Raw genomic sequence first — 142,479 nt, 5'->3', positions numbered from 1 at the left:
AGAGGAGTGTTGAGAGAGGGAGCTATAGCTGGAAAAGAGGAGTGGGAAGAGAGGGAGCTATAGCTGGAAAAGAGGAGTGTTGACAGAGGGAGCTATAGCTGAGAAAGAGGAGTGTTGACAGAGGGAGCTATGGCTGAAAAAGAGGAGTGTTGAGAGAGGGAGCTATGGCTGGAAAAGAGGAGTGTTGACAGAGGGAGCTATATCTGGAAAAGAGGAGTGTGGAGAGAGGAAGCTATAGCTGGAAAAGAGGAGTGTTGAGAGAGGGAGTTATAGCTGGAAAAGAGGAGTGGGAAGAGAGGGAGCTATAGCTGGAAAAGAGGAGTGTTGACAGAGGGAGCTATAGCTGAGAAAGTGGAGTGTTGACAGAGGGAGCTATAGCTGAGAAAGAGGAGTGTTGACAGAGGGAGCTATAGCTGAGAAAGAGGAGTGTTGAGAGAGGGAGCTATGGCTGGAAAAGAGGAGTGTTGAGAGAGGGAGCTATAGCTGGAAAAGAGGAGTGGGAAGAGAGGGAGCTATAGCTGGAAAAGAGGAGTGTTGACAGAGGGAGCTATATCTGGAAAAGAGGAGTGTTGAGAGAGGGAGCTATGGCTGGAAAAGAGGAGTGTTGAGAGAGGGAGCTATAGCTGGAAAAGAGGAGTGTTGAGAGAGGGAGCTATAGCTGGAAAAGAGGAGTGTTGAGAGAGGGAGCGATATCTGGAAAAGAGGAGTGTGGAGAGAGGGAGCTATGGCTGGAAAAAAGGAGTGTTGAGAGAGGGAGCTATAGCTGGAAAGGAGGAGTGTTGAGAGAGGGAGCTATCGCTGGAAAAGATGTGTGGGAAGAGAGCGAGCTATAGCTGGAGAAGAGGGGTGTTGAGAGAGGAAGCTATAGCTGGAAAAGAGGAGTGTTGAGAGAGGGAGCTATAGCTGGAAAAGAGGAGTCTTGAGAGAGAGAGCTATAGCTGGAAAAGGGGAGTGGCAAGAGAGGGAGCTATAGCTGGAAAAGTGGAGTGTTGAGAGAGGGAACTATAGCTGGAAAAGAGGATTGGGAAGAGAGTGAGCTATAGCTGGAAAAGAGGGGTGTTGAGAGAGGAAGCTATAGCTGGAAAAGAGGAGTGTTGAGAGAGGGAGCTATAGCTGGAAAAGGGGAGTGGCGAGAGAGGGAGCTATAGCTGGAAAAGAGAAGTGTTGAGAGAGGGAGATATAGCTGGAAAAGAGGAGTGGCGAGAGAGGGAGCTATAGCTGGAAAAGTGGAGCGTTGAGAGAGGGAGCTATAGCTGGAAAAGGGGAGTGGCGAGAGAGGGAGCTATAGCTGGAAAAGAGGAGTGTTGAGAGAGGGAGATATAGCTGGAAAAGAGGAGTGGCGAGAGAGGGAGCTATAGCTGGAAAAGGGGAGTGGCGAGAGAGGGAGCTATAGCTGGAAAAGAGGGGTGTTGAGAGAGGGAGCTATAGCTGGAAAAGAGGAGTGTTGACAGAGGGAGCTATATCTGGAAAAGAGGAGTGTGGAGAGAGGGAACTATAGCTGGAAAAGAGGAGTGTTGAGAGAGGGAGCTATATCTGGAAAAGAGGAGTGGGAAGAGAGGGAGCTATAGCTGGAAAAGAGGAGTGTTGAGAGAGGGAGCTATGGCTGGAAAAGAGGAGTGTTGAGAGAAAAGAAGGAGTGAGGGAGAGAAAGGATGGTAGAAAGAAGGCAGAGAGAGGGAGCGATAGCTGGAAAAGAGAAGTGTTGAGAGAGGGAGCTATAGATGGAAAAGAGGAGTGTTGAAGAGGGAGCTATAGCTGGAAAAGAGGAAGAGAGGGGCTATAGCTGGAAAATAGGAGTGTTGAGACAGGGAGCAATGGCTGGAAAAGAGCAGTGTTGAGAGAGGGAGCTATATAGCTGGAAAAGAGAAAAGAGGTTGAGAGAGGGAGCTATAGCTGGAAAAGAGGAGTGTTGAGAGAGGGAGCTATAGCTGGAAAAGAGGAGTGTTGAGAGAGGGAGCTATAGCTGGAAAAGAGGAGTGTTGAGAGAGGGAGCTATAGCTGGAAAAGAGGAGTGTTGAGAGAGGGAGCTATAGCTGGAAAAGAGGAGTGTTGAGAGAGGGAGCTATAGCTGGAAAAGAGGAGTGTTGAGAGAGGGAGCTATAGCTGGAAAAGAGGAGTGTTGAGAGAGGAGCTATAGCTGGAAGAGAGGAAAGCTGGAAAAGAGGAGTGTTGAGAGAGGGAGCTATAGCTGGAAAAGAGGAGTGTTGAGAGAGGGAGCTATAGCTGGAAAAGAGGAGTGTGGAGAGAGGGAGCTATGGCTGGAAAAGAGAGTGTTGAGAGAGGGAGCTATAGCTGGAAAAGAGGAGTGTTGAGAGAGGGAGCTATGGCTGGAAAAGAGGAGTGTTGAGAGGGAGCTATGGCTGGAAAAGAGGAGTGTTGACAGAGGGAGCTATGGCTGGAAAGAGGAGAGAGAGCTATAGCTGGAAAAGAGGAGTGTTGAGAGAGGGAGCTATGGCTGGAAAAGAGGAGTGTTGAGAGAGGGAGCTATAGCTGGAAAAGAGGAGTGTTGAGAGAGGGAGCTATAGCTGGAAAAGAGGAGGAGTGTTGACAGAGGGAGCTATAGCTGGAAAAGAGGAGTGTTGAGAGAGGGAGCTATGGCTGGAAAAGAGGAGTGTTGAGAGAGGGAGCTATAGCTGGAAAGAGGAGTGTTGAGAGAGGGAGCTATAGCTGGAAAAGAGGAGTGTTGAGAGAGGGAGCTATGGCTGGAAAAGAGGAGTGTTGAGAGGGAGCTATATCTATGTTGGAGAGAGGAAGCTATAGCTGGAAAAAGAGTGTTGGAGAGTTGGAAAGAGAGAGAGGGAGCTATAGCTGGAAAAGAGGAGTGTTGAGAGCTATAGCTGAGAAAGAGGAGTGTTGACAGAGGGAGCTATAGCTGAGAAAGAGGAGTGTTGACAGAGGGAGCTATAGCTGAGAAAGAGGAGTGTTGAGAGAGGGAGCTATGGCTGGAAAAGAGGAGTGTTGAGAGAGGAGCTATAGCTGGAAAAGAGGAGTGTTGAGAGAGGGAGCTATAGCTGGAAAAGAGGAGTGTTGAGAGAGGGAGCTATGGCTGGAAAAGAGGAGTGTTGAGAGAGGGAGCTATAGCTGAGAAAGAGAGAGCTGTTGAGAGAGGGAGCTATAGCTGGAAAAGAGGAGTGTTGAGAGAGGGAGCTATAGCTGGAAAAGAGGGAGCTATAGTGGAAAAGAGGAGTGGGAGAGAGGGAGCTATAGCTGAAAAAAAGAGGAGTGCTGAGAGAGGAGTGAGAGGGAGCTGGAAAAGAGGAGTGTTGACAGAGGGAGCTATATCTGGAAAAGAGGAGTGTGGAGAGAGGAAGCTATAGCTGGAAAAGAGGAGTGTTGAGAGAGGGAGTTATAGCTGGAAAAGAGGAGTGAAGAGAGGGAGCTATAGCTGGAAAAGAGGAGTGTTGACAGAGGGAGCTATAGCTGAGAAAGAGGAGTGTTGACAGAGGGAGCTATAGCTGAGAAAGAGGAGTGTTGACAGAGGGAGCTATAGCTGGAAAAGAGGAGTGTTGAGAGAGGGAGCTATGGCTGGAAAAGAGGAGTGTTGAGAGAGGGAGCTATAGCTGGGAAAGAGGGAGCTATAGCTGGAAAAGGGAGTGTTGAGAGGGAGCTATAGCTGGAAAAGAGGAGTGTTGAGTGTTGAGAGAGGAGCTATAGCTGGAAAAGAGGAGTGTTGAGAGAGGGAGCTATAGCTGGAAAAGAGGAGTGTTGAGAGAGGGAGCTATAGCTGGAAAAAAGAGGTGTGGGAAGAGGGAGCTATAGCTGGAAAAGAGGAGTGTTGACAGAGGGAGCTATAGCTGGAAAAGAGGAGTGTTGACAGAGGGAGCTATAGCTGAGAAAGAGGAGTGTTGAGAGAGGGAGCTATAGCTGGAAAAGAGGAGTGTTGAGAGAGGAGCTATAGCTGGAAAAGAGGAGTGGGAGAGAGGGAGCTATAGCTGGAAAAGAGGAGTGTTGAGAGAGGGAGCTATAGCTGGAAAGAGGAGTGTTGAGAGAGGAGCTATAGCTGGAAAAGAGGAGTGTTGAGAGAGGAGCTATAGCTGGAAAAGAGGAGTGTTGAGAGAGGGAGCTATAGCTGGAAAAGAGGAGTGTTGAGAGAGGGAGCTATGGCTGGAAAAGAGGAGTGTTGAGAGAGGAGCTATAGCTGGAAAAGAGGAGCTGGAAAGAGGAGTGCTGAGAGAGAGGAGCTATAGCTGGAAAAGAGGAGTGTTGAGAGGGAGCTATAGCTGGAAAAGAGGAGTGGGAAGAGAGGGAGCTATAGCTGGAAAAGAGGAGTGTTGACAGAGGGAGCTATAGCTGGAAAGAGGAGTGTTGACAGAGGGAGCTATAGCTGAAAGAGGAGTGTGGAGAGAGGGAGCTATAGCTGGAAAAGAGGAGTGTTGAGAGAGGGAGCTATGCTGGAAAAAGAGGAGTGTGGAGAGGGAGCTATAGCTGGAAAAGAGGAGTGTTGAGAGAGGGAGCTATAGCTGGAAAAGAGGAGTGTTGACAGAGGGAGCTATAGCTGGAAAAGAGGAGTGTTGAGAGAGGGAGCTATAGCTGGAAAGAGGAGTGTTGAGAGAGGGAGCTATAGCTGGAAAAGAGGAGTGTTGAGAGAGGGAGCTATAGCTGGAAAAGAGGAGTGTTGAGAGAGGGAGCTATGGCTGAAAAGAGGAGTGTTGAGAGAGGGAGCTATAGCTGGAAAAGAGTGTTGGGAGCTATAGGGAAGAGAGGGAGCTATAGCTGGAAAAGAGGAGTGTTGACAGAGGGAGCTATAGCTGGAAAAGAGGAGTGTTGACAGAGGGAGCTATATCTGGAAAAGAGGAGTGTGGAGAGAGGGAGCTATGGCTGGAAAAGAGGAGTGTTGAGAGAGGGAGCTATAGCTGGAAAAGAGGAGTGGGAGAGAGGGAGCTATAGCTGGAAAAGAGGAGTGTTGTGTTGAGAGGAGCTATAGCTGGAAAAGAGGAGTGTTGACAGAGAGGAGCTATGGCTGGAAAAAGGAGTGTAGCTGAGAGAGGGAGCTATAGCTGGAAAAGAGGAGTGTTGAGAGAGGGAGCTATAGCTGGAAAAGAGGAGTGCTGGAGGAGAGCTATGGCTGGAAAAGAGGAGTGTTGAGAGAGGGAGCTATAGCTGGAAAAGAGGAGTGTTGAGAGAGGGAGCTATGGCTGGAAAAGAGGAGTGTTGAGAGAGGGAGCTATAGCTGGAAAAGAGGAGTGTTGAGAGAGGGAGCTATGGCTGGAAAAGAGGAGTGTTGAGAGAGGGAGCTATAGCTGGAAAAGAGGAGTGTTGAGAGAGGGAGCTATGGCTGGAAAAGGAGTGTTGTTGGTGTGAGCTATGGCTGGAGGAGTGTTGAGAGAGGGAGCTATAGCTGGAGAAAGAGGGAGTGTTGAGAGAGGAGCTATAGCTGGAAAGAGAGAGTGTTGAGAGAGGGAGCTATAGCTGGAAAAGAGGAGTGTTGAGAGAGGGAGCTATGGCTGGAAAAGAGGAGTGTTGAGAGAGGGAGCTATAGCTGGAAAAGAGGAGTGTTGAAGAGGAGCTATAGCTGGTGAGAGTGTTGAGGAGGGAGCTATAGCTGGAAAAGTGTTGAGAGAGGAGTGCTTGAGAGAGAGGGAGCTAGCTGGAAAAGAGGAGTGTTGAGAAGCTATAGCTGGAAAAGAGGAGTGTTGAGAGAGGGAGCTATAGCTGGAAAAGAGGAGTGTTGAGAGAGGGAGCTATAGCTGGAAAAGAGGAGTGTTGAGAGAGGAGCTATAGCTGGAGGTGTTGAGAGAGGCTATAGCTGGAAAAGAGAGTGTTGAGAGAGGGAGCTATAGCTGGAAAAGAGGAGTGTTGAGAGAGGAAGCTATAGCTGGAAAATAGCTGAGAGAGGGAAATAGCTGGAAAAGAGAGTGTTGAGAGAGGGAGCTATAGCTGGAAAAGAGGAGTGTTGAGAGAGGGAGCTATAGCTGAAAAAGGAGTGCTGGAAGAGATTGCTATAGCTGGAAAGAGAGGGAGCTATAGCTGGAAAAAGGAGTGTTGAGAGAGGGAGCTATAGCTGGAAAAGAGGAGTGTTGAGAGAGGGAGCTATAGCTGGAAAAGAGGAGTGTTGACAGAGGAGCTATATCTGGAAAAAGAGGAGTGTGGAGAGAGAGGAAGCTATAGCTGAAAGAGAGTGTTGAGAGAGGGAGTTATAGCTGGAAAAGAGGAGTGGGAAGAGAGGGAGCTATAGCTGGAAAAGAGGAGTGTTGACAGAGGGAGCTATAGCTGAGAAAGAGGAGTGTTGACAGAGGGAGCTATAGCTGAGAAAGAGGAGTGTTGACAGAGGGAGCTATAGCTGAGAAAGAGGAGTGTTGAGAGAGGAGCTATGGCTGGAAAAAGAGGAGTGTTGAGAGAGGGAGCTATAGCTGGAAAAGAGGAGTGGGAAAGAGGAGCTATAGCTGGAAAAGAGGAGTGTTGACAGAGGGAGCTATATCTGGAAAAGAGGAGTGTTGAGAGAGGGAGCTATGGCTGGAAAAGAGGAGTGTTGAGAGAGGGAGCTATATCTGGAAAAGAGGAGTGTTGAGAGAGGGAGCTATAGCTGGAAAAGAGGAGTGTTGAGAGAGGGAGCTATGGTTGGAAAAGAGGAGTGTTGAGAGAGGGAGCTATAGCTGGAAAAGAGGAGTGTTGAGAGAGGGAGCTATAGCTGGAAAAGAGGAGTGGGAAGAGAGGAGCTATAGCTGGAAAAGAGGAGTGTTGACAGAGGGAGCTATAGCTGAGAAAGAGGAGTGTTGACAGAGGAGCTATGGCTGAAAAAGAGGAGTGTTGAGAGAGGGAGCTATGGCTGGAAAAGAGGAGTGTTGACAGAGGAGCTATATCTGGAAAAGAGGAGTGTGGAGAGAGGAAGCTATAGCTGGAAAAGAGGAGTGTTGAGAGAGGGAGTTATAGCTGGAAAGAGGAGTGGGAAGAGAGGGAGCTATAGCTGGAAAGAGGAGTGTTGACAGAGGGGAGCTAGAGGAGCTGAGAAAGATGGCTGGAGAATGTTGACAGAGGGAGCTATAGCTGAGAAAGAGGAGTGTTGACAGAGGGAGCTATAGCTGAGAAAGAGGAGTGTTGAGAGAGGGAGCTATGGCTGGAAAAGAGGAATGTTGAGAGGGAGCTATAGCTGAGAAAGAGGAGTGTTGACAGAGGGAGCTATAGCTGGAAAGAGGAGTGTTGACAGAGGGAGCTATATCTGGAAAAGAGGAGTGTTGGAGAGAGGGAGCTATGGCTGGAAAAGAGGAGTGTTGAGAGAGGGAGCTATAGCTGGAAAAGAGGAGTGTTGAGAGAGGGAGCTATAGCTGGAAAAGAGGAGTGTTGAGAGAGGGAGCTATAGCTGAAAAGAGGAGTGTTGAGAGAGGGAGCTATAGCTGGAAAAGAGGTGTGGGAAGAGGGAGCTATAGCTGGAAAAGAGGAGTGTTGACAGAGGGAGCTATAGCTGAGAAAGAGGAGTGTTGACAGAGGGAGCTATAGCTGAAAAGAGGAGTGTGAGAGAGGGAGCTATAGCTGAGAAAGAGGAGTGTTGAGAGAGGGAGCTATAGCTGGAAAGGAGGAGTGTTGACAGAGGGAGCTATCGCTGGAAAGAGAGTGTTGAAGAGAGGGAGCTATAGCTGGAAAAGAGGGGTTGGAAGAGAGGGAGCTATAGCTGGAAAAGAGGAGTGTTGAGAGAGGGAGCTATAGCTGGAAAAGAGGAGTCTTGAGAGAGAGAGCTATAGCTGGAAAAGGGGAGTGGCAAGAGAGGGAGCTATAGCTGGAAAAGTGGAGTGTTGAGAGAGGGAACTATAGCTGGAAAAGAGGATTGGGAAGAGAGTGAGCTATAGCTGGAAAAGAGGGGTGTTGAGAGAGGAAGCTATAGCTGGAAAAGAGGAGTGTTGAGAGAGGGAGCTATAGCTGGAAAAGGGGAGTGGCGAGAGAGGGAGCTATAGCTGGAAAAGAGAAGTGTTGAGAGAGGGAGATATAGCTGGAAAAGAGGAGTGGTGAGAGAGGGAGCTATAGCTGGAAAAAGTGGAGCGTTGAGAGAGGGAGCTATAGCTGGAAAAGGGAGTGGCGAGAGAGGGAGCTATAGCTGGAAAAGAGGAGTGTTGAGAGAGGGAGATATAGCTGGAAAAGAGGAGTGGCGAGAGAGGGAGCTATAGCTGGAAAAAGGGGAGTGGCGAGAGAGGGAGCTATAGCTGGAAAAGAGGGGTGTTGAGAGAGGGAGCTATAGCTGGAAAAGAGGAGTGTTGACAGAGGGAGCTATATCTGGAAAAGAGGAGTGTGGAGAGAGGGAACTATAGCTGGAAAAGAGGAGTGTTGAGAGAGGGAGCTATATCTGGAAAAGAGGAGTGGGAAGAGAGGGAGCTATAGCTGGAAAAGAGGAGTGTTGAGAGAGGGAGCTATGGCTGGAAAAGAGGAGTGTTGACAGAGGGAGCTATAGCTGGAAAAGAGGAGTGGGAAGAGAGGGAGCTATAGCTGGAAAAGAGGAGTGTTGAGAGAGGGAGCTATAGCTGGAGGGAAAGCTGGAAAAGGAGTGTTGAGAGAGGGAGCTATAGCTGGAAAAGAGGAGTGTTGACAGAGGGAGCTATATCTGGAAAAGAGGAGTGCTATATCTGAAAAAGAGAGTGTGGGAGCTATAGCTGGAAAAGAGGAGTGTTGAGAGAGGGAGCTATATCTGGAAAAGAGGAGTGTGGGAGAGAGGGAGCTATAGCTGGAAAAGAGGAGTGTTGAGAGAGGGAGCTATGGCTGGAAAAGAGGAGTGTTGAGAGAGGGAGCTATAGCTGGAAAAGAGGAGTGTTGAGAGAGGGAGCTATAGCTGGAGGAAAAGAGAGTGTGGAAAAGAGGAGTGGGAAGAGAGGGAGCTATAGCTGGAAAAGAGGAGTGTTGACAGAGGGAGCTATAGCTGGAAAAGAGGAATGTTGACAGAGGGAGCTATAGCTGAGAAAGAGGAGTGTTGACAGAGGGAGCTATAGCTGAAAGAGGAGTGGTGACAGAGGGAGCTATAGCTGAGAAAGAGGAGTGTTGAGAGAGGGAGCTATTGCTGGAAAAGAGGAATGTTGACAGAGGGAGCTATAGCTGAGAAAGAGGAGTGTTGACAGAGGGAGCTATAGCTGGAAAAGGAGTTGGAGAGAGGGAGCTATATCTGGAAAAGAGGAGTGGGGAGAGGGAGCTATGGCTGGAAAAGAGGAGTGTTGAGAGAGGGAGCTATGGCTGGAAAAGAGGAGTGTTGAGAGAGGGAGCTATAGCTGGAAAAGAGGAGCTATAGCTGAGTGAGAGAGGGAGCTATAGCTGGAAAAGAGGAGTGTTGACAGAGGGAGCTATAGCTGAGAAAGAGGAGTGTTGACAGAGGGAGCTATAGCTGGAAAGAGGAGTGTTGACAGAGGGAGCTATAGCTGAGAAAGAGGAGTGTTGAGAGAGGGAGCTATGGCTGGAAAAGAGGAATGTTGACAGAGGGAGCTATAGCTGAGAAAGAGGAGTGTTGACAGAGGGAGCTATAGCTGGAAAGAGGAGTGTTGACAGAGGGAGCTATAGCTGGAAAAGAGGAGTTGGAAGAGAGGGAGCTATATCTGGAAAAGAGGGTGGGAAGAGGGAGCTATAGCTGGAAAAGAGGAGTGTTGAGAGAGGGAGCTATGGCTGGAAAAGAGGAGTGTTGAGAGAGGGAGCTATAGCTGGAAAAGAGGAGTGTTGAGAGAGGGAGCTATAGCTGGAAAAAAGGGAGCTATAGCTGGAGTGTTGACAGAGGGAGCTATAGCTGAGAAAAGAGGAGTGTTGACAGTGTTGAGAGAGGAGTGTTGGAGCTATAGCTGAGAAAGAGGAGTGTTGAGAGAGGGAGCTAGCTGGAAAAGAGGAGTGTTGAGAGAGGGAGCTATGGCTGAGAAAGAGGAGTGTTGAGAGAGGGAGCTATAGCTGGAAAAGAGGAGTTGGAAGAGAGGGAGCTGTAGCTGGAAAAGAGGAGTGTTGAGAGAGGGAGCTATAGCTGAAAAGAGGAGTCTTGAGAGAGAGAGCTATAGCTGGAAGAGGGGAGTGGCAAGAGAGGGAGCTATAGCTGGAAAAGGGGAGTGTTGAGAGAGGGAACTATAGCTGGAAAAGAGGATTGGGAAGAGAGTGACCTATAGCTGGAAAAGAGGGGTGTTGAGAGAGGAAGCTATAGCTGGAAAAGAAAGAGAGGAGCTATAGCTGTTGAGAGAGGGAGCTATAGCTGGAAAAGAGAAGTGTTGAGAGAGGGAGATATAGCTGGAAAAGAAAGAGAGGGAGCTATAGCTGAAAAAGTGGAGCGTTGAGAGAGGGAGCTATAGCTGGAAAAGAGAGAGTAGCTGGAAAAGAGGAGTGTTGAGAGAGGGAGATATAGCTGGAAAAGAGGAGTGTTGAGAGAGGGAGCTATAGCTGGAAAAGGGAGTGTGAGAGAGGGAGCTATAGCTGGAAAAGAGGAGTGTTGAGAGAGGGAGCTATAGCTGGAAAAGAGGAGTGTTGACAGAGTGGAGCTATCTGGAAAAGAGGAGTGTTGAGAGAGGGAGCTATAGCTGAGAAAGAGGAGTGTTGAGAGAGGGAGCTATATCTGGAAAAAGAAAAGAGGAGTGTTGAAAAGAGAGTGTTGGAGCTATAGCTGGAAAAGAGGAGTGTTGACAGAGGGAGCTATAGCTGGAAAAGAGGAGTGTTGAGAGAGGGAGCTATAGCTGAGAAAGAGGAGTGTTGAGAGAGGGAGCTATGGCTGGAAAAGAGGAGTGGCGAGAGAGAGCTATAGCTGGAAAAGGGGAGTGGAGAGGGAGCTATAGCTGGAAAAGAGGAGTGTTGAGAGAGGGAGCTATGGCTGGAAAAAAGGAGTGTTGAGAGAGGGAGCTATCGCTGGAAAAGATGTGTGGGAAGAGAGCGAGCTATAGCTGGAAAAGAGGGGTGTTGAGAGAGGAAGCTATAGCTGGAAAAGAGGAGTGTTGAGGGAGGGAGCTATAGCTGGAAAAGAGGAGTCTTGAGAGAGGGAGCTATAGCTGGAAAAGGGGAGTGGCGAGAGAGGGAGCTATAGCTGGAAAAGTGGATTGTTGAGAGAGGGAACTATAGCTGGAAAAGAGGAGTGGGAAGAGATTGAGCTATAGCTGGAAAAGAGGGGTGTTGAGAGAGGAAGGTATAGCTGGAAAAAGGGAGTGGCGAGAGAGGGAGCTATAGCTGGAAAAGAGGAGTGTTGAGAGAGGGAGCTATAGCTGGAAAAGAGGAGTGTTGACAGAGGGAGCTATATCTGGAAAAGAGGAGTGTGGAGAGAGGAAGCTATAGCTTGAAAAGAGGAGTGTTGAGAGAGGGAGTTATAGCTGGAAAAGAGGAGTGGGAAGAGAGGGAGCTATAGCTGGAAAAGAGGAGTGTTGACAGAGGGAGCTATAGCTGAGAAAGAGGAGTGTTGACAGAGGGAGCTATAGCTGAGAAAGAGGAGTGTTGACAGAGGGAGCTATAGCTGAGAAAGAGGAGTGTTGAGAGAGGGAGCTATGGCTGGAAAAGAGGAGTGTTGAGAGAGGGAGCTATAGCTGGAAAAGAGGAGTGGGAAGAGAGGGAGCTATAGCTGGAAAAGAGGAGTGTTGACAGAGGGAGCTATATCTGGAAAAGAGGAGTGTTGAGAGAGGGAGCTATGGCTGGAAAAGAGGAGTGTTGAGAGAGGGAGCTATATCTGGAAAAGAGGAGTGTTGAGAGAGGGAGCTATAGCTGGAAAAGAGGAGTGTTGAGAGAGGGAGCTATGGTTGGAAAAGAGGAGTGTTGAGAGAGGGAGCTATAGCTGGAAAAGAGGAGTGTTGAGAGAGGGAGCTATAGCTGGAAAAGAGGAGTGGGAAGAGAGGGAGCTATAGCTGGAAAAGAGGAGTGTTGACAGAGGGAGCTATAGCTGAGAAAGAGGAGTGTTGACAGAGGGAGCTATGGCTGAAAAAGAGGAGTGTTGAGAGAGGGAGCTATGGCTGGAAAAGAGGAGTGTTGACAGAGGGAGCTATATCTGGAAAAGAGGAGTGTGGAGAGAGGAAGCTATAGCTGGAAAAGAGGAGTGTTGAGAGAGGGAGTTATAGCTGGAAAAGAGGAGTGTTGACAGAGGGAGCTATAGCTGAGAAAGAGGAGTGTTGACAGAGGGAGCTATAGCTGAGAAAGAGGAGTGGTGACAGAGGGAGCTATAGCTGAGAAAGAGGAGTGTTGAGAGAGGGAGCTATGGCTGGAAAAGAGGAATGTTGACAGAGGGAGCTATAGCTGAGAAAGAGGAGTGTTGACAGAGGGAGCTTTAGCTGAGAAAGAGGAGTGTTGACAGAGGGAGCTATAGCTGAGAAAGAGGAGTGTTGACAGAGGGAGCTATTGCTAGAAAAGAGGAATGTTGACAGAGGGAGCTATAGCTGAGAAAGAGGAGTGTTGACAGAGGGAGCTATAGCTGAGAAAGAGGAGTGTTGACAGAGGGAGCTATAGCTGGAAAAGAGGAGTTGGAAGAGAGGGAGCTATATCTGGAAAAGAGGAGTGGGAAGAGAGGGAGCTATAGCTGGAAAAGAGGAGTGTTGAGAGAGGGAGCTATGGCTGGAAAAGAGGAGTGTTGAGAGAGGGAGCTATAGCTGAAAAAGAGGAGTGGCGAGAGAGGGAGCTATAGCTGGAAAAGGGGAGTGGCGAGAGAGGGAGCTATAGCTGGAAAAGAGGAGTGTTGACAGAGGGAGCTATAGCTGAGAAAGAGGAGTGTTGACAGAGGGAGCTATAGCTGAGAAAGAGGAGTGTTGACAGAGGGAGCTATAGCTGAGAAAGAGGAGTGTTGAGAGAGGGAGCTATTGCTAGAAAAGAGGAGTGTTGACAGAGGGAGCTATGGCTGAGAAAGAGGAGTGTTGACAGAGGGAGCTATAGCTGGAAAAGAGGAGTTGGAAGAGAGGGAGCTATAGCTGGAAAAGAGGAGTGTTGAGAGAGGGAGCTATAGCTGGAAAAGAGGAGTCTTGAGAGAGAGAGCTATAGCTGGAAAAGGGGAGTGGCAAGAGAGGGAGCTATAGCTGGAAAAGTGGAGTGTTGAGAGAGGGAACTATAGCTGGAAAAGAGGATTGGGAAGAGAGTGACCTATAGCTGGAAAAGAGGGGTGTTGAGAGAGGAAGCTATAGCTGGAAAGAGGAGTGTTGAGAGAGGGAGCTATAGCTGGAAAAGGGGAGTGGCGAGAGAGGGAGCTATAGCTGGAAAAGAGAAGTGTTGAGAGAGGGAGATATAGCTGGAAAAGAGGAGTGGCGAGAGAGGGAGCTATAGCTGAAAAAGTGGAGCGTTGAGAGAGGGAGCTATAGCTGGAAAAGGGGAGTGGCGAGAGAGGGAGCTATAGCTGGAAAAGAGGAGTGTTGAGAGAGGGAGATATAGCTGGAAAAGAGGAGTGGCGAGAGAGGGAGCTATAGCTGGAAAAGGGGAGTGGCGAGAGAGGGAGCTATAGCTGGAAAAGAGGGGTGTTGAGAGAGGGAGCTATAGCTGGAAAAGAGGAGTGTTGACAGAGGGAGCTATATCTGGAAAGAGGAGTGTGGAGAGAGGGAACTATAGCTGGAAAAGAGGAGTGTTGAGAGAGGGAGCTATATCTGGAAAAGAGGAGTGGGAAGAGAGGGAGCTATAGCTGGAAAAGAGGAGTGTTGAGAGAGGGAGCTATGGCTGGAAAAGAGGAGTGTTGACAGAGGGAGCTATAGCTGGAAAAGAGGAGTGTTGAGAGAGGGAGTTATAGCTGGAAAAGAGGAGTGTTGAGAGAGGGAGATATAGCTGGAAAAGAGGAGTGGCGAGAGAGGGAGCTATAGCTGGAAAAGGGGAGTGTTGAGAGAGGGAGCTATAGCTGGAAAAGAGGAGTGTTGACAGAGGGAGCTATATCTGGAAAAGAGGAGTGTTGACAGAGGGAGCTATATCTGGAAAAGAGGAGTGTGGAGAGAGGGAACTATAGCTGGAAAAGAGGAGTGTTGAGAGAGGGAGCTATATCTGGAAAAGAGGAGTGGGAAGAGAGGGAGCTATAGCTGGAAAAGAGGAGTGTTGAGAGAGGGAGCTATGGCTGGAAAAGAGGAGTGTTGAGAGAGGGAGCTATAGCTGGAAAAGAGGAGTGTTGAGAGAGGGAGCTATAGCTGAAAAAGAGGAGTGGCGAGAGAGGGAGTTATAGCTGGAAAAGAGGAGTGGGAAGAGAGGGAGCTATAGCTGGAAAAAGAGGAGTGTTGACAGAGGGATCTATAGCTGGAAAAGAGGAGCGTTGACAGAGGGAGCTATAGCTGAGAAAGAGGAGTGTTGACAGAGGGAGCTATAGCTGAGAAAGAGGAGTGGTGACAGAGGGAGCTATAGCTGAGAAAGAGGAGTGTTGAGAGAGGGAGCTATTGCTAGAAAAGAGGAATGTTGACAGAGGGAGCTATAGCTGAGAAAGAGGAGTGTTGACAGAGGAGCTATAGCTGGAAAAGAGGAGTTGGAGAGAGGGAGCTATATCTGGAAAAGAGGAGTGGGAAGAGAGGGAGCTATAGCTGGAAAAGAGGAGTGTTGAGAGAGGGAGCTATGGCTGGAAAAGAGGAGTGTTGAGAGAGGGAGCTATAGCTGAAAAAGAGGAGTGGCGAGAGAGGAGCTATAGCTGGAAAAGGGGAGTGGCGAGAGAGGGAGCTATAGCTGGAAAAGAGGAGTGTTGACAGAGGGAGCTATAGCTGAGAAAGAGGAGTGTTGACAGAGGGAGCTATAGCTGAGAAAGAGGAGTGTTGACAGAGGGAGCTATAGCTGAGAAAGAGGAGTGTTGAGAGAGGGAGCTATGGCTGGAAAAGAGGAATGTTGACAGAGGGAGCTATAGCTGAGAAAGAGGAGTGTTGACAGAGGGAGCTATAGCTGAGAAAGAGGAGTGTTGACAGAGGGAGCTATAGCTGGAAAAGAGGAGTTGGAAGAGAGGGAGCTATATCTGGAAAAGAGGGGTGGGAAGAGAGGGAGCTATAGCTGGAAAAGAGGAGTGTTGAGAGAGGGAGCTATGGCTGGAAAAGAGGAGTGTTGAGAGAGGGAGCTATAGCTGAAAAAGAGGAGTGGCGAGAGAGGGAGCTATAGCTGGAAAAGGGAGTGGCGAGAGAGGGAGCTATAGCTGGAAAAAGAGGAGTGTTGACAGAGGGAGCTATAGCTGAGAAAGAGGAGTGTTGACAGAGGGAGCTATAGCTGAGAAAGAGGAGTGTTGACAGAGGGAGCTATAGCTGAGAAAGAGGAGTGTTGAGAGAGGGAGCTATTGCTAGAAAAGAGGAGTGTTGACAGAGGGAGCTATGGCTGAGAAAGAGGAGTGTTGACAGAGGGAGCTATAGCTGGAAAAGAGGAGTTGGAAGAGAGGGAGCTATAGCTGGAAAAGAGGAGTGTTGAGAGAGGGAGCTATAGCTGGAAAAGAGGAGTCTTGAGAGAGAGAGCTATAGCTGGAAGAGGGGAGTGGCAAGAGAGGGAGCTATAGCTGGAAAAGTGGAGTGTTGAGAGAGGGAACTATAGCTGGAAAAGAGGATTGGGAAGAGAGTGACCTATAGCTGGAAAAGAGGGGTGTTGAGAGAGGAAGCTATAGCTGGAAAAGAGGAGTGTTGAGAGAGGGAGCTATAGCTGGAAAAGGGGAGTGGCGAGAGAGGGAGCTATAGCTGGAAAAGAGAAGTGTTGAGAGAGGGAGATATAGCTGGAAAAGAGGAGTGGCGAGAGAGGGAGCTATAGCTGAAAAAGTGGAGCGTTGAGAGAGGGAGCTATAGCTGGAAAAGGGGAGTGGCGAGAGAGGGAGCTATAGCTGGAAAAGAGGAGTGTTGAGAGAGGGAGATATAGCTGGAAAAGAGGAGTGGCGAGAGAGGGAGCTATAGCTGGAAAAGGGGAGTGGCGAGAGAGGGAGCTATAGCTGGAAAAGAGGGGTGTTGAGAGAGGGAGCTATAGCTGGAAAAGAGGAGTGTTGACAGAGGGAGCTATATCTGGAAAAGAGGAGTGTGGAGAGAGGGAACTATAGCTGGAAAAGAGGAGTGTTGAGAGAGGGAGCTATATCTGGAAAAGAGGAGTGGGAAGAGAGGGAGCTATAGCTGGAAAAGAGGAGTGTTGAGAGAGGGAGCTATGGCTGGAAAAGAGGAGTGTTGACAGAGGGAGCTATAGCTGGAAAAGAGGAGTGTTGAGAGAGGGAGTTATAGCTGGAAAAGAGGAGTGTTGAGAGAGGGAGATATAGCTGGAAAAGAGGAGTGGCGAGAGAGGGAGCTATAGCTGGAAAAGGGGAGTGTTGAGAGAGGGAGCTATAGCTGGAAAAGAGGAGTGTTGACAGAGGGAGCTATATCTGGAAAAGAGGAGTGTTGACAGAGGGAGCTATATCTGGAAAAGAGGAGTGTGGAGAGAGGGAACTATAGCTGGAAAAGAGGAGTGTTGAGAGAGGGAGCTATATCTGGAAAAGAGGAGTGGGAAGAGAGGGAGCTATAGCTGGAAAAGAGGAGTGTTGAGAGAGGGAGCTATGGCTGGAAAAGAGGAGTGTTGAGAGAGGGAGCTATAGCTGGAAAAGAGGAGTGTTGAGAGAGCGAGCTATAGCTGAAAAAGAGGAGTGGCGAGAGAGGGAGTTATAGCTGGAAAAGAGGAGTGGGAAGAGAGGGAGCTATAGCTGGAAAAGAGGAGTGTTGACAGAGGGATCTATAGCTGGAAAAGAGGAGCGTTGACAGAGGGAGCTATAGCTGAGAAAGAGGAGTGTTGACAGAGGGAGCTATAGCTGAGAAAGAGGAGTGGTGACAGAGGGAGCTATAGCTGAGAAAGAGGAGTGTTGAGAGAGGGAGCTATTGCTAGAAAAGAGGAATGTTGACAGAGGGAGCTATAGCTGAGAAAGAGGAGTGTTGACAGAGGGAGCTATAGCTGGAAAAGAGGAGTTGGAAGAGAGGGAGCTATATCTGGAAAAGAGGAGTGGGAAGAGAGGGAGCTATAGCTGGAAAAGAGGAGTGTTGAGAGAGGGAGCTATGGCTGGAAAAGAGGAGTGTTGAGAGAGGGAGCTATAGCTGAAAAAGAGGAGTGGCGAGAGAGGGAGCTATAGCTGGAAAAGGGGAGTGGCGAGAGAGGGAGCTATAGCTGGAAAAGAGGAGTGTTGACAGAGGGAGCTATAGCTGAGAAAGAGGAGTGTTGACAGAGGGAGCTATAGCTGAGAAAGAGGAGTGTTGACAGAGGGAGCTATAGCTGAGAAAGAGGAGTGTTGAGAGAGGGAGCTATGGCTGGAAAAGAGGAATGTTGACAGAGGGAGCTATAGCTGAGAAAGAGGAGTGTTGACAGAGGGAGCTATAGCTGAGAAAGAGGAGTGTTGAGAGAGGGAGCTATTGCTAGAAAAGAGGAGTGTTGACAGAGGGAGCTATGGCTGAGAAAGAGGAGTGTTGACAGAGGGAGCTATAGCTGGAAAAGAGGAGTTGGAAGAGAGGGAGCTATAGCTGGAAAAGAGGAGTGTTGAGAGAGGGAGCTATAGCTGAGAAAGAGGAGTGTTGACAGAGGGAGCTATAGCTGGAAAAGAGGAGTGTTGACAGAGGGAGCTATAGCTGAGAAAGAGGAGTGTTGACAGAGGGAGCTATAGCTGAGAAAGAGGAGTGGTGACAGAGGGAGCTATAGCTGAGAAAGAGGAGTGTTGAGAGAGGGAGCTATGGCTGGAAAAGAGGAATGTTGACAGAGGGAGCTATAGCTGAGAAAGAGGAGTGTTGACAGAGGGAGCTTTAGCTGAGAAAGAGGAGTGTTGACAGAGGGAGCTATAGCTGAGAAAGAGGAGTGTTGACAGAGGGAGCTATTGCTAGAAAAGAGGAATGTTGACAGAGGGAGCTATAGCTGAGAAAGAGGAGTGTTGACAGAGGGAGCTATAGCTGAGAAAGAGGAGTGTTGACAGAGGGAGCTATAGCTGGAAAAGAGGAGTTGGAAGAGAGGGAGCTATATCTGGAAAAGAGGAGTGGGAAGAGAGGGAGCTATAGCTGGAAAAGAGGAGTGTTGAGAGAGGGAGCTATGGCTGGAAAAGAGGAGTGTTGAGAGAGGGAGCTATAGCTGAAAAAGAGGAGTGGCGAGAGAGGGAGCTATAGCTGGAAAAGGGGAGTGGCGAGAGAGGGAGCTATAGCTGGAAAAGAGGAGTGTTGACAGAGGGAGCTATAGCTGAGAAAGAGGAGTGTTGACAGAGGGAGCTATAGCTGAGAAAGAGGAGTGTTGACAGAGGGAGCTATAGCTGAGAAAGAGGAGTGTTGAGAGAGGGAGCTATGGCTGGAAAAGAGGAATGTTGACAGAGGGAGCTATAGCTGAGAAAGAGGAGTGTTGTGAGAGGGAGCTATAGCTGAGAAAGAGGAGTGTTGAGAGAGGGAGCTATGGCTGAGAAAGAGGAGTGTTGACAGAGGGAGCTATAGCTGGAAAAGAGGAGTTGGAAGAGAGGGAGCTATAGCTGGAAAAGAGGAGTGTTGAGAGAGGGAGCTATAGCTGAGAAAGAGGAGTGTTGACAGAGGGAGCTATAGCTGGAAAAGAGGAGTGTTGACAGAGGGAGCTATAGCTGGAAAAGAGGAGTGTTGAGAGAGGGAGCTATAGCTGGAAAAGAGGAGTGGCGAGAGAGGGAGCTATAGCTGGAAAAGGGGAGTGGCGAGAGAGGGAGCTATAGCTGGAAAAGAGGAGTGTTGAGAGAGGGAGCTATATCTGGAAAAGAGGAGTGTGGAGAGAGGAAGCTATAGCTGGAAAAGAGGAGTGTTGAGAGAGGGAGCTATAGCTGGAAAAGAGGAGTGGGAAGAGAGGGAGCTATAGCTGGAAAAGAGGAGTGTTGACAGAGGGAGCTATAGCTGAGAAAGAGGAGTGTTGACAGAGGGAGCTATAGCTGAGAAAGAGGAGTGTTGAGAGAGGGAGCTATGGCTGGAAAAGAGGAGTGTTGAGAGAGGGAGCTATAGCTGGAAAAGAGGAGTGGGAAGAGAGGGAGCTATAGCTGGAAAAGAGGAGTGTTGAGAGAGGGAGCTATGGCTGGAAAAGAGGAGTGTTGAGAGAGGGAGCTATAGCTGAAAAGAGGAGTGTTGAGAGAGGGAGCTATAGCTGGAAATGGGGAGTGGCGAGAGAGGGAGCTATAGCTGGAAAAGAGGAGTGTTGAGAGAGGGAGCTATAGCTGGAAAAGAGGAGTGTTGACAGAGGGAGCTATATCTGGAAAAGATGAGTGTGGAGAGAGGAAGCTATAGCTGGAAAAGAGGAGTGTTGAGAGAGGGAGCTATAGCTGGAAAAGAGGAGTGGGAAGAGAGGGAGCTATAGCTGGAAAAGAGGAGTGTTGACAGAGGGAGCTATAGCTGAGAAAGAGGAGTGTTGACAGAGGGAGCTATAGCTGAGAAAGAGGAGTGTTGACAGAGGGAGCTATAGCTGAGAAAGAGGAGTGTTGAGAGAGGGAGCTATGGCTGGAAAAGAGGAATGTTGACAGAGGGAGCTATAGCTGAGAAAGAGGAGTGTTGACAGAGGGAGCTATAGCTGAGAAAGAGGAGTGTTGAGAGAGGGAGCTATTGCTAGAAAAGAGGAGTGTTGACAGAGGGAGCTATAGCTGAGAAAGAGGAGTGTTGACAGAGGGAGCTATAGCTGAGAAAGAGGAGTGTTGACAGAGGGAGCTATAGCTGAGAAAGAGGAGTGTTGACAGAGGGAGCTATAGCTGGAAAAGAGGAGTTGGAAGAGAGGGAGCTATAGCTGGAAAAGAGGAGTGTTGAGAGAGGGAGCTATAGCTGGAAAAGAGGAGTGTTGACAGAGGGAGCTATAGCTGGAAAAGAGGAGTGTTGAGAGAGGGAGCTATAGCTGGAAAAGAGGAGTGGCGAGAGAGGGAGCTATAGCTGGAAAAGGGGAGTGGCGAGAGAGGGAGCTATAGCTGGAAAAGAGGAGTGTTGAGAGAGGGAGCTATATCTGGAAAAGAGGAGTGTGGAGAGAGGAAGCTATAGCTGGAAAAGAGGAGTGTTGAGAGAGGGAGCTATAGCTGGAAAAGAGGAGTGGGAAGAGAGGGAACTATAGCTGGAAAAGAGGAGTGTTGACAGAGGGAGCTATAGCTGAGAAAGAGGAGTGTTGACAGAGGGAGCTATAGCTGAGAAAGAGGAGTGTTGAGAGAGGGAGCTATGGCTGGAAAAAGAGGAATGTTGACAGAGGGAGCTATAGCTGAGAAAGAGGAGTGTTGACAGAGGGAGCTATAGCTGAGAAAGAGGAGTGTTGAGAGAGGGAGCTATTGCTAGAAAAGAGGAGTGTTGACAGAGGGAGCTATAGCTGGAAAAGAGGAGTGTTGAGAGAGGGAGCTATAGCTGGAAAAGAGGATTGTTGACAGAGCGAGCTATGGCTGGAAAAGAGGAGTGGTGAGAGAGGGAGCTATAGCTGGAAAAGAGGAGTGTTGAGAGAGGGAGCTATAGCTGGAAAAGAGGAGTGTTGAGAGAGGGAGCTATGGCTGGAAAAGAGGAGTGTTGAGAGAGGGAGCTATAGCTGGAAAAGAGGAGTGTTGAGAGAGGGAGCTACATCTGGAAAATAGGAGTGTTGAGAGAGGGAGCAATGGCTGGAAAAGAGGAGTGTTGAGAGAGGGAGCTATTGCTAGAAAAGAGGAGTGTTGACAGAGGGAGCTATAGCTGAGAAAGAGGAGTGTTGACAGAGGGAGCTATAGCTGAGAAAGAGGAGTGTTGACAGAGGGAGCTATAGCTGGAAAAGAGGAGTTGGAAGAGAGGGAGCTATATCTGGAAAAGAGGAGTGGGAAGAGAGGGAGCTATAGCTGGAAAAGAGGAGTCTTGAGAGAGGGAGCTATGGCTGGAAAAGAGGAGTGTTGAGAGAGGGAGCTATAGCTGAAAAAGAGGAGTGGCGAGAGAGGGAGCTATAGCTGGAAAAGGGGAGTGGCGAGAGAGGGAGCTATAGCTGGAAAAGAGGAGTGTTGACAGAGGGAGCTATAGCTGAGAAAGAGGAGTGTTGACAGAGGGAGCTATAGCTGAGAAAGAGGAGTGTTGACAGAGGGAGCTATAGCTGAGAAAGAGGAGTGTTCAGAGAGGGAGCTATGGCTGGAAAAGAGGAATGTTGACAGAGGGAGCTATAGCTGAGAAAGAGGAGTGTTGAGAGAGGGAGCTATTGCTAGAAAAGAGGAATGTTGACAGAGGGAGCTATAGCTGAGAAAGAGGAGTGTTGACAGAGGGAGCTATAGCTGGAAAAGAGGAGTTGGAAGAGAGGGAGCTATATCTGGAAAAGAGGAGTGGGAAGAGAGGGAGCTATAGCTGGAAAAGAGGAGTGTTGAGAGAGGGAGCTATGGCTGGAAAAGAGGAGTGTTGAGAGAGGGAGCTATAGCTGAGAAAGAGGAGTGTTGACAGAGGGAGCTATAGCTGAGAAAGAGGAGTGTTGACAGAGGGAGCTATAGCTGAGAAAGAGGAGTGTTGAGAGAGGGAGCTATGGCTGGAAAAGAGGAATGTTGACAGAGGGAGCTATAGCTGAGAAAGAGGAGTGTTGAGAGAGGGAGCTTTTGCTAGAAAAGAGGAGTGTTGACAGAGGGAGCTATGGCTGAGAAAGAGGAGTGTTGACAGAGGGAGCTATAGCTGGAAAAGAGGAGTTGGAAGAGAGGGAGCTATAGCTGGAAAAGAGGAGTGTTGAGAGAGGGAGCTATAGCTGAGAAAGAGGAGTGTTGACAGAGGGAGCTATAGCTGGAAAAGAGGAGTGTTGAGAGAGGGAGCTATAGCTGGAAAAGAGGAGTGTTGACAGAGGGAGCTATAGCTGGAAAAGAGGAGTGTTGACAGAGGGAGCTATAGCTGAGAAAGAGGAGTGTTGACAGAGGGAGCTATAGCTGAGAAAGAGGAGTGGTGACAGAGGGAGCTATAGCTGAGAAAGAGGAGTGTTGAGAGAGGGAGCTATGGCTGGAAAAGAGGAATGTTGACAGAGGGAGCTATAGCTGAGAAAGAGGAGTGTTGACAGAGGGAGCTTTAGCTGAGAAAGAGGAGTGTTGACAGAGGGAGCTATAGCTGAGAAAGAGGAGTGTTGACAGAGGGAGCTATTGCTAGAAAAGAGGAATGTTGACAGAGGGAGCTATAGCTGAGAAAGAGGAGTGTTGACAGAGGGAGCTATAGCTGAGAAAGAGGAGTGTTGACAGAAGGAGCTATAGCTGGAAAAGAGGAGTTGGAAGAGAGGGAGCTATATCTGGAAAAGAGGAGTGGGAAGAGAGGGAGCTATAGCTGGAAAAGAGGAGTGTTGAGAGAGGGAGCTATGGCTGGAAAAGAGGAGTGTTGAGAGAGGGAGCTATAGCTGAAAAAGAGGAGTGGCGAGAGAGGGAGCTATAGCTGGAAAAGGGGAGTGGCGAGAGAGGGAGCTATAGCTGGAAAAGAGGAGTGTTGACAGAGGGAGCTATAGCTGAGAAAGAGGAGTGTTGACAGAGGGAGCTATAGCTGAGAAAGAGGAGTGTTGACAGAGGGAGCTATAGCTGAGAAAGAGGAGTGTTGAGAGAGGGAGCTATGGCTGGAAAAGAGGAATGTTGACAGAGGGAGCTATAGCTGAGAAAGAGGAGTGTTGAGAGAGGGAGCTATAGCTGAGAAAGAGGAGTGTTGAGAGAGGGAGCTATGGCTGAGAAAGAGGAGTGTTGACAGAGGGAGCTATAGCTGGAAAAGAGGAGTTGGAAGAGAGGGAGCTATAGCTGGAAAAGAGGAGTGTTGAGAGAGGGAGCTATAGCTGAGAAAGAGGAGTGTTGACAGAGGGAGCTATAGCTGGAAAAGAGGAGTGTTGACAGAGGGAGCTATAGCTGGAAAAGAGGAGTGTTGAGAGAGGGAGCTATAGCTGGAAAAGAGGAGTGGCGAGAGAGGGAGCTATAGCTGGAAAAGGGGAGTGGCGAGAGAGGGAGCTATAGCTGGAAAAGAGGAGTGTTGAGAGAGGGAGCTATATCTGGAAAAGAGGAGTGTGGAGAGAGGAAGCTATAGCTGGAAAAGAGGAGTGTTGAGAGAGGGAGCTATAGCTGGAAAAGAGGAGTGGGAAGAGAGGGAGCTATAGCTGGAAAAGAGGAGTGTTGACAGAGGGAGCTATAGCTGAGAAAGAGGAGTGTTGACAGAGGGAGCTATAGCTGAGAAAGAGGAGTGTTGAGAGAGGGAGCTATGGCTGGAAAAGAGGAGTGTTGAGAGAGGGAGCTATAGCTGGAAAAGAGGAGTGGGAAGAGAGGGAGCTATAGCTGGAAAAGAGGAGTGTTGAGAGAGGGAGCTATGGCTGGAAAAGAGGAGTGTTGAGAGAGGGAGCTATAGCTGAAAAAGAGGAGTGTTGAGAGAGGGAGCTATAGCTGGAAAAGGGGAGTGGCGAGAGAGGGAGCTATAGCTGGAAAAGAGGAGTGTTGAGAGAGGGAGCTATAGCTGGAAAAGAGGAGTGTTGACAGAGGGAGCTATATCTGGAAAAGATGAGTGTGGAGAGAGGAAGCTATAGCTGGAAAAGAGGAGTGTTGAGAGAGGGAGCTATAGCTGGAAAAGAGGAGTGGGAAGAGAGGGAGCTATAGCTGGAAAAGAGGAGTGTTGACAGAGGGAGCTATAGCTGAGAAAGAGGAGTGTTGACAGAGGGAGCTATAGCTGAGAAAGAGGAGTGTTGACAGAGGGAGCTATAGCTGAGAAAGAGGAGTGTTGACAGAGGGAGCTATAGCTGAGAAAGAGGAGTGTTGAGAGAGGGAGCTATTGCTAGAAAAGAGGAGTGTTGACAGAGGGAGCTATAGCTGAGAAAGAGGAGTGTTGACAGAGGGAGCTATAGCTGAGAAAGAGGAGTGTTGACAGAGGGAGCTATAGCTGAGAAAGAGGAGTGTTGACAGAGGGAGCTATAGCTGGAAAAGAGGAGTTGGAAGAGAGGGAGCTATAGCTGGAAAAGAGGAGTGTTGAGAGAGGGAGCTATAGCTGGAAAAGAGGAGTGTTGACAGAGGGAGCTATAGCTGGAAAAGAGGAGTGTTGAGAGAGGGAGCTATAGCTGGAAAAGGGGAGTGGCGAGAGAGGGAGCTATAGCTGGAAAAGAGGAGTGTTGAGAGAGGGAGCTATAGCTGGAAAAGAGGAGTGTGGAGAGAGGAAGCTATAGCTGGAAAAGAGGAGTGTTGAGAGAGGGAGCTATAGCTGGAAAAGAGGAGTGTGGAGAGAGGAAGCTATAGCTGGAAAAGAGGAGTGTTGAGAGAGGGAGCTATAGCTGGAAAAGAGGAGTGGGAAGAGAGGGAGCTATAGCTGGAAAAGAGGAGTGTTGACAGAGGGAGCTATAGCTGAGAAAGAGGAGTGTTGACAGAGGGAGCTATAGCTGAGAAAGAGGAGTGTTGAGAGAGGGAGCTATGGCTGGAAAAGAGGAATGTTGACAGAGGGAGCTATAGCTGAGAAAGAGGAGTGTTGACAGAGGGAGCTATAGCTGAGAAAGAGGAGTGTTGAGAGAGGGAGCTATTGCTAGAAAAGAGGAGTGTTGACAGAGGGAGCTATAGCTGGAAAAGAGGAGTGTTGAGAGAGGGAGCTATAGCTGGAAAAGAGGATTGTTGACAGAGCGAGCTATGGCTGGAAAAGAGGAGTGGTGAGAGAGGGAGCTATAGCTGGAAAAGAGGAGTGTTGAGAGAGGGAGCTATAGCTGGAAAAGAGGAGTGTTGAGAGAGGGAGCTATGGCTGGAAAAGAGGAGTGTTGAGAGAGGGAGCTATAGCTGGAAAAGAGGAGTGTTGAGAGAGGGAGCTACATCTGGAAAATAGGAGTGTTGAGAGAGGGAGCAATGGCTGGAAAAGAGGAGTGTTGAGAGAGGGAGCTATTGCTAGAAAAGAGGAGTGTTGACAGAGGGAGCTATAGCTGAGAAAGAGGAGTGTTGACAGAGGGAGCTATAGCTGAGAAAGAGGAGTGTTGACAGAGGGAGCTATAGCTGGAAAAGAGGAGTTGGAAGAGATGGAGCTATATCTGGAAAAGAGGAGTGGGAAGAGAGGGAGCTATAGCTGGAAAAGAGGAGTGTTGAGAGAGGGAGCTATGGCTGGAAAAGAGGAGTGTTGAGAGAGGGAGCTATGGCTGGAAAAGAGGAGTGTTGAGAGAGGGAGCTATTGCTAGAAAAGAGGAGTGTTGACAGAGGGAGCTATAGCTGAGAAAGAGGAGTAATGACAGAGGGAGCTATAGCTGAGAAAGAGGAGTGTTGACAGAGGGAGCTATAGCTGGAAAAGAGGAGTTGGAAGAGATGGAGCTATATCTGGAAAAGAGGAGTGGGAAGAGAGGGAGCTATAGCTGGAAAAGAGGAGTGTTGAGAGAGGGAGCTATGGCTGGAAAAGAGGAGTGTTGAGAGAGGGAGCTATAGCTGGAAAAGAGGAGTTGGAAGAGAGGGAGCTATAGCTGGAAAAGAGGAGTGTTGAGAGAGGGAGCTATAGCTGGAAAAGAGGAGTGTTGACAGAGGGAGCTATAGCTGGAAAAGAGGAGTGTTGAGAGAGGGAGCTATAGCTGGAAAAGAGGAGTGGCGAGAGAGGGAGCTATAGCTGGAAAAGGGGAGTGGCGAGAGAGGGAGCTATAGCTGGAAAAGAGGAGTGTTGAGAGAGGGAGCTATATCTGGAAAAGAGGAGTGTGGAGAGAGGAAGCTATAGCTGGAAAAGAGGAGTGTTGAGAGAGGGAGCTATAGCTGGAAAAGAGGAGTGGGAAGAGAGGGAGCTATAGCTGGAAAAGAGGAGTGTTGACAGAGGGAGCTATAGCTGAGAAAGAGGAGTGTTGACAGAGGGAGCTATAGCTGAGAAAGAGGAGTGTTGAGAGAGGGAGCTATGGCTGGAAAAGAGGAATGTTGACAGAGGGAGCTATAGCTGAGAAAGAGGAGTGTTGACAGAGGGAGCTATAGCTGAGAAAGAGGAGTGTTGAGAGAGGGAGCTATAGCTGGAAAAGAGGAGTGTTGAGAGAGGGAGCTATGGCTGGAAAAGAGGAGTGTTGAGAGAGGGAGCTATAGCTGGAAAAGAGGAGTGTTGAGAGAGGGAGCTACATCTGGAAAATAGGAGTGTTGAGAGAGGGAGCAATGGCTGGAAAAGAGGAGTGTTGAGAGAGGGAGCTATTGCTAGAAAAGAGGAGTGTTGACAGAGGGAGCTATAGCTGAGAAAGAGGAGTAATGACAGAGGGAGCTATAGCTGAGAAAGAGGAGTGTTGACAGAGGGAGCTATAGCTGGAAAAGAGGAGTTGGAAGAGATGGAGCTATATCTGGAAAAGAGGAGTGGGAAGAGAGGGAGCTATAGCTGGAAAAGAGGAGTGTTGAGAGAGGGAGCTATGGCTGGAAAAGAGGAGTGTTGAGAGAGGGAGCTATAGCTGAAAAAGAGGAGTGGCGAGAGAGGGAGCTATAGCTGGAAAAGCGGAGTGGCGAGAGAGGGAGCTATAGCTGGAAAAGAGGAGTGTTGAGAGAGGGAGCTATAGCTGGAAAAGAGGAGTGTTGACAGAGGGAGCTATAGCTGGAAAAGAGGAGTGTGGAGAGAGGAAGCTATAGCTGGAAAAGAGGACTGTTGAGAGAGGGAGCTATAGCTGGAAAATAGGAGTGGGAAGAGAGGGAGCTATAGCTGGAAAAGAGGAGTGTTGACAGAGGGAGCTATAGCTGAGAAAGAGGAGTGTTGACAGAGGGAGCTATAGCTGAGAAAGAGGAGTGTTGACAGAGGGAGCTATAGCTGAGAAAGAGGAGTGTTGAGAGAGGGAGCTATGGCTGGAAAAGATGAATGTTGACAGAGGGAGCTATAGCTGAGAAAGAGGAGTGTTGACAGAGGGAGCTATAGCTGAGAAAGAGGAGTGTTGAGAGAGGGAGCTATTGCTAGAAAAGAGGAGTGTTGACAGAGGGAGCTATAGCTGAGAAAGAGGAGTGTTGACAGAGGGAGCTATAGCTGAGAAAGAGGAGTGTTGACAGAGGGAGCTATAGCTGAGAAAGAGGAGTGTTGACAGAGGGAGCTATAGCTGGAAAAGAGGAGTTGGAAGAGAGGGAGCTATAGCTGGAAAAGAGGAGTGTTGAGAGAGGGAGCTATAGCTGGAAAAGAGGAGTGTTGACAGAGGGAGCTATAGCTGGAAAAGAGGAGTGTTGAGAGAGGGAGCTATAGCTGGAAAAGAGGAGTGGCGAGAGAGGGAGCTATAGCTGGAAAAGGGGAGTGGCGAGAGAGGGAGCTATAGCTGGAAAAGAGGAGTGTTGAGAGAGGGAGCTATATCTGGAAAAGAGGAGTGTGGAGAGAGGAAGCTATAGCTGGAAAAGAGGAGTGTTGAGAGAGGGAGCTATAGCTGGAAAAGAGGAGTGGGAAGAGAGGGAGCTATAGCTGGAAAAGAGGAGTGTTGACAGAGGGAGCTATAGCTGAGAAAGAGGAGTGTTGACAGAGGGAGCTATAGCTGAGAAAGAGGAGTGTTGAGAGAGGGAGCTATGGCTGGAAAAGAGGAATGTTGACAGAGGGAGCTATAGCTGAGAAAGAGGAGTGTTGACAGAGGGAGCTATAGCTGAGAAAGAGGAGTGTTGAGAGAGGGATCTATTGCTAGAAAAGAGGAGTGTTGACAGAGGGAGCTATAGCTGGAAAAGAGGAGTGTTGAGAGAGGGAGCTATAGCTGGAAAAGAGGATTGTTGACAGAGCGAGCTATGGCTGGAAAAGAGGAGTGGTGAGAGAGGGAGCTATAGCTGGAAACGAGGAGTGTTGAGAGAGGGAGCTATAGCTGGAAAAGAGGAGTGTTGAGAGAGGGAGCTATGGCTGGAAAAGAGGAGTGTTGAGAGAGGGAGCTATAGCTGGAAAAGAGGAGTGTTGAGAGAGGGAGCTACATCTGGAAAATAGGAGTGTTGAGAGAGGGAGCAATGGCTGGAAAAGAGGAGTGTTGAGAGAGGGAGCTATAGCTGGAAAAGAGGAGTGGGAAGAGAGGGAGCTATAGCTGGAAAAGAGGAGTGTTGACAGAGGGAGCTATATCTGGAAAAGAGGAGTGTTGAGAGAGGGAGCTATAGCTGGAAAAGAGGAGTGTTGAGAGAGGGAGCTATAGCTGAAAAAGAGGAGTGGCGAGAGAGGGAGCTATAGCTGGAAAAGGGGAGTGGCGAGAGAGGGAGCTATAGCTGGAAAAGAGGAGTGTTGAGAGAGGGAGCTATAGCTGGAAAAGAGGAGTGTTGACAGAGGGAGCTATATCTGGAAAAGAGGAGTGTGGAGAGAGGAAGCTATAGCTGGAAAAGAGGAGTGTTGAGAGAGGGAGTTATAGCTGGAAAAGAGGAGTGGGAAGAGGGGGAGCTATAGCTGGAAAAGAGGAGTGTTGACAGAGGGAGCTATAGCTGAGAAAGAGGAGTGTTGACAGAGGGAGCTATAGCTGAGAAAGAGGAGTGTTGAGAGAGGGAGCTTTAGCTGAGAAAGAGGAGTGTTGACAGAGGGAGCTATAGCTGAGAAAGAGGAGTGTTGAGAGAGGGAGCTTTAGCTGAGAAAGAGGAGTGTTGACAGAGGGAGCTATAGCTGAGAAAGAGGAGTGTTGAGAGAGGGAGCTTTAGCTGAGAAAGAGGAGTGTTGACAGAGGGAGCTATAGCTGAGAAAGAGGAGTGTTGACAGAGGGAGCTATAGCTGAGAAAGAGGAGTGTTGACAGAGGGAGCTATAGCTGAGAAAGAGGAGTGTTGACAGAGGGAGCTATAGCTGGAAAAGAGGAGTTGGAAGAGGGAGCTATAGCTGGAAAAGAGGAGTGTTGAGAGAGGGAGCTATAGCTGGAAAAGAGGAGTGTTGACAGAGGGAGCTATAGCTGGAAAAGAGGAGTGTTGAGAGAGGGAGCTATAGCTGGAAAAGAGGAGTGTTGACAGAGGGAGCTATAGCTGGAAAAGAGGAGTGTTGAGAGAGGGAGCTATAGCTGGAAAAGAGGAGTGGCGAGAGAGGGAGCTATAGCTGGAAAAGGGGAGTGGCGAGAAAGGGAGCTATAGCTGGAAAAGAGGAGTGTTGAGAGAGGGAGCTATATCTGGAAAAGAGGAGTGTTGACAGAGGAAGCTATAGCTGGAAAAGAGGAGTGTTGAGAGAGGGAGCTATAGCTGGAAAAGAGGAGTGTTGAGAGAGGGAGCTATAGCTGGAAAAGAGGAGTGTTGACAGAGGGAGCTATAGCTGGAAAAGAGGAGTGTTGAGAGAGGGAGCTATAGCTGGAAAAGAGGAGTGTTGACAGAGGGAGCTATAGCTGGAAAAGAGGAGTGTTGAGAGAGGGAGCTATAGCTGGAAAAGAGGAGTGGCGAGAGAGGGAGCTATAGCTGGAAAAGGGGAGTGGCGAGAAAGGGAGCTATAGCTGGAAAAGAGGAGTGTTGAGAGAGGAAGCTATATCTGGAAAAGAGGAGTGTGGAGAGAGGAAGCTATAGCTGGAAAAGAGGAGTGTTAAGAGAGGGAGCTATAGCTGGAAAAGAGGAGTGGGAAGAGAGGGAGCTATAGCTGGAAAAGAGGAGTGTTGAGAGAGGGAGCTATGGCTGGAAAAGAGGAATGTTGACAGAGGGAGCTATAGCTGAGAAAGAGGAGTGTTGACAGAGGGAGCTATAGCTGAGAAAGAGGAGTGTTGAGAGAGGGAGCTATTGCTAGAAAAGAGGAGTGTTGTCAGAGGGAGCTATAGCTGAGAAAGAGGAGTGTTGACAGAGGGAGCTATGGCTGGAAAAGAGGAGTTGGAAGAGAGGGAGCTATATCTGGAAAAGAGGAGTGGGAAGAGAGGGAGCTATATCTGGAAAAGAGGAGTGTTGAGAGAGGAATCTATAGCTGGAAAAGAGGAGTGTTAAGAGAGGGAGCTATAGCTGGAAAAGAGGAGTGGGAAGAGAGGGAGCTATAGCTGGAAAAGAGGAGTGTTGAGAGAGGGAGCTATAGCTGGAAACGAGGAGTGTTGAGAGAGGGAGCTATAGCTGGAAAAGAGGAGTGTTGACAGAGGGAGCTATAGCTGGAAAAGAGGAGTGTTGAGAGAGGGAGCTATAGCTGGAAAAGAGGAGTGTTGAGAGAGGGAGCTATAGCTGGAAAAGAGGAGTGTTGACAGAGGGAGCTATAGCTGGAAAAGAGGAGTGTTGAGAGAGGGAGCTATAGCTGGAAAAGAGGAGTGTTGACAGAGGGAGCTATAGCTGGAAAAGAGGAGTGTTGAGAGAGGGAGCTATAGCTGGAAAAGAGGAGTGGCGAGAGAGGGAGCTATAGCTGGAAAAGGGGAGTGGCGAGAGAGGGAGCTATAGCTGGAAAAGAGGAGTGTTGAGAGAGGGAGCTATATCTGGAAAAGAGGAGTGTGGAGAGAGGAAGCTATAGCTGAAAAAGAGGAGTGTTAAGAGAGGGAGCTATAGCTGGAAAAGAGGAGTGGGAAGAGAGGGAGCTATAGCTGGAAAAGAGGAGTGTTGAGAGAGGGAGCTATGGCTGGAAAAGAGGAATGTTGACAGAGGGAGCTATAGCTGAGAAAGAGGAGTGTTGACAGAGGGAGCTATAGCTGAGAAAGAGGAGTGTTGAGAGAGGGAGCTATTGCTAGAAAAGAGGAGTGTTGTCAGAGGGAGCTATAGCTGAGAAAGAGGAGTGTTGACAGAGGGAGCTATGGCTGGAAAAGAGGAGTTGGAAGAGAGGGAGCTATATCTGGAAAAGAGGAGTGGGAAGAGAGGGAGCTATATCTGGAAAAGAGGAGTGTTGAGAGAGGGAGCTATAGCTGGAAAAGAGGAGTGTTGACAGAGGGAGCTATAGCTGGAAAAGAGGAGTTGGAAGAGAGGGAGCTATAGCTGGAAAAGAGGAGTGGGAAGAGAGGGAGCTATATCTGGAAAAGAGGAGTGTTGAGAGAGGGAGCTATAGCTGGAAAAGAGGAGTGGGAAGAGAGGGAGCTATATCTGGAAAAGAGGAGTGTTGAGAGAGGGAGCTATAGCTGGAAAAGAGGAGTGTTGACAGAGGGAGCTATGGCTGGAAAAGAGGAGTGAGAAGAGAGGGAGCTATATCTGGAAAAGAGGAGTGTTGACAGAGGGAGCTATAGCTGGAAAAGAGGAGTGGGAAGAGAGGGAGCTATATCTGGAAAAGAGGAGTGTTGACAGAGGGAGCTATAGCTGATAAAGAGAAGTGTTGAGAGAGGGAGCTATAGCTGGAAAAGAGGAGTGTTGACAGAGGGAGCTATGGCTGGAAAAGAGGAGTGTTGACAGAGGGAGCTATAGCTGAGAAAGAGGAGTGTTGAGAGAGGGAGCTATTGCTAGAAAAGAGGAGGGTTGACAGAGGGAGCTATAGCTGGAAAAGAGGAGTGTTGACAGAGGGAGCTATAGCTGAGAAAGAGGAGTGTTGACAGAGGGAGCTATAGCTGAGAAAGAGGAGTGTTGACAGAGGGAGCTATAGCTGGAAAAGAGGAGTTGGAAGAGAGGGAGCTATAGCTGGAAAAGAGGAGTGTTGAGAGAGGGAGCTATAGCTGGAAAAGAGGAGTGTTGACAGAGGGAGCTATAGCTGGAAAAGAGGAGTGTTGAGAGAGGGAGCTATAGCTGGAAAAGAGGAGTGGCGAGAGAGGGAGCTATAGCTGGAAAAGGGGAGTGGCGAGAGAGGGAGCTATAGCTGGAAAAGAGGAGTGTTGAGAGAGGGAGCTATATCTGGAAAAGAGGAGTGTGGAGAGAGGAAGCTATAGCTGGAAAAGAGGAGTGTTGAGAGAGGGAGCTATAGCTGGAAAAGAGGAGTGGGAAGAGAGGGAGCTATAGCTGGAAAAGAGGAGTGTTGACAGAGGGAGCTATAGCTGAGAAAGAGGAGTGTTGACAGAGGGAGCTATAGCTGAGAAAGAGGAGTGTTGAGAGAGGGAGCTATGGCTGGAAAAGAGGAATGTTGACAGAGGGAGCTATAGCTGAGAAAGAGGAGTGTTGACAGAGGGAGCTATAGCTGAGAAAGAGGAGTGTTGAGAGAGGGATCTATTGCTAGAAAAGAGGAGTGTTGACAGAGGGAGCTATAGCTGGAAAAGAGGAGTGTTGAGAGAGGGAGCTATAGCTGGAAAAGAGGATTGTTGACAGAGCGAGCTATGGCTGGAAAAGAGGAGTGGTGAGAGAGGGAGCTATAGCTGGAAAAGAGGAGTGTTGAGAGAGGGAGCTATAGCTGGAAAAGAGGAGTGTTGAGAGAGGGAGCTATGGCTGGAAAAGAGGAGTGTTGAGAGAGGGAGCTATAGCTGGAAAAGAGGAGTGTTGAGAGAGGGAGCTACATCTGGAAAATAGGAGTGTTGAGAGAGGGAGCAATGGCTGGAAAAGAGGAGTGTTGAGAGAGGGAGCTATAGCTGGAAAAGAGGAGTGGGAAGAGAGGGAGCTATAGCTGGAAAAGAGGAGTGTTGATAGAGGGAGCTATAGCTGAGAAAGTGGAGTGTTGACAGAGGGAGCTATAGCTGAGAAAGAGGAGTGTTGACAGAGGGAGCTATAGCTGAGAAAGAGGAGTGTTGAGAGAGGGAGCTATGGCTGGAAAAGAGGAGTGTTGAGAGAGGGAGCTATAGCTGGAAAAGAGGAGTGTTGAGAGAGGGAGCTATAGCTGGAAAAGAGGAGTGGGAAGAGAGGGAGCTATAGCTGGAAAAGAGGAGTGTTGACAGAGGGAGCTATAGCTGAGAAAGTGGAGTGTTGACAGAGGGAGCTATAGCTGAGAAAGAGGAGTGTTGACAGAGGGAGCTATAGCTGAGAAAGAGGAGTGTTGAGAGAGGGAGCTATGGCTGGAAAAGAGGAGTGGGAAGAGAGGGAGCTATATCTGGAAAAGAGGAGTGTTGAGAGAGGGAGCTATAGCTGGAAAAGAGGAGTGTTGAGAGAGGGAGCTATGGCTGGAAAAGAGGAGTGAGAAGAGAGGGAGCTATATCTGGAAAAGAGCAGTGTTGACAGAGGGAGCTATAGCTGGAAAAGAGGAGTGGGAAGAGAGGGAGCTATATCTGGAAAAGAGGAGTGTTGACAGAGGGAGCTATAGCTGATAAAGAGAAGTGTTGAGAGAGGGAGCTATAGCTGGAAAAGAGGAGTGTTGACAGAGGGAGCTATGGCTGGAAAAGAGGAGTGTTGACAGAGGGAGCTATAGCTGAGAAAGAGGAGTGTTGAGAGAGGGAGCTATTGCTAGAAAAGAGGAGGGTTGACAGAGGGAGCTATAGCTGAGAAAGAGGAGTGTTGACAGAGGGAGCTATAGCTGAGAAAGAGGAGTGTTGACAGAGGGAGCTATAGCTGAGAAAGAGGAGTGTTGACAGAGGGAGCTATAGCTGGAAAAGAGGAGTTGGAAGAGAGGGAGCTATAGCTGGAAAAGAGGAGTGTTGAGAGAGGGAGCTATAGCTGGAAAAGAGGAGTGTTGACAGAGGGAGCTATAGCTGGAAAAGAGGAGTGTTGAGAGAGGGAGCTATAGCTGGAAAAGAGGAGTGGCGAGAGAGGGAGCTATAGCTGGAAAAGGGGAGTGGCGAGAGAGGGAGCTATAGCTGGAAAAGAGGAGTGTTGAGAGAGGGAGCTATATCTGGAAAAGAGGAGTGTGGAGAGAGGAAGCTATAGCTGGAAAAGAGGCGTGTTGAGAGAGGGAGCTATAGCTGGAAAAGAGGAGTGGGAAGAGAGGGAGCTATAGCTGGAAAAGAGGAGTGTTGACAGAGGGAGCTATAGCTGAGAAAGAGGAGTGTTGACAGAGGGAGCTATAGCTGAGAAAGAGGAGTGTTGAGAGAGGGAGCTATGGCTGGAAAAGAGGAATGTTGACAGAGGGAGCTATAGCTGAGAAAGAGGAGTGTTGACAGAGGGAGCTATAGCTGAGAAAGAGGAGTGTTGAGAGAGGGATCTATTGCTAGAAAAGAGGAGTGTTGACAGAGGGAGCTATAGCTGGAAAAGAGGAGTGTTGAGAGAGGGAGCTATAGCTGGAAAAGAGGATTGTTGACAGAGCGAGCTATGGCTGGAAAAGAGGAGTGGTGAGAGAGGGAGCTATAGCTGGAAAAGAGGAGTGTTGAGAGAGGGAGCTATAGCTGGAAAAGAGGAGTGTTGAGAGAGGGAGCTATGGCTGGAAAAGAGGAGTGTTGAGAGAGGGAGCTATAGCTGGAAAAGAGGAGTGTTGAGAGAGGGAGCTACATCTGGAAAATAGGAGTGTTGAGAGAGGGAGCAATGGCTGGAAAAGAGGAGTGTTGAGAGAGGGAGCTATAGCTGGAAAAGAGGAGTGGGAAGAGAGGGAGCTATAGCTGGAAAAGAGGAGTGTTGACAGAGGGAGCTATATCTGGAAAAGAGGAGTGTTGAGAGAGGGAGCTATAGCTGGAAAAGAGGAGTGTTGAGAGAGGGAGCTATAGCTGAAAAAGAGGAGTGGCGAGAGAGGGAGCTATAGCTGGAAAAGGGGAGTGGCGAGAGAGGGAGCTATAGCTGGAAAAGAGGAGTGTTGAGAGAGGGAGCTATAGCTGGAAAAGAGGAGTGTTGACAGAGGGAGCTATATCTGGAAAAGAGGAGTGTGGAGAGAGGAAGCTATAGCTGGAAAAGAGGAGTGTTGAGAGAGGGAGTTATAGCTGGAAAAGAGGAGTGGGAAGAGGGGGAGCTATAGCTGGAAAAGAGGAGTGTTGACAGAGGGAGCTATAGCTGAGAAAGAGGAGTGTTGACAGAGGGAGCTATAGCTGAGAAAGAGGAGTGTTGAGAGAGGGAGCTTTAGCTGAGAAAGAGGAGTGTTGACAGAGGGAGCTATAGCTGAGAAAGAGGAGTGTTGAGAGAGGGAGCTTTAGCTGAGAAAGAGGAGTGTTGACAGAGGGAGCTATAGCTGAGAAAGAGGAGTGTTGAGAGAGGGAGCTTTAGCTGAGAAAGAGGAGTGTTGACAGAGGGAGCTATAGCTGAGAAAGAGGAGTGTTGACAGAGGGAGCTATAGCTGAGAAAGAGGAGTGTTGACAGAGGGAGCTATAGCTGAGAAAGAGGAGTGTTGACAGAGGGAGCTATAGCTGGAAAAGAGGAGTTGGAAGAGAGGGAGCTATAGCTGGAAAAGAGGAGTGTTGAGAGAGGGAGCTATAGCTGGAAAAGAGGAGTGTTGACAGAGGGAGCTATAGCTGGAAAAGAGGAGTGTTGAGAGAGGGAGCTATAGCTGGAAAAGAGGAGTGTTGACAGAGGGAGCTATAGCTGGAAAAGAGGAGTGTTGAGAGAGGGAGCTATAGCTGGAAAAGAGGAGTGGCGAGAGAGGGAGCTATAGCTGGAAAAGGGGAGTGGCGAGAGAGGGAGCTATAGCTGGAAAAGAGGAGTGTTGAGAGAGGGAGCTATATCTGGAAAAGAGGAGTGTGGAGAGAGGAAGCTATAGCTGGAAAAGAGGAGTGTTAAGAGAGGGAGCTATAGCTGGAAAAGAGGAGTGGGAAGAGAGGGAGCTATAGCTGGAAAAGAGGAGTGTTGAGAGAGGGAGCTATAGCTGGAAACGAGGAGTGTTGAGAGAGGGAGCTATAGCTGGAAAAGAGGAGTGTTGACAGAGGGAGCTATAGCTGGAAAAGAGGAGTGTTGAGAGAGGGAGCTATAGCTGGAAAAGAGGAGTGTTGAGAGAGGGAGCTATAGCTGGAATAGAGGAGTGTTGACAGAGGGAGCTATAGCTGGAAAAGAGGAGTGTTGAGAGAGGGAGCTATAGCTGGAAAAGAGGAGTGTTGACAGAGGGAGCTATAGCTGGAAAAGAGGAGTGTTGAGAGAGGGAGCTATAGCTGGAAAAGAGGAGTGGCGAGAGAGGGAGCTATAGCTGGAAAAGGGGAGTGGCGAGAGAGGGAGCTATAGCTGGAAAAGAGGAGTGTTGAGAGAGGGAGCTATATCTGGAAAAGAGGAGTGTGGAGAGAGGAAGCTATAGCTGGAAAAGAGGAGTGTTAAGAGAGGGAGCTATAGCTGGAAAAGAGGAGTGGGAAGAGAGGGAGCTATAGCTGGAAAAGAGGAGTGTTGAGAGAGGGAGCTATGGCTGGAAAAGAGGAATGTTGACAGAGGGAGCTATAGCTGAGAAAGAGGAGTGTTGACAGAGGGAGCTATAGCTGAGAAAGAGGAGTGTTGAGAGAGGGAGCTATTGCTAGAAAAGAGGAGTGTTGTCAGAGGGAGCTATAGCTGAGAAAGAGGAGTGTTGACAGAGGGAGCTATGGCTGGAAAAGAGGAGTTGGAAGAGAGGGAGCTATATCTGGAAAAGAGGAGTGGGAAGAGAGGGAGCTATATCTGGAAAAGAGGAGTGTTGAGAGAGGGAGCTATAGCTGGAAAAGAGGAGTGTTGACAGAGGGAGCTATAGCTGGAAAAGAGGAGTTGGAAGAGAGGGAGCTATAGCTGGAAAAGAGGAGTGGGAAGAGAGGGAGCTATATCTGGAAAAGAGGAGTGTTGAGAGAGGGAGCTATAGCTGGAAAAGAGGAGTGGGAAGAGAGGGAGCTATATCTGGAAAAGAGGAGTGTTGAGAGAGGGAGCTATAGCTGGAAAAGAGGAGTGTTGACAGAGGGAGCTATGGCTGGAAAAGAGGAGTGAGAAGAGAGGGAGCTATATCTGGAAAAGAGGAGTGTTGACAGAGGGAGCTATAGCTGGAAAAGAGGAGTGGGAAGAGAGGGAGCTATATCTGGAAAAGAGGAGTGTTGACAGAGGGAGCTATAGCTGATAAAGAGAAGTGTTGAGAGAGGGAGCTATAGCTGGAAAAGAGGAGTGTTGACAGAGGGAGCTATGGCTGGAAAAGAGGAGTGTTGAGCGAGGGAGCTATAGCTGAGAAAGAGGAGTGGTGAGAGAGGGAGCTGTAGCTGGAAAAGAGGAGTGTTGAGAGAGGGAGCTATAGCTGAGAAAGAGGAGTGGTGAGAGAGGGAGCTATGGCTGGAAAAGAGGAGTGTTGAGAGAAAAGAAGGGGTGAGGGAGAGAAAGGATGGTAGAAAGAAGGCAGAGAGAGGGAGAGAAAAGAGAGGAGACAGAGGGAGAGAAAGGAGGGGTGGTTGGAGAAGAGAGAAGGAGAGTTGTAATGCATGTGTGTGTCTCCAACATAAACATTATCATTCAGGCGAGAAAGTTATTGACAGGTGTCGTCAACAGGGGGCTGCCGTTGTTTGTTTTCAGTGGTGTGTGTGTGTGTGTGTGTGTGTGTGTGTGTGTGTGTGTGTGTGTGTGTGTGTGTGTGTGTGTGTGTGTGTGTGTGTGTGTGTGTGTGTGTGTGTGTGTGTGTGTGTGTGTGTGTGTGTGTGTGTGTGTGTGTGTGTAGTGCCCATGGCGTTTGTGTCTGGCTGTGTAAAGCTGATAGAACAGAAAGGAGCACGTGTTTGCATGCTGTGCTGAAGCTCACTTATTTCTCTCTTTTATATTGAAAACCAACAAGTCTCCATGGAGGAAAGTGGACTTGAGTTGAGCACCATACATCACTCTAAACATTCATTACTTTCTGTGTCAATTTAATGGCCAATTAGTCATCAGCAACAATTTGAAACAATACATTTTCTAAACGACCAGGAAAAGGGAAATCAGTCAATGAAAAATGGAGTGAGATCAAAGTTATTAATTATTGGCATTTGGAGGTTCATTATTAAAAGTCAACGGGTGGGTTTTCAATTGGGTGGTACGGCATTCAAATCAGCGGGAAGAGATTGAAGTTTCAGCATTAAAACACTCCACAGATTAAACATTAGCAGTTTATTTAAGCTTTGATTTGTTTCAATTGTTTCATTTAGTTAAACACAAATAATAGGCCTGAAACATGGAAATGGTAGTATGATCATACTAGGTTTGGGAAAAGAGGACACAAACACACACAAACACACACACAGGTGTACGGAGGATGTGGGCTTACACGTGTGTGTGTGGAATGAGCATGTATGTTATGTGTATGTGTCTGTATAGTGTCATTCCCTATGTCGTGTTTGTATGAACTGCATACGTGATTGGAGGGGAAGGCGTTATTGCAGGTAACAGGGAATTAAGAAGAGATCTTTGAAAACGAGTCCTGAAGGTGGCTCCTCATTTACAAAAGGCAATTGGAATCAATGTTAATTAAAGCACAACAATGCAATAACTGTCATCTAATTACAGGGACTAATAAAATTCAAATCACAACGTCACTCTCTCAAATGCCGACTGGTCTTTGTCATTGCTAATTGAATCCCTTTGAGAAAGAAAATTACAATTGAGTTTAGAGTGATCGTTCCCCTCGTTTCCTTGCCTCATCCCTTTCACTCAGTTGTAGGCTGTTGCTGGTGGGTTTGGGGTTGGCGTGAAGGGGGGGTGGAGCTGTGGAGGGGGAGATATAGGGGCCTGAGGGGTATTGGGGTTTGTTTCACATGACATATGAAATGAGGAAAGATCTAACAGAATCTCAGAATCATGCCATCCATGCCCACGTGCACTTGTTTTCTGTGTCTGTATTTCATTTTTTTATCTTTATTTAACTCGGCAAGTCAGTTAAGAACAAATTCTTATTTTCAATGATGGCCTAGGAACAATGGGTTAACTGCCTTGTGCAGCGGCAGAATGACAGATTGTTTACCTTGTCAGCTCGGTGATTTGATCTTGCAACCTTTCGGTTACTAGTCCAACGCTCTGACCACCAGGCTTCCTGCCACCCCGTATTCAGGTCCTATAGTGAGTAGAGCCAACCCACTTGTTTTTGTATTCAATTGCCATATTCAAACCGATTGCTTTTTGTCTGCTATGCACACATTATAGGCAATGTTCCAGTGTTTGCAGAGACCACATTCCCTAAATGCTGCATATGTCGCCTCAATCGGAATTGACCTTTAAATATTAATCGCGCTATATCGCAGATCTTCCATGGTTCGGATTGAATCTAGACCTTAATCTTAGCACCCAGAACCAAACGATTATGGCCTTCTGTAACTGGGAACAGTTATGTTTTTGGATTCTGTCTTTGTGTGCCTTCGGTTTGCCAGTGTAACTAACCCCGACGGCGGGTAGTTAGTAGTAGTTAGTCTAGCCAGCTATCTAAACTTGTAGTAATCATGGCTGAACACCAACAGGTCATGCATGGTACATGCCCGCTTTCAAGGGGCCACCTTTATTTTGTTAGTCATTCTCACACCGATATCACATTAACATGACATAAGTCGTTACAAAATGTGTAGAAATGCAGGAAATGAGCTTTGAAAATGCCAAAATGTGACTTTGCCCCATGGCAAAATGTGTACAATTGCAGAAAACTTCCTTAAAAAACATTAATGGCATATTTTTTTGAATTGCAGTAAGTCAACTTTCTCCGCCGTCAATTAAAATGTTTTGCCGCGAGGTGGCGGCCCCCCCCCAACCAGACCTTGGGTAGGGCATCCAAAAGTCATCCAACTGGTTGTTCAATTCTGTTACATGAAACAGTGTGTGTGTGTGTGTGTGTGTGTGTGTGTGTGTGTGTGTGTGTGTGTGTGTGTGTGTGTGTGTGTGTGTGTGTGTGTGTGTGTGTGTGTGTGTGTGTGTGTGTGTGTGTGTGTGTGTGTGTGTGTGTGTGTGTGTGTGTGTGTGTGTGTGTTTGGGATGTGGAGAGTTCAGGTGGTCAGTCCACTTCAAGTGTTCAGCAGTCTTGATGACTTGTAGATAGAAACTGTCTCTGGGCCAGTTTGTATTAGACCTCACCTTGTGGCTGGGGTGTGTGGGGTACGTGTGGTTTGTGTGGCTCCAGTTACCGTGACCATCTCTTCATTGCTTACCGTAAAACAGTGATTATGAGAGAAAGAGAGGGAGAGAGCAACACGTTCTCCTACAGCATATACAATTGAATTACAGCCACAATCAATCTGATTTATGCACTTACACACACACACACACTCACACACAAACACGCACGTACACACAAACACACAGAGCGAGAGAGAGAGAGAGAGAGAGAGAGAGAGAGAGAGAGAGAGAGAGAGAGAGAGAGAGAGAGAGAGAGAGAGAGAGAGAGAGAGAGAGAGAGAGAGAGAGACACAGGAATATAATAACATGTAGCCTAGAGATAGAAACACAGAGAGAGGGAGAGAAAATACACTTAAGCAAGTCCTAAGGTCTTACTAATACACATTAATACACACTAATTCACATGCCCAAACTCACAATTCAGTTAAAAAAAACATACTCACACCCTCAAAAATGCACGAACACACAACACACACACTGTTTCCTTTGCCAAAGGGTGCTACAGCAAACGAAGCTTGATGGATTGATTTCATTTGTATATATTATTTATTTCACCTTTATTTATTTAACCAGGTTGGCCAGTTGAGAACAAGTTCTCATTTACAACTGCGACCTGGCCAAGATAAAGCAAAGCAGTGCAACAAAAACAACAACACAGAGTTTCACATGGGATAAACACTGTCAATAACACAATAGAAAAATCTATATACAGTGTGTGCAAATGTAGTAAGGTGAGGGAGGTAAGGCAATAAATAGTCCATAGTGGCGAAATAATTACAATTTAGCAATTAAACACTGGTGTGATAGATGTGCAGATGATGTGCAAGTTGAAATACTGGGGTGCAAAAGAGAAAGGGAAAAAACCCAATATGTGGATGAGGTAGTTGGGTTAGATGGGCTGTGTACAGGTACAGTGATCAGTAAGCTGCTCTGACAGCTGATGCTTAAAATTAGTGGGAGATATAAGTCTCCAGCTTCAGTGATTTTTGCAATCCGTTCCAGTCATTGGCAGCAGAAAACCTGAAGGAAAGGAGCCAAAGGAGGAGTTGGCTTTGGGGGTGACCAGTGAAATATACCTGTTGGAGCATGTGCTACGGGTGGGTGTTGCTATGGTGACCATTGACCTGAGATAAGGCGGGACTTTACCTAGCAAAGACTTATAGATGAATGACCTGGAGCCAGTGGGTTTGGCGACGAATATGTAGCAAGGGGCAGCCAACGAGAGCCTACAGGTTACAGTGGTGGGTAGTATATGGGGCTTTGGTAACAAAACGGATGGCTCTGTGATAGACTGCATCCAATTTGCTGAGTAGAGTGTTGGAGGCTATTTTGTAAATGACATCGCCGAAGTCAAGAATCGGTAGGATAGTCAGTTTTAGGAGGGTGTGTTTGGCAGCATGAGTGAAGGAGGCTTTGTTGCAAAATAGGAAGCTAGATTCTAGATTTAATTTTGTATTGGAGATGCTTAATGTGCGTCTGAAGGAAAGTTTACAGTCTAACAAGACACCTAGGTATTTGTAGTTGCCCACATATTCAGAACCGTCCAGAGTAGTGATGCGAGACAGGCGGGCCTGTGCGGGCAGCAATCGGTTGAAGAGCATGCATTTAGTTTTACTAGCATTTAAGAGCAGTTGGAGGCCACGGAAGGAGTGTTTTATGGAATTGAAGCTCGTTTGGAGGTTTATTAACACAGTGTCCAAGGAACGGCCAGCTTTTGTCATGTTTGTCATTTATTGTCATGTCTTGTCCCTGTGCTCCCCATGCTATTCGTTTCCCTCTGCTGGTCTTGTTTGGTTCTTTCCCTCCTTCTGTCCCTCTCTCTCCCCCTCCCTCTCTCGCTCTCTCGCTCTCTCTTCTCTCTGTCGTTCCGTTCCTGCTCCCAGCTGTTCCTATTCCCCTGGTCATCATTTGGTCTTCCCACGCCTGTTCCCGATCCTTTCCCCTGATTGGAGTCCCTATTTATTCCTTTGTGATCCGTTCCTGTCCCGTCGGTTCCTTGTATTGTATTCACCATGCTGTGATTGCGTTTCGCCCTGTCCTGTCGTGTTTTTGCCGTGATTGTGTATCACCCTGTCCTGTCGTGTTTTGTGCCTTCATCAGATGCTGCGTGTGAGCAGGTGTCTCAGTCGACTACGGCCTGCGCCTACCCGAAGCGACCTGCAGTCTGTGGCCGCTTCTCCAGTTGTTTCCCCTCTACAAGTCTAGAGGATTTCTGTTATTCCGTTTTGGACTTTAATAAACTCTGTTTCTGTTAAGTCGCTTTTGGGTCCTCTTTCACCTGCATGACAGCTTTATACAGAATGGTGTTGTCTGCGTAGATGTGGATCAGAGAATCACCAGCAGCAAGAGCGACATCACTGATATATACAGAGAAAAGAGTCGGCCCGAGAATTGAACCCTATGGCACCCCCATAGAGATTGCCAACGGTCCGGACAACAGGCCATCCGACTTGACACACTGAACTCTATCTGAGAAGTAGTTGGTGAACCAGGCGAGGCAGGCATTTGAGAAACCAAAGCTGTTGAGTCTGCCGATAAGAATGCGGTGATTGACAGAGTCGAAAGCCTTGTCCAGGTCGATGAAAACGGATGCACAGTACTGTCTTTTATCTATGGCGGTTATGATAAAGTTTAGAAACTTGAGCATGGCTGAAATGCACCCATGACCATCTCAGAAATCTGATTGCATAGCGAAGAAGCTACGGTGTGATTCGAAATGGTCGGTGATCTGTTTGTTAACTTGGCTTTCGGAGACTTTAGAAAGGCAGGGCAGGATAGATATAGGTCTGTAACAGTTTGTGTCTAGAGTGTCTCCCCCTTTGAAGGAGAAGTGGGGGGGGCTTGTGAAAGTTGCTGCGGGGGTACGGAGCTGTTGGCCTGGGCTAGGGGTTGCCAGGTGGAAAGCATGGCCAGCCGTAGAAAAATGCTTATTGAAATTCTCGATTATCGTAGATTTATCGGTGGTGACAGTATTTCCTAGCCTCAGTGCAGTGGGCAGCTGAGAGGAGGTGCTCTTATTCTCCATGGACCTTAAAGTGTCCCAAAACTTTTTGGAATTACGATTCGAACACACCGACTGCGTCTTGCGTTTCGATACACCGGAAGTACAATAATTTCCAATGGAATGCTGCATTTACCTTGCAGTGCGATAAATCGAACGTATGCATCAAATTGTATGCATAGACTTGACAGAAAGTAGCAAAATATGAAAGTAGATTTTGTTTTGCACGCATAATTCAGTAAAAATGTGGGATTACATAAAAACATAAGTTTGATTGCATAATTTCTTTACATTTTGTATTAATTTATTTGCCAAGTATATTATTTATTCGATAACATCCACAAATTAATTGTGAGAGCCTATAATCAGTTTTGGAGCAAAATGCAATAATAAAGTCAAGATAGCAGAGGATGCTCTTTCAACAATGAGACTAACGTTGAGGAAGGTGGTCTTGATCGCGCTGTTGGGCCGGGACCTGCCCCGCCGAAAGCGCAGGTCTGTGTGGGTCCAGAGTTGGTTAAAGTCCCGAAAGCAGGCAGGGGAGTTCCACCGTCTAATTCAAGAGCTTCGACTGTTTGGAGAGGAATTCCGAAGTTACTTTAGTCTGGACCGAAGCCAGTTCGATCACCTGCTCCAGATGGTTGGAGCCAGGATCACCCGGATGGATACCAACTACCGGGAGTCCATCAGCCCAGATGAACGTCTGTCGATTTGTCTCCGGTAAGCTACATTCTAGTACATCTTTTAAAGCCTTTGATACCATAATTGATTGATATTTGATACATTGTTTTTATTTGCAACTTAGCTAGCTAAAGGGCTCTAGTTAATACTCCCTATTTGACATCAGATGTACTTTTACAGAATGTTCATTGGGACTATAACTTTTCCCAAAGTTGGTTTATAATCCTTTTTTAATTATGCAATGTTACCAAATGAAAAGAAAGGTGCCTTCTCTCCTGATGAAGGTAGGCTAGTCTTCTCCAGGACCCATTGTTGTTCAAGACAGTTCCAGTCATTCATTACATTCTTATTGTACTCACATACACTCTTAGAGAAAAAGGTTCCAAACGTGTCCTTCTGCTTTCCCCATAGCATAACCATTTTTGGTTCCAGGTATAATACTTAATACATGGAACCCAATAGGGTTCTACTTGGAACCAAAAGGGGTACTACCTGGAACCTAAAAGGGTTCTCCTATGGGGACAGCCAGAGAACCCCATTCTTTCTAAGAGTAGAATTGGCCTGGACTAGTTTATTGATATAGTCATAGACTGAATTGTACTGTTTCAACGCATTGTTAATGATGGTTGATGAGTATTACAATATAAGTAGTAAAGCATAATAAACAGTAATTAGGTAGCTATATGAGTACATATAATATGTGGGTGGAATTCAAGTTATACACAATATTGATCATTATTTTTAGATTCTTGGCGACAGGGGACTCCTACAGGCCCATTGGATTCAGCTTCCGAGTTGGACGGTCCACGGTAGCAGGCATTGTCCCCTCTGTGGCACAAGCCATTTGGGACTGTCTGGTTGGTGAATACATGCCTGTCCCCAAGGAGGAAGACTGGAGGGCCATCGCTGCCAAGTTCCTGGAGAGGAATTTACCCAACTGTCTTGGCTCCATTGACGGGAAACATGTAGTAATCCAGGCTCCACGGTGCTCAGGTTCGCAATTCTACAACTACAAGGGTACATATTCAGTTGTACTCTTGGCTGTAGTAGATGCCATCTACTGTTTCCGTGTTGTCGATGTTGGTGCTTACGGCAAGGGAAGTGATGGCGGGACCCTCCGGGACTCTGCCTCTAGCCAGGCTCTTCAGGATGGCACCCTGGATATTCCACCACCTGCATCATTAGCTGGGGCTGAATACCTGGGATCTGTTCCCCACGTCTTCATCGGCAATGAGGCCTTCCCTTTGCGACCCATCCTAATGAGGCCCTACGCTGGACGCCAGCTGCCATTGCCAAAGTCTGTAAGGATCTTTAACAAATGACTGTCCAGGGCAAGATTAGTTGTTGAATGCGCCTTTGGGATTCTGGCAGCCCAGTGGAGAATGTACCTGAGAGTGCTTGGTCTTAGCACCTCAAATGTCGATGCCTGCGTGAAGGCCACATGTGTTCTCCACAACTACCTGCGGAGGTCATTCCAGGAGCCGCTCCGGATGGAGATGGGCACGCCAAATGGTCACCTTCCTGGTGTCACCAGGGCAGGTGCCAACAACGCCCTCAGGCAGGCACTCCAGGTGAGGGAGAAGCTGACCACCTACTTCTCATCGCCAGCAGGTGAAGTCCCATGGCAGTATGCCGTGGAGTGAAACGGCTCTTTTAAGAGCCCCATAACACAAAGGTTATTTTAAGAACCATCCACCGTTGTCCATAAAGTTGTATTTCCCCCCAGATTACTTTATGTATCATTGTCTCTCTTCATTTGGAAGTTATATTTAAGTGAAATTTGGGAGTAAAGACCACAGCTTAACCCCTTCCCTCTCCCATTAACGTCAGTATTATACACACCTGGCATGGTACACCAGGTGAGCGGGAGCACTAATTAAGGTTATACGACATACAGTTAGTATGATAACAAAGGGAAAGGGTAACCTAGGTAACCTAGGGTCCATACAAATAGTACAGTTTACCACCATGTTCACTGGCCTGACAAAATACTGGTGGAAAAAAACTAATCAGGAAGAGAATGTGTTTTTACTTTCATCTTGTCTTAGATCAGCAAAGCTGTAGGGAAGAAATAAGCAGATTAAGTCTAAATTAGATATTAATAAACTGAAACAACTGACTATGAAAACATTATAATTTAATAAGTATTCAAGTACAGGAAAGAACATGACAGGTATGTGTGTTGTAAAAAAATAAAATTAAAATAAAACTATTGAAAGAGGTGTGTGTGTGTGTGTGTGTGTGTGTGTGTGTGTGTGTGTGTGTGTGTGTGTGTGTGTGTGTGTGTGTGTGTGTGTGTGTGTGTGTGTGTGTGTGTGTGTGTGTGTGTGTGTGTGTGTGTGTGTGTGTGTGTGTGTGTGTATGTGTGTGTGTGTAAAAAAAAGAATGAATGTGTAGCCTGTAATCTGTAAGAGAAGGGACTACTCATAAATCCTAGACGTAGTAGGGGAACTTCAGACATGGCCATAAAGAGAGAGAGGGCAGGGTACTGGAGATCTGAGGTATGAAGAGGTGTGTGTCTCTGTCTCTGAGAAAAAGGGAATAATATGTAGCCATAACACAGCTAAACAAACAAATGGCCCCTGGACATCACAGACCAGTCGATGGAACATAACTTCACAAACAGTTTCAACACTCTGGTTTTCAAGTGGTTTTAAACTAAATAAATATATTGACCTTTAGTCTCGTAAGAGACCAAGAGCATCTGTGAAAACTCTGCATGAGTTTCAATTCAGAAATCTATGTAACACTAATAATGAATTCTATCCTAAGACTTTATAAACAAATTACTTTATGAATTGACTGAATTTAAGAACTGACGTGTGTGAAAAGAAAGGTACATTGAGGGAGGTCAAAACAACAACCAGACAACTCCTCTTCCTGTCCTTCCTGTGAGCTGGTCGGCCCCGGCAACTCCTCTCCTCTTCCTGTCCTTCCTGTGAGCTGGTCGGCCCCGGCAACTCCTCTCCTCTTCCTGTCCTTCCTGTGAGCTGGTTGGCCCCGGCAACTCCTCTCCTCTTCCTGTCCTTCCTGTGAGCTGGTCGGCCCCGGCAACTCCTCTCCTCTTCCTGTCCTTCCTGTGAGCTGGTCGGCCCCGGCAACTCCTCTCCTCTTCCTGTCCTTCCTGTGAGCTGGTCGGCCCCGACAACTCCTCTCCACTTCCTGTCCTTCCTGTGAGCTGGTCGGCTAAATTGACTCCATTTCTGAAAGGGAAGAGAAAAACAACTCATACAAGCTTAACATAATATGACACCTTAAAAGGTGAGATTTATGTTAACTAAATACTGCTTGTATAGTGTAGTTAGTGGCATAAATATAGGAACAGTGTGGTAAAGTTGGTAATACTTGCTGTTTACTCATGGAGTTTGTATTTCAGATCAAAAGATGAATATGACAGGCAGATATTTCGACAGCAAACTGTTTTAGGATATTTTCTAACCCAGAAACAACAGCTATACATTTGCCTCATATTAATAATACTTTGATCTGAAATTCCAATTATCCTACATGACTATACTGTAAAAATGAACTACTTTACTTCACTGTCGCACACTTATGACACTACCTGTGATGTGGAGAAAAAAAACGTACCATTGAAATCAGCTTCGAAAAGCAGCTGATACATTCTAACCTTCACCGCTGCTTTTCTTTGCTGAGGCAGCCTCTTCAGTGTTGGCACCAGGCTCATGGCAAAGAGGGTCTCTTCATCCTCCTTCCTGTGAACATCAGGTTGGGCTGCATCCCTCTCGACGGCTTGGAGGAACCTCTGCTGAAATGAGTTGAATGGATCTGGGGGCTGGTACCTCCGATGACGCCTGGTGTGGCGTTGTTCCTCTTCGTTTCTCTCTCTGTTTCTCTCTGTTTCTCTCCACGGCCACATCCTGTTCAACGAGGTTGCTATCATGGACAGCTATCATGGACATGTCACCTACTGTACACATAGACACACACACACACACACACACACGGTTATCTGACCAAATTATCAGGGGTACAGTGGTATCTACCATTTATATTACTATTTATCTAGCATACACACTCACACTCTTTCAAACATGATTATTTGGTAAAGTTATCAGGGGTAGTAACTAGCATAATTTATTTGACTATTTCTTTCACACACACGCACACCTCATTGGCTATGGTAAACAAGCTAGGTTAGCTAGCTAGCTAACGCTAACTAGCCACATCTAGCACAAGCTCACTACTAAACTGACCTGGCAATCCTACTATCGTGGACACTTGTCTCCAAGCAGCATTTTTTGTTTATGTCCCTGTAGCTGTCAGCAGTTGTGTCAAAAAGACAAGGTTTTGAGGATACTGCGAAAATGATTCTCTCCTCCATGTGTCCAACCGCATGCGACCATTTGCAAAAGGTACCTGCATCAGTATAGTTGCCTAGCTGCGCAAAATGTTATGCAGCAGTGATGCAATTACGCAGTCGGTGTGTTCGAAGCGTTAGTTCAAAAGGATGCAAATTTCTGTTTGAAAAAGCTAGCCTTAGCTTTCCTAACTGACTGTGTATATTGGTTCCTGACTTCCCTGAAGTTGCATATCGAGGAGGCTATTCGATGCTAATGCAGTACACCACAGGATGTTTTTGTGCTGGTCAAGGGCAGTTAAGTCTGGAGTGAACCAAGGGCTACATCTGTTCTTAATTCTACATTTTCTGAATGGGGCATGCTTATTTAAGATGGTGAGGAAAGCACTTTCAAAGAACAACCAGGCATCCTCTACTGATGTGACGAGGCAAATATCCTCCAGGATACCTGGGCCAGGTCGATTTGAAAGGCCTGCTTGCTGAAGTGTTTTAGGGAGCGTTTGACAGTGATGAGGGGTGGTCGTTTGACCGCGGGCCCATTGCAGACGCAGGCAATGAGGCTGTGATCGCTGAGATGTGCGAGGTGTATTTAGAGGGCAAGTTGGTCAGGATGATATCTATGAGGGTGCCCATGTTTACGGATTTAGGGTTGTACCTAGTAGGTTCCTTGATAATTTGTGTGAGATTTAGGGCATCTAGCTATGATTGTAGGATGGCCGGTGTGCTAAACATATTCCCAGTTTAGGTCACCTATCAGTACTAACTCTGAAGATAGATGGGGGGCAATCAATTCACATATGGTGTCCAGGACACAGCTGGGAGCTGAGGGGGGTCTATAACAAGCGGCAACAGTGAGAGACTTATTTCTGGAAAGGTGGATTTTTAAAAGTAGAAGCTCGAACTGTTTGGAAACAGACCTGGATAGTATGTCAGAACTCTGCAGGCTATCTCTGCAGTAGATTGCAACTCACCCCCCCCCCCTTTGGCAGTTCTATCTTCATGGAAAATGTTGTAGTTGGGGTTGGAAATTTCAGAATTTTTGGTGGCCTTCCTAAGCCAGGATTCAGACACAGCTAGGACATAAGGGTTGGCGGAGTGTGCTAAAGCAGTGAATAAAACAAACTTAGGGAGGAGGCTTCTGATGTTAACATGTATGAAACCAAGGCTTTTACGGTTACAGAAGCCAACAAATAAGAGCGCCTGGGGAATCGGTGTGATGCTGGGGGCTAAAGGGCCTGGGTTAACCTCTACATCACCAGAGGAACAGACAGAGGAGGAGTAGGATAAGGGTATGGCTAAAGGCTATAAGAACTGGTCGTCTAGTGTGTTGGGAACAGAGAATAAAAGGGGCAGATTTCTGGGCGTGGTAGAATAGATGCAGGGCATAATGTACAGACAAGGGTATGGTAGGATGTGAGTACAGTGGGGGTAAACCTAGGCATTGAGTGACGATGAGAGAGCTTGCGTCTCTGGAGACACCAGCAAAGCCAAGTGAGGTCTCCCCATGTGTGGGGTGTGTGACAAAAGAGCTATCTAAGGCATGTTGAGCTGGGCTAGAGGCTCTACAGTGAAATAAAACAATAACTAACCCGAAACAGCAGAAGACAAGGCATGTTGACATTAGAGAGAGTCATGTGTAGCTGAGTGATCATAGGGTCCAATGAGCAGCAATAGGTGAGTCCGGGAGCCGTTCGGTAGTCGCTACCATGCTAGGCGAGCGGGAGGCATGGCTTTCAGAAAGCTAGTGGGCCGGGGCTAGCAGGTGCGTCTTCGAAGACATCGCAATGGAAAAGCCTGTTCAAACCACATCAGACGATTACGTAGGCAGACCAGTCGTGATGGATCGGTGGGGCTCCGTGTCGGCAATAAAGGGTCCAGGCCAATTGGAAAAAGAGGTATTGTAGCCCACGAATTAGCGGGTATACCTCTTTAGTTATCCGGGAGATGGGCCTAGCTCGAGTCTAGCTCAAGGCTAACTAGGGCTTGTTTCGGGACAGAGGCGTTAGCCAGCAGTAGCCACTCGGTTGCAGCTAGCTAGCTGCGATGATCCGCCGTAATGGCCCAGAGCTTGCGGCAGGAATCCGGTGATGTGGTGGAGAAAAGCAGTCTGATATGCTCTGGGTTGATATCGCGCTGTGCAGACTGACAGGTATTGACCGAGCTAAACCTGGCTGGTGTCCGAGCTAAAAGTGAAGATCGCTAGCCGTGGCTAACAGTGACTAATAGCTAGTAGCTAGTGAGCTGGCTAGTTACTGATGGAGGTTCCAGTTATAACATATAAAAATAGCAGATCCGTACCACATTGGGTGAGGCAGGTTGCAGGAAAGTATATTTAGATCGTAGATGGAAAGTGCGATTGAAATATATAAGGAATAAATCGACGAAACCGACTATTTACATGGGACAAGATGTGACAAAACGCAGGAGAGGTAGAATAGATGAATTGGTGGAGGTGTAGATTAAGATTAGAGAGCGAGGGATTGGTTTTTGTTTCATTATTGTCAGGATTTGCCCAGGGTTGTTCCGGTTTTTGGTCACTAGATGCCCCCATTGTGCCTTTTGACCTTTTATTTTCCCTTGATCCCCATTATTATTTGCACCTGTGCCTCGTTTCCCCTGATTGTATTTCAACCCTTTGTTTTCCTCTGTTCTTTGCTCTGTGTTTGTACTTTAGCACCCAGCCCTAGTACTCTGTGAACTCTTGTTGTTCCCGGTGGACTCTCTTGTGGAATTCTGTTTTTTGTTCTTGTTTGTTTGTTTTTGAGTATCTTTTGAGGCTTTTTGTGCTATACCTTCCACCTTGTGGATTTACCTTTTTGTCTTGGAGGATTACCTTTGTTCTTGTGGAATTCCTTGTGAGGTTGTGGAGTTACATGTTTTCCTGAAGAACTTCACTTTTTTACTTCATTAAATACACCGTCTCAAGTACTGCTGTGTCTGCCTCATCTTCTGGGTTCTGCCGACTATTCGTGGCTCAGTTGGTTAAGTGACTGTTTCTCACTCCGGAGACCCGGGTTCGTAACCGGTGTACTATAATAATGGTAGATAATGAACACGTTTTATAATAATAAAAATGCATTTTTCCTACTAGCACTGACTTTGCTTATAACTACATTGTTGAGGGAAAATGTACTTGCTACAATTGTGACATGTTGTTGTCTCACCTAGCTACAGTATCTTAAAATTAATGCACTAATATGAGTCACTCTGGATAAGATCATTGGCTAAATTACTAAAATGTCAAACAAAATATGATATCATCTATTAGACCTATCCAATCACAGTAAAGATACTGTACCTCTTCACAAATGATTGAATCAAAGGGTTTATAAATGTAACATGTTTCCCTTCACTGCTAAAAGGCTCAAAAGAAAAAATGTCCCAAATGACCTACTAAATCACATTAACGCTGAGTAGGGACAGTCTAGATGACGGTCACTGGCTTCTTAACAGCCCAAGCTCCCAAGCTTAATTAAATAGATGTATGTCTTTGTAGGATGACATAAGTGACACAGTCAGCATTTTTGCTCATGTTCTTATTTAATATATAATAATAATAATATATGCTTTTATCCAATGCGACTTACAGTCAGTCGTACATGCATAGATTTGACATATTGTTGGTCCCAGGAATCAAACCCACTACCCTGGCATAACATGCACCGTGCACAACCAACTGAGCTACAAAGGGCATTGGAAGTGTGGTTTCCTGTGGCATTTTCATATTGTCTGTTTATTACCCTTTTAGAGATATCATATTGTCTGTTCATTATCCTTGTAGGGATATCATATTGTCTGTTCATTATCCTTGTAGGGATATCATATTGTCTGTTCATTATCCTTGTAGGGATATCATATTGTCTGTTCATTATCCTTGTAGGGATATCATATTGTCTGTTCATTATCCTTGTAGGGATATCATATTGTCTGTTCAATACCCTTGTAGGGATATCATATTGTCTGTTCATTACCCTTGTAGGGATATCATATTGTCTGTTCATTATCCTTGTAGGGATATCATATTGTCTGTTCATTACCCTTGTAGGGATATCATATTGTCTGTTCATTATCCTTGTAGGGATATCATATTGTCTGTTCATTATCCTTGTAGGGATATCATATTGTCTGTTCAATACCCTTGTATGTCACGCATTGGTCATTGTATTTTGTGTTTTCGTTATATATTTGGTCAGGCCAGGGTGTGACATGGGTTTATGTTATTGTATTTTCGTATTTGGGGTTTGTAGTATTTGGGATCGCGGCTGATTAGGGGTGTTGTATAGGCTTGGCTGCCTGAGGCGGTTCTCAATCAGAGTCAGGTGATTCTCGTTGTCTCTGATTGGGAACCGTATTTAGGTAGCCTGAGTTTCGCTTTGTATTTCGTGGGTGATTGCTCCTGTCTCTGTGTAGTTTCACCAGATAGGCTGTATTAGGTTTCACGTTCCGTTTGTTGTTTTCGTATGTGTATAGTTATTTCATGTATCGCTTTTTCCTTCATTAAAGACATGAGTAACCACCAAGCTGCATTTCGGTCCGACTCTCTTTCTACAAACCAAGAACGACGTTACAGAATCACCCACCACACACGGACCGAGCAGCGTGTTAACAGGCAGCGACAGCTTGAACAGCGAAGGGAGGACGTTATGGACAGCAGAGGCATGGAGTATATGACATGGGAAGAAATAGACAGGTGGGCGGCCGACCCAGAGAGAATGCAGGAGCCCGCCTGGGATTCGCTGGAGCAGTGCGAAGAGGGCTATAGGCGAATGGAGTCAAAAAGAAAAACACGGTGGCGCAGAGCGAGAACCGAAAGTATCCCCCAAATATTTATTGGGGGAGGGCTCAGAGAGAGAGTGGCTGAGTCAGGAGTCAGACCTGGGCCAACTCTCCCTGTTAATTGTGAGGAACAGCGATATAGGGACTTCTGGTCTTGGGAGATGATATTAGACGGAAAAGGACCCTGGGCGCAGCCGGGAGAATATCGCCGTCCCAAGGAAGAACTAGAGGCGGCTAAAGCGGAGAGGTGCAAGTATGAGGAGGCAGCACGGCGACGCGGATGGAAGCCCGAAAAGCAGCCCCAAAAAAATATTGGGGGGGGGGGGCTTAATGGGAGTATGGCTATGCCAGGTAGGAGACCTGCGCAAACTCCCTGTGCTTACCGGTGGGCTAGAGAGACCGGGCAGACACCGTGTTATGCTATGGAGCGCACGGTGTTTCCAGTGCGGGTGCATAGCCAGGTGCAGCACATACCAGCCCTTCGTATTGGCCGGGCTAGAGTGGGCATCAAGCCAGGTAAGTGCGCCTGCATGGTCCGGTCTATCCAGAGCCACCTCCACACACCAGTCCTCCGGTAGCAGCTCCCCGCACCAGGCTTCCTGTGCGTGTCCTCGATCCTGTAGCACCAGTTCCAGCACCATGCACCAGGCCTTCTGTGCGCCTCACCTGTTCAGCACAGCCAGAGCCTTCCTTCCCTCCTGTGCTGTCGGAGTCTCCCGCCTGTTCAGCACAGCCAGAACCTTCCTTCCCTCCTGCGCTGTCGGAGTCTCCCGCCTGTTCAGCGCTATCAGAGCCTTCCTCCTCTACAGCGCTGCCAGAGCCTCCTGCCTGTTCGGAGCAGCCTGAGCTGCCAGTCTGCAGGGAGCTGTCAGTCTGCAAGGAACTGTCAGTCTGCAAGGAGCTGTCTGTCTGCAAGGAGCTGTCAGTCTGCAGGGTGCTGTCAGCCTGGATGGAGCAGTCAGAGCTGTCAGTCTGCATGAAGCAGCCAGAGCTGTCAGTCTGCATAAAGCAGCCAGAGCTGCCAGTCTGAAAAGAGCTGTCAGTCTGCAAGGAGCTGTCAGCCTGCATAGAGCAGCTAGATCCGCCAGTCAGCCATGATCTTCTAGATCCGCCAGTCAGCCATGATCTTCTAGATCTGCCAGTCAACCAGATTCTTCCAGATCTGCCAGTCAACCAGTCTCTTCCAGATCTGCCAGTCTGCATAGAGCAGCTAGATCTGCCAGTCAGCCATGATCTTCTAGATCTGCCAGTCAAGCAGATTCTACCAGATCTGCCAGTCAACCAGAATCTTCCAGATCTGCTAGTCAACCTGAAACTTCCAGATCCGCCAGCCAGCCAGGATCTACCGGAGCCTACTACCTACCTGAGCTTCATCTCAGTACTGGGCTTCCTCTCAGTACTGGGCTTCCTCTCAGTACTGGGCTTTCTCTCAGTACTGGGCTTCCCCTCAGTTCCGGGCTGCCCCTCAGTTCCGGGCTGCCCCTCAGTTCCGGGCTGCCCCTCAGTCCCGAGCTGCCCCTCAGTCCCGAGCTTCCCCTCAGTCCCGAGCTGCCTCAGTTCCGAGCTGCTCCTCAGTTCAGTGGGGTTCTGGGTGAGGACTATTAGGCCATGGTCGGCGGCGAGGGTGGATTATCCCAGGACGCGAAGGGGAGGAACTATGACTTTAATGGAGTGGGGTCCACGTCCTGAGCCGGAACCGCCACCATGGACAGACGCCCACCCGGACACTCCCTTTGGTTTTGAGGTGCGTCCGGGAGTCCGCACCTTAGGGGGGGGGGGGTTCTGTCACGCCTTGGTCATTGTATTTTGTGTTTTCGTTATATATTTGGTCAGGCCAGGGTGTGACATGAGTTTATGTTATTGGATTTTCGTATTTGGGGTTTGTAGTATTTGGGATCGTGGCTGATTAGGGGTGTTGTATAGGCTTGGCTGCCTGAGGCGGTTCTCAATCAGAGTCAGGTGATTCTCGTTGTCTCTGATTGGGAACCGTATTTAGGTAGCCTGAGTTTCGCTTTGTATTTCGTGGGTGATTGTTCCTGTCTCTGTGTAGTTTCACCAGATAGGCTGTATTAGGTTTCACGTTCCGTTTGTTGTTTTCGTATGTGTATAGTTATTTCATATATCGCTTTTTTCCTTCATTAAAGACATGAGTAACCACCATGCTACATTTCAGTCCGACTCTCTTTCTACAAACGAAGAACGACGTTCCATTGTAGGGATATCATATTGTCTGTTCATTATCCTTGTAGGGATATCATATTGTCTGTTCAATACCCTTGTAAAGATATTGATTCACCTCATAATGTGCTACCGTCATGAAAAACTTGTAGCACATATTGCTGAATAACAGGTATGTCATGTTTCCATGACTACAATCAATGTCCATGTGTGGTGATTTGCCACTTTTGCGTTGGAGGCCTTTCTACACAGGAAGTATTATTTTAGAGGATGTCAGAATTGTACCATTTTATATTATGATGGTGATGGTTGTGTTCACAGTTTCCAGCTTTCATTTCCCCCTTTTCTCTACTTTAAGAATACAGATGGTAAGATGGATCAAGTAAATGTCAATCTGAATGTGACCATGACCTTGCTCTAAGGTGAAGCACTACGGGGCCTCCTTTAGTATTCTGGTTGCTTAAGGCTTCTATAAACATCATGTGGGAAGATTCTGGTGACAGAACCACTCCAGGTAGAGATGAAGTGATGAAGTATATATGTGCCCATTTATGAGTATACTTACAGTACAGTTTGTGTTTGCACAGCAAAACACAATTGGTTCAGTGAATGTTCCCAGAATATTTCATTAAGTTGTAGAAAAAGGTGTATGAACATTTCTCCCAAAAGTTCTAATAACACAAAATCTGTGCAGTTGTGCTGATGATTATACAATGTTTGTATTAGGGTATATGGAAAATTCCTCTGATGTTGCAAGAATGTTCACAGAATACACTTTTTATGTTCTCTAAAAGTTCCCAAAACATTTTATTTTATTAGGTTGTGTGAACAGTGTTAGGATATAGGTTCCCAAAACACAAAATATGCCCTGAAGGGATAAAAAAAAACATATCAGGATGCAGAAAACATGCCACTGATGTTGACTGTTCACACAAAAAAAATGTATTTGCATTCTTTAGAGGTTCCCAACATAGTATATTTCATTTTTTTACCCAACATTCTCCAATGTTCTTAGAATTATATTATTGTGTTCATAGAATCATAAAATTGCATTGGAAATGATTGACTGCCAGATTGTGGTAACGTGTCAATAGATGCACATATCTACTAAGACAAACAGTACTCTATCCATGAGACTTGAAATTCTTAGCCTATGTGACACAATAGATAAGCTCCATCCTGGTCCCCACTTCTTCACATTATATGTTGGACAACATCTACATAAACATAATGGAACATTAAAATATTGTTTTCTCATAACCACTTTCATTGTATTCAGGAAATATTGCTGACGTATGTTGACGGGAAACATTACTGGAAAAATCAAGTCATAATATCACACTGTAACTTTATGAGACCATTCCCTGATATTTGTTAACGGTGTCTTGAATAACATCTCCATCAATGTTAGCAGATCGTTCCTGTAATGTTTTCTCAGAACCCCTTCTACTGCTCCCACATTTTGTTGCGGCAATATGTTGTTATAGCATTACTGCAATATTGTGTTATTACATTCCCTGGCAACCTAACAAGAACCTCAGGGGAATGTTCTGTGGTAGTTTCACAGATATGTACATTTGAGTGAATATTAGAAGAACATTCCACGGATATTTAATGTCAATCATTTTCTTAGAAAAAAAACATTTTGTTAGATCAAACCTTATTTAGAACTGAACGAGAATGTAAGCTAATGTCCTGGGAATGTTTTCAGTTTGCTGGGAAGGTTCTTCAAACACCACCACTCACACACTGATCCAGAACAGCTGACTTAGGATCAGTTTCCCCTATACAGGTCGTCATCATAACCATCAGGAGCTCAAATGCTAAACCTGGCACTGGTTGTTAGAGGAACAAGGCTACATTGCTGTTAACTTTTCACCTTGAGGATGCAGTTGACCAAAATCTATTCATCTGTTGCTGGAGGACTGAAGTGTTAGAGTGGCGTTATCGTAGGTGGTAAAACACCACAGAGGAAAACATGATGCTGATGGAAAGATTTGTATTATTTTTATAACTTCTTGGTCTGAAGACTCTCGGCCTGTTTATGCATTTACAGAGGACATGCAGCACTTCTTCTGTATATGTTAAATTCAGTGTTCATCTGGTTTCACATACAATGATAATACTGATAATTCTACAATCATCTACAATCTTACTAGCCTGGTCACAGATCTGTCAACTCATTGTCACTCATGATGGCACAAACAGACTGGTAGCCAGGCTAAATCAAATCAAAATCAAATCAAATCAAATGTTATTTATATAGCCCTTCGTACATCAGCTGATATCTCAAAGTGCTGTACAGAAACCCAGCCTAAAACCCCAAACAGCAAGCAATGCAGGTGTAGAAGCACGGTGGCTAGGAAAAACTCCCTAGAAAGGCCAAAACCTAGGAAGAAACCTAGAGAGGAACCAGGCTATGTGGGGTGGCCAGTCCTCTTCTGGCTGTGCCGGGTGGAGATTATAACAGAACATGGCCAAGATGTTCAAATGTTCATACATGACCAGCATGGTCGAATAATAATAAGGCAGAACAGTTGAAACTGGAGCAGCAGCACAGTCAGGTGGACTGGGGACAGCAAGGAGTCATCATGTCAGGTAGTCCTGGGGCACGGTCCTAGGGCTCAGGTCCTCCGAGAGAGAGAAAGAAAGAAAGAGAGAATTAGACAGAGCATATGTGGGGTGGCCAGTCCTCTTCTGGCTGTGCCGGGTGGAGATTATAACAGAACATGGCCAAGATGTTCAAATGTTCATAAATGACCAGCATGGTCGAATAATAGTAAGGCAGAACAGTTGAAACTGGAGCAGCAGCATGGCCAGGTGGACTGGGGACAGCAAGGAGTCATCATGTCAGGTAGTCCTGGGGCATGGTCCTAGGGCTCAGGTCCTCCGAGAGAGAGAAAGAAAGAAGGAGAGAATTAGAGAACGCACACTTAGATTCACACAGGACACCGAATAGGACAGGGGAAGTACTCCAGATATAACAAACTGACCCTAGCCCCCCGACACAAACTACTGCAGCATAAATACTGGAGGCTGAGACAGGAGGGGTTAGGAGACACTGTGGCCCCATCCGAGGACACCCCCGGACAGGGCCAAACAGGAAGGATTAAACCCCACCCACTTTGCCAAAGCACAGACCCCACACTACTAGAGGGATATCTTCAACCACCAACTTACCATCCTGAGACAAGGCTGAGTATAGCCCACAAAGATCTCCGCCACGGCACAGCCCAACTGTTGTGGTCATCCCAGACAGGATGACCACAACAGTGAATCAACCCACTCAGGTGACGCACCCCCTGCAGGGACGGCATGAGAGAGCCCCAGTAAGCCAGTGACTCAGCCCCTGTAATAGGGTTAGAGGCAGAGAATCCCAGTGGAAAGAGGGGAACCGGCCAGGCAGAGATAGCAAGGGCGGTTCGTTGCTCCAGAGCCTTTCCGTTCACCTTCCCACTCCTGGGCCAGACTACACTCAATCATATGACCCACTGAAGAGATGAGTCTTCAGTAAAGACTTAAAGGTTGAGACCGAGTTTGCGTCTCTGACATGGGTAGGCAGACTGTTCCATAAAAATGGAGCTCTATAGGAGAAAGCCCTGCCTCCAGCTGTTTGCTTAGAAATTCTAGGGACAATTAGGAGGCCTGCGTCTTGTGACCGTAGCGTACGTGTAGGTATGTACGGTTCCGGTTTGGAGCGAGTGGTCACATCGGCGCTTCGCTCCCACAACTTTTTACATTTCATTATATTTCATTATTGCACAACGGTTTGATTTGTCTAATCTTAGCAATTTCTTCTCAGCTAGCTACATAGCCGTCTTTGTATCAAAGATAATTGCGTAATTATCGTATTTCGCCGTCCTAACGTAGTCTTCACTAGCCAGCTAGCTAACGTCCACTGATTAGCTGCACTGGAGAAACTATTACACTCAACTGAACGACTTGATCAGTGTAGTGTTAGCTAGCTACATAGCTGTCTTTGCTGTCTTCGTATCTTCGTTCCAAGATAATTGTGTTGTTTAGGTTTAGAGTGTGTAGTCTTAGAGTGATTATCTTAATTTACCGAGGTTAGCTAGCCAGCTATTTGTCGTCCTTAACGTAGGAGACTCTGCTAGCTAGCCAACGCTAGCCAACGTCTTCTGAATAGAACTCAACAACCCGGTCGCATTCACAGGTAGTATCACATTTTCATTTCATTACAGTACAACTGTTTGATTTGTTTGATCGTAGCTAGCTACATAGCTAGCTACATAGCCGTCTTTGTATCAAAGATAATTGTGTAGTCTAGAGCGATTTTCTAGGTTAGCTAGCCAGCTATTGTCGTTCTTTTAACGCAACGTAACGTAAACAACACTACTAGTTAGCCAGCTAGCCCCCGAATAGCAGCACTGTAGAAACTATTACACTCAACGGAACGACTTGATTAGTGTAGTGTCAACAACGCACCCACTGCCAGCTAGCCTACTTCAGCAGTACTGTATCATTTTAATCATTTTAGTCAATAAGATTCTTGCTACGTAGCTTAACTTTCTGAACATTCGAGACGTGTAGCCCACTTGTCATTCCAATCTGATTTGCATTAGCGTAGCCTCTTCTGTAGCCTGTTAACTATGTGTCTGTTTATCCCTGTTCTCTCCTCTCTGCACAGACCATACAAACGCTCCACACCGCGTGGCCGCGGCCACCCTAATCTGGTGGTCCCAGCGCGCACGACCCACGTGGAGTTCCAGGTCTCCGGTAGCCTCTGGAATTGCCGATCTGCGGTCAACAAGGCAGAGTTCATCTCAGCCTATGCCTCCCTCCAGTCCCTCGACTTCTTGGCACTAACGGAAACATGGATCACCACAGACAACACTGCTAGTCCTCCTGCTCTCTCTTCGTCCGCCCACGTGTTATCGCACACCCCGAGAGCTTCTGGTCAGCGGGGTGGTGGCACCGGGATCCTCATCTCTCCCAAGTGGTCATTCTCTCTTTCTCCCCTTACCCATCTGTCTATCGCCTCCTTTGAATTCCATGCTGTCACAGTTACCAGCCCTTTCAAGCTTAACATCCTTATCATTTATCGCCCTCCAGGTTCCCTCGGAGAGTTCATCAATGAGCTTGATGCCTTGATAAGCGACTTTAACCTCCCCACATCTACCTTTGACTCATTCCTCTCTGCCTCCTTCTTTCCACTCCTCTCCTCTTTTGACCTCACCCTCTCACCTTCCCCCCCTACTCACAAGGCAGGCAATACGCTCGACCTCATCTTTACTAGATGCTGTTCTTCCACTAACCTCACTGCAACTCCCCTCCAAGTCTCCGACCACTACCTTGTATCCTTTTCCCTCTCGCTCTCATCCAACACCTCCCACACTGCCCCTACTCGGATGGTATCGCGCCGTCCCAACCTTCGCTCTCTCTCCCCGCTACTCTCTCCTCTTCCATCCTATCATCTCTTCCCTCCGCTCAAACCTTCTCCAACCTATCTCCTGATTCTGCCTCCTCAACTCTCCTCTCCTCCCTCTCTGCATCCTTTGACTCTCTATGTCCCCTATCCTCCAGGCCGGCTCGGTCCTCCCCTCCCGCTCCGTGGCTCGATGACTCATTGCGAGCTCACAGAACAGGGCTCCGGGCAGCCAAGCGGAAATGGAGGAAAACTCGCCTCCCTGCGGACCTGGCATCCTTTCACTCCCTCCTCTCTACATTTTCCTCCTCTGTCTCTGCTGCTAAAGCCACTTTCTACCACGCTAAATTCCAAGCATCTGCCTCTAACCCTAGGAAGCTCTTTGCCACCTTCTCCTCCCTCCTGAATCCTCCTCCCCCTCCCCCTCCTCCCTCTCTGCAGACGACTTCGTCAACCATTTTGAAAAGAAGGTCGACGACATCCGATCCTCGTTTGCTAAGTCAAACGACACCGCTGGTTCTGCTCACACTGCCCTACCCTGTGCTCTGACCTCTTTCTCCCCTCTCTCTCCAGATGAAATCTCGCGTCTTGTGACGGCCGGCCGCCCAACAACCTGCCCGCTTGACCCTATCCCCTCCCCTCTTCTCCAGACCATTTCCGGAGACCTTCTCCCTTACCTCACCTCGCTCATCAACTCATCACTGACTGCTGGCTACGTCCCTTCCGTCTTCAAGAGAGCGAGAGTTGCACCCCTTCTGAAAAAACCTACACTCGATCCCTCCGATGTCAACAATTACAGACCAGTATCCCTTCTTTCTTTTCTCTCCAAAACTCTTGAACGTGCCGTCCTTGGCCAGCTCTCCCGCTATCTCTCTCTGAATGACCTTCTTGATCCAAATCAGTCAGGTTTCAAGACTAGTCATTCAACTGAGACTGCTCTCCTCTGTATCACGGAGGCGCTCCGCACTGCTAAAGCTAACTCTCTCTCCTCTGCTCTCATCCTTCTAGATCTATCTGCCTTCGATACTGTGAACCATCAGATCCTCCTCTCCACCCTCTCCGAGTTGGGCATCTCCGGCGCGGCCCACGCTTGGATTGCGTCCTACCTGACAGGTCGCTCCTACCAGGTGGCGTGGCGAGAATCTGTCTCCTCACCACGCGCTCTCACCACTGGTGTCCCCCAGGGCTCTGTTCTAGGCCCTCTCCTATTCTCGCTATACACCAAGTCACTTGGCTCTGTCATAACCTCACATGGTCTCTCCTATCATTGCTATGCAGACGACACACAACTAATCTTCTCCTTTCCCCCTTCTGATGACCAGGTGGCGAATCGCATCTCTGCATGTCTGGCAGACATATCAGTGTGGATGACGGATCACCACCTCAAGCTGAACCTCGGCAAGACGGAGCTGCTCTTCCTCCCGGGGAAGGACTGCCCGTTCCATGATCTCGCCATCACGGTTGACAACTTCATTGTGTCCTCCTCCCAGAGCGCTAAGAACCTTGGTGTGATCCTGGACAACACCCTGTCGTTCTCAACCAACATCAAGGCGGTGGCCCGTTCCTGTAGGTTCATGCTCTACAACATCCGCAGAGTACGACCCTGCCTCACACAGGAAGCGGCGCAGGTCCTAATCCAGGCACTTGTCATCTCCCGTCTGGATTACTGCAACTCGCTGTTGGCTGGGCTCCCTGCCTGTGCCATTAAACCCCTTCAACTCATCCAGAACGCCGCAGCCCGTCTGGTGTTCAACCTTCCCAAGTTCTCTCACGTCACCCCGCTCCTCCGTTCTCTCCACTGGCTTCCAGTTGAAGCTCGCATCCGCTACAAGACCATGGTGCTTGCCTACGGAGCTGTGAGGGGAACGGCACCTCAGTACCTCCAGGCTCTGATCAGGCCCTACACCCAAACAAGGGCACTGCGTTCATCCACCTCTGGCCTGCTCGCCTCCCTACCACTGAGGAAGTACAGCTCCCGCTCAGCCCAGTTAAAACTGTTCGCTGCTCTGGCTCCCCAATGGTGGAACAAACTCCCTCACGACGCCAGGACAGCGGAGTCAATCACCACCTTCCGGAGACACCTGAAACCCCACCTCTTTAAGGAATACCTAGGATAGGATAAGTATTTCCCCCCCCTTTAAGATTTAGATGCACTATCGTAAAGTGACTGTTCCACTGGATGTCATAAGGTGAATGCACCAATTTGTAAGTTGCTCTGGATAAGAGCGTCTGCTAAATGACTTAAATGTAAATGTAAATGTAATGTACGGCAGGACCAAATCAGAGAGATAGGTAGGAGCAAGCCTATGTAATGCTTTGTAGGTTAGCAGTAAAACCTTGAAATCAGCCCTTGCTTTGACAGGAAGCCAGTGTAGAGAGGCTAGCACTGGAGTAATATGATCAAATTTTTTGGTTCTAGTCAGGATTCTAGCAGCCGTATTTAGCACTAACTGAAGTTTATTTAGTGCTTTATCCGGGTAGCCGGAAAGTAGAGCATTGCAGTAGTCTAACCTAGAAGTGACAAAAGCATGGATTAATTTTTCTGCATCATTTTTGGACAGAAAGTTTCTGATTTTTGCAATATTACGTAGATGGAAAAAAGCTGTCCTCGAAATGGTCTTGATATGTTCTTCAAAAGAGTGATCAGGGTCCAGAGTAACGCCGAGGTCCTTCACAGTTTTATTTGAGACGACTGTACAACCATTAAAATTAATTGTCAGATTCAACAGAAGATCTCTTTGTTTCTTGGGACCTAGAACAAGCATCTCTGTTTTGTCCGAGTTTAATAGTAGAAAGTTTGCAGCCATCCACTTCCTTATGTCTGAAACACATGCTTCTAGCGAGGGCAATTTTGGGGCTTCACCATGTTTCATTGAAATGTACAGCTGTGTGTCATCCGCATAGCAGTGAAAGTTAACATTATGTTTTCGAATAACATCCCCAAGAGGTAAAATGTATAGTGAAAACAATAGTGGTCCTAAAACGGAACCTTGAGGAACACCGAAATTTACAGTTTATTTGTCAGAGGACAAACCATTCACAGAGACAAACTGATATCTTTCCGACAGATAAGATCTAAACCAGGCCAGAACATGTCCGTGTAGACCAATTTGGGTTTCCAATCTCTCCAAAAGAATGTGGTGATCGATGGTATCAAAAGCAGCACTAAGGTCTAGGAGCACGAGGACAGATGCAGAGCCTCGGTCCGATGCCATTAAAATGTCATTTACCACCTTCACAAGTGCTTCTCAGTGCTATGATGGGGTCTACAACCAGACTAAAGCATTTCGTATACATTGTTTGTCTTCCGGAAGGCAGTGAGTTGCTGCGCAACAGCCTTCTCTAAAATTTTTGAGAGGAATGGAAGATTTGATATAGGCCGATAGTTTTTTATATTTTCTGGGTCAAGGTTTGGCTTTTTCAAGAGAGGCTTTATTACTGCCACTTTTAGTGAGTTTGGTACACATCCAGTGGATAGAGAGCCGTTTATTATGTTCAACATAGGAGGGCCAAGCACAGGAAGCAGCTCTTTCAGTAGTTTAGTTGAAATAGGGTCCAGTATGCAGCCTGAAGGTTTAGACGCCATGATTATTTTCATCATTGTGTCAAGAGATATAGTACTAAAACACTTGAGCGTCTCTCTTGATCCTAGGTCCTGGCAGAGTTGTGCAGACTCAGGACAACTGAGGTTTGGAGGAATACGCAGGTTTAAAGAAGAGTCCGTAATTTGCTTTCTAATAATCATAATCTTTTCCTCAAAGAAGTTCATGAATTTATCACTGCTAAAGTGAAAGTCATCCTCTCTTGGGGAATGCTGCTTTTTAGTTAGCTTTGCGACAGTATCAAAAAGGAATTTTGGATTGTTCTTATTTTCCTCAATTAAGTTAGAAAAATAGGATGATCGAGCAGCAGTAAGGGCTCTTCGGTACTGCACGGTACCGTCTTTCCAAGCTAGTCGGAAGACATTTCCAAGCTAGTCGGAACTAGCTCCCTGTGTACCAGGGAGCTAGTTTCTTATGAGAAATGTTTTTAGTTTTTAGGGGTGCAACTGCATCTAGGGTATTGCGCAAGGTTAAATTGAGATCCTCAGTTAGGTGGTTAACTGATTTTTGTCCTCTGGCGTGCTTGGGTAGGCAGAGGGAGTCTGGAAGGGCATCAAGGAATCTTTGTGTTGTCTGTGAATTTATAGCACGACTTTTGATGGTCCTTGGTTGGGGTTTGAGCAGATTATTTGTTGCAATTGCAAACGTAATAAAATGGCTACAATCATACAATAGTCTACATGGCACAAACAGACTGGTAGCCTTATTGTTTATACATGTTATTCCCATTTAGATCATGTATTTTTCAAGAGTGACCTGTTCAAGAGTTTGTTTAAAGCGGAAATCTATAGCTGAAACAATAACAAAGTGATACCCCGCCCTTGTTTCTGTAAAACGCTGAGGGATGGGGCTAGAGAAATGTAACCACTCCCAAATTCATAGACAACACTATGGATGCAAGGGTTGACCATTCATGATAACACAATTATAGTTTTAATCATGTTTTGAGGCTTTATAGTGTGAATTTATTACATTTACTTTGTTCACAAACATTTGAGTAAAACAAGTTTATATTTTGGGTTCTGATTGGTGTACAAGAGTTGAACTAAGCTCATGAGGAACTTATATGTTTATAAGAATCAATGGGTACATAAACTCAGCAAAAAAAGAAACATTCCTTATTCAGAACCCTGTCTTTCAAAGATAATTCATAAAAATCCAAATAACTTCACATATCTGAATTGTAAACTGTTTCCCATGCTTATTCAATGAACCATAAACAATTAATGAACATGCACATGTGGAAAAGTCTATAAGACACTAACAGCTTACAGATGGTAGGCAATTAAGGTCATAGTTATGAAAATATAGGACACTAAAGAGGCCTTTCTGCTGACTCTGAAAATCACCAAAAGAAAGATGCCCAGGGTCCCTGCTCATCTGCGTGAACGTGCCTTAGATATGCTGCAAGGAGGCACGAGGACTGCAGATTTGCAATGTCCGTACTGTGAGACGTCTACGACAGCGCTACAGGGAGACCGGACAGACAGCTGAACGCCCTCGCAGTGGCAGACCACGTGTAACAACACCTGCACAGGATCGGTACTGGGTCTCACCGGGGGTGATGGTCGGATTCGCGTTTATCGTCGAAGGAATGAGCGTTACACCGAGGCCTGTAGTCTGGAGTGGGATCGATTTGGAGGTGGAGGGTCCGATTTGGAGGTGGTGTGTCACAGCATTATTGGACTGAGCTTGTTGTCATTGCAGGCAATCTCAACGCTGTGCATTACAGGGAAGACATCCTCCTCCCTCATAAGGTACCCTTCCTGCAGGCTCATCCTGACATGACCCTCCAGCATGACAATGCCACCAGCCATACTGCTCGTTCTGTGCGTGATTTCCTGAAAGACAGGACTGTCACTGTTCTGCCATGGCCAGGGAAGAGCCCGGATCTCAATCCCAATGAGCACGTCTGGGACCTGTTGGATCAGAGGGTGAGGGCTAGGGCCATTCCCCCTAGAAATGTCTGGGAACGTGCAAGTGCCTTGGTGGAAGATTTGGGTAAGATCTCACAGCAAGAACGGGCAAATCTGGTGCAGTCCATGAGGAGGAGATTCACTGCAGTACTTAATGCAGCTGGTGGCCACACCAGATACTGACTGTTACTTTTGATTTTGACTCCCCTTTGTTCAGGGACACATTATTCCATTTCTGTTAGTCACACGTCTGTGGAACTTGTTCAGTTTATGTCTCAGTTGTTGAATCTTGTTATGTTCATACAAATATTTACACATGTTAAGTTTGCTGAAAATTAACACTGTTTCTTTTTTTATCATTCAAGTCCAAAATGGATGAAGCAACTGCAGATTGCCCCTTTAATGTAAAACATTAGAACATTTTTTTGTTTGTTATCAAAAACATTCATAGAGTGTTTGTGGGATGTTATCATCCTAATGTTAGATAAAAACATAACTAGAACTTATTGTAATGGCAATGTTAGCTACTGACCTGGGAATGTTCCCGGTTTGCGGGATGAACACTTGTATACGTGCTCATACTTAGACATACCATGTGCGCTTGAATCCACACACTCATACAGACCGCACACTCTCTCTTATCACTCTCTATGTCACACACACACACGCCACGGGGTGGTGGTTTGGTTCTGTCTGAGAGAATTCCTATTCTAGCAGAAGCGTTTTCTCCTGTCTTCTTTCCTTAATGAGCCAGTGAAGCTTCGCTCATCAGCCCTTTGTCAGCTGGAGCTTTACCGCTGGATTAAAACCGATTATGTTTTCATTTCACACTCTTTTATTGGGCCCAATAATAGAATTTGGTGTAGTGGCTTAGGAAGAAGAGAGGGAGGGAGATAGAGGGATGAGACCACAGAAAGAGTGTCTTTCTAATCCCCCCTCCTTTCTTCTACTCATTCCACTCACTCTCTCTATCTCTATCTCACTCACTCACTCACTCTCTCTATCTCACTCACTCACTGTCTCTATCTATCTATCTATCTATCTATCTATCTATCTCACTCACTCTCTCTCTCTCTCTCTCGCTCTCTCTCTCTCTCTCTCTCTCTCTCTCTCTCTCTCTCTCTCTCTCTCTCTCTCTCTCTCTCTCTCTCTCTCTCTCTCTCTCTCTCTCTCTATCTCACTCACTCACTCACTCTCTCTCTCTCACTCACTCACTCTCTCCATCTCTATCTCACTCACTCTCTCTATCTCACTCACTCACTCTCTCTATCTCACTCACTCACTCTCTCTATCTCTATCTCACTCACTCACTCTCTCTCTCACAAATACTCGTAAAGATTGTGATGACATAAAAGCACAAACATCCAGACAGTGAATACACGCTCACGACTGATCATAGAGACTAACCTACAAGCACAGTCATAAATTCATACATGCGCCTGCACATGCTCACAACCATGCAAGCACACAAACGCGCACACAAATGCGCACACACACACACAATTATGTTTGTGGCCCTCTGGTGCACTAAGGGCTGTCTTAATTGATTGGACATGAGGACACAACAAAAGCAATTACTTCACCTGGTCATCTCGTTAGTCATCCCAGTAGGCCCCATGCCACCCCCCTCCCCCTCCCAATCAGATAACCCCTCCTAAAGTCTACACATTACCTCTCACTTCTCCACACCTCTCTTCGCTTTACTCCTTTTCACCCTTTCTTTTCCCTGTCCTCTCTCTCTCGTTCTCTTTTCTATCTCTCTTTCTCTCTCGTTTCTCTCTTTCGTTTCTCTCTCTCTTTCTCTCTCACTCTCTAACTGTGCCACTAAACATTTTCTGGCCCATTCCTCTCTCTCTCTGTCTCTTTCCAATCAAACTCAAGGCAATGACTTTTGGCCTCTGTGAATTCTGTATATATCCCCTTCTCCCTCACTCTCACTCTTGCTCTTGCCGTCAATCAATCATCCATACCCTTCTATCTCACCCCCCCATCTCGCTTCCGTCGCCGCCATAACACTTTAATTACGCTGAATAAAAATTACGAGCCGGAACACCAAGTCGCAAGCAGGTTGGCTTTAATTGCCTTGGTTTTAATTCCAGTCTGCGGAGAGAGTTTCATAAGAGAGAGAGAGAGAGAGAGGAAGAAAGGGATAAGAGGGGAGGGAGAGAGCGAGAGTGTGACTTTCAGATGACTTCCTTATCAGTCGACAACCAATAGCATGAGACTGCGTTTTCCATTACTCCTGCACACATAACGCCTCCTCCACTCTTCCACTCCACCCATCCCACACCTCTCTCCATCCCACAAATGTTCACCCATCTCTGTTTGTGTACACTGTGGATGCTGTTGTTGCTCGGGTATACGACAACTGAAGACTGGGTGTGGAATTCCCAGTATTTGTTATGCTGGTGAATGAGGACCCAAAAGCGACTTAACAGATACAGAGTCTTTATTCCAGTCTTTAACAAAAACGATAATCCTGGATATATCTCAGGTAAAGTCAAAACAGGAAAACTGAAATCCTCTAGTCAGTAGAGGGGAACTATTGGAGATGCGACCACAGACTGCAGGTCGCTTCGGGAAGGCCCAGGCCGTAGCTGATCTAGATACCTGCTCACACGCAGCATCTGAAGAAGGCAAAAACACGACAGGGCGGAACAAGGACACAGAACAGCAAACATCAAACAAGGATCCGACAAGGACAGAAGCGGAAACAGAGGGAGAAATAGGGACTCTAATCAGAGGGCAAAATAGGGGACAGGTGTGAAAGAGTAAATGAGGTAGTTAGGAGAATGAGGAACAGCTGGGAGCAGGAACGGAACGATAGAGAGAGAGAGCGAGAGAGGGAGAGAGGGAGGGGGAGAGAGAGGGATAGAAAGAGGGAAAGAACCTAATAAGACCAGCAATCAATGACAAAACATGACAGTACCCCCCCACTCACCGAGCGCCTCCTGGCGCACTCGAGGAGGAACCCTGGCGGCAACGGAGGAAATCATCAATCAACGAACGGTCCAGCACGTCCCGAGATGGAACCCAACTCCTCTCCTCAGGACCGTAACGCTCCCAATCCACTAAGTACTGGTGACCACGTCCCCGAGAACGCATGTCCATGATCTTCCGTACCTTGTAAATAGGTGCGCCCTCGACAAGGACGGGGGGGGGGACGAACGGGGGCGCGAAGAAAAGGCTTGACACAGGAGACATGGAAGACAGGGTGGACGCGACGAAGATGTTGCGGAAGAAGCAGTCGCACAGCGACAGGATTGACGACCTGAGAGACACGGAACGGACCAATGAACCGCGGAGTCAACTTGCGAGAAGCTGTCGTAAGGGGAAGGTTACGAGTGGAAAGCCACACTCTCTGACCGCGACAATACCTAGGACTCTTAATCCTACGTTTATTGGCGGCTCTCACAGTCTGCGCCCTGTAACGGCAAAGTGCAGACCGACAAGGTAGTACAGGATCTTGATGGAGAGACCTGAGTAGTAGCGCTCACCAGTAGCCCTCCGCTTACTGATGAGCTCTGGCTTTTACTGGACATGAAATGACAAAATGTCCAGCAGAACCGCAATAGAGGCAAAGGCTGTTGGTGATTCTCCGTTCCCTCTCCTTAGTCGAGATGCGAATACCTCCCAGCTGCATGGGCTCAGTCTCTGAGCCGGTGGGAGGAGATGGTTGAGATGCGGAGAGGGGGAACACCGTTAACGCGAGCTCTCTTCCACGAGCTCGGTGACGAAGATCTACCCGTCGTTCTATGCGGATGGCGAGTGCAATCAAAGAATCCACGCTGGAAGGAACCTCCCGGGAGAGAATCTCATCTTTAACCTCAGCGTGGAGTCCCTCCAGAAAACGAGCGAGCAACGCCGGCTCGTTCCAGTCACTGGAGGCAGCAAGAGTGCGAAACTCTATAGAGTAATCCGTTATGGATCGATCACCTTGACATAGGGAAGCCAGGGCCCTGGAAGCCTCCTTCCCAAAAACTGAACGATCAAAAACCCGTATCATCTCCTCTTTAAAGTTCTGATACTCGTTAGTACACTCAGCCCTTGCCTCCCAGATAGCTGTGCCCCACTCCCGAGCCCGACCAGTAAGGAGTGATATGACGTAGGCGATCCGAGCTCTCTCTCTCTTGAGTATGTGTTGGGCTGGAGAGAGAACACAATATCACACTGGGTGAGAAAGGAGTGGCACTCAGTGGGCTGCCCAGAGTAACATGGTGGGTTATTAACCCTAGGTTCCGGAGACTCGGAAGACCAGGAAGCAGCTGGTGGCACGAGACGAAGACTCCGAAACTGTCCTGAGAGGTCGGCGACCTGAGCGGCCAGGGTCTCAACGGCATGACGAGCAGCAGACAATTCCTGCTCGTGTCTGCCGAGCATCGCTCCCTGGATCTCGACGGCTGAGTTGCGAGAATCCGTAGTCGCTGGGTCCATTCTTGGTCGGATCCTTCTGTTATGCTGGTGAATGAGGACCCACAAGCGACTTAACAGATACAGAGTCTTTATTCCAGTCTTTAACAAAAACGATAATCCTGGATATATCTCAGGTAAAGTCAAAACAGGAAAACTGAAATCCTCTAGTCAGTAGAGGGGAACTACTGGAGATGCGACCACAGACTGCAGGTCGCTTCGGGAAGGCCCAGGCCGTAGCTGATCTAGATACCTGCTCATACGCAGCATCTGAAGAAGGCAAAAACACGACAGGGCGGAACAAGGACACAGAACAGCAAACATCAAACAAGGATCCGACAAGGACAGAAGCGGAAACAGAGGGAGAAATAGGGACTCTAATCAGAGGGCAAAATAGGGGACAGGTGTGAAAGAGTAAATGAGGTAGTTAGGAGAATGAGGAACAGCTGGGAGCAGGAACGGAATGATAGAGAGAGAGAGCGAGAGAGGGAGAGAGGGAGGGGGAGAGAGAGGGATAGAAAGAGGGAAAGAACCTAATAAGACCAGCAGGGGGAAACGAATAGAAGGGGAAGCACAGGGACAAGACATGACAATCAATGACAAAACATGACAGTATTAGTGAATAAATCCATTCCCTAACCCTGGCTACATTACAAAGATGTACACTACCGTTCAAAACTTTGGGGTCACACTGAGTAGGCGACTCCGGGATGCTGGCCTTCTACGCAGAGTTGAAAAAGAAAAAGCCACATCTAAGACTGGCCGATAAAAATAAAAGATTAAGATGGGAAAAAGAACACAGACACTGGACAGACGAACTCTGTCTTGAAGGCGAGCATCCTGGAGTCGCCTCTTCACTGTTGATGTTGAGACTGGTGTTTTGCGGGTACTATTTAATGAAGCTGTCAGATGAAGACTTGAGGCATCTGTTTCTCATACTAGACATTCTAATGTAGTTGTCCTCTTGCTCAGTTGTGCACCGGGGCCTCCCACTACTCTTTCTATTCTGGTTAGAGCCAGTTTATGCTGTTCTCTGAAGGGAGTAGTACACAGCGTTGAATGAGATCTTCAGGTTCTTGGCAATTTCTCGCAGGGATTAGCCTTCATTTCTCAGAACAAGAATAGACTGATGAGTTTCAGAAGTAAGTTCTTTGTTTCTGGCCATTTTGAGCCTGTAATCGAACCCACAAATGCTGATGCAGATACTCAACTAGTCTAAAGAAGGCCAGTTTTATTGCTTCTTTAATCAGAACAACAGTTTTCAGCTCTGCTAACATAATTGCAGAAGAGTTTTCTAATGATCAATTAGCCTTTTAAAACGATCAACTTGGATTAGCTAACACAACGTGCCATTGGAACACAGGAGTGATGGTTGCTGATAATGGGCCTCTGTACGCCCATGTAGATATTCCATAAAAAATCTTCTGTTTCCAGCTACATTAGTCATTTACAACATTACCCCCCTGACCCTTGGCAGCCACCTGGGGGAGAAATAAAGAGAACATCCCCCAACCTCGCGCTCTCCCGCTTCCTTCTGTGCATTTATAATGAGCATGATTTATAGATCCTCCCACAGCCAGGGTCACTACTGTAAACACTCAGAGATATTAAAATGGAGGCCCTGCCACCGCCCACTTTCAAATCTAGACTGCTAAGAGAGGAGATGCCAAAATAACAGCACTAAAAAGTTACCATCATCCAAACAAGAATGGTAAATACAAGCACTAATCATGCCCTACCACAACAGTGGTAGGCTTGATTACCAACAACGACGAGACGGCCTACAGGGAGGAGGTGAGGGCCCTCGGAGTGTGGTGTCAGGAAAATAACCTCACACTCAACGTCAACAAAACTAAGGAGATGATTGTGGACTTCAGGAAACAGCAGAGGGAACACCCCCCTATCCACATCGATGGAACAGTAGTGGAGAGGGTAGCTAGTTTTAAGTTCCTCGGCATACACATCACAGACAAACTGAATTGGTCCACTCACACTGACAGCGTCGTGAAGAAGGCGCAGCAGCGCCTATTCAACCTCAGGAGGCTGAAGAAATTCGGCTTGTCACCAAAAGCACTCACAAACTTCTACAGATGCACAATCGAGAGCATCCTGGCGGGCTGTATCACCGCCTGGTACGGCAACTGCTCCGCCCTCAACCGTAAGGCTCTCCAGAGGGTAGTGAGGACTGCACAACGCATCACCGGGGGCAAACTACCTGCCCTCCAGGACACCTACACCACCCGTTGTTACAGGAAGGCCATAAAGATCATCAAGGACATCAACCACCCGAACCACTGCCTGTTCACCCCGCTATCATCCAGAAGGCGAGGTCAGTACAGGTGCATCAAAGCTGGGACCGAGAGACTGAAAAACAGCTTCTATCTCAAGGCCATCAGACTGTTAAACAGCCACCACTAACACTGAGTGGCTGCTGCCAACACACTGTCATTGACACTGACCCAACTCCAGCCATTTTAATAATGGGAATTGATGGGAAATGATGTAAATATATCACTAGCCACTTTAAACAATGCTACCTTATATAATGTTACTTACCCTACATTATTCATCTCATATGCATATGTATATACTGTACTCTACATCATCGACTGCATCCTTATGTAACACATGTATCACTAGCCACTTTAACTATGCCACTTTGTTTACTTTGTCTACACACTCATCTCATATTTATATACTGTACTCGATACCATCTACTGTATGCTGCTCTGTACCATCACTCATTCATATATCCTTATGTACATGTTCCTTATCCCCTTACACTGTGTATAAGACAGTAGTTTTGGAATTGTTAGTTAGATTACTTGTTCGTTATCACTGCATTGTCGGAACTAGAAGCACAAGCATTTCGCTACACTCGCATTAACATCTGCTAACCATGTGTATGTGACAAATAAAATTTGATTTGATTTGATTTGATTTTTGGTTGGCGATTCCTTGGTGATAGTATATCTGAACCTCTTTTCCTAACCGAACCACATCCATTGTTGAGGCCACTCCTGCTCTCTCCGCTAATGTTTCATATGTATTTATGTTCTTTGTGCTAAATGGTAAATGTGGATCAGGGTTGGAGAGAGGGTAAGTGGTGGTGAGGTGCAGTGATTCTGACAGTGGCATCTGACCAAGTGCTCCATATAGGATGACATCACACTTTTAGGGCGTGTTTGAGAGAGTGGGGGAGGAGAGAGATGAGGGCAGTTGTCAGCGAGGCATGAGCTCAGAATATCAATGAGAGAGGACAGCACTAACTCGCAGGCACTGAATCTCACCCGTCTCTCCCAGTCCCCGCCCTCTCCTTCCTTCCTTCCTTCACTCCCTCCCTCCCTCCCTCCCTCCCAATCTATAACTCCTCTCCTCGCTGGCTTTTATCAACAGGCCTGACACCTGTCATTTTCTCTTCCCTCTCTCCTGCTCTCCCTCTCTCAGAATCTGCCTCTGATGGTGTAACCAGTTCTCTTTGTCTCTCACATACTCACCGCCCCTGATATTGCTGGTAGATGGTGTATTCACAGTGGCTTCAAAAAGTATTCATACCCCTTGACTTATTTCAAAATGTTTTCTGTTACAGCCTGAATTTAAAATGAATTAAATTGTTTATTTTTACAAAATACCACATAATGACAAAGTGAAACATGTTTTTAGAAAATGTTGCTAATCCATTGAACATGTAATACAGAAATATCTCATTTACATAAGTATTCACACCCCTTTGCTATGACACTCCAAATTGAGCTCAGGTGCATCCAATTTCCATTGACCATCCTTGAAATGTCACTACAACTTGATTGGATTCCACCTGTGGCCAATTCAATTGTTTGGACATGATTTATAAAAAAACACACCTGCCTATATAAGGTTCAGAGCTGAAACTATAACATGAAGTCCAAGGAACTTCCATAGATCTCTGAGATAGAATTGCAATGAAGCATATATCTGGGGAAGGATATAAAACCATTTCTAGTGGTGAATGTTTCCAAGAGCACAGTGGTCTCTATCAATGGGAAATTTAAAAATATGGAACTACCCAGTCTCTGCCTAGAGCTGGCCATCCGACCAAACTTGCGCAACCGGGCAAGAAGGACCTTGGTCAGGGAGGTGACCAAGAACCCATTGACCACTCTGACAGAACTACAGAGTTCTTTGGCTGAGATAGGAGAGCCTGCCAGAGGACAACAGCCTCTACAGGATCTCTCCAATCTGGTGTTTATGGGAGAGTGGCCAGACGGAAGCCACTCCTGAGAAAAAGGCACATGACAGCACACCTGGAGTTTGCAAAAAGGCATGTGAAAGACTTTAAGAGCATAAGGAAAAAGATTATGTGGTCTGATGAGACAAAAATTGTACTTTTTGTCATGATTGCAAATTGCTATATCTGGAGAAAACCAGGCACAGCCCATCACCCATCTAACACTATTCCTACCGTGAAGCAGCATGGTAGCAGCATCATGCTATTGGAATGCTTTTCAGTGGCAGGGACTGATAGACTTGTAAGGATAGAGGGAACAATGAATGGAGACAAATATAGGTAAATGATTGATGAAAACCTGCTTCAGAGTGCAAGCAACCTTGGACTTGGGGGTGAAGATTTACTTTCCAACAGGACAATGACCCCAAGCATGCAACCAAATCAATGTTGGAATGGCTTCAGAACAAGAAAGTGAAAGTCCTTGAGTGATCCAGCCAAAGCCCAGACTTGAATCCCATTGAAAATCTGTGGAAAGACCTGAAGATGGCTGTTCACCGCTGCTCCCCATCTAACTTAACAGAGCTGGAGACAATCTTCCAGGAAGAATGGGAGAAATACCCAAATCTAGATGTGCAAAGCTGATGCAGATATACCCAAGACAACTCAAAGCTGTAATTTCCACCAAAGGTGCTTCTACAAAGTATTGTCTCAGGTGTGAATACTTATGTAAATGAGACATTTCAGTATTTCATTTTGAATATATTTGATCAAAATTCTAAAAACATGTTGTACTGAGAAGTAACCAAACACTTTGAAATTTGACATATGGAACAACTTTGAAATTTGAAGTTTGAGAAACATGGATGAATGTCTAATTGTGACATGAGACTGTGGAATCTTGTTGGGTATTGTGTGTAGATTGTTGAGAAAAAATGTATAGTTAATCCATTTTGAATTCAGGCTGTAACACAACAAAATGTGAAATAAGTCAAGGGGTATGAATACTATCTGAAAGCACTGTATATTTATTTACCATCTTTTCTCTTTCTCTTTATCACTTGTTTCTACTTCTTCCTAACTGGTCCAGATGCCTCACACTGTTATCCATCTCCCTGATTTATGTTGCTCTCTCATGAGCTCTATACCATCTCCTACTCATGTCTCCACCCCTGTCTTCCCCTCCCTCCCTCTCACCATCCACACACTCTCTCTCTTCCTCTCTCTACCACCCTGTTTGCCTCATCTTTCATTATCTATACTTTCCCCCGTCTCACCCTCCCACCCCCCCACCCCCTCCCTCCCTGGCGGTCTAACTCCAGACCCAGGGGAGGGCTCTTTGAGGGTCTACAGACTTAATTACTGTAATGGGGTTTCTGACACTTCCGACTGGGGAGGGAGGGAGGTTATTGGTTTTATATAAGAGCCTCTGTCTTCAAGCAAACAAAAGTATTCCATTGGTCCTTAGAGAAGCCATTCTTTCCAGAGCACCACAGCAGCAATTTGGGGCTCTTTTCATTACTCCCTTCATTATTGTGTGAGCGTGTGTGTGTTTGCGTTTGTGTGTTTAGAGGCTTGAGAAACTCTTAGTGAAAGTGTTAATTAAGCATTTAATGAACGCTGAATAATTTGAGTGGTCCCACAGTTTTTTTTAGGTTCCTCAGCTTGTTTGTCGTTGTTTGCGGGAGGGGAAACGTTCTTCAGAAGTCTGCAGTTCTCTGTTATGGCTCGGCAGGGAGTAAAGAACCAAGCTGGGCCAGAGCTGGGCCTGGGGAACAGACTGCCACTGCAGCCTTAAAGAGGGGGAGAGGAAAAGAGGAGGAGAGGAAGAAAGCCTGCCAGAGTAATTTGCCAAGTTCTGTACATCACCATCAGTTCCTTTCAATGTTTATCAATCACATCCATGTCTCAGATGTCTGGTTGGAGGAGGAAAATGAGGGAGACTGGCACATAGACATATGCAGGCGCAAACTATACAGTCATGGCCAAAAGTTTTGAGAATGACACAAATATTCATTTTCACAAAGTCTGCTGCCTCAGTGTCTTTAGATATTTTTGTCAGATGTTAGTATGGAATAGTGAAGTAAAATTACAAGAATTTCATACGTGTCAAAGGCTTTTATTGACAATTACATGAAGTTGATGCAGAGTCAATATTTGCAGTGTTGACCATCCTTTTTCAAGACCTCTGCAATCTGCCCTGGCATGCTGTCATGTCAGGGTCAGAATTTGTGGGGTATTGTTTGTCCACCCGCCTCTTGAGGATTGACCACAAGTTCTCAATGGGATTAAGGTCTGGGGAGTTTCCTGCCCATGGACCCATAATATCGATGTTTTGTTCCCCGAGCCACTAAGTTATCACTTTTACCTTATGGCAAGGTGCTCCATCATGCTGGAAAAGGCATTGTTCATCACCAAACTGTTCCTGGATGGTTGGGAGAAGTTGCTTTCTGAGGATGTGTTGGTACCATTCTTTATTCATGGCTGTGTTCTTAGGCAAAATTGTGAGTGAGCCCACTCCCTTGGCTGAGCAGCAACCCCACACATGAATGGTCTCAGGATGCTTTACTGTTGGCATGACACAGGACTGATGGTAGCGCTCACCTTCTCTTCTCCGGACAAGCTTTTTTCCAGATGCCCCAAACAATCGGAAAGGGAATTCATCCGAGAAAATTACTGTACACCTGTAGTCCAATCCCTGAACCTTTTGCAGAATATCAGTCTGTCCTTGATGTTTTTCCTGGAGAGAAGTGGCTTCTTTGCTGCCCTTCTTGACTCCAGGCCATCCTCCAAAATTATTTGCCTCACTGTGCGTGCAGATGCACTCACACCTGCCTGCTGCCATTCCTAAACAAGCTCTGTACGATCCTGCAGCTGAATCAACTTTAGGAGACGGCCCTGGCGCTTGCTGGACTTTCTTGGGTGCACAGAAGCCTTCTTCACAACAATTGAACCGCTCTCCTTGAAGTTCTTGATGGTCCGATAAATGGTTGATTTAGGTGCCATCTTACTGGCAGCAATATCCTTGCCTGTGAAGCCCTGTTACGGATACAAGTATCCTGTGTGTGTATTTGCTTTCTTTCCTTCTGCCCCAGTCACAGGTGTCACTCATCAGTCGCTAATCAGTCGCCAATCAGAAGACACACCTGCTCCTTTCCCTTACCCAACCACATCCCCTTTCCCTTGGTTGTCTCTGCAGTGATCTCTCTTTTGTTTGAGCAACTACATGTCACATTTGTCCGTTATTATGTGAGTATGTATTGTTGTGGTGTATGAATGTTTGTTTGTTGGTGGGAAAAGGGGATACCAAGACAAGTTGCCCATGGGCATACACTACCCATAGGAATACATTGTCTAAGAACCCTAGTTAGAACTGTGCGGACCACCCACTGTATTTTATTGGTTAGTTAGCTAGCGGTTATTGAAGCAAGTAAGACTAGCTTAGGGGTTTTTGGTAGCTTAGGGATCTAGCTAGCTTAGGGATCTTTATTATTTCTTTCTTTGGGTCCAGCTCAGCCCCCCCCCCCACACCTTACCGTGTGTTTAACAAACAAATAGACCATAAGTATTTGACAGTAGATTTATGCTGTCTGTTGTTATTAGTTCTCACTGTTCCTTTTCACTGTTATGATTTGCATGAGATATGTTACGGGTCTCGTTTCCATCCCCCCTAGACTGCAGGGCCAAAGGGGTTCGTAACAAGCCCTTTTTGTGCATAGCAATGATGACGGCACGTGTTTGCTTGCAGGTAACCATGGTTGACAGAGGAAGAACAATGATTCCAAGCACCACCCTCCTTTTGAAGTTTATAGTCTGTTATTCAAACTCAATCAGCATGACAGAGTGATCTCCAGCTTTGTCCTCGTCAACACTCACACCTGTGTTAACGAGAGAATCACTGACATGATGTCAGCTGGTCCTTTTGTGGAAGGGCTGAAATGCAGTGGAAATGTTTTTGGGGGATTCAGTTCATTTGCATGGCAAAGAGGGACTTTGCAATTAATTGCAATTCATCTGATCACTCTTCATAACATTCTGGAGTATATGCAAATTGCCATCATACAAACTGAGGCAGCAGACTTGGTGAAAATTTATATTTGTGTCATTCTCAAAACTTTTGGCCACGACTGTACTCTCTCTCTCTCTTTCTCTCTCTCTCTCTTTCAAACACACACGCACGCACGCACGCACGCACGCACGCACACACACACACACACACACACACACACACACACACACACACACACACACACACACACACACACACACAGGGAGGTCTTTCCTACAGCCTCCAACTGAGAAGCAAGTCCTGTTGGTTGGTGGGAAGTCAGGAATATAAATGGCCTGCTTCACTTCCCATTAGTCTGGCTGAGTCAGGGGGCAGCAGGGCGGCGGTATGGTCAGGTGCTGCTGAGTGAACAGACACAGAAAACACCCTTTTGGCTATCTTTCTCATGTTAAGTCACCTGCCTTTAATCACACTATCACCCCTCTCCCCAAACCATTAAGATTGTTTTCTAATTTTAAGGGGGTTTAGAGTGGATATTCACATCATTCTAAACTGGAAACAGACTTTAGCTTTGAAATATCAAAAACTTCACTTTGAATGTAATGTGCCATTTTAATTTTTGTATTATTACATTATGTTCTATTTAGATTTATGAAATGTAGGCCTATTGCAAGGGGCCCTGGCGCTGAATGAACCAGTAGCCTACTTAATTGATATTTTTAGATTCTCAAAAATAGACTCAAGATTTATGGTTTATAAACTCTTCGATATTTGTCCTGAAGTGGTTGTATGGGTGAGATTAACATGGTGTGGGTTTCCTCCTTCGTGTCACTGGCGGCAGGTGCGTAGTAAATAACACCTTCATTAAACTCGAATAAATACAAGTCCCATGGTATCCGCGCGCGTCACTCACCTGAAAGCCCCTCATCAAAACCCTCATCGATCGTGGCTCATCTGTTCACAGTCGGTGTCCTAACCGATACCCCGTTCCTCCCTACCGTACAGGGGCTTGTTAAATTATATGACTGTAGGCTAGGTGTCTCACTCGCAGTGTAATTTCGCCGAGTGCTCCGTCCCGTGGACGTTACACCAGAACGAGCAGATTAGACAGGTCTACTGTGGACCGGCTCAGTGTCTACTCTTTATCACCTTTCAATTTCCATCAGAGCTAGGCGAGGCTAGACAGTAGCTTGGTAATACACGACACTAATGAGTTCTACACACTGACCGGGGTTAAAGTGAAAACTGTCGATACATGGCTATAGACATTCTGGACTCGAAGTAATTTGACACATACGACACCTCTTTGGGTGGGTGAGGGCTGAGGATCAGCAAATGGTTAGTTTATCCAGGCACCGGGAAGACATGGAAAGCAACGGAACTGTGTTTGATTTATTTTGCCCATCTGTTGACATCTTTACAACTTGATCATCAGTCTTGAACGTCAAGATCGCGCGCAACAGCATGGTTTCCCGCCACCTCTCATTCTGGCAAATGCACTATGAGATAGGCTAAGGTTTAATGAAATGGGCAGTTATTGAACTGATTTGCATAGTAACTAGAATGTTTGCATTCTGTGTGGCTCTCTGGGCTTGGATGAGATTTCTCAGCAGTTTAATAACCTGTACAACTGACTTTTGATAATCATTTGGACTATTTCGTTATGTTTAGGCTATAGCCTAGTGATTGTGTTGTTCATATTTGATGAGATGATTCAACTGGCAACATTGAACGAAAGTCTACTCACTTATTATAGTAGTAACATTGAACGACAGGCTACTCACTTATTCGCTCCCGTGGTGGTGGTAGGCTACATCGTCCATCTTAGTCTCTCTCTCCCCTTCCCAACTCCTCTATCTCCCTGTCTGTCACACACGCTCTCTCTCACTCTCTCTCTCTCTAACACACAGTCCTGTTGAGCAAATGAGCGCTGCTCCTATTCGGGTCTTTGGATTTGCAGTGAGTGGCATGTTTCAGAGCGTCTAGTTCTCTGACCAGCTTCTGTATGTACATGCATGGACAGGACACGATCTGAACCACTATCGCAGACCACACTTGCATCAAAAGCGCACGGAAAGACTCTGAACACTGCATTTGTGCCGGTAAGTGTGTGTGTACCCATTCTACATTTCTATCGTGGCATGTCTGTCTAATTCCCAGCAGTTAGATCTGTTTGCAACAGCACTGACGTCAAGTTAATACTGTTTTCTATCACATTCATAGCCACTGACAGACAGTAGAATGTTAATGTGTTATTTCACGATCCTCTGCTTGATGAATGTGTTCTAAAGCCCATGTATGCTAAACGGGGCGCAGTGCTCTGGTTTCTCCAGTGGGACCAATGCAACCACCACATCCCATATGAGTGATGGTGAGAACGTTTAATATAAAAGTTATAAAGATTCATATTATTGACTTTGACAACTGAAAACAAAATGATGTCAGAATAAGATTAGGAGGCTATTTCATGCGCCATGAATTTTCCACGGGGTACAAAGAAACAGAGAGCTCTCCGATCATCTGCAACCCCTTTTTAAATTTTTTAACTAGACAAGTCAGTTAAGAACAAATTCTTATTTACTGTGACGGCCTACACCGGCCAAACCCGGACGACGCTGGGCCAATTGTGTGCTCCCCTATGAGACTCCCAATGACGGCCGGTTGTGATACAGCCTGGAATCGAACCAGGGTCTGTAGTGACGCCTCTAGCACTGAGATGCTGTGCTTAGACCGCTGCGCCACTCGGGAGTCCCGACTCGTTCTCACTCTCGTAGCTCCGCGGCTTATCCTCGTATCAATTTCAGTGACTCCAATAATATCGAGTGGCGGTAGCGAGCGTATTGACTGTGTGTGTAGGGGCTCGATGGGGTCACCCTAGCCGGGTTAATTGAGTTAGCAGCCCGCGCCTGGTGGCTGCGTGACAGGGGAGAAAGGAAGGGACCCGGGATGCTCTGGTGGGTCTGGGACGCTCAATTATTTGTGCAATAGCGGTCCAGCTAGTGGTTAAACGATCCCCGGGAACGCGTGTGTGTGCGTGTGTGTGGTTATGTCACACATGAGTACGAGTGACTGTGTGTAAGAGAGACACGGAAAGTGTACATTCTTGTGAGAAGTAGTTATGTTTCAGGTTCCCTTTGGTCCTTTTGCAACAGTGTTCTCGAAAACGATGTCACACTATAGCTGTCTTTAGCCCCTACACCATCACTACGGAACTCTGTTGTGTGTGCAGAATCTGGCAGGCGGCGATAAGAGTAAGTGGGAACCGGCCTGCTCAGAAACTCCAGTACCGCTGAATGTGATCCGTGACCACTTTGATTAGAAGAAAATAGAAATTTTTACAGTATGGCGCTGACCCGGGTCTCCATGCCCGGTCTGTGTGGTTGCGCGTGCAGGGTAGGCGGCAGGAAAGCCAGAGACGCGTGCGCCCTCCCCTGCTCCCATTCTATACGATAACCTATTTTGCGCTGAAATGAATTGGATAATAATAGCATTGATCTGAACCTGATCCCTCGGGCGTGGTGCCCTTCGGTCCATTGATCGTATCTAGGATTTATGGAGGGTGGTTAGGGACCTAGGCCATACTCTGGCCAAGATGGGTGTGGTGGGCTTTTGTGCATAACAGAGGTTTCTTGTGTGCAATGTTTATGTATAATAATGTTTTATTTATGTGTGTTTTCGTGCGTGTGTATGTGCCTAGAGTTGTTTGAACTGGACTTTGGCCTGCTGCTATCTATGTGCTCCTCCAGATAGGTTATATATTAGAAGAGCTTGACAACTGGTTGGGTACTATGCATCATCCTGAGTGTATTTATGATGCATTTAGACTGTGTGTGTGTGTGTGTGTGTGTGTGTGTGTGTGTGTGTGTGTGTGTGTGTGTGTGTGTGTGTGTGTGTGTGTGTGTGTGTGTGTGTGTGTGTGTGTGTGTGTGTGTGTGTGTGTGTGTGTGTGTGTGTGTGTGTGTGTGTGTGTGTGTGTGTGTGTGAGAGAGAGACAGAGAGCGAGAGAGACAGAGAGAGACAGAGAGCGAGAGAGAGAAAGAGAGAGAGAGACAGAGAGAGAGACAGAGAGAGAGAGAGAAAAAGAGAGAGAGAGAGAGAGAGAGAGAGAGAGAGAGAGAGAGAGAGAGAGAGAGAGAGAGAGAGAGAGAGAGAGAGTATTTGTGTGTGTGAATCCGTGTATAAGAATGTGTGTATGGACTGTGCAGGACAGAGAGCAGCATTAATATCACTCTCAGACATTAGACCTATCATGTCTGGTATAGAGCCATTCATCAGCCTCTCGTCTCATAGTGATGCCACTCAGATCCAATCCATTAGCCACGCAGTGTGGGCAACACAAGTTAATGTCTGCCCACTGCAAGAGGACTCAGTTTGTGTGTGCTTTGATTCTGTAATTGTTTTAAGGACAGATTGGATGTAAGAGTGTGTGTGTGTCCCTCTCCATGCTCGAGGCTATCCTACCAATTTGTGTCTTTGTGTGTATGTTGATAAGAGATACAGCATAAGGTGGGTGCCTGGGGAGTGTGAGTAAGTATGTTTGTAATGTGTGTGTGTGAAAGAGGGGGAGAGTTGTGACTCGTGATGGATGATGGAGAGGATAGATAATGATATCTTGTGAAGAAACACCATTCCCCCTTCACCGCAGTACCCCCCCCACCCCCACACACACACACACTTGTTAGCAAATGTGTCAGCTAGAGATGCCATGCAGGAGCTTGCAGGGATGTGTAGTTTTGCTTGATGTCTACTTTGATGCTAATTAGCATTTTTGAATCGGAGTGTAAATAGAGCCAAACATATTAATAAAAGTCACCTTGTCCAAGAGAGATTTACATGGTTATCAAAATATCACTCCAGGGTAAGCCTACATGAAACACTGCCCTTATTTTAAGTGTTTATAAAAATCCCATACGGGAAAAATGAATAGTGGATAAACAATTGGAACCATTTCCCTGTTTGACCGCAAGGTTTTATGGGTATTATGACACCTCCACTGTGGGGCTCTATTCACAGTCAACCCTTTTTCTGTAACCCTTTTTTCTTCCACAAAGAGAGCAACACATATTTTCTACCTCACTCCATCTCTCCCTTGATTGAACTTTCTCTCTTCCCCCTTTCCCCCATTCCCACTGGGCAAAAACTGGTTGAATCAACGTTGTTTCCATGTCCTTTCAACTCCAAAAATCTATGTTATGGGATTTGCAAAAAGTATTCAACGTAAGGTTATTTTGTATTTTTCACGCAACTTTTAACCTACATCCAATGACATGGTGAGATTTTTTTGTTGATTTCACAATGAAATTACAATAGTTGACAACTCAATCAAATTGAAATCAAAACTAGACATTGAATTGACATATGTGCCCAGTGTGTTCTCTCCTCACACACAGAGAAACAACTCTGCCTCCACCACTCTTTCTCCCCCTCTCCTCTCCTCCTCTCTTCCTCCTCTCTATAGTTCCTGTACTGGCTAAAGTTGAGCAGGTGTGAATAGCAATGTTGATTTGCAGTCTGGCATCTCATCAGTGGGAGGCAGGTCATTGATGTGATTGTGTCTCTGTCCCCAATGTCTCTCCCTCCGAACACACATCATCTTCCTCCCCTCCTCTCTTCCTCCCCTCTTATCCTGTTACAGATTATGCAAACAACAATTATAGTTAGATCTAGTTATACACAGACATGCTGAAATTCAGATTCTGGACACACATACGCTGATATAATGCAGACTGTTTGTGTGTTGTTCTTACTCAGACTCAAAAACAATGACTTTGGTGTGTACTTATTTTTATTATTTTTTCAGTGTGCGGTTTATACTCTTGTTTATGAATACTAATTGTTCCTGGCAAAACCAGCACTGGACCTAGATCCACTGTTGTGCACAGGGTTTATCTAATGTTTTTACACACAAAACCAATATTTGGTTTACTGGAATATAGTAGACGTCAGGTCATCATAGAGTACATATTGAAAAGTTTCATTCCAAAACGCCATATATCCATTTTCTGAAATGTTGTTAAATTAGCTTACATTGTTTAAAGAACTTATGAAAGAGATTGGTGTGTTTTTTTCAATATCTAATCATGGCATGGGTTTGTTCAATGACAGAGATGTATTTGTTTAAAATCTATCACTTGATGGTTTCATTTCAGAGAGACACATAATAATGTTTTTTGGCAAAAAGCTGTATTTTCACATCACTCAGAGAAATAAGAAGTACTGCCTGGTTTTACTGAGTTAAATGTAGCAAATAACTACACTTTTAATAATGAAATTGACAAATTATACATTTGTAACATCAATATTTGTAAAATAATTAGAAATAATAATTCCTAACAAGTAATGTGAGATTTGATGTAAAACATTTACATTTGACATTTTAGTTATTTAGTAGATGTTCTTATCCAGAGTGACTTACAGTAAATGTAGTCATCTGAAGATACTGTAGCTAGTTGAGGCCACCACATATCACAATCAAATATACAGGATACGAACATTCTATTCCAGCTAAACAATGGATATATAGCTTTTTGCTAAAAATACATTTTCATACACATCTGAAATCTGAGAACAATAATATTTTACACACAAATGAAGACACCCATAAGAAATCCTTTCTGATGAAAAAACACAAATGTTAAAAATTGGTGGATACATCGTTTTGGAATTAAACTCTTCAATAATGAATTGTAGAGAAAGATAATCACAATTACAATGGCTGCCAAGTGTAAATGAAAGGGAAATACAACTCACTGGCTTGATTTGGTAGACTAGTAGCAGCCAAACAAACACAGAGCCAGATGCTCACACACTGTTGCCTCAACATACATCCCTGGGCCTCAACACACACCCTGGGTCTCAACACACACCCTGGGCCTCAACACACACCCTGGGCCTCAACACACACCCTGGGCCTCAACACACACCCTGGGCCTCAACACACACCCTGGGCCTCAACACACACCCAGGGTTTCAACACACACCCTGGGCCTCAACACACACCCTGGGCCTCAACACACACCCTGGGCCTCAACACACATCACTGGGCCTCAACACACATCCCTGGGCCTCAACACACACCCTGGGCCTCAACACACACCCAGGGCCTCAACACACATCCCTGGGCCTCAACACACACCCTGGGCCTCAACACACACCCAGGGCCTCAACACACATCCCTGGGCCTCAACACACACCCTGGGCCTCAACACACACCCAGGGCCTCAACACACACCCTGGGCCTCAACACACACCCTGGGCCTCAACACACACCCTGGGCCTCAACACACACCCAGGGCCTCAACACACACCCTGGGCCTCAACACACACCCTGGGCCTCAACACACACCCTGGGCCTCAACACACACCCTGGGCCTCAACACACACCCAGGGCCTCAACACACACCCTGGGCCTCAACACACACCCTGGGCCTCAACACACATCCCTGGGTCTCAACACACACCCTGGGCCTCAACACACATCCCTGGGCCTCAACACACACCCTGGGCCTCAACACACATCCCTGGGCCTCAACACACACCCTGGGCCTCAACACACACCCAGGGCCTCAACACACACCCTGGGCCTCAACACACACCCTGGGCCTCAACACACACCCTAGGCCTCAACACACACCCTGGGCCTCAACACACACCCAGGGCCTCAACACACACCCTGGGCCTCAACACACACCCTGGGCCTCAACACACACCCTGGGCCTCAACACACACCCTGGGCCTCAACACACACCCTGGGCCTCAACACACACCCAGGGCCTCAACACACACCCTGGGCCTCAACACACACCCTGGGCCTCAACACACATCCCTGGGTCTCAACACACACCCTGGGCCTCAACACACATCCCTGGGCCTCAACACACACCCTGGGCCTCAACACACATCCCTGGGCCTCAACACACACCCTGGGCCTCAACACACACCCAGGGCCTCAACACACACCCTGGGCCTCAACACACACCCTGGGCCTCAACACACACCCTAGGCCTCAACACACACCCTGGGCCTCAACACACACCCAGGGCCTCAACACACACCCTGGGCCTCAACACACACCCTGGGCCTCAACACACACCCTGGGCCTCAACACACACCCAGGGCCTCAACACACACCCTGGGCCTCAACACACACCCTGGGCCTCAACACACACCCTGGGTCTCAACACACACCCAGGGCCTCAACACACACCCAGGGCCTCAACACACACCCTGGGCCTCAACACACACCCTTGGCCTCAACACACACCCAGGGCCTCAACACACACCCTGGGCCTCAACACACACCCTGGGCCTCAACACACACCCAGGGCCTCAACACACACCCTGGGCCTCAACACACACCCTGGGCCTCAACACACACCCAGGGCCTCAACACACACCCAGGGCCTCAACACACACCCTGGGCCTCAACACACACCCTGGGCCTCAACACACACCCTGGGCCTCAACACACACCCAGGGCCTCAATACACACCCTGGGCCTCAACACACACCCTGGGCCTCAGCACACATCCTGGGCCTCAACACACACTCTGGGCCTCAACACACACCCTAGGCCTCAACACACACCCTGGGCCTCAACACACACCCTGGCATACTACACATGTGATGTATTGAGGATCTGGAGCAGTCTGCCCACTTTCCAAATCTTTGATCTCTCTGCTCACTTTCCTGAGGCAAAACATGTGTGTGTGTTTGTGTCTGTGTGTATATGTGTTATGATGATGGGTGTGTATTGCTGTTTGTCACAATCCACAATAATGAAAAGCCATTCTCAGACTTATCGAACTTCTGAAACCTGAGATAGCGATCTCTGTTAATTTATACTTTTTTTACGTGTGTGTGTGTGTGCTACTAACTCTCACCATCTCATGTCAGAATTAGATGTTCATCCATGTTTCTTAAACGTCAAATTTCAAAGTTATCCCAAACGTCAAATTTCAAAGTGTTTAAGGTGAAGTTTAGGCATTAACTCAGAAATGTAAGGTTAGGCATTAACTACAAATGGTTAAGGTTTGGGATAGGCTTAAAACAAAAATACATTTCTAACACTGGATTTGAGCTTGAATCATTCCATCTCTGTCCACAACACCATAGCAAAACCAAAACATCCTTGAAGGTAACCACGCTCACTGTTGCCCGTAGTGGCCAGTTTCCACATCATCAGACATGGATGGACATTGAATACTGACTTGTATCACAGGTGACCTGGCTGGTATATGTGTGTGTGTGTGTGTATGTATGTATGTATGTATGTATGTATGTATGTATGTATGTATGTATGTATGTATGTATGTATGTATGTATGTATGTATGTATGTATGTATGTATGTATGTATGTATGTATGTATGTGTGTGTGTGTGTGTGTGTGTGTGTGTGTGTGTGTGTGTGTGTGTGTGTGTGTGTGTGTGTGTGTGTGTGTGTGTGTGTGTGTGTGTGTGTGTGTGTGTGTGTGTGTGTGTGTGTGTGTGTGTGTGTGTGTGTGTGTGTGTGTGTGTGTCCTCACAAGCAATTCTGCAGAATGTCCATTCCTGCCTGTCTAAATAACTCCCCCACACCATTCCCATCTTTCCATCTCTGTCTGCCCCTCCTCCCCCTCTCTCTCTCCTCTCCTTCCCTCCCTCTCTCTTCTCCTCCCCTCATCCTCTCTCTCCATCTTCCTAACCCTCCCTCTCTCCTCCCCTACTCCCTATCGATCCATCCAAAGTCATGAGTCACAGAGCAACATAATCTCCCTGATTGATGGGTGTCAGAAATCAATCCGAAATAACTTTAGGAAAGAATGACAGAATGAAAGAAAGAAAAAAAAGAGCATCTCAACAGACAGTACTCTTAGTCATCTCTGTGTTGTAATCATGTATTCCATCTTCTGTGTCATCGCCCCTCCCTCCCTTTACCTCCCGAGTGGCGCAGCAGTCTGAGGCACTGCATTTCATTGCAAGAGGCGTCCCTACAGACCCTGGTTTGATTCCAGGCTGTATCACAGTCGGCTGTGATTGAGAGTCCCATAGGGCGGCGTACAATTGGCCCAGGCTCGTCCAGGTTAGGGTTTGGCCGGGGTAGACCATCATTGTAAATAAGAACTTGTTCTTAATTGACTTGCCTAGTTAAGTAAAGGTTAAAAAATAAGAATTCCCTCTCCTCCTTTTCTATTGAAAGACAGGCTGAGGCTTCACTGGGGGGAAAGGAAAGAGACCAAGACCCAAGAGATTCACTGACAGACAAGAAGAGAGATAGCCTCAGTGGTCCCTAACTCTCTAACGGTAAGGGTAGCAGAGGAGACATACAAGAGGCAGTGTGTTCAGAAGAGCCAAGGGCATTTGGGCTGCGTTACCCCTTTAGCCCTCTAGTAGGCGCCCTCCTCTCTCATATCAGGCCTGGAGGGACATGGCCATCTGAAAGACTCCTCTCTCTCTACCACCTTCCACCACTCCCTCTATCAGTCTCTCTTTTCAACAACGTAACGCTAATCAACCCTCGTTGCCATGGAGAAGACATACTCCCTCACGGCCCACTACGATGAGTTCCAGGAGGTCAAGTATGGTGGTCGCTATAGCAGTGGCACCCTTAGCAACGGCATGAGCCTGCACTTGGGTGGGAGCCTGGACCGTAATGTTGGGCGGGGCCGAGGCAAAGGGGGTGGGGCTAGTGATCGGAGTCGGGACCTGAGTGGCATCAACAGCGGACAGGGACTTCCTCGATGGAGCCGCAGGGAGATCTGCCTGCTCTCTGCTCTGGTGTTCGCTGCGGGGATGTGTGTCATCCTGGGCAGCATGCTGGCACTCAAATACATCTCCCTCGACTTCCAGCAGGAGGCGCACTGCAGACAGGACTGCCAGAAGAAACGCTCGTTAGTCCGAGCTGCACGCTTCGTCCAGGCCAACATCGACCCCACCATCCAGCCCTGCCAGGACTTCTACAGCTTTGCCTGTGGCGGCTGGCTACGACGCCATGGCATCCCAGAGGACAAGCTGAGCTATGGCATCATCACCGCCATCGGAGAGCACAATGAGGAGAAGCTACGACGCCTCCTGCTGGAGCCTGTGCGTCGGCACACCGTGGACTCGGCGGAACGCAAGGTGAAAGAGTTCTACCGCTCCTGTGTGAACATCCAGGAGATTGACAAGCTGGGGTCGGGGCCCATGACAGAGGTGATTGACAGCTGTGGCGGGTGGGACCTGGTTGGAGTGCCCTCTGGTGGTGCGGGCTGGGAGAGCAGTACTGCACCAGCCAGACCAGACTTTGATGAGCTGCTCTATAGGACCCAGGGGGTGTACAGCACAGCTGTCTTCTTCTCTCTCACTGTCAACGTAGACGATAAGAACTCCTCACGCAACGCTATCAGGGTAAGAATGTGTGTATGTATGTGTCTGTCTGTCTGTGAACACCTACTGTTTATCATCTGCCAGATATATATGTACCATCTGTTTACTTACATGTCAGTGTTGTTTACACGTGTTCATATGTGTTCTCTTGACTGTGTGTGTATTGATAGATTGATCAGGAGGGGCTCACACTGCCTGAGAGGACTCTGTACCTGGGTCAGGATGAGGACAGTGTGAAGGTAAATGATTACCCCCTCCCTCTTTCTATCCACCACTCCATCTCTCCATCTGCTCACTTATCGACCCACTCCTTTCTTTTCCATCTATCCACCTGTTTGTTCCTGTCATCGCTGTTCCCTTTGTTATCCTGTCTGCTCCGTCATATATCACACTGCTGTCCATTGACCATTAATAATGATGTCATGTTGTTGTCCAATGTCCATTAATGATGATGTCATGGACAGATCCTGGCAGCTTACAAGGCCCTAATGGAGCGTCTGCTAAGCATGCTGGGAGCTCACAATGCCACTCAGAAGTCCAAAGAGATCCTACAGCTGGAAACACGCCTGGCCAGCGTAAGTCTATGTCTGTGTGTGTGTGTGTGTGTGTGTGTGTGTGTGTGTGTGTGTGTGTGTGTGTGTGTGTGTGTGTGTGTGTGTGTGTGTGTGTGTGTGTGTGTGTGTGTGTGTGTGTGTGTGTGTGTGTGTGTGTGTGTGTGTGTGTGTGTGTGTGTTCAGTTCTAATGTTTCTTCCCCTCTGTTTCAGATCACTGTGTCTGAGTATGATGAACAGAGAAAGGACATCAGCATTATGTACAACCGCATCACCCTGAGAAAACTACAGCACATCGCTCCCAGTGTGAGTACCACACACACCACACACACATTTATTGTGTGTGTGTGTGTGTGTGTGTGTGTGTGTGTGTGTGTGTGTGTGTGTGTGTGTGTGTGTGTGTGTGTGTGTGTGTGTGTGTGTGTGTGTGTGTGTGTGTGTGTGTGCGCGCGCGCGTGCATGCGTGTGTGTGCGTGTGTGTGTGTCTGTGGGCAGAAGTATGATGGATTAAAAGCTGAACTCCAGCAGAGCATTGTGAAGAGTGTGTGTGCGTGCAAGGCGGGGGGACATTCTACGCCCTGTAAACCGTTCATACTCACGCCTCTGTGGCTCAGCGAAGCTGTCCGCCCTGCAGGGATAGAAGGAGACCAACGGGGGGGCTACGGAACGAGGGAGGTGGGAGGAAGAGAGGGAGAGAGAGGGTAGAGAACGGGAGAGGACGGGATAAATTGGTGGTCGACGGGGGACTACAGAAGGAGGATGGAGGGAGGAGGGGGGAAAGGAGACAGAGGGGAACCGATGTAGGAGCATATGGAATGAATCTGGGGAAGAGAGGGACTGGGCGGGTAGAGAAAGAGGGAGTAGAGGGGGGAAGACAGGAGGGGAGAGCCATAAGGTGCGTTGGAGAGCAGCAGAAAACTGATGGAGAATTCAGAGCTGCTCCATCACTTCTGATTGGAGAAGAAAGGTGGGGAGGGGAGGGGAGAGAAGGGGGGAGTGAACATGAAAGGAGAGAGAGATGGATGATGTGAGCTTCACTAGCATCACTCATAAAACGAGAGAAAGAAACATGAGAGAAAAAGAAAGAAAGAAAGAAAGAATACAAGAAATGTGAAAGAGATTACTAAAAATATGCAAATGGTGAGTGGAATTGACATACAGAGAGACAGACAGATGGATGTAGAGACAGACAGCAAAACCCAGGGGAGGAGTAATAGACAGTAGCTGTAACTGTTGGTTAGACAGATGGACAATTAGATATACAGATGTAGGATCTTAATTGATCACTCTTTTGTTGCTGAGAATTTTATTGCACATCACAAGATGCAAATTTGTAGTGTATTTGGATTTTAAAACAACTTCTAAGGTTTGAAATTTCCACTTTGAAATTTCTGATTTGATTTACCCTAACAAAAATGTACATTCATTATAATCCACATTATAATTCACATTTCCTGTTGCTGAAGGATTATTTTCCTGCTCAAGATTATCAGTCCACGCTCAGACAGACAGACATGGTCAAATTATGTTGATTTATCCCTCTCCACCTTTCCCTCTTTCACTCTCTTTCACTCTTATCTACTATCCCACTATTGCCTGTTAATAATAGTGGGAGATTATGAGACCATTTGGGATTACAGGGATGCTGTATGCTCCGAAGTTAAGGAGGAACTTTGTGTTGTGGATGACCTAAACTGTGAGCAGGGGTTTCTAACAATCTTTTTTTCTTATCTTGCTAAAACTCAAACCTCCTCTCCTCTCCTCTCCTCTCCTCTCCTCTCCTCTCCTCTCCTCTCCTCTCCTCTCCTCTCCTCTCCTCTCCTCTCCTCTCCTCTCCTCTCCTCTCCTCTCCTCTAACCTGTCTCTACAGCTGCACTGGAAACGTTTGTTGGACAGAATCTTCCATGATAACTTCTCTGAGGATGAAGAGATTGTGGTGTTGGCTACTGACTACATGGAGAAAGTCTCAGAGATCATCAATACCACCTCCAAAAGGTGAGAGAGATAGGGAGAGTGAGAGGAGGGGAGGAGGGGAAGGGTGGGAGGAGGGGAGGGGAGGGTGGGAGGAGGGGGGGAGGGGGAGGAGGGGAGGAGGTGAAGAGTGGGAGGATGGGAGGCAGAGGAAGAATGCAAAAGTTAGAGTTACAGTACATGGAACATCAATGGCATAAGATACATGAGTTTTGAGGATGTGTAAGAATTTTTGTAGGAGTTGCTGAATTAGTGTGTGTGGCCTTTACTAGGGCTGTTACTATACATTGTGTCATGTTGTAGTGTCATAGTGTGTATACACATGTTTTACTAGGGCTGTTACTATACATTGTGTCATGTTGTAGTGTCATAGTGTGTATACACATGTTTTACTAGGGCTGTTTGTTATGCTGGTGAATGAGGACCCAAAAGCGACTTAACGAAAACAGAGTCTTTATTCCAGTATATGACAAAGGTAATAATCCTGGAAAAATCAAGAAGAAAACAAAACAGGAAAAAATTAAATCCACTCGTAGTAACGAGGACAGACTGGAGACTCGACCATTGACTGCAGGTTGCTTCGGGAAGGCACCGACCGTAGCAGACTAAGACACCTGCTCACACGCAGCATCTGAAGGAGACAAAACACGACAGGGCAAGACAAGGACACAGAACAGCGAAACATCATACAAGGATCCGACAAGGACAGAAGCGGAAAACAAGGGGAGAAATAGGGACTCTAATCAGAGGGCAAAATAGGGGACAGGTGTGAAAAGAGTAAATGAGTGAGTTAGGAGAATGAGGAACAGCTGGGAGCAGGAACGGAACGATAGAGAGAAGAGAGAGAGGGAGGGGGAGAGAGAGGGATAGAAAAAGGGAACTAACCTAATAAGACCAGCAGGGGGAAACGAACAGAAGGGAAAGCACAAGGACAAGACAATATATGACAAAACATGACAGTACCCCCCCACTCACCGAGCGCCTCCTGGCGCACTCGAGGAGGAATCCTGGCGGCAACGGAGGAAATCATCAATCAGCGAACGGTCCAGCACGTCCCGAGATGGAACCCAACTCCTCTCCTCAGGACCGTAACCCTCCCAATCCACTAAGTACTGGTGACCACTTCCCCGAGAACGCATGTCCATGATCCTACGTACCTTGTAAATAGGTGCGCCCTCGACAAGGACGGGGGGAGAGACGAACGGGGCGCGAAGAAAGGGCTTGACACAGGAGACATGGAAGACAGGGTGGACGCGACGAAGATGTCGCGGAAGAAGCAGTCGCACAGCGACAGGATTGACGACCTGGGAGACACGGAACGGACCAATGAACCGCGGAGTCAACTTACGAGAAGCTGTCGTAAGGGGAAGGTTACGAGTGGAAAGCCACACTCTCTGGCCGCGACAATACCTAGGACTCTTAATCCTACGTTTATTGGCGGCTCTCACAGTCTGCGCCCTGTAACGGCAAAGTGCAGACCTCACCCTCCTCCAGGTGCGCTCACAACGTTGGACAAATGCCTGAGCGGAGGGAACGCTGGACTCGGCGAGCTGGGACGAGAACAGAGGAGGCTGGTACCCCAGACTACTCTGAAACGGAGATAGCCCGGTAGCAGAAGAAGGAAGCGAGTTGTGAGCGTATTCTGCCCAGGGGAGCTGTTCTGCCCAAGACGCAGGGTTTCTAAAAGAAAGGCTGCGTAATATGCGACCAATCGTCTGATTGGCCCTTTCTGCTTGACCGTTAGACTGGGGATGAAAACCAGAAGAGAGACTGACGGAAGCACCAATCAAACAACAGAACTCCCTCCAAAACTGTGACGTGAATTGCGGACCTCTGTCTGAAACGGCGTCTAACGGGAGGCCATGAATTCTGAACACATTCTCAATGATGATTTGTGCCGTCTCCTTAGCGGAAGGAAGCTTAGCGAGGGGAATGAAATGTGCCGCCTTAGAGAACCTATCGACAACCGTAAGAATCACAGTCTTCCCCGCAGACGAAGGCAGACCGGTAATGAAGTCTAAGGCGATGTGAGACCATGGTCGAGAAGGAATGGGAAGCGGTCTGAGACGACCGGCAGGAGGAGAGTTACCTGACTTAGTCTGCGCGCAGTCCGAACAAGCAGCCACGAAACGGCGCGTGTCACGCTCCTGAGTAGGCCACCAAAACCGCTGGCGAATAGAAGCAAGTGTACCTCGAACGCCGGGATGGCCAGCTAACTTGGCAGAGTGAGCCCACTGAAGAACAGCCAGACGAGTAGAAACAGGAACGAAAAGAAGGTTACTAGGACAAGCGCGCGGCGACGCAGTGTGAGTGAGTGCTTGCTTAACCTGTCTCTCAATTCCCCAGACAGTTAACCCGACAACACGCCCATAAGGAAGAATCCCCTCGGGATCGGTAGAAGCCACAGAAGAACTAAAGAGACGGGATAAGGCATCAGGCTTGGTGTTCTTCTTACCCGGGCGATAAGAAATCACAAACTCGAAACGAGCGAAAAACAACGCCCAACGAGCTTGACGTGCATTAAGTCATTTGGCAGAACGGATGTACTCAAGGTTCTTATGGTCAGTCCAAACGACAAAAGGAACGGTCGCCCCCTCCAACCACTGTCGCCATTCGCCTAGGGCTAAGCGGATGGCGAGCAGTTCGCGGTTACCCACATCATAGTTGCGTTCCGATGGCGACAGGCGATGAGAAAAATAAGCGCAAGGATGGACCTTATCGTCAGACTGGAAGCGCTGGGATAGAATGGCTCCCACGCCCACCTCTGAAGCGTCAACCTCGACAATGAATTGTTTAGTGACGTCAGGAGTAACAAGGATAGGAGCGGACGTAAAACGCTTCTTGAGGAGATCAAAAGCTCCCTGGGCGGAACCGGACCACTTAAAGCACGTCTTGACAGAAGTAAGAGCTGTGAGAGGGGCAGCAACTTGACCGAAATTACGAATGAAACGCCGATAGAAATTAGCGAAACCTAGAAAGCGCTGCAACTCGACACGTGACCTTGGAACGGGCCAATCACTGACAGCCTGGACCTTAGCGGGATCCATCTGAATGCCTTCAGCGGAAATAACAGAACCGAGAAATGTGACAGAGGAGACATGAAAGGCGCACTTCTCAGCCTTCACGTAGAGACAATTCTCTAAAAGGCGTTGGAGTACACGTCGAACGTGGTGAACATGAATCTCGAGTGACGGTGAAAAAATCAGGATATCGTCAAGGTAGACAAAAACAAAGATGTTCAGCATGTCTCTCAGTACATCATTAACTAATGCCTGAAAAACAGCTGGAGCATTAGCGAGACCAAACGGCAGAACCCGGTACTCAAAATGCCCTAACGGAGTGTTAAACACCGTTTTCCACTCGTCCCCCTCTCTGATGCGCACGAGATGGTAAGCATTACGAAGGTCCAACTTAGTAAAGAACCTGGCTCCCTGCAGAATCTCGAAGGCTGACGACATAAGGGGAAGCGGATAACGATTCTTAACCGTTATGTCATTCAGCCCTCGATAATCCACGCAGGGGCGCAGAGTACCGTCCTTCTTCTTAACAAAAAAAAACCCCGCTCCGGCAGGAGAGGAAGAAGGCACTACGGTGCCGGCGTCAAGAGAAACAGACAAATAATCCTCGAGAGCCTTACGTTCGGGAGCCGACAGAGAGTATAGTCTACCCCGAGGGGGAGTGGTCCCCAGAAGGAGATCAATACTACAATCATACGACCGGTGAGGAGGAAGGGAGTTGGCTCTGGACCGACTGAAGACCGTGCGCAGATCATGATATTCCTCCGGCACTCCTGTCAAATCACCAGGTTCCTCCTGAGAAGAGGGGACAGAAGAAACAGGAGGGATAGCAGACATTAAACACTTCACATGACAAGAAACGTTCCAGGATAGGATTGAATTACTAGACCAATTAATAGAAGGATTATGACATACTAGCCAGGGATGACCCAAAACAACAGGTGTAAAAGGTGAACGAAAAATCAAAAAGGAAATGGTCTCACTGTGGTTACCAGATACTGTGAGGGTTAAAGGTAGTGTCTCATATCTGATACTGGGGAGAATACTACCATCTAAGGCGAACATGGGTGTGGGCTTCCCTAACTGTCTGAGAGGAATGTCATGTTTCCGAGCCCATGCTTCGTCCATAAAACAACCCTCAGCCCCAGAGTCTATCAAGGCACTGCATGAAGCAGCCGAACCGGTCCAGCGTAGATGGACCGACATGGTAGTACAGGATCTTGATGGAGAGACCTGAGTAGTAGCGCTCACCAGTAGCCCTCCGCTTACTGATGAGCTCTGGCTTTTACTGGACATGAATTGACAAAATGTCCAGCAGAACCGCAATAGAGGCAGAGGCGGTTGGTGATCCTCCGTTCCCTCTCCTTAGTCGAGATGCGAATACCTCCCAGCTGCATGGGCTCAGTCTCTGAGCCGGAGGAAGGAGATGGTTGCGATGCGGAGAGGGGGAACACCGTTAACGCGAGCTCTCTTCCACGAGCTCGGTGACGAAGATCTACCCGTCGTTCTATGCGGATGGCGAGTGCAATCAAAGAATCCACACTGGAAGGAACCTCCCGGGAGAGAATCTCATCCTTAACCTCAGCGTGGAGTCCCTCCAGAAAACAAGCGAGCAACGCCGGCTCGTTCCAGTCACTAGAGGCAGCAAGAGTGCGAAACTCTATAGAGTAATCCGTTATGGATCGATCACCTTGACATAGGGAAGCAAGGGCCCTAGAAGCCTCCCTACCAAAAACTGAACGATCAAAAACCCGTATCATCTCCTCTTTAAAGTTCAGATAATTGTTAGAACACTCAGCCCTTGCCTCCCAGATAGCTGTGCCCCACTCTCGAGCCCGACCAGTAAGGAGTGAAATGACGTAAGCAATCTGAGCCCTCTCTCTTGAGTATGTGTTGGGTTGGAGAGAGAACACAATATCACACTGGGTGAGAAAGGAGCGGCACTCAGTGGGCTGCCCCGAGTAACATGGTGGGTTATTAACCCTAGGTTCCGGAGACTCGGAAGACCAGGAAGTAGCTGGTGGCACGAGACGAAGACTCTGAAACTGTCCTGAGAGGTCGGAAACCTGAGCGGCCAGGGTCTCAACGGCATGACGAGCAGCAGACAATTCCTGCTCGTGTCTGCCGAGCATAGCTCCCTGGATCTCGACGGCAGTGTTACGAGAATCCGTAGTCGCTGGGTCCATTCTTGGTCGGATCCTTCTGTTATGCTGGTGAATGAGGACCCAAAACCGACTTAACGAAAACAGAGTCTTTATTCCAGTATATGACAAAGGTAATAATCCTGGAAAAATCAAGAAGAAAACAAAACAGGAAAAAAATTAAATCCACTCGTAGTAACGAGGACAGACTGGAGACTCGACCATTGACTGCAGGTTGCTTCGGGAAGGCACCGACCGTAGCAGACTAAGACACCTGCTCACACGCAGCATCTGAAGGAGACAAAACACGACAGGGCGAGACAAGGACACAGAACAGCGAAACATCATACAAGGATCCGACAAGGACAGAAGCGGAAAACAAGGGGAGAAATAGGGACTCTAATCAGAGGGCAAAATAGGGGACAGGTGTGAAAAGAGTAAATGAGTGAGTTAGGAGAATGAGGAACAGCTGGGAGCAGGAACGGAACGATAGAGAGAAGAGAGAGAGGGAGGGGGAGAGAGAGGGATAGAAAAAGGGAACGAACCTAATAAGACCAGCAGGGGGAAACGAACAGAAGGGAAAGCACAAGGACAAGACAATATATGACAAAACATGACACTGTTACTATACATTGTGTCATGTTGTAGTGTCATAGTGTGTATACACATGTTTTACTAGGGCTGTTACTATACATTGTGTCATGTTGTAGTGTCATAGTGTGTATACACATGTTTTACTAGGGCTGTTACTATACATTGTGTCATGTTGTAGTGTCATAGTGTGTATACACATGTTTTACTAGGGCTGTTACTATACCTTGTGTCATGTTGAAGTGTCACAGTGTGTATACATTTGTTTTTGAGTATGTGTGTATGTGGGGGTGTTGTGCTGCTCTTGCCAGACTCCAGAGGTGGCTGTGAGGGCTAGTGGGAGTCAGGTTGCCTGTTACTACTGCTGACAGCTCTCCAATACTGACTGGTGTTATACTCTACACTACACTACACTTCACACCTGTCTGTATGCCAGTCTGTAGTAGTCTGTCTGTAGCCTACTATCTCTCAGTTCATTTTAGTTCATATAATTACAGTTACAATTACAGTACATTTCAATTGATGGTCTGTCTGTATAGCTTTTTTATCTTTCAATACTCTATACCTCCAACCTCCCTCCCTCATTCTTCATACCCCCCCTCCCCCTCTCCCCCTCATCCTTCATACCCCCCTCCCCCCCTCCCCCTCCCTCATCCTTCATACCCCCTCCCTCATTCTTCATACCCCCTCCCTCATCCTTCATACCCCCTCCTCCCTCTCCCCCTCATCCTTCATACCCCCTCCCCCCTCTCCCCCTCATCCTTCATACCCCCTCCCCCTCCCCCCTCTCCCCCCTCATCCTTCATACCCCCCTCCCCCTCTCCCCCCTCATCCTTCATACCCCCTCCCCCTCCCCCTCCCTCATCCTTCATACCCCCTCCCTCATTCTTCTTACCCCCTCCCTCATCCTTCATACCCCCCCTCATTCTTCATACGCCATCCCCTCCCCCCCCTCCCCCTCCCTCATCCTTCATACCCCCTCCCTCATTCTTCATACCCCCTCCCTCATCCTTCATACCCCCCCTCATTCTTCATACGCCATCCCCCTCCAACTCCCCCTCCCCCTCCCTCATCCTTCATACCCCCTCCCTCATTCTTCATACCCCCTCCCTCATTCTTCATACCCTCCATCATCATTCATACTAACTCCCTCCCTCATCTTTCATACCCCCTCCCCTCCCTCATCATTCGTACTAACTCCCTCCCTCATCATTCATACCCCCTCCCCCTCCCTCATCACTCATACCCCTCCCTCATCATTCATACCCCTCCCCCTCCCTCATCACTCATACCCCCTCATCCCCTCCTCATTCATACTAACCCCTCCCTCATCATTCATACTAACTCCCTCCCTCATCATTCATACCCCCTCCCCCTCCCTCATCATTCATACTAACTCCCTCCCTCATCATTCATACCCCCTCCCCCTCCTCCCTCCCTCATCATTCATACTAACTCCCTCCCTCATCATTCATACCCTCCCCCTCCCTCATCCTCTAACTCCCTCCTCATCATTCATACCCCCTCCTCCCTCCCTCATCATTCATACTAACTCCCTCCCTCATCATTCATACCCCCTCCTCCCTCCCTCATCATTCGTACTAACTCCCTCCCTCATCATTCATACTCCCCATCCTCCCTCCCTCATCATTCATACTAACTCCCTCCCTCATCATTCATACCCCCCCCATCCCCCTCCCTCATCACTCATACCCCTCCCTCATCATTCATACCCTCCCTCATCATTCATCCTACTAACTCCCCCTCCCCTCATCATTCATACCCCCTCCCTCCCTCATCATTCATACCCCCCTCCCTCCCTCCCTCATCACTCATTCCCCTCCCTCCCTCATCACTCCCTCATCCTTCCCTTCATCCTTCATACCTCATCCTTCATACCCCTTCCCTCCCTCATCATTCATAACAACTCCCCCTCCTCCCTCATCATTCATCATTTATACCCCTCCCTCCCTCATCCTTCATAACAACTCTCCTTGCCTCATCCTTTATACCCCTCCTTCCCTCATCATTCATACCCCCTCCCTCCCTCATCCTTTATACCCCTTCCCTCCCTCATCCTTCATAACAACTCCCTCTCTCCTTCCCTCATCATTCATACCCCCTCCCTCCCTCATCCTTTATACCCCTTCCCTCCCTCATCCTTCATACCCCTTCCCTCCCTCATCCTTCATAACAACTCCCTCTCTCCCTCCAGCTGTATTCCTGCTCTTATCTCCTTTCCTCTTTTTTCTCAGTTCTTGTACGTAGTTATATCAGTTCTTGTACGTAGTTATATCAGTTCTTGAGTAAGATGTTCTTTGAAATGAGAAAAGAGACACACAGTGGGGTGAGTGCTCTCATAAAATGTCACGTCACTTAATGTCAGATAATGTCATATTAATCTTATCATTACATTTACATTTAAGTCATTTAGCAGACGCTCTTATCCAGAGCGACTTACAAATTATCATAATCCTCTTTACTATAATCACCCTTATTACCGTCACTGTGGTGACGACCGGCATTACAGCCAATCCACTTTGATCCTCAAGTCGCTGGAGGCTCTGGAGATGTTGTGTCTTTTCTTTTGTTTCTCCCCTTCCTCCATGTTTCTCTCCATCCTGGTGATTTCAGTGATAAACCCCTCACTTCATGTTCCCTCCTCTCTCTGTTTTCTCCCCTCTCCCCCTTCCTTCCCCTCTCCTCCTCCCTCCCTCCCTCAATGGGAAACATATGTTAACGTTGCCAAAGCAAGTGAAGTAGATAATAAACAAAAGTGGAATAAACAATAAAAATGTACAGTCAACATTACACTCCCAAAAGTTCCAAAATAATAAAGACATTTCAAATGTCATTGTGCAAATAGTTAAAGTATAAAAGGGAAGATAAATAAACATAAATATGGGTTGTATTTACAATGGTGTTTGTTCTTCACTTGTTGCTCTTCTCTTTTGGCAACAGGTCACAAATATTGCTGCTGTGATGCACGCTGTGGTATTTCACCCAATAGATATGGGAGTTTATCGAAATTGGGATTGTTTTCTAATTCAATTTTAACTGCATACTTGTTGTTTGTGTAAATTGATTTTATAGTGTTGTATGTTTTTCCCCCCAACACCACTTTCCATCAATTTGCATAGCAGATCATCATGCCAAATTGAGTCAAAAGCCTTTTTTGAAATCAACAAAGCATGAGAAGACTTTGCCTTTGTTTTGGTTGTTTATCATTTAGGGTGTGCAGGGTGAATATGTGGTCTGTTGTAATTTGGTAAAAAGCGAATTTAACATTTACTCAATACATTGTTTTCACTGAGGAAATGTATGAGTCTGTTGTTAATGATAATGCAGATGATTTTCCCAAGGTTGCTGTTGACGCATATCCCACAATAGTTATTGGGGTCAAATTTGTCACCAATTTTGTGGATTGGGGTGATCAGTCCTTGGTTCCAAATATTGGGGAAGATGCCAGAGCTAAGGATGATGTTAAAGAGTTTAAGTATAGCCAATTGGAATTTGTGGTCTGTATATTTAAGGATACCACCAACATCACAGGCCTTTTTGGGTTGGAGGGTTTGTATTTTTGTCCTGTAGCTCATTCAATGTAATTGGAGAATTCAGTGGGTTCTGGTCTTTAATAGTTGATTCTAAGATTTTTGTTTGATCATGTATATATTTGTGCTGTTTGTTCTTTGTTATGGGGCAAAAAAGATTGGAGAAGTGGTTTACCCATACATCTCCATTTTGGATAGATAACCTTTCGTGTTGTTGTTAGTTTAGTGTTTTCTAATTTTCCCTGAAGTGGTTAGATTCTATGGATTCCTCAATTACATTGCGCTGATTTCTGACATGCTGTTCCTTCTGTTTCCGTAGTGTATTTCTGTATTGTTTTAGTGATTTATCATAGTGAAGGCATAGGCCCAGGTTTTTCCCGGACTTTATGTTTTTGGTTGGATAGGTTTCTCAATTTCATTCTTAGGTTTTTGAATTCTTCATCAAACCATTTGTCATTGCTGTTAATTTTCTTCGTTTTTCCGTTTGACATTTTTAGATTTGATAGGGAAGCTGAGAGGTCAAATATATTGTTTAGGTTTTTTACTGCCAAGTTTACACCTTCACTATTACAGTGAAATGTTTTGTCCAGGAAGTTGTCTAAAAGGGATTGAATTTGTTGTTTACTAATTGTTTTTTGGTACGTTTCCACACTAATTTCCTTCCATCTATAGCATTTCTTAATATTATTCAGTTCCTTTGGCTTTGATGCCTCATGATTGACTATTGCTCTGTTCAAGTAGACTGAGATTTTGCTGTTATCTGATAGTTGTGTCAGTGGGCTGACTGTGAACGCTCTGAGAGACTCTGGGTTGAGGTCAGGGATAAAGTAGTCTACAGTACTACTGCCAAGAGATGAGCTATATGTGTACCTACCGTAGGAGTCTGGGTTGAGGTCAGGGATAAAGTAGTCTACAGTACTACTGCCAAGAGATGAGCTATATGTGTACCTACCGTAAGAGTCTGGGTTGAGGTCAGGGATAAAGTAGTCTACAGTACTACTGCCAAGAGATGAGCTATAGGTGTACCTACCGTAGGAGTCTGGGTTGAGGTCAGTGATAAAGTAGTCTACAGTACTACTGCCAAGAGATGAGCTATATGTGTACCTACCATAGGAGTCTGGGTTGAGGTCAGTGATAAAGTAGTCTACAGTACTACTGCCAAGAGATGAGCTATAGGTGTACCTACCATAGGAGTCTGGGTTGAGGTCAGTGATAAAGTAGTCTACAGTACTACTGCCAAGAGATGAGCTATATGTGTACCTACCGTAGGAGTCTGGGTTGAGGTCAGTGATAAAGTAGTCTACAGTACTACTGCCAAGAGATGAGCTATAGGTGTACCTACCATAGGAGTCTGGGTTGAGGTCAGGGATAAAGTAGTCTACAGTACTACTGCCAAGAGATGAGCTATAGGTGTACCTACCGTAGGAGTCTGGGTTGAGGTCAGGGATAAAGTAGTCTACAGTACTACTGCCAAGAGATGAGCTATAGGTGTACCTACCATAGGAGTCTGGGTTGAGGTCAGGGATAAAGTAGTCTACAGTACTACTGCCAAGAGATGAGCTATATGTGTACCTACCATAGGAGTCCCCTCGAAGCCTACCGTTGAATATGTACATACCCAGGATGTAACAGAGCTATAGGTGTACCTACCATAGGAGTCCCCTCGAAGCCTACCATTGACTATGTACATACCCAGGATGTAACAGAGCTATAGGTGTACCTACCATAGGAGTCCCCTCGAAGCCTACCATTGACTATGTACATACCCAGGATGTAACAGAGCTATATGTGTACCTACCATAGGAGTCCCCTCGAAGCCTACCGTTGAATATGTACATACCCAGGATGTAACAGAGCTATAGGTGTACCTACCATAGGAGTCCCCTCGAAGCCTACCATTGACTATGTACATACCCAGCGTGCAACAGAGCTGCCGGAGTTGTGACCCGTTTTTGTTGGTTATGTTGTCTTAGTTGTGCCTAGAGGGGCATATGAGGGAGGGAATGCTGTCACCTCCAGGTAGGTGTTTGTCTACCTGTGTGCTGAAGGTGTCCGATTCTTGTCCAGTTCTGACATTTAGCCACAGACTAGTACATGTCCCTGGGACTGGAAATGATTGATTTCCCCCTCCAGGGGACTGCCAGCTCTTTGTAAACTAAAGTAGAGGGAAACCAATGGGTCCATCACCTCTATACCATGTTTCTTGTAGGATGACAATGTCTGTACTTCTTTTAGGCCAAAGGCAGATGACCTCAGGCCGTGGATATTCCAGAATAAGATAGTGAAGGCTTTGTGTTCCATAAAGTGTCCAGTGTTGTTATTCATGTGGTTTGGCCTCAGACCAGTAAGTGTGAGCAGAGCCTGCTGAGCATCTGGTACATGCCATTGGCTTGGGTTAGTGTAGGAGTGGGGTTTGGGCCTGTTTGCCTGCTCACGGCCTGGGAAAGGGGTGGGCAGGAGGGGCATAGGTCTGATCTGATGGGACGTAAATGGGCTGTGGGCATGGTTGACTTGGGGTGTTGATTGGTTGGGGTGGGGGTGTGGATGTCGCTGGTAGTGCTGTGGTCTGGATGTAGGTCCTCTATGTGTAGGTCCGGGGGGAGGTGTCCGGCAAGTCTGGGATATTGTCTCGCTGGTCTGGGTGGGGTGTCTGTTGATCTGTTGCTTCTGTGTGAAGTGTTGAAGCTGTGGTTGAGGGTGATATCCTTTAGGGTCCGGGTGAAGGTGGGCACTGATGCCTTGTATAGGTGGACCTGGTCAAAAAGGCTGTTCAAGTCCAGGGTGGAGTGGGGGGCCAGGTAGACATTTGGTTTTGAGGCACAGTCACAGGAAATAGTTGCATTTAGCTGCTGTATGGTGGCAGGGGAAAGTCTTTTTGTGGTAGCAGGGTGGAGATAACCACTTGTGCGTTGGGGAACTTAGAGGTTGACTTACCGCTTGGGGTTGCTTGTCTGTGGGGTTGAATAAATAAGAGGTCTGGTCTGACACGCTCGGGTTGGGGGTATCTTTCTCAAGAGAAATCTTATCCTGCTGAGCTCTCTCTTTAATTATGTGAACATCCAGCTGAAACTGTTTGGGGTTGCCCTGTACCATTACTGTTCCAGACTTGTACAGGTTGACTTTGGCTGACTCAGAGTCCTCATTGTCTAATATGCTGAGTTTCCACCCATCACTAACAACCCCCCTCTTACCAGAGAGGTAGTGTGTTAATATAGCACGGTGCCATGCCAGGGGATGATCTGTGTGGAAGATTAAGTTGCTTATGTTCCCATTTTTTGGCAGTCAGCAAAAAGTGTCTCTTGATTTTCCATAAAGAGCTTATTTTTGTACTTTTTTGTGCCTTCTCATTTTTTACTTCCAGAGGGTACTGTATTGTAATGACCTCTGAACAGCGAGAGGGGGCTTCAAAGGCCTCTGCATTTGGGTGGGGTAGGCTGTGCAACTCTCCTGCCATTGTTGGGCTCAAGGGATTTGACACCTCTCGCTTCACACCTCAGTGCTAATTGAAGTTACAGTCAGATATATTCTGTCCTAGCAAGCTTGGTAGCCGTAACTTAGCATGCAGTCCTCATAAAGTAAAATATATCATTGTAATGTGTTTTTCTTCATGGCTTTAAAAGTAGCTTCAGGCTTAACATGACTCACTCAGTTCCAGGTTGGATGGTGTTTCCAGGTTTTTGTTGTTCATTTGTCAGAGCATTTGCTGTATAGCTTGGAAATAAGAATCTTTGGTAGTATGAATGGTTCCATGTTATCTTGTCCAAAATCACATTGTAGGTTTGGAGTTTGGATTTGGAGTGAAGGTTATGTTGTGGAGGGTAGTATCCTGTATATGTCCTTGGTGAAAAATCCAAGTTTATCTAACTCTAAAAATAAAATGGTGAAAAATGCGGGAGCTCATCTGCTCCTATGTTCTCTCTCTCTCTCTCTCTCTCTTCTCTCTCTCTCTCTCTCTCTCTCTCTCTCTCTCTCTCTCTCTCTCTATTATCTGTTTTTAATCAAAGGTTAGCGTCGCTGTTTCCTCACACACACAGGCGGACTCCTGTTCCTACCACTACCCACTGTGCACCCTTTTGTTCATTTGCATAAGTGATGAGAAATGCCCCTGTGCTTCTCAGTGTGGGGTATCTCCACTGCTCTTTATGAGTCTCCAATTACACAGCTACCCACACATACACGAACACACACACACACACGCACACACACACGCACACACACACACACACGAACACACACACACACGCACGCACGCACACACACACACACACACACACACACGCACACACAGACACACACACACACGGAGAGAGAGATACCATCGGACATTCACACCTACACGTGAGCGATCCCGTTGATATAAACAACCACACACTCACGCCCAGACACACACATCCACTCACAAGCACTCTTTCTCTTTCTTATACATTTAACATTTACATTACATTTAAGTCATTTAGCAGACGCTCTTATCCAGAGCGACTTACAAATTTGTGCATTCACCTTATGACATCCAGTGGAACAGCCACTTTACAATAGTGCATCTAAATATTTTAAGGGGGAGAGGGGGGTGAGAAGGATTACTTTATCCTATCCTAAGTATTCCTTAAAGAGGTGGGGTTTCAGGTGTCTCCGGAAGGTGGTGATTGACTCCGCTGTCCTGGCGTCGTGAGGGAGTTTGTTCCACCATTGGGGAGCCAGAGCAGTGAACAGTTTTGACTGGGCTGAGCGGGAACTGTACTTCCTCAGTGGTAGGGAGGCGAGCAGGCCAGAGGTGGATGAACGCAGTGCCCTTATTTGGGTGTAGGGCCTGATCAGAGCCTGGAGGTACTGAGGTGCCGTTCCCCTCACAGCTCCGTAGGCAAGCACCATGGTCTTGTAGCGGATGCGAGCTTCAACTGGAAGCCAGTGGAGAGAGCGGAGGAGCGGGGTGACGTGAGAGAACTAAACACACACAGACAGACAGAGGGACACACACACAGACAGACAGAGGGACACACACCTCTTTGGGAACACACACACAGACAGAGGGACACACACACAGACAGAGGAACACATACACAGACAGAGCAACACACACAGACAGAGCAACACACACAGACAGAGCAACACACACAGACAGAGCAACACACACAGACATAGGAACACACACAGACAGAGCAACACACACAGACAGAGCAACACACACAGACAGAGCAACACACACACAGACAGAGGAACACATACACAGACAGAGGAACACACACAGACAGAGCAACACACACAGACAGAGCAACACACACAGACAGAGCAACACACACACAGACAGAGGAACACACACAGACAGAGGAACACACACAGACAGAGGACAACACCTCTTTAGGACACACACATACCTCTTTAGGACACACATACACCTCTTTAGGACACACATACACCTCTTTAGGACACACACCCACCTCTTTAGGACACACATACACCTCTTTAGGACACACATACACCTCTTTAGGACACACATACACCTCTTTAGGACACACACACACCTCTTTAGGACACACACACACCTCTTTAGGACACACACACACCTCTTTAGGACACATACACCTCTTTAGGACACACACACACCTCTTTAGGACACACATACACCTCTTTAGGACACACACACTTCTTTTGGACACACACACACACCTCTTTAGGACACATACACCTCTTTAGGACACACACACACCTCTTTAGGACACATACACCTCTTTAGGACACACATACACCTCTTTAGGACACACACACCTCTTTAGGACACACACACCTCTTTAGGACACACACACCTCTTTAGGACACACACACACCTCTTTAGGACACACACACCTCTTTAGGACACACACACACTTATTTAGGACACACACACACCTCTTTAGGACACACACACCTCTTTAGGACACACACACCTCTTTAGGACACACTGACACCTCTTTAGGACACACACACACCTCTTTAGGACACACACATACCTCTTTAGGACACACACACACCTCTTTAGGACACACACACACCTCTTTAGGACACACACACACCTCTTTAGGACACATACACATCTTTAGGACACACATACACCTCTTTAGGACACACACACACCTCTTTAGGACACACATACACCTCTTTAGGACACACATACACCTCTTTAGGACACACACACACCTCTTTAGGACACATACACCTCTTTAGGACACACACACACCTCTTTAGGACACACATACACCTCTTTAGGACACACATACACCTCTTTAGGACACACACACACCTCTTTAGGACACATACACCTCTTTAGGACACACATACACCTCTTTAGGACACACACACACCTCTTTAGGACACACATACACCTCTTTAGGACACACATACACCTCTTTAGGACACACATACACCTCTTTAGGACACACATACACCTCTTTAGGACACACACACACCTCTTTAGGACACACATACACCTCTTTAGGACACACATACACCTCTTTAGGACACACACACACCTCTTTAGGACACACACAGTCACATTTGGGCCAGGCAGGGGGTGAGGCTGTGACAGAGGTGTTTGACGGAGGCCAGCCGTACATCTGTCTGCTTTATGGAGCAGCAGAGCTGAGAGGCCCTGGGAGGTCACTAATGCAGCCCAGAAACAGGTCTTTGGACACGCGGGCTGTGGCCTCCACCGTGGGTTACTGTCACTCACACCACATACTGCCTGGAGAGAGGGGGCAGGCGGACACACACACTCACTCATAGACACACTTGCAGGAACGCATACAGTCTTAGTCTGTTCTCGCAGTGAGAACTCACTGAGCTTCTCAACCTGCTTAGTGGAAAAAGAGTGACAGACAGTGAAAGAAAATAAAACACACAGACACTAGAACTAGAACACTAGAACAGCATGTGGTTAGAGAGTTGGACTAGTAACCAAAAGGTTGCAAGATCGAATCCCTGAGCTGACAAGGTGAAAATCTGTTGTTCTACAACCTGAACAAGGCAGTTATTAACCCACTGTTCCTAGGCCGTCATTGAAAATATGAATTTGTTCTTATTGACTTGCCTAGGTAAAGGTAAAATAAAAATGTTTAAAAAAAATTTGTTCCCCTCCTGTCATTCAGACCGTTCAGATCCATGTGTCAGAGCCCCGTAGTCGGAGGGAGAGTGGAGAAGCAATTCCACACACACTTACACTTTTTACAAGGCCTCCTTTGTGTGTGGGCTTCTTCTTTCTGTCACCCTCAATATAATTCTCTAATTATTTGCTTGCACATATTCCTTTTTAAACCCTGTGTAGTCCCGTCCCATCTCTCTCTCTTTCGCTTTCTCTCTCGCTCCTTTCTCTCCCCCACCCTCCTTCTCCCTCCCTTCTCTCCCCACCCTCCTTCTCCCTCCCTTCTCTCCTCCACCCTCATTCTCCCTCCCTTCTCTCCTCCACCCTCCTTCTCACTCCCTTCTCTCCTCCACCCTCCTTCTCCCTCCCTCTCTCCTCCACCCTCCTTCTCCCTCCCTTCTCTCCTCCACCCTCCTTCTCCCTCCCTTCTCTCCTCCACCCTTATTCTCCCTCCCTTCTCTCCTCCACCCTCCTTCTCCCTCCCTTCTCTCCTCCACCCTCATTTTCCGTCCCTTCTCTCCTCCACCCTCTTTTTCCCTCCCTTCTCTCCTCCACCCTCCTTCTCCCTCTCTTCTCTCCTCCACCCTCCTTTTCTGTCCCTTCTCTCCTCCACCCTCTTTTTCCCTCCCTTCTCTCCTCCACCCTCCTTCTCCCTCTCTTCTCTCCTCCACCCTCCTTCTCCCTCCCTTCTCACCCCCTCCCTTATCTCCTCCACCTTCCCTTCTCCCACACTTCCCTCCCCCACCCTCCTCCCTCCCTCCCTTCTCTCCTCCACCCTCCCTTCTCCCTCCCTTCTCTCCTCCACCCTCATTCTCCCTCCCTTCTCTCCTCCACCCTCCTTTCCCTCCCTTCTCTCCTCCACCCTCCTTCTCCCTCCCTTCTCTCCTCCACCCTCCTTTTCCCTCCCTTCTCTCCTCCACCCTCCTTCTCCCTCCCTTCTCACCCACACCCTCCTTCTCCCTCCCTTCTCTCCCCCACCCTCCCTTCTCTCCCCCACCCTCCTTCTCCCTCCCTTCTCTCCCCCACCCTCCTTCTCCCTCCCTTCTCTCCCCCACCCTCATTCTCCCTCAATTCTCTCCCCCACCCTCCTTCTCCCTCCCTTCTTTCCCCCACCCTCCTTCTCCCTCCCTTCTCTCCCCCACCCTCCTTCTACCTCCCTTCTCTCCCCCACCCTCCTTCTCCCTCCCTTCTCTCTCCCCACCCTCATTCTCCCTCAATTCTCTCCCCCACCCTCCTTCTCCCTCCCTTCTTTCCCCCACCCTCCTTCTCCCTCCCTTCTCTCCCCCACCCTCCTTCTCCCTCCCTTCTCACCCCCTCCCTCCCTCCCTTATCTCCTCCACCTTCCCTTCTCCCACACTTCTCTCCCCCACCCTCCTCCCTCCCTCCCTTCTCTCCTCCACCCTCCCTTCTCCCTCCCTTCTCTCCTCCACCCTCATTCGCCCTCCCTTCTCTCCTCCACCCTCCTTTCCCTCCCTTCTCTCCTCCACCCTCCTTTTCCCTCCCTTCTCTCCTCCACCCTCCTTTTCCCTCCCTTCTCTCCTCCACCCTCCTTCTCCCTCCCTTCTCTCCTCCACCCTCCTTCTCCCTCCCTTTTCTCCCCCACCCTCCTTCTCTCCCCCACCCTCCCTTCTCTCCCCCACCCTCATTCTCCCTCCCTTCTCTCCTCCACCCTCCTTTTCCCTCCCTTCTCTCCTCCACCCTCCTTCTCCATCCCTTCTCTCCTCCACCCTCCTTCTCCCTCCCTTCTCTCCTCCACCCTCCTTCTCCCTCCCTTTTCTCCACCACCCTCCTTCTCCCTCCCTTCTCACCCCCACCCTCCTTCTCCCTCCCTTCTCTCCCCCACCCTCCCTTCTCTCCCCCACCCTCCTTCTCCCTCCCTTCTCTCCCCCACCCTCCTTCTCCCTCCCTTCTCTCCCCCACCCTCCCTTCTCTCCCCCACCCTCCTTCTCCCTCCCTTCTCTCCCCCCACCCTCCTTCTCCCTCCCTTCTCTCCCCCACCCTCATTCTCCCTCAATTCTCTCCCCCACCCTCCTTCTCCCTCCCTTCTTTCCCCCACCCTCCTTCTCCCTCCCTTCTCTCCCCCACCCTCCTTCTACCTCCCTTCTCTCCCCCACCCTCCTTCTCCCTCCCTTCTCTCTCCCCACCCTCATTCTCCCTCAATTCTCTCCCCCACCCTCCTTCTCCCTCCCTTCTTTCCCCCACCCTCCTTCTACCTCCCTTCTCTCCCCCACCCTCCTTCTCCCTCCCTCCCTTCTCTCTCCCCACCCTCATTCTCCCTCAATTCTCTCCCCCACCCTCCTTCTCCCTCCCTTCTTTCCCCCACCCTCCTTCTCCCTCCCTTATCTCCTCCACCTTCCCTTCTCCCACACTTCTCTCCCCCACCCTCCTCCCTCCCTCCCTTCTCTCCTCCACCCTCCCTTCTCCCTCACTTCTCTCCTCCACCCTCACTTCTCCCTCACTTCTCTCACCCACCCTCCTCCTCCCTCCCTTCTCTCCCCCACATGTTGCTGGGTTCTATTGACAAGACCCAGACAACTGCCTCCAATCCCATTAACCAGATGAGCTGATGTCCAATGAGGCTGAAACATTAATGACAACACCAGCGTCTCTTTACAACCTCTCCTCCTCTCCCTATCATTCCCTCCTTTCTCTCTGCTCATCCGTCTGTCACTCTATCACTCACCCTCACCTCAATGAGAAGTGTGTATGAATGTGGTTGTGTGCGTTTGTGTGAATAGTGAAGTTAGACTCTGGGTAGAAGCTGTACGACCATTATTACAGAAGGTAATGTCTGCAGGTATTCTGGATGGACATTGTATTCTGTCTTAATAATGGGCTCCATTACAATCCAGTCTTCTCATGATTTTTAATTCCCATCCCATTGTGATTCAGGGCTATTGTTTGATCATTAGAATACATTTTCCTAAAGCTATTTCCATCTAATCTCACAGGTCTCCTAAATCTTCCCACCACCCCACGCACCAACTCTATCTGGGAATAGATTTTGACACACACACACACACATACTCTAGCTATGCCCCTTGCAAACAAGTCATCTGCAACAAATGAATAAACAGGTGTTTTTATTCAACCATGTAAACAAACTGAAACACACACACACAAAGCCAAGCGAAGCTGCCACACCTACAACATACTGATCTGTACTGATTATAAGAGGTACAAAAGAACAAGGACACTGAGTCTGCTTCTTCCTTCCTTCCTTCCTCCCTCCTCCTCGCTCTCCCTCTCTCTCTCTTCTCAATTCATTTCACTTCAGAAGTGCTTTGTTGGCGAGACACTGGGGCTGCCTTGCCAAAGCTATTAGTATTTAATATGCAGCGTGTAAAAACAGAAAACAGAAAACAGAAAGCGTTTCACGTGGAGCAAAGAGTCTCACAGTAGGAGACAGGGCCAGTTGTCCTGAGGACAGAATGGTATGTTCATTCTGTGCGATCCCTCAACGCATTAAATACAACTTTACTTTACTGAGAAGAGAAAATAATATTTGAATACATGAATGACATAAAAAAAAAATATATATATATTTTTACTTCTACTCGTCTGAGTCACTCTTGGACTCTTTTCATTTGCTGTCCATGTCTCCTCTCTTCCCCCGACCGATACTCTCGGTCTCTCTCCTCTTCTCGAACCTGCTTGCATCTCCTTTGCTTTACCCCCCCCCCTCTCTCTGTCCACCTTTTCTGTCTTTACCCCTTCTATGTTTTTTGCTTCTCTCTTTTATCAGAGGATTCTACATTGAATCTCTGTAGGGGCACTCCTTTATTATACAAAAAAGGCTTGTTAAAAACTAAAACTCATTGTTCCCCCTTCTCTCTACCTCCTCCCTCTCTTGCCAGGGTTCTCCATAACTACATGCTGTGGCGGATTGTAGCAGCTCTCAGTGAACACCTGTCCACGGCGTTCCGAAGCACCATCCATGAGTTTTCCCGGGAGATTGATGGTACGGAGCGTCAGCTGGAGCTGGGGATGCTGTGTCTCACCCAGGCTAACAAACACTTTGGCATGGCCCTGGGAGCACTCTTCGTCAAGCAACACTTCTCCTCTCACAGCAGGGCCAAGGTAGGGCAGCTTCTATCTCTGTCCTTCTGTTTCTAAATCTCTCCTTCACAGCAGGGCCAAGGTAGGACAGCTTCTATCTCTGTCCTTCTGTTTCTACATCTCTCCTTCACAGCAGGGCCAATGTAGGGCAGCTTCTATCTCTGTCCTTCTGTTTCTACATCTCTCCTCAAAGCAGGGCCAAGGTAGGGCAGCTTCTATCTCTGTCCTTCTGTTTCTACATCTCTCCTCACAGCAGGTCCACGGTAGGGCAGCTTCTATCTCTGTCCTTCTGTTTCTACATCTCTCCTTCACAGCAGGGCCAATGTAGGACAGCTTCTATCTCTGTCCTTCTGTTTCTACATCTCTCCTTCACAGCAGGGCCAAGGTAGGGCAGCTTCTATCTCTGTCCTTCTGTTTCTACATCTCTCCTCACAGCAGGTCCACGGTAGGGCAGCTTCTATCTCTGTCCTTCTGTTTCTACATCTCTCCTTCACAGCAGGGCCAATGTAGGACAGCTTCTATCTCTGTCCTTCTGTTTCTACATCTCTCCTTCACAGCAGGGCCAAGGTAGGGCAGCTTCTATCTCTGTCCTTCTGTTTCTACATCTCTCCTCACAGCAGGGCCAACGTAGGGCAGCTTCTATCTCTGTCCTGTTTCTACATCTCTCCTCACAGCAGGGCCAAGGTAGGGCAGCTTCTATCTCTGTCCTTCTATTTCTACATCTCTCCTCACAGCAGGGCCAAGGTAGGGCAGCTTCTATCTCTGTCCTTCTGTTTCTACATCTCTCCTCACAGCAGGGCCAAGGTAGGGCAGCTTCTATCTCTGTCCTTCTGTTTTTACATCTCTCCTTCACAGCAGGGCCAAGGTAGGGCAGCTTCTATCTCTGTCCTTCTGTTTCTACATCTCTCCTTCACAGCAGGGCCAAGGTAGGGCAGATTCTATCTCTGTCCTTCTGTTTTTTCAGCTCTCCTTACAGCAGGGCCAAGGTAGGGCAGCTTCTATCTCTGTCCTTCTGTTTCTACATCTCTCCTCACAGCAGGGCCACGGTAGGGCAGCTTATATCTCTGTCCTTCTGTTTCTACATCTCTCCTTCACAGCAGGGCCAAGGTAGGGCAGCTTCTATCTCTGTCCTTCTGTTTCTAAATCTCTCCTTCACAGCAGGGCCAAGGTAGGGCAGCTTCTATCTCTGTCCTTCTGTTTCTACATCTCTCCCTCACAGCAGGGCCAAGGTAGGGCAGCTTCTATCTCTGTCCTTCTGTTTCTACATCTCTCCTCACAGCAGGGCCAAGGTAGGGCAGCTTCTATCTTTGTCCTTCTGTTTCTACATCTCTCCTTCACAGCAGGGCCAAGGTAGGTCAGCTTCTATCTCTGTCCTTCTGTTTCTACATCTCTCCTCACAGCAGGGCCAAGGTAGGGCAGCTTCTATCTCTGTCCTTCTGTTTCTACATCTCTCCTCAAAGCAGGGCCAAGGTAGGGCAGCTTCTATCTCTGTCCTTCTGTTTCTACATCTCTCCTCACAGCAGGGCCAAGGTAGGGCAACTTCTATCTCTGTCTCTCTATTTATTCATCTCTCCTCACAGCAGGGCCAAGGTAGGGCAGCTTCTATCTCTGTCTCTCTATTTATTCATCTCTCCTCACAGCAGGGCCAACGTAGGGCAGCTTCTATCTCTGTCTCTCTATTTATTCATCCCTCCTCACAGCAGGGCCAACGTAGGGCAGCTTCTATTTCTGTCCTTCTGTTTCTACATCTCTCCTTCACAGCAGGGCCAAGGTAGGGCAGCTTCTATCTCTGTCCTTCTGTTTCTACATCTCTCCTCACAGCAGGGCCAAGGTAGGGCAGCTTCTATCTCTGTCCTTCTGTTTCTACATCTCTCCTTACAGCAGGGCCAAGGTAGGGCAGCTTCTATCTCTGTCCTTCTGTTTCTACATCTCTCCTCACAGCAGGGCCAAGGTAGGGCAGCTTCTATCTCTGTCCTTCTGTTTCTACATCTCTCCTTCACAGCAGGGCCAAGGTAGGGCAGCTTCTATCTCTGTCCTTCTGTTTCTACATCTCTCCTTCACAGCAGGGCCAAGGTAGGACAGCTTCTATCTCTGTCCTTCTGTTTTTACAGCTCTCCTTACAGCAGGGCCAAGGTAGGGCAGCTTCTATCTCTGTCCTTCTGTTTCTACATCTCTCCTCACAGCAGGGCCACGGTAGGGCAGCTTCTATCTCTGTCCTTCTGTTTCTACATCTCTCCTTCACAGCAGGGCCAAGGTAGGGCAGCTTCTATCTCTGTCCTTCTGTTTCTGTTTTAAATCTCTCCTCACAGCAGGGCCAAGGTAGGGCAGCTTCTATCTCTGTCCTTCTGTTTCTACATCTCTCCTCACAGCAGGGCCAAGGTAGGGCAGCTTCTATCTCTGTCCTTCTGTTTCTACATCTCTCCTTCACAGCAGGCCAAGGTAGGACAGCTTCTATCTCTGTCCTTCTGTTTCTACATCTCTCCTCACAGCAGGGCCAAGGTAGGGCAGCTTCTATCTCTGTCCTTCTGTTTCTACATCTCTCCTTCACAGCAGGGCCAAGGTAGGGCAGCTTCTATCTCTGTCCTTCTGTTTCTACATCTCTCCTCACAGCAGGGCCAAGGTAGGGCAGCTTCTATCTCTGTCCTTCTGTTTCTACATCTCTCCTCACAGCAGGGCCAAGGTAGGGCAGCTTCTATCTCTGTCCTTCTGTTTCTACATCTCTCCTTCACAGCAGGGCCAAGGTAGGGCAGATTCTATCTCTGTCCTTCTGTTTTTTCATCTCTCCTCACAGCAGGGCCAAGGTAGGGCAGCTTCTATCTCTGTCCTTCTGTTTCTACATCTCTCCTCACAGCAGGGCCAAGGTAGGGCAGCTTCTATCTCTGTCCTTCTGTTTCTACATCTCTCCTCACAGCAGGGCCAAGGTAGGGCAGCTTCTATCTCTGTCCTGTTTCTGTTTATTCATCTCTCCTTCACAGCAGGGCCAAGGTAGGGCAACTTCTATCTCTGTCCTTCTGTTTATTCATCTCTCCTCACAGCAGGGCCAAGGTAGGGCAGCTTCTATCTCTGTCTTCTATTTATTCATCTCTCCTCACAGCAGGGCCAAGGTAGGGCAGCTTCTATCTCTGTCTCTCTATTTATTCATCCCTCCTCACAGCAGGGCCAACGTAGGGCAGCTTCTATTTCTGTCCTTCTGTTTCTACATCTCTCCTTCACAGCAGGGCCAAGGTAGGGCAGCTTCTATCTCTGTCCTTCTGTTTCTACATCTCTCCTCACAGCAGGGCCAAGGTAGGGCAGCTTCTATCTCTGTCCTTCTGTTTTACATCTCTCCTTCACAGCAGGGCCAAGGTAGGGCAGCTTCTATCTCTGTCCTTCTGTTTCTACATCTCTCCTTCACAGCAGGGCCAAGGTAGGACAGCTTCTATCTCTGTCCTTCTGTTTTTACAGCTCTCCTTACAGCAGGGCCAAGGTAGGGCAGCTTCTATCTCTGTCCTTCTGTTTCTACATCTCTCACAGCAGGGCCAAGGTAGGGCAGCTTCTATCTCTGTCCTTCTGTTTCTACATCTCTCCTTCACAGCAGGGCCAAGGTAGGGCAGCTTCTATCTCTGTCCTTCTGTTTCTAAATCTCTCCTTCACAGCAGGGCCAAGGTAGGGCAGCTTCTATCTCTGTCCTTCTGTTTCTACATCTCTCCTCACAGCAGGGCCAAGGTAGGGCAGCTTCTATCTCTGTCCTTCTGTTTCTACATCTCCTTCACAGCAGGGCCAAGGTAGGGCAGCTTCTATCTCTGTCCTTCTGTTTCTACATCTCTCCTTCACAGCAGGGCCAAGGTAGGGCAGCTTCTATCTCTGTCCTTCTGTTTCTACATCTCTCCTTCACAGCAGGGCCAAGGTAGGGCAGCTTCTATCTCTGTCCTTCTGTTTCTACATCTCTCCTCACAGCAGGGCCAAGGTAGGGCAGCTTCTATCTCTGTCCTTCTGTTTCTACATCTCTCCTCACAGCAGGGCCATGGTAGGGCAGCTTCTATCTCTGTCTTCTGTTTCTACATCTCTCCTTCACAGCAGGGCCAAGGTAGGGCAGATTCTATCTCTGTCCTTCTGTTTTTTCAGCTCTCCTTACAGCAGGGCCAAGGTAGGGCAGCTTCTATCTCTGTCCTTCTGTTTCTACATCTCTCCTCACAGCAGGGCCAAGGTAGGGCAGCTTCTATCTCTGTCCTTCTGTTTCTACATCTCTCCTCAAAGCAGGGCCATGATAGGGCAGCTTCTATCTCTGTCCTGTTTCTACATCTCTCCTTCACAGCAGGGCCAAGGTAGGGCAGCTTCTATCTCTGTCCTGTTTCTACATCTCTCCTCACAGCAGTGCCAAGGTAGGGCAGCTTCTATCTCTGTACTTCTGTTTCTACATCTCTCCTTCACAGCAGGGCCAAGGTAGGGCAGCTTCTATCTCTGTCCTTCTGTTTCTACATCTCTCCTTCACAGCAGGGCCAAGGTAGGGCAGCTTCTATCTCTGTCCTTCTGTTTCTACATCTCTCCTTCACAGCAGGGCCAAGGTAGGGCAGCTTCTATCTCTGTCCTTCTGTTTTTTCATCTCTCCTCACAGCAGGGCCAAGGTAGGGCAGCTTCTATCTCTGTACTTCTGTTTCTACATCTCCTTCACAGCAGGGCCAAGGTAGGGCAGCTTCTATCTCTGTCCTTCTGTTTCTACATCTCTCTTCCAGCAGGGCCAAGGTAGGGCAGATTCTATCTCTGTCCTTCTGTTTTTTCAGCTCTCCTTACAGCAGGGCCAAGGTAGGGCAGCTTCTATCTCTGTCCTTCTGTTTCTACATCTCTCCTTCACAGCAGGGCCAAGGTAGGGCAGATTCTATCTCTGTCCTTCTGTTTTTTCAGCTCTCCTTACAGCAGGGCCAAGGTAGGGCAGCTTCTATCTCTGTACTTCTGTTTCTACATCTCTCCTTCACAGCAGGGCCAAGGTAGGGCAGCTTCTATCTCTGTCCTTCTGTTTCTACATCTCTCCTTCACAGCAGGGCCAAGGTAGGGCAGCTTATATCTCTGTCCTTCTGTTTCTACATCTCTCCTTCACAGCAGGGCCAAGGTAGGGCAGATTCTATCTCTGTCCTTCTGTTTTTTCAGCTCTCCTTACAGCAGGGCCAAGGTAGGGCAGCTTCTATCTCTGTTCTTCTGTTTCTACATCTCTCCTCACAGCAGGGCCAAGGTAGGGCAGCTTCTATCTCTGTCCTTCTGTTTCTACATCTCTCCTTCACAGCAGGGCCAAGGTAGGACAGCTTCTATCTCTGTCCTTCTGTTTTTACAGCTCTCCTTACAGCAGGGCCAAGGTAGGGCAGCTTCTATCTCTGTCCTTCTGTTTCTACATCTCTCCTCACAGCAGGGCCACGGTAGGGCAGCTTCTATCTCTGTCCTTCTGTTTCTACATCTCTCCTCACAGCAGGGCCAACGTAGGGCAGCTTCTATCTCTGTGCTGTTTCTACATCTCTCCTCACAGCAGGGCCAAGGTAGGGCAGCTTCTATCTCTGTACTTCTGTTTCTACATCTCTCCTCACAGCAGGGCCAAGGTAGGGCAGCTTCTATCTTTGTCCTTCTGTTTCTACATCTCTCCTCACAGCAGGGCCAAGGTAGGGCAGCTTCTATCTCTGTCCTTCTGTTTCTACATCTCTCCTCACAGCAGGGCCAAGGTAGGGCAGCTTCTATCTCTGTCTCTCTATTTATTAATCTCTCCTCACAGCAGGGCCAACGTAGGGCAGCTTCTATCTCTGTCCTTCTGTTTCTACATCTCTCCTCACAGCAGGGCCAAGGTAGGGCAGCTTCTATCTCTGTCTCTCTATTTATTCATCTCTCCTCACAGCAGGGCCAAGGTAGGGCAGCTTCTATCTCTGTCTCTCTATTTATTCATCTCTCCTCACAGCAGGGCCAACGTAGGGCAGCTTCTATCTCTGTCTCTCTATTTATTCATCTCTCCTCACAGCAGGGCCAACGTAGGGCAGCTTCTATTTCTGTCCTTCTGTTTCTACATCTCTCCTTCACAGCAGGGCCAAGGTAGGGCAGCTTCTATCTCTGTCCTTCTGTTTCTACATCTCTCCTCAAAGCAGGGCCAAGGTAGGGCAGCTTCTATCTCTGTCCTTCTGTTTCTACATCTCTCCTTCACAGCAGGGCCAAGGTAGGGCAGCTTCTATCTCTGTCCTTCTGTTTCTACATCTCTCCTTCACAGCAGGGCCAAGGTAGGGCAGCTTCTATCTCTGTCCTTCTGTTTCTACATCTCTCCTTCACAGCAGGGCCAAGGTAGGGCAGATTCTATCTCTGTCCTTCTGTTTCTACATCTCTCCTTCACAGCAGGGCCAAGGTAGGGCAGATTCTATCTCTGTCCTTCTGTTTTTTCAGCTCTCCTTACAGCAGGGCCAAGGTAGGGCAGCTTCTATCTCTGTCCTTCTGTTTCTACATCTCTCCTCACAGCAGGGCCAAGGTAGGGCAGCTTCTATCTCTGTCCTTCTGTTTCTACATCTCTCCTTCACAGCAGGGCCAAGGTAGGTCAGCTTCTATCTCTGTCCTTCTGTTTCTACATCTCTCCTCACAGCAGGGCCAAGGTAGGGCAGCTTCTATCTCTGTCTTCTGTTTATACATCTCTCCTCACAGCAGGGCCAAGGTAGGGCAGCTTCTATCTCTGTCCTTCTGTTTCTACATCTCTCCTCACAGCAGGGCCAAGGTAGGGCAGCTTCTATCTCTGTCTTCTGTTTATTCATCTCTCCTCACAGCAGGGCCAAGGTAGGGCAGCTTCTATCTCTGTCTTCTGTTTATTCATCTCTCCTCACAGCAGGGCCAAGGTAGGGCAGCTTCTATCTCTGTCTCTCTATTTATTCATCCCTCCTCACAGCAGGGCCAAGGTAGGGCAGCTTCTATTTCTGTCCTTCTGTTTCTACATCTCTCCTTCACAGCAGGGCCAAGGTAGGGCAGCTTCTATCTCTGTCCTTCTGTTTCTACATCTCTCCTCACAGCAGGGCCAAGGTAGGGCAGCTTCTATCTCTGTCCTTCTGTTTCTACATCTCTCCTTCACAGCAGGGCCAAGGTAGGGCAGCTTCTATCTCTGTCCTTCTGTTTCTACATCTCTCCTTCACAGCAGGGCCAAGTAGGGCAGCTTCTATCTCTGTCCTTCTGTTTTTACAGCTCTCCTTACAGCAGGGCCAAGGTAGGGCAGCTTCTATCTCTGTCCTTCTGTTTCTACATCTCTCCTCACAGCAGGGCCAAGGTAGGGCAGCTTCTATCTCTGTCCTTCTGTTTCTACATCTCTCCTTCACAGCAGGGCCAAGGTAGGGCAGCTTCTATCTCTGTCCTTCTGTTTTTACAGCTCTCCTTACAGCAGGGCCAAGGTAGGGCAGCTTCTATCTCTGTCCTTCTGTTTCTACATCTCTCCTCACAGCAGGGCCACGGTAGGGCAGCTTATATCTCTGTCCTTCTGTTTCTACATCTCTCCTTCACAGCAGGGCCAAGGTAGGGCAGCTTCTATCTCTGTCCTTCTGTTTCTAAATCTCTCCTTCACAGCAGGGCCAAGGTAGGGCAGCTTCTATCTCTGTCCTTCTGTTTCTACATCTCTCCTCACAGCAGGGCCAAGGTAGGACAGCTTCTATCTCTGTCCTTCTGTTTCTACATCTCTCCTTCACAGCAGGGCCAAGGTAGGGCAGCTTCTATCTCTGTCCTTCTGTTTCTACATCTCTCCTTCACAGCAGGGCCAAGGTAGGGCAGCTTCTATCTCTGTCCTTCTGTTTCTACATCTCTCCTCACAGCAGGGCCAAGGTAGGGCAGCTTCTATCTCTGTCCTTCTGTTTCTACATCTCTCCTCACAGCAGGGCCAAGGTAGGGCAGCTTCTATCTCTGTCCTTCTGTTTCTACATCTCTCCTCACAGCAGGGCCAAGGTAGGGCAGCTTCTATCTCTGTCCTTCTGTTTCTACATCTCTCCTTCACAGCAGGGCCAAGGTAGGGCAGCTTCTATCTCTGTCCTTCTGTTTCTACATCTCTCCTTCACAGCAGGGCCAAGGTAGGGCAGCTTCTATCTCTGTCCTTCTGTTTCTACATCTCTCCTCACAGCAGGGCCAAGGTAGGGCAGCTTCTATCTCTGTCCTTCTGTTTCTACATCTCTCCTCACAGCAGGGCCAAGGTAGGGCAGCTTCTATCTCTGTCCTTCTGTTTCTACATCTCTCCTTCACAGCAGGGCCAAGGTAGGGCAGCTTCTATCTCTGTCCTTCTGTTTCTACATCTCTCCTCACAGCAGGGCCAAGGTAGGGCAGCTTCTATCTCTGTCCTTCTGTTTCTACATCTCTCCTCACAGCAGGGCCAAGGTAGGGCAGCTTCTATCTCTGTCCTTCTGTTTCTACATCTCTCCTCACAGCAGGGCCAAGGTAGGGCAGCTTCTATCTCTGTCTCTCTATTTATTCATCTCTCCTCACAGCAGGGCCAAGGTAGGGCAGCTTCTATCTCTGTCTCTCTATTTTTCATCTCTCCTCACAGCAGGGCCAAGGTAGGGCAGCTTCTATCTCTGTCTCTCTATTTATTCATCTCTCCTCACAGCAGGGCCAACGTAGGGCAGCTTCTATTTCTGTCCTTCTGTTTCTACATCTCTCCTTCACAGCAGGGCCAAGGTAGGGCAGCTTCTATCTCTGTCCTTCTGTTTCTACATCTCTCCTCAAAGCAGGGCCAAGGTAGGGCAGCTTCTATCTCTGTCCTTCTGTTTCTACATCTCTCCTTCACAGCAGGGCCAAGGTAGGGCAGCTTCTATCTCTGTCCTTCTGTTTCTACATCTCTCCTTCACAGCAGGGCCAAGGTAGGGCAGCTTCTATCTCTGTCCTTCTGTTTCTACATCTCTCCTTCACAGCAGGGCCAAGGTAGGGCAGCTTCTATCTCTGTCCTTCTGTTTCTACATCTCTCCTTCACAGCAGGGCCAAGGTAGGGCAGATTCTATCTCTGTCCTTCTGTTTTTTCAGCTCTCCTTACAGCAGGGCCAAGGTAGGGCAGCTTCTATCTCTGTCCTTCTGTTTCTACATCTCTCCTCACAGCAGGGCCAAGGTAGGGCAGCTTCTATCTCTGTCCTTCTGTTTCTACATCTCTCCTTCACAGCAGGGCCAAGGTAGGTCAGCTTCTATCTCTGTCCTTCTGTTTCTACATCTCTCCTCACAGCAGGGCCAAGGTAGGGCAGCTTCTATCTCTGTCTCTCTATTTATACATCTCTCCTCACAGCAGGGCCAAGGTAGGACAGCTTCTATCTCTGTCCTTCTGTTTCTACATCTCTCCTCACAGCAGGGCCAAGGTAGGGCAGCTTCTATCTCTGTCTCTCTATTTATTCATCTCTCCTCACAGCAGGGCCAAGGTAGGGCAGCTTCTATCTCTGTCTCTCTATTTATTCATCTCTCCTCACAGCAGGGCCAACGTAGGGCAGCTTCTATCTCTGTCTCTCTATTTATTCATCCCTCCTCACAGCAGGGCCAACGTAGGGCAGCTTCTATTTCTGTCCTTCTGTTTCTACATCTCTCCTTCACAGCAGGGCCAAGGTAGGGCAGCTTCTATCTCTGTCCTTCTGTTTCTACATCTCTCCTCAAAGCAGGGCCAAGGTAGGGCAGCTTCTATCTCTGTCCTTCTGTTTCTACATCTCTCCTTCACAGCAGGGCCAAGGTAGGGCAGCTTATATCTCTGTCCTTCTGTTTCTACATCTCTCCTTCACAGCAGGGCCAAGATAGGGCAGCTTCTATCTCTGTCCTTCTGTTTTTACAGCTCTCCTTACAGCAGGGCCAAGGTAGGGCGGCTTCTATCTCTGTCCTTCTGTTTCTACATCTCTCCTCACAGCAGGGCCAAGGTAGGGCAGCTTCTATCTCTGTCCTTCTGTTTCTACATCTCTCCTTCACAGCAGGGCCAAGGTAGGACAGCTTCTATCTCTGTCCTTCTGTTTTTACAGCTCTCCTTACAGCAGGGCCAAGGTAGGGCAGCTTCTATCTCTGTCCTTCTGTTTCTACATCTCTCCTCACAGCAGGGCCACGGTAGGGCAGCTTATATCTCTGTCCTTCTGTTTCTACATCTCTCCTTCACAGCAGGGCCAAGGTAGGGCAGCTTCTATCTCTGTCCTTCTGTTTCTACATCTCTCCTTCACAGCAGGGCCAAGGTAGGGCAGCTTCTATCTCTGTCCTTCTGTTTCTACATCTCTCCTCACAGCAGGGCCAAGGTAGGGCAGCTTCTATCTCTGTCCTTCTGTTTCTACATCTCTCCTTCACAGCAGGGCCAAGGTAGGGCAGCTTCTATCTCTGTCCTTCTGTTTCTACATCTCTCCTTCACAGCAGGGCCAAGGTAGGGCAGCTTCTATCTCTGTCCTTCTGTTTCTACATCTCTCCTCACAGCAGGGCCAAGGTAGGGCAGCTTCTATCTCTGTCCTTCTGTTTCTACATCTCTCCTCACAGCAGGGCCATGGTAGGGCAGCTTCTATCTCTGTCTTCTGTTTCTACATCTCTCCTTCACAGCAGGGCCTAGGGCAGCTTTATCTCTGTCCTTCTGTTTCTACATCTCTCCTCACAGCAGGGCCAAGGTAGGGCAGCTTCTATCTCTGTCCTTCTGTTTCTACATCTCTCCTTCACAGCAGGGCCAAGGTAGGGCAGCTTCTATCTCTGTCCTTCTGTTTCTACATCTCTCCTTCACAGCAGGGCCAAGGTAGGGCAGCTTCTATCTCTGTCCTTCTGTTTCTACATCTCTCCTCACAGCAGGGCCAAGGTAGGGCAGCTTCTATCTCTGTCCTTCTGTTTCTACATCTCTCCTTCACAGCAGGGCCAAGGTAGGGCAGCTTCTATCTCTGTCCTTCTGTTTCTACATCTCTCCTTCACAGCAGGGCCAAGGTAGGGCAGCTTCTATCTCTGTCCTTCTGTTTCTACATCTCTCCTTCACAGCAGGGCCAAGGTAGGGCAGCTTCTATCTCTGTCCTTCTGTTTCTACATCTCTCCTCACAGCAGGGCCAAGGTAGGGCAGCTTCTATCTCTGTCCTTCTGTTTCTACATCTCTCCTTCACAGCAGGGCCAAGGTAGGGCAGCTTCTATCTCTGTCCTTCTGTTTCTACATCTCTCCTTCACAGCAGGGCCAAGGTAGGGCAGCTTCTATCTCTGTCATCTCTCTGTTTCTATCTCTGTCCTTCTGTTTCTCATCTCCTCACAGCAGGGCCAAGGTAGGGCAGCTTCTATCTCTGTCCTTCTGTTTCTACATCTCTCCTCACAGCAGGGCCAAGGTAGGGCAGCTTCTATCTCTGTCCTTCTGTTTCTACATCTCTCCTTCACAGCAGGGCCAAGGTAGGTCAGCTTCTATCTCTGTCCTTCTGTTTCTACATCTCTCCTCACAGCAGGGCCAAGGTAGGGCAGCTTCTATCTCTGTCTTCTGTTTATACATCTCTCCTCACAGCAGGGCCAAGGTAGGGCAGCTTCTATCTCTGTCCTTCTGTTTCTACATCTCTCCTTCACAGCAGGGCCAAGGTAGGGCAGCTTCTATCTCTGTCTCTCTATTTATTCATCTCTCCTCACAGCAGGGCCAAGGTAGGGCAGCTTCTATCTCTGTCTCTCTATTTATTCATCTCTCCTCACAGCAGGGCCAACGTAGGGCAGCTTCTATCTCTGTCTCTCTATTTATTCATCCCTCCTCACAGCAGGGCCAAGGTAGGACAGCTTCTATCTCTGTCCTTCTGTTTCTACATCTCTCCTTCACAGCAGGGCCAAGGTAGGGCAGCTTCTATCTCTGTCCTTCTGTTTCTACATCTCTCCTTCACAGCAGGGCCAAGGTAGGGCAGCTTCTATCTCTGTCCTTCTGTTTCTACATCTCTCCTCACAGCAGGGCCAAGGTAGGGCAGCTTCTATCTCTGTCCTTCTGTTTCTACATCTCTCCTCAAAGCAGGGCCATGATAGGGCAGCTTCTATCTCTGTCCTGTTTCTACATCTCTCCTTCACAGCAGGGCCAAGGTAGGGCAGCTTCTATCTCTGTCCTTCTGTTTCTACATCTCTCCTCACAGCAGGGCCACGGTAGGGCAGCTTATATCTCTGTCCTTCTGTTTCTACATCTCTCCTTCACAGCAGGGCCAAGGTAGGGCAGCTTCTATCTCTGTCCTTCTGTTTCTAAATCTCTCCTTCACAGCAGGGCCAAGGTAGGGCAGCTTCTATCTCTGTCCTTCTGTTTCTACATCTCTCCTCACAGCAGGGCCAAGGTAGGACAGCTTCTATCTCTGTCCTTCTGTTTCTACATCTCTCCTTCACAGCAGGGCCAAGGTAGGACAGCTTCTATCTCTGTCCTTCTGTTTCTACATCTCTCCTTCACAGCAGGGCCAAGGTAGGGCAGCTTCTATCTCTGTCCTTCTGTTTCTACATCTCTCCTTCACAGCAGGGCCAAGGTAGGGCAGCTTCTATCTCTGTCCTTCTGTTTCTACATCTCTCCTCACAGCAGGGCCAAGGTAGGGCAGCTTCTATCTCTGTCCTTCTGTTTCTACATCTCTCCTTCACAGCAGGGCCAAGGTAGGGCAGCTTCTATCTCTGTCCTTCTGTTTCTACATCTCTCCTTCACAGCAGGGCCAAGGTAGGGCAGCTTCTATCTCTGTCCTTCTGTTTCTACATCTCTCCTCACAGCAGGGCCAAGGTAGGGCAGCTTCTATCTCTGTCCTTCTGTTTCTACATCTCTCCTCACAGCAGGGCCAAGGTAGGGCAGCTTCTATCTCTGTCCTTCTGTTTCTACATCTCTCCTTCACAGCAGGGCCAAGGTAGGTCAGCTTCTATCTCTGTCCTTCTGTTTCTACATCTCTCCTCACAGCAGGGCCAAGGTAGGGCAGCTTCTATCTCTGTCTCTCTATTTATACATCTCTCCTCACAGCAGGGCCAAGGTAGGACAGCTTCTATCTCTGTCCTTCTGTTTCTACATCTCTCCTCACAGCAGGGCCAAGGTAGGGCAGCTTCTATCTCTGTCTCTCTATTTATTCATCTCTCCTCACAGCAGGGCCAAGGTAGGGCAGCTTCTATCTCTGTCTCTCTATTTATTCATCTCTCCTCACAGCAGGGCCAACGTAGGGCAGCTTCTATCTCTGTCTCTCTATTTATTCATCCCTCCTCACAGCAGGGCCAACGTAGGGCAGCTTCTATTTCTGTCCTTCTGTTTCTACATCTCTCCTTCACAGCAGGGCCAAGGTAGGGCAGCTTCTATCTCTGTCCTTCTGTTTCTACATCTCTCCTCAAAGCAGGGCCAAGGTAGGGCAGCTTCTATCTCTGTTCTTCTGTTTCTACATCTCTCCTTCACAGCAGGGCCAAGGTAGGGCAGCTTATATCTCTGTCCTTCTGTTTCTACATCTCTCCTCACAGCAGGGCCAAGGTAGGGCAGCTTCTATCTCTGTCTCTCTATTTATTCATCTCTCCTCACAGCAGGGCCAACGTAGGGCAGCTTCTATCTCTGTCCTTCTGTTTCTACATCTCTCCTCACAGCAGGGCCAAGGTAGGGCAGCTTCTATCTCTGTCTCTCTATTTATTCATCTCTCCTCACAGCAGGGCCAAGGTAGGGCAGCTTCTATCTCTGTCTCTCTATTTATTCATCTCTCCTCACAGCAGGGCCAACGTAGGGCAGCTTCTATCTCTGTCTCTCTATTTATTCATCTCTCCTCACAGCAGGGCCAACGTAGGGCAGCTTCTATCTCTGTCCTTCTGTTTCTACATCTCTCCTTCACAGCAGGGCCAAGATAGGGCAGCTTCTATCTCTGTCCTTCTGTTTTTACAGCTCTCCTTACAGCAGGGCCAAGGTAGGGCGGCTTCTATCTCTGTCCTTCTGTTTCTACATCTCTCCTCACAGCAGGGCCAAGGTAGGGCAGCTTCTATCTCTGTCCTTCTGTTTCTACATCTCTCCTTCACAGCAGGGCCAAGGTAGGACAGCTTCTATCTCTGTCCTTCTGTTTTTACAGCTCTCCTACAGCAGGGCCAAGGTAGGGCAGCTTCTATCTCTGTCCTTCTGTTTCCATCTCTCCTCACAGCAGGGCCAAGGTAGGACAGCTTCTATCTCTGTCCTTCTGTTTCTACATCTCTCCTTCACAGCAGGGCCAAGGTAGGACAGCTTCTATCTCTGTTCTTCTGTTTCTACATCTCTCCTTCACAGCAGGGCCAAGGTAGGGCAGCTTCTATCTCTGTCCTTCTGTTTCTACATCTCTCCTTCACAGCAGGGCCAAGGTAGGGCAGCTTCTATCTCTGTCCTTCTGTTTCTACATCTCTCCTCACAGCAGGGCCAAGGTAGGGCAGCTTCTATCTCTGTCCTTCTGTTTCTACATCTCTCCTCAAAGCAGGGCCATGATAGGGCAGCTTCTATCTCTGTCCTGTTTCTACATCTCTCCTTCACAGCAGGGCCAAGGTAGGGCAGCTTCTATCTCTGTCCTTCTGTTTCTACATCTCTCCTCACAGCAGGGCCAAGGTAGGGCAGCTTCTATCTCTGTCTCTCTATTTATTCATCTCTCCTCACAGCAGGGCCAAGGTAGGGCAGCTTCTATCTCTGTCTCTCTATTTATTAATCTCTCCTCACAGCAGGGCCAACGTAGGGTGGCTTCTATCTCTGTCTCTCTATTTATTCATCTCTCCTCACAGCAGGGCCAACGTAGGGCAGCTTCTATCTCTGTCCTTCTGTTTCTACATCTCTCCTCACAGCAGGGCAGCTTCTATCTCTGTCTCTCTATTTATTCATCTCTCCTCACAGCAGGGCCAACGTAGGGCGGCTTCTATCTCTGTCTCTCTAGTTATTCATCTCTCCTCACAGCAGGGCCAACGTAGGGCAGCTTCTATCTCTGTCTCTCTATTTATTCATCTCTCCTCACAGCAGGGCCAACGTAGGGCAGCTTCTATCTCTGTCTCTCTATTTATTCATCTCTCCTCACAGCAGGGCCAAGTAGGGCAGCTTCTATCTCTGTCTCTCTATTTATTCATCTCTCCTCACAGCAAGGCCAACGTAGGGCAGCTTCTATCTCTGTCCTTCTGTTTCTACATCTCTCCTCACAGCAGGGCCAACGTAGGGCAGCTTCTATCTCTGTCTCTCTATTTATTCATCTCTCCTCACAGCAGGGCCAACGTAGGGCAGCTTCTATCTCTGTCTCTCTATTTATTCATCTCTCCTCACAGCAAGGCCAACGTAGGGCAGCTTCTATCTCTGTCCTTCTGTTTCTACATCTCTCCTCACAGCAGGGCCAACGTAGGGCAGCTTCTATCTCTGTCCTTCTGTTTCTACATCTCTCCTCACAGCAGGGCCAACGTAGGGCAGCTTCTATCTCTGTCTCTCTATTTATTCATCTCTCCTCACAGCAGGGCCAACGTAGGGCAGCTTCTATCTCTGTCCTTCTGTTTCTACATCTCTCCTCACAGCAGGGCCAACGTAGGGCAGCTTCTATCTCTGTCCTTCTATTTATTCATCTCTCCTCACAGCAGGGCCAACGTAGGGCAGCTTCTATCTCTGTCTTCTATTTATTCATCTCTCCTCACAGCAGGGCCAACGTAGGGCAGCTTCTATCTCTGTCTCTCTATTTATTCATCTCTCCTCACAGCAGGGCCAACGTAGGGCAGCTTCTATCTCTGTCTCTCTATTTATTCATCTCTCCTCACAGCAGGGCCAACGTAGGGCAGCTTCTATCTCTGTCTCTCTATTTATTCATCTCTCCTCACAGCAGGGCCAACGTAGGGCAGCTTCTATCTCTGTCTCTCTATTTATTCATCTCTCCTCACAGCAGGGCCAACGTAGGGCAGCTTCTATCTCTGTCCTTCTGTTTCTACATCTCTCCTCACAGCAGGGCCAACGTAGGGCAGCTTCTATCTCTGTCTCTCTATTTATTCATCTCTCCTCACAGCAGGGCCAACGTAGGGCAGCTTCTATCTCTGTCTCTCTATTTATTCATCTCTCCTCACAGCAGGGCCAACGTAGGGCAGCTTCTATCTCTGTCTCTCTATTTATTCATCTCTCCTCACAGCAGGGCCAACGTAGGGCAGCTTCTATCTCTGTCCTTCTGTTTCTACATCTCTCCTCACAGCAGGGCCAACGTAGGGCAGCTTCTATCTCTGTCTCTCTATTTATTCATCTCTCCTCACAGCAGGGCCAACGTAGGGCAGCTTCTATCTCTGTCTCTCTATTTATTCATCTCTCCTCACAGCAGGGCCAACGTAGGGCAGCTTCTATCTCTGTCTCTCTATTTATTCATCTCTCCTCACAGCAGGGCCAACGTAGGGCAGCTTCTATCTCTGTCTCTCTATTTATTCATCTCTCCTCACAGCAGGGCCAACGTAGGGCGGCTTCTATCTCTGTCCCTCTGTCTCTGACTGTCTCTCTTTCTTTGTTACTTTCTGTAATTGTTTGGTGAAGTAGATTTGAAAATGTCTCTCTCTCTCTCCATCGTCACACCTTAACCCTCTCTTTTCTAGTCTGCCTCTATATATTGTCTTCTTCATTCTAGGGGATGTGGTTTCCAATGGCATCTCTAACCCCTCTGACCTTTCTCTTTATTTAAGCTCTTCATCCTCTATTCCTCCTTCTGTCTCACCCCTCTCTCCCCCTCTGTTGTGTTCAATGCCAACCTAGCCTCAACCCCAGAACCTAGCCATAGGCACTTTATGTTGGAATTTCCTACATATGACAGCTAAACCATCCTTTCAGTTTCAGATCTATGAAAAGTGCCTAGGGGCAGGAGCAGGGGGGCGAAGGGTCTATTTGGCATTGGGTGTTACACAATATAGCTTTCTCTCTGGCCCACTCCCAATGGAACCTTTTGACAACTGACCTCTAACCTCCAACCCATATTATCTTCCCACAGGTACAGGAGCTGGTAGAGGACATAAAGCACTCATTGGACCTCCGGCTGCAAGAGCTGGACTGGATGGATGAGGTGACCAAGGAGGCAGCCAGGGCCAAGGTCAGGATTCCACACTACCTTATATATAACCAAAAATATACTGTAGGCCTGCTGTATTACCATTTAGGATGAAAGCAGGGGTTATTTTATTCTGGATCAGTCTAATACTGTTTATTAAATCCCTATCTGAGAATGTTGTCTAATACTGGTTTATTAAATCCCTATCTGAGAATGTTGTCTAATACTGTTTATTAAATCCCTATCTGAGAATGTTGTCTAATACTGGTTTATTAAATCCCTATCTGAGAATGTTGTCTAATACTGGTTTATTAAATCCCTATCTGAGAATGTTGTCTAATACTGTTTATTAAATCCCTATCTGAGAATGTTGTCTAATACTGGTTTATTAAATCCCTATCTGAGAATGTTGTCTAATACTGGTTTATTAAATCCCTATCTGAGAATGTTGTCTAATACTGGTTTATTAAATCCCTATCTGAGAATGTTGTCTAATACTGTTTATTAAATCCCTATCTGAGAATGTTGTCTAATACTGTTTATTAAATCCCTATCTGAGAATGTTGTCTAATACTGTTTATTAAATCCCTATCTGAGAATGTTGTCTAATACTGGTTTATTAAATCCCTATCTGAGAATGTTGTCTAATACTGGTTTATTAAATCCCTATCTGAGAATGTTGTCTAATACTGGTTTATTAAATCCCTATCTGAGAATGTTGTCTAATACTGGTTTATTAAATCCCTATCTGAGAATGTTGTCTAATACTGGTTTTTATTAAATCCCTATCTGAGAATGTTGTCTAATACTGGTTTATTAAATCCCTATCTGAGAATGTTGTCTAATACTGGTTTATTAAATCCCTATCTGAGAATGTTGTCTAATACTGGTTTATTAAATCCCTATCTGAGAATGTTGTCTAATACTGGTTTATTAAATCCCTATCTGAGAATGTTGTCTAATACTGGTTTATTAAATCCCTATCTGAGAATGTTGTCTAATACTGGTTTATTAAATCCCTATCTGAGAATGTTGTCTAATACTGGTTTATTAAATCCCTATCTGAGAATGTTGTCTAATACTGGTTTATTAAATCCCTATCTGAGAATGTTGTCTAATACTGGTTTATTAAATCCCTATCTGAGAATGTTGTCTAATACTGGTTTATTAAATCCCTATCTGAGAATGTTGTCTAATACTGGTTTAATAAAACCCTATCTGAGAATGTTGTCTAATAATGGTTTATTAAATCCCTATCTGAGAATGTTGTCTAATAATGGTTTATTAAATCCCTATCTGAGAATGTTGTCTAATACTGGTTTATTAAATCCCTATCTGAGAATGTTGTCTAATACTGGTTTAATAAATCCCTATCTGAGAATGTTGTCTAATAATGGTTTATTAAATCCCTATCTGAGAATGTTGTCTAATAATTTCAGAATATAAAGTCTTGATCCTTTTAGAGCACGTGCTGAAACAAACCGGTCTCCAGTATAATCCCGTTATAACAGTCTGCTCATGTGTGTGTGGTCTATGAAGGATAAGGCAGCTAAATATTTGCAGTCTATTTTTCACTCCCCCTCTTCTCTTTCACTCTCTCTTTCTCTCCCCTCTTTTTTCTCTGACCCTTTTCTCCCTTCCCTCTCTCAGCTGCAGCATATGATGGTGATGACAGGCTATCCAGACTTCCTCCTCAAACCAGAGCTCATAGACCAGGAGTACGGGGTGAGACAACTTTTACTTTTGTGAAATGGCAAATAGAAATCAAACTGAAATAGAGGAAGGCCAAAACTAAAAACAAACCATTGTAAAATAGATTGTGTCTGTAAAATGTGTATAGTATGTAAGTAGGAAGTAGAAGCCTAAGTGTTATTGTTTAATAGTTTACTCCAGTTGGGGGAGGGGTGGTAGGGTTTGGGGAATAATAAAGGAAGGCATATTCTAAAAATATGTGTATATGTATGTATGTGTGTATATGTATGCATGTTTATATATATATGTATGTATGTGTGTATATGTATGCATGTTTATATATATGTATGTATATGTATGTATGTGTGTATATGTATGCATGTTTTTATATATATATATATATGTATGTAGGTTTGTGTATGTATGTATATACAGTACTGTGCCAAAGTTTTAGGCAGGTGTGAAAAAATGCTGAGAAAGAATGCTTTAAAAAACATAAATGTTAATAGTTTATATTTATCAATTAACAAAATGCAAAGTGAGCTAACAGAAGAAAAATCTACATCAAATCCATACTTGGTGTGACCACCCTTTGCCTTCATAACAACATCAATTCGTCTATATACACTTGCACACAATTTTTGAAGGAACTCCGCAGGTAGGTTGGCCCAAACATCTTGGAGAACTAACCACATTTCCTCTGTGGACTTAGGCAGCCTCAGGTGCTTCTCTCTCTTCATGTATCCCAGACAGACTCGATGATGTTGAGATCAGGGCTCTGTGGGGGCCATACCATCACTTCCAGGACTACTTGTTCTTCTTTACGCTGAAGATAGTTCTTAATAACTTTCGCTGTATGTTTGGGGTCATTGTCATGCTGCAGAATAAATTAGGGGCCAATCAGATGCCTCCCTGATGGTATTGCATGATGGATAAGTATCTGCCTGTACTTCTCAGCATTGAGGAGACCATTCATTCTGACCAAATCCCCAACTCCATTTGCAGAAATGCAGCCCCAAACTTGTACGGAACTTCCACTATGCTTCACTGTTGCCTGCAGACACTCATTTGTGTATCCCTCTCCAGCCCTTTGGCGAACAAACTGCCTTCTGCTACAGCCGAATATTTCACATTTTGACTCATCAGTCCGATGCACCTGCTGCCATTTTCTGCACCCCAGTTCCTGTGTTTTCATGCATAGTTGAGTCACTTGGCCTTGTTTCCACGTCGGAGGTAAGGCTTTTTGGCCGCAAGACTTCCATGAAGGCCACTTCTGACCAGACTTCTCTGGACAGTAGATGGGTGTACCAGGGTCCCACTGTTTTCTGCCAATTCTGAGCTGATGGCACTGCTGGACATCTCCCGATTGCAAAGGAAAGTAAGCACGATGTGTCTTTCATCTGCTGCAGTAAGTTTCCTTGGCCGACCACTGTGTCTACGGTCCTCAACGTTGCCCGTTTCTTTGTGCTTCTTCAAAAGAGCCTGGACAGCACATCTGGAACCCCTGTCTGCCTTGACATTTCTGCCTGGGAGAGACCTTGCTGATGCAGTAGAACTACCTTGTGTCTTGTTGCTGTGCTCAGTCTTGCCAAGGTGTATGACTTTTGACAGTAAACAGTCTTCAGCAACCTCACCTTGTTAGCTGAGTTTGGCTGTTCCTCACCCAGTTTTATAACTCCTACACAGCTGTTTCTGTTTAAGTTAATGATTGTTTCAACCTACATATTGAATTGATGATCATTAGCACCTGTTTGGTATAATTGTTTAATCATACACCTGACTATATGCCTACAAATCCCTGACTTTGTGCAAGTGTACCTACAATAATTTATGCTGTTTTGAAGGCAAACGGTGGTCACACCAAATATGGATTTAGATTTTTCTTCTGTTCACTCACTTTGCATTTACTCAATTGATAAATATAATCTATTAACATGTCTATTTTTGAAAGCATTCTTACTTTACAGCATGTTCACACCTGCCTAAAACTTTTGCACAGTACTGTATATAAATATATATTTATCCCCAAAATATATGGGGGACTGGAAATGATGTAGACAATTACATTGATGGAAGTGGCAATCTATCCGCAATATTAAAGCTGATCCACCCCCTAAAAAGAACATTAAAAAATGTCAAACTTTTACTCCCTCACAGACATACTCTCTCTCCCCCTATTGCTCTTATTGACTCTCTCTCCATCCCTGTTATTTGTTATCCAGTTTGATGTGGATGAAAATACCTATTTCAAAAACATCCTCAACAGCATCAAGTTCAACATCAAGATGTCTGTCAAGAAGATCCACAAGCAGGTGGACAAGACTGCGTGAGTGATGCTTTCAACTGCTCCAGATGTTCAATGTCACAATAACACAACTAAACACAACTACACACAGATTCAAAATGATATGCACCTCTTGACACAAAACATGACATTTTATGACAAGAGTAATAGAAGTGATTGAAGATACCATAAGCTTGTCTTTTGTGTGACTGTTTAAAATGTGCTCCTAGGACAGAACTCAAAACGGATTTTGTGTCCAAACAAGCTGAAGCCCTCCACCCTGTACTGCCAAATCATGTCTTCCTCCTTTATCACAAATACACTCCTTTCATGATTCTTATCTCCCTCTGCAGAGAACATGTCCTCGTGCCTCCATCCGTGTCCCCATCTCTCCGCTGCCGTAGGGCCATTTGTCTTTCCCACCAGAACAGGGGCATCTCTGAATTTCAAAGTTATTCATTTGGGAAATTTCCACAAATCAATGTGTCTGGATTTAAAAAGATTATGATGGACTGTTTTCTTGTGCAGACAGGAACTCTCAATATTGGACAAAATATTGAATGATTTCACCTTAAAATATCTCAGGTTTTGAGATAAATTGCCTGTGACACTTGAGAAGGGTCTGTGTCTCTTGTTGTTTGAAGATGTTTAGTGAATGTAGGATTAATAAACCCCTGATTGGCTGTTTCCCTCTCAGGTGGCTCCTTCCCCCTCAGGCCCTCAATGCCTACTATCTCCCAAACAAGAATCAAATGGGTGAGTCAGTGTGTGATCCCAATGCACAGCAATGCTCTCAGTATATTCAAGATAACACACTCCCTCTTCTTCTTTCTGGTCCATCCATGTGATGAGGCACCCACACGCCCTAACCCACGTATTCTGCATTCACTTACTTACACCGGCCCCCCTCACTTTCCTCTGCCCCACACACACTTTGTCATCTCCCCTCACTTGTCCACCAATGTTGGCCTCTATTGGTGTCTGCGTCTGCCTCGTGGATCAAATTTACCTCACAGAAAAATCAATGGTGAGTTACAGAGCAGGCAGCAGAGGACAGAGAGAGCCAGACAAACACAGCCATCAGCCACAAGAGCTCATTTTTTACCCTACCTCTCTCCCTCCCTCCCTTTCTCTCCCTCTATCTACCCGACTCTTTATCTTCTGCTCTCATCTCTTTCTTTACTTGTAGTATTTCCCGCTGGAATCCTTCAGCCCACGCTGTACGACCCCGAGTTTCCACAGTGAGTACAACTGAACATTTCAAAGTCATTCAACTAATCAACTGCTAATCAAGACATCGATTGGTTGTTTCAAGTGTGTTAGTTAGTAGCCTACTACGCTGGAATAAAAGTCTGCACCCGCTGTACTGTAGTTGTCCAGGACAATCCCTATACACCATTACTTTCCCCTTACATTACCTTTCGTATTCTACCTCCAAACCATTCTCCTCTCCCTTAATGATCAGAACACAATCACAGCTATACTGCAACCCTGAACGCCCACAGCACGGTATTATTTATTCACATACTTATTCCATTAGAAGTGATCACTACCACTCCACATAAACGACCGCTGCATCCACCCATGCATACTGATGAATGGAATATGATATTAGATGTGTGTGCGTGATCGTGGTAGCTTTCCCTGGAGTTATTACTGCAGTAGCCCTAACCTGCCATGAAGACTGAGGCTAGTCCAGCGCTGCTATCAGGCCCCAGGTAATGAAGCCTCACTCAGCCAGTTAGTTTATTCAGGTTTGGAGGGCAACTCTCAGCAGGGTATCGACGTCCTGTCAGAAAGTCATTTTCAGACTTGGTCATGTGGATAGCCGCAGGCCTCTGGCAGTCCCTGCATCGCATCAGTCTCCATCTGCATGGTCTGCCAGACTACACCCACCCAGGTCAAGGAGAGGTGGCCAGAACTCTCCCTCTATTCAGTTATTAACAGAGTTAGGTATGATTTCAATGGGTCAGATTATGATTCATGTAACATTATACTGTCCCCTTCAGGACAGGGGTTAGAACTGCAGGCTGATCAAAAGTTTCAGTTTGTGTTATTATAAATACATTAAGCTGTTGTCCTCATGTGCTAAGTGATTAGTAGCTCATCCCCTCTCTCCCTTATCCCTCTAGATCTCTGAACTATGGAGGAATAGGAGCCATCATTGGTCATGAGCTGACACATGGATATGATGACTGGGGTGAGAGAACGCTTCTTTGTCTTACCCGTGTCCTAGAAAAATGTTAAATCCAATGGGGCATGACCAGTGATAGCCTAACAGTAGTAAAACTGTAATGTCAGTGTAATATCAGTTCTGAATAAGGGGTTCATGTCTTTTGTCCACATTGGTCATCCTAACTCAAGCCTCTTGCCCCCCATCTAAGTGGGTCGTCACTATCAGACCATGCTGCAAGGTATGGAAGTCCCGCCTCCCCTTAACCCAACCAATGAAATCAGTCAAATGACTTAAGAGAGTAAAAGGTTATAGCCAACAACTGTACCTTGCAGCATGGCTGAATAGTGACCACCATGCTAAATAATGTAATCTTTCTCTTAGGGGGCCAGTATGATCGCTATGGCAACCTGAAGCAGTGGTGGACGGAGGAGTCATACAAGAAGTTTCAGAAGAAAGCAGAGTGCATCGTCAAACTCTACGACAACTTCACGGTCTACAACCAGCGGGTGGGTGCATAGCATACCTTGTTACACTGCTTACTAGACACTCACACACACCTGTAATGGGAGTTGCAATGGTATCTTTCCCCTGTGTGTCTGTAGGTGAATGGCCGTCTGACTCTGGGGGAGAATATAGCAGATATGGGAGGCCTTAAACTGTCTTACTTTGTGAGTGAAATCATCCAATAGGCTGTGCTAGCTGTCAATCAATATTGATTACCATCTGTCAGGGCTCTATTCAATCAGCATCACGGAAGATCAGATTTACAGCGTGATTTACATTTTAAAGAAATGTTCCTGCTCTAGCGAAGACTGCATTCACGGTAAACGATGCATGTCGGCTAGATCGGAAATGACCTTAACATTTATATATTACATTTATATAGCAGAATCCTCTTCAGTGTTACAGATTAAATAGAGCCCTCAATCACTATCTCTGTGGACTAATGACAAGCTACAGTATGTTTGTAAGCCCAGGTCTCAAATCTCATATATCGCTCTCTCCATCCATCTCTCCAATCCTCTGTTACACTCTCTCCCACTCTCCAGGCATATCAGAAGTGGATCAGAGAACATGGTCCAGAAAGACCTCTCCCTGGACTCAAATACACACATGAACAACTACTCTTCATCGCCTTCGCACAGGTACACAAACAACTATGTACAGACTGTTGTTAGTCTTGGGAATCTTTTTATTTTTAGTTGTAGTAAAGATGATATTTTTATGGTCTTTACTGCTGTCTCCTCTCTCCTATTAGAACTGGTGTATGAAGAGACGGTCTCAGTCCATATACCTGCAGCTACTGACTGACAAGCACGCACCAGAACATTACAGGTACATACACTTCCTCACTTCCCTGATGTGCATCAGCCTATCACAGGCCATACCTAATATGACTCCCCTCTCCGATTGGACCGTTCTCTCTCTATCCCCTCTACCTCTGCAGGGTGATTGGCAGCGTGTCCCAGTTTGATGAGTTTGCCCGAGTGTTCCACTGTCCAAAGGGTTCCCCCATGCACCCTGTCGACAAATGTTCTGTATGGTGACTCCTCAACACTGACCTCTGAACTTCACCACCCACCAACAACTAGAACTTACCTGTGACCTGAACTAAACTCTTCTAACCAACCTATCAGACATTATGTTCAGTTTCACTTTTACTTCCATCTCAATCCTGGGACTACCTTTTCCTATTATCACAGAATTTGCAAGCAAATAATGTCATCACCACCAGGCAAAACCATGATCACTTCACTGTCTACTCATGTAGACATCCAGTGCTTGACTTGGGCAGGAGCTCCCCAGAGCAGAGTACCGGCACCTCAAATTTTCTACTGCTTGAGCTCCTGATTCTCTTATAGAATATTAGCTCAAAGTATTGTGGAGCTCTTACACCAACATGAGTACCTGCACCTATTTGAGTACCTGTACCTATTTAAAAGTCAAACACTCATTTAAGCATATCATTTAATTATATATTTGTAGTATACATCTATTTTTTACAACAGATGGGATTACCTTTTTGGTTTTGAGTTGTGTGATGTTAATTCATTATAATTATTTGAATCACTTTTGACAGTAGTCAAGTGTTATTAAATCAATTTAATGCAACAGGTTCAGAGTTGGTGTTATCAAGAAGTTTGTGTAGAAGGGATTGGGAATAGGGATTGTACTGCCTGAATGACAGTGGCCAGTATGGACTGTACTCACGGGGATCAGTGTGTTGCCAATGTTTTTGTGAGTCTTTTCTATGAGGTAAATAGTGGACACCGTGCTGCCATGCTGCCCTCAAGTGGCTGAACAAAGAAGTGGTCTCCACTGTGGAGTCCTTGTTCGTCTTGACTGTTGTTTCTTGTCTGGCCTTGGCCTTGTGGACATCATTGGAATGGTGTTACTGTGAGTATGTGTGTGTTTGTACGGTTTTGAAGGTCCCTTTTCTAATGAGAGTGGAATCCATAGTGACCTTTTGCTCAGGATTTGTAGCTAAGTGTGTGTCCAGCGGCCAATGTGCCAAAGAATAGTGATGGAACATCATGGATTAGTCCGTCTAAACCCTTAACCCCTCTACTCCTACCTTAGTGTACATCATGGTGAACTATGCTTCTCGATGCACCGGATACTCCAAACTCCTCACAAGCCCATGTCTCACTGTCACACCCTAGAGTATAGATTCTTTATCAAGAAGACTGTGTTTCTAAGATGAAAACATGGTCCTGTTGAACAACTTCATCTATCCTATTGGACAACTTCAACTGAGAGTCATTTCGATTTGACATTATGGACTCGGAGCCCTTCCTATTGGATTATGTTAACTCCGGGGCCTTCCTTGATACAGCACATACTCTCGCTGATGAACTCTGATGAATGCCCCTGGCCTGGTCTGCATAGCCAAGAAGCTTTCAAAGGAAGGATCAATACGACTGATATTCCACGGTCATAACAAATCATCTTCATGCTGTACACACAAACTGTGACTCCAGTCAAGACAGAGAAAAAAAAGAAAACACATTTGTACAGTGATATAAAAAATATATTATAATTTTGTATAAAGAATCTAAAATTAAGGACAATCTATGTATAAGTTATAATTGTACAGTTCTTTTTCTGAAAACAGCATGTTCAAAACCAGCTTTACAGTTAAGACTGAGATAAAAAGATGACATCACACACAGTTCTCAGCATTCAGCTGCCATGTCATATATGTGGCTGCTGTCTCATATATTTGGCTGCTGTCTCATATATGTGGCTGCTATCTCATATATGTGGCTGCTGTCTCATATATGTGGCTGCTGTCTCATATATGTGGCTGCTGTCTCATATATGTGGCTGCTGTCTCATATATGTGGCTGCTATCTCATATATGTGGCTGCTGTCTCATATATGTGGCTGCTGTCTCATATATGTGGCTGCTGTCTCATATATGTGGCTGCTATCTCATATATGTGGCTGCTGTCTCATATATGTGGCTGCTGTCTCATATATGTGGCTGCTGTCTCATATATGTGGCTGCTGTCTCATATATGTGGCTGCTGTCTCATATATGTGGCTGCTGTCTCATATATGTGGCTGCTGTCTCATATATATATATATATATGTGGCTACTGTCTCATATATATATATGTGGCTGCTATCTCATATATGTGGCTGCTGTCTCATATATGTGGCTGCTGTCTCATATATGTGGCTGCTATCTCATATATGTGGCTGCTGTCTCATATATGTGGCTGCTGTCTCATATATGTGGCTGCTGTCTCATATATGTGGCTGCTATCTCATATATGTGGCTGCTGTCTCATATATGTGGCTGCTGTCTCATATATGTGGCTGCTGTCTCATATATGTGGCTGCTGTCTCATATATGTGGCTGCTGTCTCATATATGTGGCTGCTGTCTCATATATGTGGCTGCTGTCTCATATATATATATGTGGCTACTGTCTCATATATATATATATGTGGCTGCTATCTCATATATGTGGCTGCTGTCTCATATATGTGGCTGCTGTCTCATATATGTGGCTGCTGTCTCATATATGTGGCTGCTGTCTCATATATGTGGCTGCTGTCTCATATATGTGGCTGCTGTCTCATATATGTGGCTGCTGTCTCATATATGTGGCTGCTGTCTCATATATGTGGCTGCTGTCTCATATATGTGGCTGCTGTCTCATATATATATATGTGGCTGCTGTCTCATATATATATATATGTGGCTGCTGTCTCATATATGTGGCTGCTGTCTCATATATGTGGCTGCTGTCTCATATATGTGGCTGCTGTCTCATATATGTGGCTGCTGTCTCATATATGTGGCTGCTGTCTCATATATGTGGCTGCTGTCTCATATATATATATGTGGCTACTGTCTCATATATATATATGTGGCTGCTATCTCATATATGTGGCTGCTGTCTCATATATGTGGCTGCTGTCTCATATATGTGGCTGCTGTCTCATATATGTGGCTGCTGTCTCATATATGTGGCTGCTGTCTCATATATGTGGCTGCTGTCTCATATATGTGGCTGCTGTCTCATATATGTGGCTGCTGTCTCATATATGTGGCTGCTGTCTCATATATGTGGCTGCTGTCTCATATATATATATGTGGCTGCTGTCTCATATATATATATATGTGGCTGCTGTCTCATATATGTGGCTGTCTCATATATGTGGCTGCTGTCTCATATATGTGGCTGCTGTCTCATATATGTGGCTGCTGTCTCATATATGTGGCTGCTGTCTCATATATGTGGCTGCTGTCTCATATATGTGGCTGCTGTCTCATATATGTGGCTGCTGTCTCATATATATATGTGGCTGCTGTCTCATATATGTGACTGCTGTCTCATATATGTGGCTGCTGTCTCATATATGTGGCTGCTGTCTCATATATGTGGCTGCTGTCTCATATATGTGGCTGCTATCTCATATATGTGGCTGCTATCTCATATATGTGGCTGCTGTCTCATATATGTGGCTGCTATCTCATATATGTGGCTGCTATCTCATATATGTGGCTGCTATCTCATATATGTGGCTGCTGTCTCATATATGTGGCTGCTATCTCATATATGTGGCTGCTATCTCATATATGTGGCTGCTGTCTCATATATGTGGCTGCTATCTCATATATGTGGCTGCTCGTGCTCGCTCATATTTCTTGGTGTTCAATGTTTTAAATAAATAAATGGGATCACTGTGAGGGGCTGGTTTCTCCATGTAACTTGGTCCAGTAGTTGTGTTTGTGTGTCTTGCACATCTTGTTGTGTGTGTAAATGTGTTAGCGTATATGTCCCACCAGGTTTGTATCCACTTGCGATGCAAGCCAGCTTGCTCTTGGTCTCCCAGCATTGCATGGTGGATCTCCATCTCTCCCACTCTGGTGGTTCTGGAGGCCTGCTATCACACAGAGTCTGGAACATGACAAGAATAAAATAGAGAACTTACGTGTCTACGTCCGGAACCGCTCTCATCACCTGTTCAGATACACATCCCCGTAGCCGCTGGGTAACTGTCTGTAAGACAACACCGCTCTCATCCCCTGTTCAGATACACATCCCCATAGCCGCTGGGTAACTGTCTGTAAGACAACACCGCTCTCATCCCCTGTTCAGATACACATCCCCATAGCCGCTGGGTAACTGTCTGTAAGACAACACCTCTCTCATCCTGTTCCCATAGCCGCTGGGTAAATGTCTGTAAGACAACACCACTCTCATCCCCTGTTCAGATACACATCCCCGTAGCCGCTGGGTAACTGTCTGTAATACAACACCGCTCTCATCCCCTGTTCAGATACACATCCCCATAGCCACTGGGTAACTGTCTGTAAGACAACACCGCTCTCATCCCCTGTTCAGATACACATCCCCATAGCCACTGGGTAACTGTCTGTAAGACAACAGCACTCTCATCCTGTTCCCATAGCCGCTGGGTAACTGTCTGTAAGACAACACCTCTCTCATCCCCTGTTCAGATACACATCCCCATAGCCACTGGGTAACTGTCTGTAAGACAACACCGCTCTCATCCCCTGTTCAGATACACATCCCCATAGCCGCTGGGTAACTGTCTGTAAGACAACACCACTCTCATCCCCTGTTCAGATACACATCCCCATAGCCGCTGGGTAACTGTCTGTAAGACAACACCACTCTCATCCCCTGTTCAGATACACATCCCCATAGCCGCTGGGTAACTGTCTGTAAGACAACACCACTCTCATCCTGTTCCCATAGCCGCTGGGTAACTGTCTGTAAGACAACACCACTCTCATCCTGTTCCCATAGCCGCTGGGTAACTGTCTGTAAGACAACACCACTCTCATCCCCTGTTCAGATACACATCCCCATAGCCGCTGGGTAACTGTCTGTAAGACAACACCACTCTCATCCTGTTCCCATAGCCGCTGGGTAACTGTCTGTAAGACAACACCACTCTCATCCTGTTCCCATAGCCGCTGGGTAACTGTCTGTAAGACAACACCACTCTCATCCTGTTCCCATAGCCGCTGGGTAACTGTCTGTAAGACAACACCACTCTCATCCTGTTCCCATAGCCGCTGGGTAACTGTCTGTAAGACAACACCACTCTCATCCTGTTCCCATAGCCGCTGGGTAACTGTCTGTAAGACAACACCACTCTCATCCCCTTTTCAGATACACATCCCCATAGCCACTGGGTAACTGTCTGTAAGACAACACCTCTCTCATCCTGTTCAGATACACATCCCCGTAGCCGCTGGGTAACTGTCTGTAAGACAACACCACTCTCATCCTGTTCAGATACACATCCCCATAGCCGCTGGGTAACTGTCTGTAAGACAACACCGCTCTCATCCCCTGTTCAGATACACATCCCCATAGCCGCTGGGTAACTGTCTGTAAGACAACACCTCTCTCATCCTGTTCCCATAGCCGCTGGGTAAATGTCTGTAAGACAACACCACTCTCATCCCCTGTTCAGATACACATCCCCATAGCCGCTGGGTAACTGTCTGTAAGACAACACCACTCTCATCCTGTTCCCATAGCCGCTGGGTAACTGTCTGTAAGACAACACCACTCTCATCCTGTTCCCATAGCCGCTGGGTAACTGTCTGTAAGACAACACCACTCTCATCCCTGTTCAGATACACATCCCCATAGCCGCTGGGTAACTGTCTGTAAGACAACACCACTCTCATCCTGTTCCCATAGCCGCTGGGTAACTGTCTGTAAGACAACACCACTCTCATCCTGTTCCCATAGCCGCTGGGTAACTGTCTGTAAGACAACACCACTCTCATCCTGTTCCCATAGCCGCTGGGTAACTGTCTGTAAGACAACACCACTCTCATCCTGTTCCCATAGCCGCTGGGTAACTGTCTGTAAGACAACACCACTCTCATCCTGTTCCCATAGCCGCTGGGTA

The 142,479-nt window shown here is 47.2% G+C and overlaps 1 protein-coding gene across 4 annotated transcripts; it reads left to right on the top strand.

The window, feature by feature from the left end:
• The first annotated feature begins 78,849 nt into the window (after positions 1 to 78,849).
• Positions 78,850 to 138,974, top strand: LOC124006380 (endothelin-converting enzyme-like 1). Of its 4 annotated transcripts, XR_006833770.1 has the most exons (19): positions 78,850 to 79,804; positions 87,880 to 89,066; positions 89,216 to 89,284; positions 89,510 to 89,620; positions 89,811 to 89,903; positions 91,468 to 91,592; positions 111,837 to 112,059; positions 128,856 to 128,954; positions 130,563 to 130,637; positions 132,827 to 132,930; positions 133,586 to 133,644; positions 134,078 to 134,129; positions 135,021 to 135,088; positions 135,446 to 135,570; positions 135,667 to 135,732; positions 136,114 to 136,209; positions 136,323 to 136,399; positions 136,512 to 137,461; positions 137,645 to 138,974. XR_006833770.1 is itself a non-coding variant. In XM_046316368.1 (18 exons), the coding sequence occupies exons 1-18, from the start codon at positions 79,718 to 79,720 to the stop codon at positions 136,609 to 136,611; spliced, it is 2,166 nt and encodes a 721-aa protein (XP_046172324.1). In that variant the 5' UTR covers positions 78,850 to 79,717; the 3' UTR covers positions 136,612 to 138,974. The 4 variants fall into 4 exon arrangements, 3 of the variants coding, with proteins under 3 accessions (XP_046172324.1, XP_046172323.1, XP_046172321.1); XM_046316368.1 differs by having other exon boundaries at positions 88,530 to 89,066; positions 136,512 to 138,974; XM_046316367.1 differs by having other exon boundaries at positions 87,884 to 89,066; positions 136,512 to 138,974.
• The last annotated feature ends 3,505 nt before the right edge of the window (positions 138,975 to 142,479 follow it).

Source organism: Oncorhynchus gorbuscha, linkage group LG19 (genome assembly GCF_021184085.1).
Source record: "Oncorhynchus gorbuscha isolate QuinsamMale2020 ecotype Even-year linkage group LG19, OgorEven_v1.0, whole genome shotgun sequence".
In the NCBI taxonomy this organism is placed as follows: domain Eukaryota; kingdom Metazoa; phylum Chordata; class Actinopteri; order Salmoniformes; family Salmonidae; genus Oncorhynchus; species Oncorhynchus gorbuscha.
This window is presented reverse-complemented; position numbering and strand designations above follow the sequence as displayed.

Coding starts and splice junctions, on each gene's coding strand:
- LOC124006380 (XM_046316367.1), top strand. CDS start 88,206: ATGGAGAAGACATACTCCCTCACGGCCCACTACGATGAGTTCCAGGAG. Junction 112,060..128,855: donor CCTCTCACAGCAGGGCCAAG/GTAGGGCAGCTT, acceptor ATCTTCCCACAG/GTACAGGAGCTGGTAGAGGA. Junction 135,733..136,113: donor GCCTTAAACTGTCTTACTTT/GTGAGTGAAATC, acceptor CCCACTCTCCAG/GCATATCAGAAGTGGATCAG.